This window comes from Electrophorus electricus, chromosome 15 (assembly GCF_041902795.1).
Source record: "Electrophorus electricus isolate QZ-2024a chromosome 15, ASM4190279v1, whole genome shotgun sequence".
NCBI classification, from domain to species: domain Eukaryota; kingdom Metazoa; phylum Chordata; class Actinopteri; order Gymnotiformes; family Gymnotidae; genus Electrophorus; species Electrophorus electricus.
In genome coordinates, this window is record NC_137511.1 from 23353183 (window position 1) to 23497361 (window position 144179).

Sequence of the window (144179 nt, forward strand, 5' to 3'; positions counted from 1 at the left end):
CAATCTCTTGCCCTGAAACAGTGTTTAAGGTGAATACAAAGCTGTTTCATAGTGTTAAAAAGGTAAAGAACAGAGTTTCAAAGTAAAGATTCTTCTTATAATGCATTCCCTTTTAGTCTAAAACACAATCTCTTGCCCTGAAACAGTGTTTAAGGTGAATACAAAGCTGCTTCATAGTGTTAAAAAGGTAAAGAACAGAATTTCAAAGTAAAGATTCTTCTTATAATGCATTCCCTTTTAGTCTAAAACACAATCTCTTGCCGTGAAACAGTGTTTAAGGTGAATACAAAGCTGTTTCATAGTGTGAAAAAGGTAAAGAACATAGTTTCAAAGTAAAGATTCTTCTTATAATGCATTCCCTTTTAGTCTAAAACACAATCTTTTGCCCTGAAACAGTGTTTAAGGTGAATACAAAGCTGTTTCATAGTGTTAAAAAGGTAAAGAACAGAGTTTCAAAGTAAAGATTCTTCTTATAATGCATTCCCTTTTAGTCTAAAACACAATCTCTTGCCCTGAAACAGTGTTTAAGGTGAATACAAAGCTGTTTCATAGTGTTAAAAAGGTAAAGAACAGAGTTTAAAAGTGAAGACTCTTCTTATTATGCATTCCCTTTTAGTCTAAAACACAATCTCTTACCCTGAAACAGTGTTTAAGGTGAATACAAAGCTGCTTCATAGTGTTAAAAAGGTAAAGAACAAAGTTTCAAAGTAAAGATTCTTCTTATAATGCATTCCCTTTTAGTCTAAAACACAATCTCTTGCCCTGAAACAGTGTTTAAGGTGAATACAAAGCTGCTTCATAGTGTTAAAAAGGTAAAGAACAGAGTTTAAAAGTGAAGACTCTTCTTATTATGCATTCCCTTTTAGTCTAAAACACAATCTCTTGCCCTGAAACAGTGTTTAAGGTGAATACAAAGCTGCTTCATAGTGTTAAAAAGGTAAAGAACAGAGTTTCAAAGTAAAGATTCTTCTTATAATGCATTCCCTTTTAGTCTAAAACACAATCTCTTGCCCTGAAACAGTGTTTAAGGTGAATACAAAGCTGTTTCATAGTGTTAAAAAGGTAAAGAACAGAGTTTAAAAGTGAAGACTTTTCTTATTATGCATTCCCTTTTAGTCTAAAACACAATCTCTTGCCCTGAAACAGTGTTTAAGGTGAATACAAAGCTGCATCATAGTTTTAAAAAGGTAAAGAACAGAGTTTCAAAGTAAAGATTCTTCTTATAATGCATTCCCTTTTAGTCTAAAACACAATCTCTTGCCGTGCAACAGTGTTTAAGGTGAATACAAAGCTGCTTCATAGTGTTAAAAATGTAAAGAACAGAGTTTCAAAGTAAAGATTCTTCTTATAATGCATTCCCTTTTAGTCTAAAACACAATCTCTTGCCGTGCAACAGTGTTTAAGGTGAATATAAAGCTGTTTCATAGTGTGAAAAAGGTAAAGAACATAGTTTCAAAGTAAAGATTCTTCTTATAATGCATTCCCTTTTAGTCTAAAACACAATCTCTTGCCCTGAAACAGTGTTTAAGGTGAATACAAAGCTGTTTCATAGTGTTAAAAAGGTAAAGAACAGAGTTTCAAAGTAAAGATTCTTCTTATAATGCATTCCCTTTTAGTCTAAAACACAATCTCTTGCCCTGAAACAGTGTTTAAGGTGAATACAAAGCTGCTTCATAGTGTTAAAAAGGTAAAGATCAGAGTTTCAAAGTAAAGATTCTTCTTATAATGCATTCCCTTTTAGTCTAAAACACAATCTCTTGCCCTGAAACAGTGTTTAAGGTGAATACAAAACTGCTTCATAGTGTTAAAAAGGTAAAGAACAGAGTTTCAAAGTAAAGATTCTTCTTATAATGCATTCCCTTTTAGTCTAAAACACAATCTCTTGCCCTGCAACAGTGTTTAAGGTGAATACAAAGCTGTTTCATAGTGTCAAAAAGGTAAAGAACATAGTTTCAAAGTAAAGATTCTTCTTATAATGCATTCCCTTTTAGTCTAAAACACAATCTCTTGCCCTGAAACAGTGTTTAAGGTGAATACAAAGCTGCTTCATAGTGTTAAAAAGGTAAAGAACAGAGTTTCAAAGTAAAGATTCTTCTTATAATGCATTCCCTTTTATTCTAAAACACAATCTCTTGCCCTGAAACAGTGTTTAAGGTGAATACAAAGCTGTTTCATAGTGTTAAAAAGGTAAAGAACAGAGTTTCAAAGTAAAGATTCTTCTTATAATGCATTCCCTTTTAGTCTAAAACACAATCTCTTGCCCTGAAACAGTGTTTAAGGTGAATACAAAGCTGCTTCATAGTGTTAAAAAGGTAAAGAACAGAGTTTAAAAGTGAAGACTCTTCTTATTATGCATTCCCTTTTAGTCTAAAACACAATCTCTTGCCCTGAAACAGTGTTTAAGGTGAATACAAAGCTGCTTCATAGTGTTAAAAAGGTAAAGAACAGAGTTTCAAAGTAAAGATTCTTCTTATAATGCATTCCCTTTTAGTCTAAAACACAATCTCTTGCCCTGAAACAGTGTTTAAGGTGAATACAAAGCTGTTTCATAGTGTTAAAAAGGTAAAGAACAGAGTTTAAAAGTGAAGACTTTTCTTATTATGCATTCCCTTTTAGTCTAAAACACAATCTCTTGCCCTGAAACAGTGTTTAAGGTGAATACAAAGCTGCATCATAGTTTTAAAAAGGTAAAGAACAGAGTTTCAAAGTAAAGATTCTTCTTATAATGCATTCCCTTTTAGTCTAAAACACAATCTCTTGCCGTGCAACAGTGTTTAAGGTGAATACAAAGCTGCATCATAGTGTTAAAAAGGTAAAGAACAGAGTTTCAAAGTAAAGATTCTTCTTATTATGCATTCCCTTTTAGTCTAAAACACAATCTCTTGCCCTGAAACAGTGTTTAAGCTATTCAATTTGGTTAAAAACAAGATGTCTTACTCTGAAACAGTGTATAAGCTGATTACAATGCATAGAAGCCCTGTTTCTTTGTGGTTAGAGGTGTACAAACAGAGTTGCAATTACTTTAAATTGTCATATAACAAACACCTTGTTTCTCCCCTGTATAAACTCTTTTCACTTGAAATATGTGTTTTCTTAGGATATTGTAAGTTGTTCAGTTTGGTTAAAAACAATATTTCTTGCTCTGAAACTATGTATAAGCCTATTATGATGCGTGGAAACGCTGCCTCCTTATGGTTAGAGGTGTAAAAACAGACTTGCAATTACTTTCAAGGGTCACATTAGAACCATGTTAAAACAACTTGTTCTCCCCTGGATAAACTCTTTTCACTTGAAATATGTGTTTTCTTAGGATATTGTAAGTTATTCAGTTTGGTTAAAAACAAGATGTCTTGCCCTGAAACAGTGTTTAAGGTGAATACAAAGCTGTTTCATAGTGTTAAAAAGGTAAAGAACATAGTTTCAAAGTAAAGATTCTTCTTATAATGCATTCCCTTTTAGTCTAAAACACAATCTCTTGCCCTGAAACAGTGTTTAAGGTGAATACAAAGCTGTTTCATAGTGTGAAAAATGTAAAGAACATAGTTTCAAAGTAAAGATTCTTCTTATAATGCATTCCCTTTGTCTAAAACACAATCTCTTGCCCTGAAACAGTGTTTAAGGTGAATACAAAGCTGTTTCATAGTGTTAAAAAGGTAAAGAACAGAGTTTCAAAGTAAAGATTCTTCTTATAATGCATTCCCTTTTAGTCTAAAACACAATCTCTTGCCCTGAAACAGTGTTTAAGGTGAATACAAAGCTGCTTCATAGTGTTAAAAAGGTAAAGAACAGAGTTTCAAAGTAAAGATTCTTCTTATTATGCATTCCCTTTTAGTCTAAAACACAATCTCTTGCCCTGAAACAGTGTTTAAGGTGAATACAAAGCTGTTTCATAGTGTTAAAAAGGTAAAGAACAGAGTTTCAAAGTAAAGATTCTTCTTATAATGCATTCCCTTTTAGTCTAAAACACAATCTCTTGCCCTGCAACAGTGTTTAAGGTGAATACAAAGCTGTTTCATAGTGTCAAAAAGGTAAAGAACATAGTTTCAAAGTAAAGATTCTTCTTATAATGCATTCCCTTTTAGTCTAAAACACAATCTCTTGCCCTGCAACAGTGTTTAAGGTGAATACAAAGCTGTTTCATAGTGTCAAAAAGGTAAAGAACATAGTTTCAAAGTAAAGATTCTTCTTATAATGCATTCCCTTTTAGTCTAAAACACAATCTCTTGCCCTGAAACAGTGTTTAAGGTGAATACAAAGCTGTTTCATAGTGTGAAAAATGTAAAGAACATAGTTTCAAAGTAAAGATTCTTCTTATAATGCATTCCCTTTGTCTAAAACACAATCTCTTGCCCTGAAACAGTGTTTAAGGTCAATACAAAGCTGTTTCATAGTGTTAAAAAGGTAAAGAACAGAGTTTCAAAGTAAAGATTCTTCTTATAATGCATTCCCTTTTAGTCTAAAACACAATCTCTTGCCCTGCAATAGTGTTTATGGTGAATACAAAGCTGTTTCATAGTGTGAAAAAGGTAAAGAACATAGTTTCAAAGTAAAGATTCTTCTTATAATGCATTCCCTTTTAGTCTAAAACACAATCTCTTGCCCTGCAACAGTGTTTAAGGTGAATACAAAGCTGTTTCATAGTGTTAAAAAGGTAAAGAACAGAGTTTCAAAGTAAAGATTCTTCTTATAATGCATTCCCTTTTAGTCTAAAACACAATCTCTTGCCCTGAAACAGTGTTTAAGGTGAATACAAAGCTGTTTCATAGTGTTAAAAAGGTAAAGAACAGAGTTTCAAAGTAAAGATTCTTCTTATAATGCATTCCCTTTTAGTCTAAAACACAATCTCTTGCCCTGAAACAGTGTTTAAGGTGAATACAAAGCTGCTTCATAGTGTTAAAAAGGTAAAGAAAAGAGTTTCAAAGTAAAGATTCTTCTTATTATGCATTCCCTTTTAGTCTAAAACACAATCTCTTGCCCTGAAACAGTGTTTAAGGTGAATACAAAGCTGTTTCATAGTGTTAAAAAGGTAAAGAACAGAGTTTCAAAGTAAAGATTCTTCTTATAATGCATTCCATTTTAGTCTAAAACACAATCTCTTGCCCTGAAACAGTGTTTAAGGTGAATACAAAGCTGTTTCATAGTGTTAAAAAGGTAAAGAACAGAGTTTCAAAGTAAAGATTCTTCTTATAATGCATTCCCTTTTATTCTAAAACACAATCTCTTGCCCTGAAACAGTGTTTAAGGTGAATACAAAGCTGTTTCATAGTGTTAAAAAGGTAAAGAACAGAGTTTCAAAGTAAAGATTCTTCTTATAATGCATTCCCTTTTAGTCTAAAACACAATCTCTTGCCCTGAAACAGTGTTTAAGGTGAATACAAAACTGCTTCATAGTGTTAAAAAGGTAAAGAACAGAGTTTCAAAGTAAAGATTCTTCTTATAATGCATTCCCTTTTAGTCTAAAACACAATCTCTTGCCCTGCAACAGTGTTTAAGGTGAATACAAAGCTGTTTCATAGTGTCAAAAAGGTAAAGAACATAGTTTCAAAGTAAAGATTCTTCTTATAATGCATTCCCTTTTAGTCTAAAACACAATCTCTTGCCCTGAAACAGTGTTTAAGGTGAATACAAAGCTGCTTCATAGTGTTAAAAAGGTAAAGAACAGAGTTTCAAAGTAAAGATTCTTCTTATTATGCATTCCCTTTTAGTCTAAAACACAATATCTTGCCCTGAAACAGTGTTTAAGGTGAATACAAAGCTGTTTCATAGTGTTAAAAAGGTAAAGAACAGAGTTTCAAAGTAAAGATTCTTCTTATAATGCATTCCCTTTTAGTCTAAAACACAATCTCTTGCCCTGCAACAGTGTTTAAGGTGAATACAAAGCTGTTTCATAGTGTCAAAAAGGTAAAGAACATAGTTTCAAAGTAAAGATTCTTCTTATAATGCATTCCCTTTTAGTCTAAAACACAATCTCTTGCCCTGCAACAGTGTTTAAGGTGAATACAAAGCTGTTTCATAGTGTCAAAAAGGTAAAGAACATAGTTTCAAAGTAAAGATTCTTCTTATAATGCATTCCCTTTTAGTCTAAAACACAATCTCTTGCCCTGAAACAGTGTTTAAGGTGAATACAAAGCTGTTTCATAGTGTGAAAAATGTAAAGAACATAGTTTCAAAGTAAAGATTCTTCTTATAATGCATTCCCTTTGTCTAAAACACAATCTCTTGCCCTGAAACAGTGTTTAAGGTGAATACAAAGCTGTTTCATAGTGTTAAAAAGGTAAAGAACAGAGTTTCAAAGTAAAGATTCTTCTTATAATGCATTCCCTTTTAGTCTAAAACACAATCTCTTGCCCTGAAACAGTGTTTAAGGTGAATACAAAGCTGCTTCATAGTGTTAAAAAGGTAAAGAACAGAGTTTCAAAGTAAAGATTCTTCTTATTATGCATTCCCTTTTAGTCTAAAACACAATCTCTTGCCCTGAAACAGTGTTTAAGGTGAATACAAAGCTGTTTCATAGTGTTAAAAAGGTAAAGAACAGAGTTTCAAAGTAAAGATTCTTCTTATAATGCATTCCCTTTTAGTCTAAAACACAATCTCTTGCCCTGCAACAGTGTTTAAGGTGAATACAAAGCTGTTTCATAGTGTCAAAAAGGTAAAGAACATAGTTTCAAAGTAAAGATTCTTCTTATAATGCATTCCCTTTTAGTCTAAAACACAATCTCTTGCCCTGCAACAGTGTTTAAGGTGAATACAAAGCTGTTTCATAGTGTCAAAAAGGTAAAGAACATAGTTTCAAAGTAAAGATTCTTCTTATAATGCATTCCCTTTTAGTCTAAAACACAATCTCTTGCCCTGAAACAGTGTTTAAGGTGAATACAAAGCTGTTTCATAGTGTGAAAAATGTAAAGAACATAGTTTCAAAGTAAAGATTCTTCTTATAATGCATTCCCTTTGTCTAAAACACAATCTCTTGCCCTGAAACAGTGTTTAAGGTCAATACAAAGCTGTTTCATAGTGTTAAAAAGGTAAAGAACAGAGTTTCAAAGTAAAGATTCTTCTTATAATGCATTCCCTTTTAGTCTAAAACACAATCTCTTGCCCTGCAATAGTGTTTATGGTGAATACAAAGCTGTTTCATAGTGTGAAAAAGGTAAAGAACATAGTTTCAAAGTAAAGATTCTTCTTATAATGCATTCCCTTTTAGTCTAAAACACAATCTCTTGCCCTGCAACAGTGTTTAAGGTGAATACAAAGCTGTTTCATAGTGTCAAAAAGGTAAAGAACATAGTTTCAAAGTAAAGATTCTTCTTATAATGCATTCCCTTTTAGTCTAAAACACAATCTCTTGCCCTGAAACAGTGTTTAAGGTGAATACAAAGCTGTTTCATAGTGTGAAAAATGTAAAGAACATAGTTTCAAAGTAAAGATTCTTCTTATAATGCATTCCCTTTGTCTAAAACACAATCTCTTGCCCTGAAACAGTGTTTAAGGTGAATACAAAGCTGTTTCATAGTGTTAAAAAGGTAAAGAACAGAGTTTCAAAGTAAAGATTCTTCTTATAATGCATTCCCTTTTAGTCTAAAACACAATCTCTTGCCCTGCAATAGTGTTTATGGTGAATACAAAGCTGTTTCATAGTGTGAAAAAGGTAAAGAACATAGTTTCAAAGTAAAGATTCTTCTTATAATGCATTCCCTTTTAGTCTAAAACACAATCTCTTGCCCTGCAACAGTGTTTAAGGTGAATACAAAGCTGTTTCATAGTGTCAAAAAGGTAAAGAACATAGTTTCAAAGTAAAGATTCTTCTTATAATGCATTCCCTTTTAGTCTAAAACACAATCTCTTGCCCTGAAACAGTGTTTAAGGTGAATACAAAGCTGCTTCATAGTGTTAAAAAGGTAAAGAACAGAGTTTCAAAGTAAAGATTCTTCTTATTATGCATTCCCTTTTAGTCTAAAACACAATATCTTGCCCTGAAACAGTGTTTAAGGTGAATACAAAGCTGTTTCATAGTGTCAAAAAGGTAAAGAACAGAGTTTCAAAGTAAAGATTCTTCTTATAATGCATTCCCTTTTAGTCTAAAACACAATCTCTTGCCCTGCAACAGTGTTTAAGGTGAATACAAAGCTGTTTCATAGTGTCAAAAAGGTAAAGAACAGAGTTTCAAAGTAAAGATTCTTCTTATAATGCATTCCCTTTTAGTCTAAAACACAATCTCTTGCCCTGAAACAGTGTTTAAGGTGAATACAAAGCTGCTTCATAGTGTTAAAAAGGTAAAGAACAGAGTTTCAAAGTAAAGATTCTTCTTATTATGCATTCCCTTTTAGTCTAAAACACAATCTCTTGCCCTGAAACAGTGTTTAAGGTGAATACAAAGCTGTTTCATAGTGTTAAAAAGGTAAAGAACAGAGTTTCAAAGTAAAGATTCTTCTTATAATGCATTCCCTTTTAGTCTAAAACACAATCTCTTGCCCTGCAACAGTGTTTAAGGTGAATACAAAGCTGTTTCATAGTGTCAAAAAGGTAAAGAACATAGTTTCAAAGTAAAGATTCTTCTTATAATGCATTCCCTTTTAGTCTAAAACACAATCTCTTGCCCTGCAACAGTGTTTAAGGTGAATACAAAGCTGTTTCATAGTGCCAAAAAGGTAAAGAACATAGTTTCAAAGTAAAGATTCTTCTTATAATGCATTCCCTTTTAGTCTAAAACACAATCTCTTGCCCTGAAACAGTGTTTAAGGTGAATACAAAGCTGTTTCATAGTGTGAAAAAGGTAAAGAACAGAGTTTCAAAGTAAAGATTCTTCTTATAATGCATTCCCTTTTAGTCTAAAACACAATCTCTTGCCCTGCAATAGTGTTTATGGTGAATACAAAGCTGTTTCATAGTGTGAAAAAGGTAAAGAACATAGTTTCAAAGTAAAGATTCTTCTTATAATGCATTCCCTTTTAGTCTAAAACACAATCTCTTGCCCTGAAACAGTGTTTAAGGTGAATACAAAGCTGTTTCATAGTGTTAAAAAGGTAAAGAACAGAGTTTCAAAGTAAAGATTCTTCTTATAATGCATTCCCTTTTATTCTAAAACACAATCTCTTGCCCTGAAACAGTGTTTAAGGTGAATACAAAGCTGTTTCATAGTGTTAAAAAGGTAAAGAACAGAGTTTCAAAGTAAAGATTCTTCTTATAATGCATTCCCTTTTAGTCTAAAACACAATCTCTTGCACTGAAACAGTGTTTAAGGTGAATACAAAACTGCTTCATAGTGTTAAAAAGGTAAAGAACAGAGTTTCAAAGTAAAGATTCTTCTTATAATGCATTCCCTTTTAGTCTAAAACACAATCTCTTGCCCTGCAACAGTGTTTAAGGTGAATACAAAGCTGTTTCATAGTGTCAAAAAGGTAAAGAACATAGTTTCAAAGTAAAGATTCTTCTTATAATGCATTCCCTTTTAGTCTAAAACACAATCTCTTGCCCTGAAACAGTGTTTAAGGTGAATACAAAGCTGTTTCATAGTGTGAAAAATGTAAAGAACATAGTTTCAAAGTAAAGATTCTTCTTATAATGCATTCCCTTTGTCTAAAACACAATCTCTTGCCCTGAAACAGTGTTTAAGGTGAATACAAAGCTGTTTCATAGTGTTAAAAAGGTAAAGAACAGAGTTTCAAAGTAAAGATTCTTCTTATAATGCATTCCCTTTTAGTCTAAAACACAATCTCTTGCCCTGCAATAGTGTTTATGGTGAATACAAAGCTGTTTCATAGTGTGAAAAAGGTAAAGAACATAGTTTCAAAGTAAAGATTCTTCTTATAATGCATTCCCTTTTAGTCTAAAACACAATCTCTTGCCCTGAAACAGTGTTTATGGTGAATACAAAGCTGTTTCATAGTGTTAAAAAGGTAAAGAACAGAGTTTCAAAGTAAAGATTCTTCTTATAATGCATTCCCTTTTAGTCTAAAACACAATCTCTTGCCCTGAAACAGTGTTTAAGGTGAATACAAAGCTGTTTCATAGTGTTAAAAAGGTAAAGAACAGAGTTTCAAAGTAAAGATTCTTCTTATAATGCATTCCCTTTTAGTCTAAAACACAATCTCTTGCCCTGAAACAGTGTTTAAGGTGAATACAAAGCTGCTTCATAGTGTTAAAAAGGTAAAGAACAGAGTTTCACAGTAAAGATTCTTCTTATAATGCATTCCCTTTTAGTCTAAAACACAATCTCGTGCCCTGAAACAGTGTTTAAGGTGAATACAAAGCTGCTTCATAGTGTTAAAAAGGTAAAGAACAGAGTTTCAAAGTAAAGATTCTTCTTATTATGCATTCCCTTTTAGTCTAAAACACAATCTCTTGCCCTGAAACAGTGTTTAAGGTGAATACAAAGCTGTTTCATAGTGTCAAAAAGGTAAAGAACATAGTTTCAAAGTAAAGATTCTTCTTATAATGCATTCCCTTTTAGTCTAAAACACAATCTCTTGCCCTGCAACAGTGTTTAAGGTGAATACAAAGCTGTTTCATAGTGCCAAAAAGGTAAAGAACATAGTTTCAAAGTAAAGATTCTTCTTATAATGCATTCCCTTTTAGTCTAAAACACAATCTCTTGCCCTGCAATAGTGTTTATGGTGAATACAAAGCTGTTTCATAGTGTGAAAAAGGTAAAGAACATAGTTTCAAAGTAAAGATTCTTCTTATAATGCATTCCCTTTTAGTCTAAAACACAATCTCTTGCCCTGAAACAGTGTTTAAGGTGAATACAAAGCTGTTTCATAGTGTTAAAAAGGTAAAGAACAGAGTTTCAAAGTAAAGATTCTTCTTATAATGCATTCCCTTTTATTCTAAAACACAATCTCTTGCCCTGAAACAGTGTTTAAGGTGAATACAAAGCTGTTTCATAGTGTTAAAAAGGTAAAGAACAGAGTTTCAAAGTAAAGATTCTTCTTATAATGCATTCCCTTTTAGTCTAAAACACAATCTCTTGCACTGAAACAGTGTTTAAGGTGAATACAAAACTGCTTCATAGTGTTAAAAAGGTAAAGAACAGAGTTTCAAAGTAAAGATTCTTCTTATAATGCATTCCCTTTTAGTCTAAAACACAATCTCTTGCCCTGCAACAGTGTTTAAGGTGAATACAAAGCTGTTTCATAGTGTCAAAAAGGTAAAGAACATAGTTTCAAAGTAAAGATTCTTCTTATAATGCATTCCCTTTTAGTCTAAAACACAATCTCTTGCCCTGAAACAGTGTTTAAGGTGAATACAAAGCTGTTTCATAGTGTGAAAAATGTAAAGAACATAGTTTCAAAGTAAAGATTCTTCTTATAATGCATTCCCTTTGTCTAAAACACAATCTCTTGCCCTGAAACAGTGTTTAAGGTGAATACAAAGCTGTTTCATAGTGTTAAAAAGGTAAAGAACAGAGTTTCAAAGTAAAGATTCTTCTTATAATGCATTCCCTTTTAGTCTAAAACACAATCTCTTGCCCTGCAATAGTGTTTATGGTGAATACAAAGCTGTTTCATAGTGTGAAAAAGGTAAAGAACATAGTTTCAAAGTAAAGATTCTTCTTATAATGCATTCCCTTTTAGTCTAAAACACAATCTCTTGCCCTGAAACAGTGTTTAAGGTGAATACAAAGCTGTTTCATAGTGTTAAAAAGGTAAAGAACAGAGTTTCAAAGTAAAGATTCTTCTTATAATGCATTCCCTTTTAGTCTAAAACACAATCTCTTGCCCTGAAACAGTGTTTAAGGTGAATACAAAGCTGTTTCATAGTGTTAAAAAGGTAAAGAACAGAGTTTCAAAGTAAAGATTCTTCTTATAATGCATTCCCTTTTAGTCTAAAACACAATCTCTTGCCCTGAAACAGTGTTTAAGGTGAATACAAAGCTGCTTCATAGTGTTAAAAAGGTAAAGAACAGAGTTTCACAGTAAAGATTCTTCTTATAATGCATTCCCTTTTAGTCTAAAACACAATCTCGTGCCCTGAAACAGTGTTTAAGGTGAATACAAAGCTGCTTCATAGTGTTAAAAAGGTAAAGAACAGAGTTTCAAAGTAATGATTCTTCTTATTATGCATTCCCTTTTAGTCTAAAACACAATCTCTTGCCCTGAAACAGTGTTTAAGCTATTCAATTTGGTTAAAAACAAGATGTCTTGCTCTGAAACAGTGTATAAGCTGATTACAATGCATAGAAGCCCTGTTTCTTTGTGGTTAGAGGTGTACAAACAGAGTTGCAATTACTTTAAATTGTCATATAACAAACACCTTGTTTCTCCCCTGTATAAACTCTTTTCACTTGAAATATGTGTTTTCTTAGGATATTGTAAGTTGTTCAGTTTGGTTAAAAACAATATTTCTTGCTCTGAAACTATGTATAAGCCTATTATAATGCGTGGAAACGCTGCCTCCTTGTGGTTAGAGGTGTAAAAACAGACTTGCAATTACTTTCAAGGGTCACAGTAGAACCATGTTAAAACAACTTGTTCTCCCCTGGATAAACTCTTTTCACTTGAAATATGTGTTTTCTTAGGATATTGTAAGTTATTCAGTTTGGTTAAAAACAAGATGTCTTGCCCAGAAACAGTGTTTAAGGTGAATACAAAGCTGTTTCATAGTGTTAAAAAGGTAAAGAACAGAGTTTCAAAGTAAAGATTCTTCTTATAATGCATTCCCTTTTAGTCTAAAACACAATCTCTTGCACTGAAACAGTGTTTAAGGTGAATACAAAACTGCTTCATAGTGTTAAAAAGGTAAAGAACAGAGTTTCAAAGTAAAGATTCTTCTTATAATGCATTCCCTTTTAGTCTAAAACACAATCTCTTGCCCTGCAACAGTGTTTAAGGTGAATACAAAGCTGTTTCATAGTGTCAAAAAGGTAAAGAACATAGTTTCAAAGTAAAGATTCTTCTTATAATGCATTCCCTTTTAGTCTAAAACACAATCTCTTGCCCTGAAACAGTGTTTAAGGTGAATACAAAGCTGTTTCATAGTGTGAAAAATGTAAAGAACATAGTTTCAAAGTAAAGATTCTTCTTATAATGCATTCCCTTTGTCTAAAACACAATCTCTTGCCCTGAAACAGTGTTTAAGGTGAATACAAAGCTGTTTCATAGTGTTAAAAAGGTAAAGAACAGAGTTTCAAAGTAAAGATTCTTCTTATAATGCATTCCCTTTTAGTCTAAAACACAATCTCTTGCCCTGCAATAGTGTTTATGGTGAATACAAAGCTGTTTCATAGTGTGAAAAAGGTAAAGAACATAGTTTCAAAGTAAAGATTCTTCTTATAATGCATTCCCTTTTAGTCTAAAACACAATCTCTTGCCCTGAAACAGTGTTTAAGGTGAATACAAAGCTGTTTCATAGTGTTAAAAAGGTAAAGAACAGAGTTTCAAAGTAAAGATTCTTCTTATAATGCATTCCCTTTTAGTCTAAAACACAATCTCTTGCCCTGAAACAGTGTTTAAGGTGAATACAAAGCTGTTTCATAGTGTTAAAAAGGTAAAGAACAGAGTTTCAAAGTAAAGATTCTTCTTATAATGCATTCCCTTTTAGTCTAAAACACAATCTCTTGCCCTGAAACAGTGTTTAAGGTGAATACAAAGCTGCTTCATAGTGTTAAAAAGGTAAAGAACAGAGTTTCACAGTAAAGATTCTTCTTATAATGCATTCCCTTTTAGTCTAAAACACAATCTCGTGCCCTGAAACAGTGTTTAAGGTGAATACAAAGCTGCTTCATAGTGTTAAAAAGGTAAAGAACAGAGTTTCAAAGTAATGATTCTTCTTATTATGCATTCCCTTTTAGTCTAAAACACAATCTCTTGCCCTGAAACAGTGTTTAAGCTATTCAATTTGGTTAAAAACAAGATGTCTTGCTCTGAAACAGTGTATAAGCTGATTACAATGCATAGAAGCCCTGTTTCTTTGTGGTTAGAGGTGTACAAACAGAGTTGCAATTACTTTAAATTGTCATATAACAAACACCTTGTTTCTCCCCTGTATAAACTCTTTTCACTTGAAATATGTGTTTTCTTAGGATATTGTAAGTTGTTCAGTTTGGTTAAAAACAATATTTCTTGCTCTGAAACTATGTATAAGCCTATTATAATGCGTGGAAACGCTGCCTCCTTGTGGTTAGAGGTGTAAAAACAGACTTGCAATTACTTTCAAGGGTCACAGTAGAACCATGTTAAAACAACTTGTTCTCCCCTGGATAAACTCTTTTCACTTGAAATATGTGTTTTCTTAGGATATTGTAAGTTATTCAGTTTGGTTAAAAACAAGATGTCTTGCCCAGAAACAGTGTTTAAGGTGAATACAAAGCTGTTTCATAGTGTTAAAAAGGTAAAGAACAGAGTTTCAAAGTAAAGATTCTTCTTATAATGCATTCCCTTTTAGTCTAAAACACAATCTCTTGCCCTGAAACAGTGTTTAAGGTGAATACAAAGCTGCTTCATAGTGTTAAAAAGGTAAAGAACAGAGTTTCAAAGTAAAGATTCTTCTTATTATGCATTCCCTTTTAGTCTAAAACACAATCTCTTGCCCTGAAACAGTGTTTAAGGTGAATACAAAGCTGTTTCATAGTGTTAAAAAGGTAAAGAACAGAGTTTCAAAGTAAAGATTCTTCTTATAATGCATTCCCTTTTAGTCTAAAACACAATCTCTTGCCCTGCAACGGTGTTTAAGGTGAATACAAAGCTGTTTCATAATGTGAAAAAGGTAAAGAACAGAGTTTCAAAGTAAAGATTCTTCTTATAATGCAGTCTCTTTTAGTCTAAAACACAATCTCTTGCCTTGAAACAGTGTTTAAGTTGAATATAAAGTTGTTTCATAGTGTTAAAAAGGTAAAGAACAGAGTTTCAAAGTAAACATTCTTCTTATAATGCATTCCCTTTTAGTCTAAAACACAATCTCTTGCCCTGAAACAGTGTTTAAGGTGAATATAAAGGTGTTTCATAGTGTGAAAAAGGTAAAGAACAGAGTTTCAAAGTATAGATTCTTCTTATAATGCATTCCCTTTTAGTCTAAAACACAATCTCTTGCCCTGAAACAGTGGTTAAGGCGAATACAAAGCTGTTTCATAGTGTGAAAAAGGTAAAGAACAGTTTAAAAGTAAAGATTCTTCTTATAATGCATTCCCTTTTAGTCTAAAACAAAATCTCTTGCCCTGCAACAGTGTTTAGGTTGAATATAAAGCTGTTTCATAGTGTTAAAAAGGTAAAGAACAGAGTTTCAAAGTATAGATTCTTCTTATAATGCATTCCCTTTTAGTCTAAAACACAATCTCTTGCCCTGAAACAGTGTTTAAGGTGAATATAAAGGTGTTTCATATTGTGAAAAAGGTAAAGAACAGAGTTTCAAAGTATAGATTCTTCTTATAATGCATTCCCTTTTAGTCTAAAACAAAATCTCTTGCCCTGCAACAGTGTTTAAGTTGAATATAAAGCTGTTTCATAGTGTGAAAAAGGTAAAGAACAGAGTTTCAAAGTAAAGATTCTTCTTATAATGCATTCCCTTTTAGTCTAAAACACAATCTCTTGCCCTGCAACAGTGTTTAAGGTGAATACAAAGCTGTTTCATAGTGTTAAAAAGGTAAAGAACAGAGTTTCAAAGTAAAGATTCTTCTTATAATGCATTCCCTTTTAGTCTAAAACACAATCTCTTGCCCTGAAACAGTGTTTAAGGTGAATACAAAGCTGCTTCATAGTGTTAAAAAGGTAAAGAACAGAGTTTCACAGTAAAGATTCTTCTTATAATGCATTCCCTTTTAGTCTAAAACACAATCTCGTGCCCTGAAACAGTGTTTAAGGTGAATACAAAGCTGCTTCATAGTGTTAAAAAGGTAAAGAACAGAGTTTCAAAGTAAAGATTCTTCTTATTATGCATTCCCTTTTAGTCTAAAACACAATCTCTTGCCCTGAAACAGTGTTTAAGCTATTCAATTTGGTTAAAAACAAGATGTCTTGCTCTGAAACAGTGTATAAGCTGATTACAATGCATAGAAGCCCTGTTTCTTTGTGGTTAGAGGTGTACAAACAGAGTTGCAATTACTTTAAATTGTCATATAACAAACACCTTGTTTCTCCCCTGTATAAACTCTTTTCACTTGAAATATGTGTTTTCTTAGGATATTGTAAGTTGTTCAGTTTGGTTAAAAACAATATTTCTTGCTCTGAAACTATGTATAAGCCTATTATAATGCGTGGAAACGCTGCCTCCTTGTGGTTAGAGGTGTAAAAACAGACTTGCAATTACTTTCAAGGGTCACAGTAGAACCATGTTAAAACAACTTGTTCTCCCCTGGATAAACTCTTTTCACTTGAAATATGTGTTTTCTTAGGATATTGTAAGTTATTCAGTTTGGTTAAAAACAAGATGTCTTGCCCAGAAACAGTGTTTAAGGTGAATACAAAGCTGTTTCATAGTGTTAAAAAGGTAAAGAACAGAGTTTCAAAGTAAAGATTCTTCTTATAATGCATTCCCTTTTAGTCTAAAACACAATCTCTTGCCCTGAAACAGTGTTTAAGGTGAATACAAAGCTGCTTCATAGTGTTAAAAAGGTAAAGAACAGAGTTTCAAAGTAAAGATTCTTCTTATTATGCATTCCCTTTTAGTCTAAAACACAATCTCTTGCCCTGAAACAGTGTTTAAGGTGAATACAAAGCTGTTTCATAGTGTTAAAAAGGTAAAGAACAGAGTTTCAAAGTAAAGATTCTTCTTATAATGCATTCCCTTTTAGTCTAAAACACAATCTCTTGCCCTGAAACAGTGTTTAAGGTGAATACAAAGCTGCTTCATAGTGTTAAAAAGGTAAAGAACAGAGTTTCAAAGTAAAGATTCTTCTTATAATGCATTCCCTTTTAGTCTAAAACACAATCTCTTGCCCTGCAACAGTGTTTAAGGTGAATACAAAGCTGTTTCATAGTGTCAAAAAGGTAAAGAACATAGTTTCAAAGTAAAGATTCTTCTTATAATGCATTCCCTTTTAGTCTAAAACACAATCTCTTGCCCTGAAACAGTGTTTAAGGTGAATACAAAGCTGTTTCATAGTGTGAAAAATGTAAAGAACATAGTTTCAAAGTAAAGATTCTTCTTATAATGCATTCCCTTTGTCTAAAACACAATCTCTTGCCCTGAAACAGTGTTTAAGGTCAATACAAAGCTGTTTCATAGTGTTAAAAAGGTAAAGAACAGAGTTTCAAAGTAAAGATTCTTCTTATAATGCATTCCCTTTTAGTCTAAAACACAATCTCTTGCCCTGCAATAGTGTTTATGGTGAATACAAAGCTGTTTCATAGTGTGAAAAAGGTAAAGAACATAGTTTCAAAGTAAAGATTCTTCTTATAATGCATTCCCTTTTAGTCTAAAACACAATCTCTTGCCCTGCAACAGTGTTTAAGGTGAATACAAAGCTGTTTCATAGTGTTAAAAAGGTAAAGAACAGAGTTTCAAAGTAAAGATTCTTCTTATAATGCATTCCCTTTTAGTCTAAAACACAATCTCTTGCCCTGAAACAGTGTTTAAGGTGAATACAAAGCTGCTTCATAGTGTTAAAAAGGTAAAGAACAGAGTTTCAAAGTAAAGATTCTTCTTATTATGCATTCCCTTTTAGTCTAAAACACAATCTCTTGCCCTGAAACAGTGTTTAAGGTGAATACAAAGCTGTTTCATAGTGTTAAAAAGGTAAAGAACAGAGTTTCAAAGTAAAGATTCTTCTTATAATGCATTCCCTTTTAGTCTAAAACACAATCTCTTGCCCTGAAACAGTGTTTAAGGTGAATACAAAGCTGCTTCATAGTGTTAAAAAGGTAAAGAACAGAGTTTCAAAGTAAAGATTCTTCTTATAATGCATTCCCTTTTAGTCTAAAACACAATCTCTTGCCCTGCAACAGTGTTTAAGGTGAATACAAAGCTGTTTCATAGTGTCAAAAAGGTAAAGAACATAGTTTCAAAGTAAAGATTCTTCTTATAATGCATTCCCTTTTAGTCTAAAACACAATCTCTTGCCCTGAAACAGTGTTTAAGGTGAATACAAAGCTGTTTCATAGTGTGAAAAATGTAAAGAACATAGTTTCAAAGTAAAGATTCTTCTTATAATGCATTCCCTTTGTCTAAAACACAATCTCTTGCCCTGAAACAGTGTTTAAGGTCAATACAAAGCTGTTTCATAGTGTTAAAAAGGTAAAGAACAGAGTTTCAAAGTAAAGATTCTTCTTATAATGCATTCCCTTTTAGTCTAAAACACAATCTCTTGCCCTGCAATAGTGTTTATGGTGAATACAAAGCTGTTTCATAGTGTGAAAAAGGTAAAGAACATAGTTTCAAAGTAAAGATTCTTCTTATAATGCATTCCCTTTTAGTCTAAAACACAATCTCTTGCCCTGCAACAGTGTTTAAGGTGAATACAAAGCTGTTTCATAGTGTTAAAAAGGTAAAGAACAGAGTTTCAAAGTAAAGATTCTTCTTATAATGCATTCCCTTTTAGTCTAAAACACAATCTCTTGCCCTGAAACAGTGTTTAAGGTGAATACAAAGCTGTTTCATAGTGTTAAAAAGGTAAAGAACAGAGTTTCAAAGTAAAGATTCTTCTTATAATGCATTCCCTTTTAGTCTAAAACACAATCTCTTGCCCTGAAACAGTGTTTAAGGTGAATACAAAGCTGCTTCATAGTGTTAAAAAGGTAAAGAAAAGAGTTTCAAAGTAAAGATTCTTCTTATTATGCATTCCCTTTTAGTCTAAAACACAATCTCTTGCCCTGAAACAGTGTTTAAGGTGAATACAAAGCTGTTTCATAGTGTTAAAAAGGTAAAGAACAGAGTTTCAAAGTAAAGATTCTTCTTATAATGCATTCCCTTTTAGTCTAAAACACAATCTCTTGCCCTGAAACAGTGTTTAAGGTGAATACAAAGCTGTTTCATAGTGTTAAAAAGGTAAAGAACAGAGTTTCAAAGTAAAGATTCTTCTTATAATGCATTCCCTTTTATTCTAAAACACAATCTCTTGCCCTGAAACAGTGTTTAAGGTGAATACAAAGCTGTTTCATAGTGTTAAAAAGGTAAAGAACAGAGTTTCAAAGTAAAGATTCTTCTTATAATGCATTCCCTTTTAGTCTAAAACACAATCTCTTGCCCTGAAACAGTGTTTAAGGTGAATACAAAACTGCTTCATAGTGTTAAAAAGGTAAAGAACAGAGTTTCAAAGTAAAGATTCTTCTTATAATGCATTCCCTTTTAGTCTAAAACACAATCTCTTGCCCTGCAACAGTGTTTAAGGTGAATACAAAGCTGTTTCATAGTGTCAAAAAGGTAAAGAACATAGTTTCAAAGTAAAGATTCTTCTTATAATGCATTCCCTTTTAGTCTAAAACACAATCTCTTGCCCTGAAACAGTGTTTAAGGTGAATACAAAGCTGCTTCATAGTGTTAAAAAGGTAAAGAACAGAGTTTCAAAGTAAAGATTCTTCTTATTATGCATTCCCTTTTAGTCTAAAACACAATATCTTGCCCTGAAACAGTGTTTAAGGTGAATACAAAGCTGTTTCATAGTGTTAAAAAGGTAAAGAACAGAGTTTCAAAGTAAAGATTCTTCTTATAATGCATTCCCTTTTAGTCTAAAACACAATCTCTTGCCCTGCAACAGTGTTTAAGGTGAATACAAAGCTGTTTCATAGTGTCAAAAAGGTAAAGAACATAGTTTCAAAGTAAAGATTCTTCTTATAATGCATTCCCTTTTAGTCTAAAACACAATCTCTTGCCCTGCAACAGTGTTTAAGGTGAATACAAAGCTGTTTCATAGTGTCAAAAAGGTAAAGAACATAGTTTCAAAGTAAAGATTCTTCTTATAATGCATTCCCTTTTAGTCTAAAACACAATCTCTTGCCCTGAAACAGTGTTTAAGGTGAATACAAAGCTGTTTCATAGTGTGAAAAATGTAAAGAACATAGTTTCAAAGTAAAGATTCTTCTTATAATGCATTCCCTTTGTCTAAAACACAATCTCTTGCCCTGAAACAGTGTTTAAGGTGAATACAAAGCTGTTTCATAGTGTTAAAAAGGTAAAGAACAGAGTTTCAAAGTAAAGATTCTTCTTATAATGCATTCCCTTTTAGTCTAAAACACAATCTCTTGCCCTGAAACAGTGTTTAAGGTGAATACAAAGCTGCTTCATAGTGTTAAAAAGGTAAAGAACAGAGTTTCAAAGTAAAGATTCTTCTTATTATGCATTCCCTTTTAGTCTAAAACACAATCTCTTGCCCTGAAACAGTGTTTAAGGTGAATACAAAGCTGTTTCATAGTGTTAAAAAGGTAAAGAACAGAGTTTCAAAGTAAAGATTCTTCTTATAATGCATTCCCTTTTAGTCTAAAACACAATCTCTTGCCCTGCAACAGTGTTTAAGGTGAATACAAAGCTGTTTCATAGTGTCAAAAAGGTAAAGAACATAGTTTCAAAGTAAAGATTCTTCTTATAATGCATTCCCTTTTAGTCTAAAACACAATCTCTTGCCCTGCAACAGTGTTTAAGGTGAATACAAAGCTGTTTCATAGTGTCAAAAAGGTAAAGAACATAGTTTCAAAGTAAAGATTCTTCTTATAATGCATTCCCTTTTAGTCTAAAACACAATCTCTTGCCCTGAAACAGTGTTTAAGGTGAATACAAAGCTGTTTCATAGTGTGAAAAATGTAAAGAACATAGTTTCAAAGTAAAGATTCTTCTTATAATGCATTCCCTTTGTCTAAAACACAATCTCTTGCCCTGAAACAGTGTTTAAGGTCAATACAAAGCTGTTTCATAGTGTTAAAAAGGTAAAGAACAGAGTTTCAAAGTAAAGATTCTTCTTATAATGCATTCCCTTTTAGTCTAAAACACAATCTCTTGCCCTGCAATAGTGTTTATGGTGAATACAAAGCTGTTTCATAGTGTGAAAAAGGTAAAGAACATAGTTTCAAAGTAAAGATTCTTCTTATAATGCATTCCCTTTTAGTCTAAAACACAATCTCTTGCCCTGCAACAGTGTTTAAGGTGAATACAAAGCTGTTTCATAGTGTCAAAAAGGTAAAGAACATAGTTTCAAAGTAAAGATTCTTCTTATAATGCATTCCCTTTTAGTCTAAAACACAATCTCTTGCCCTGAAACAGTGTTTAAGGTGAATACAAAGCTGTTTCATAGTGTGAAAAATGTAAAGAACATAGTTTCAAAGTAAAGATTCTTCTTATAATGCATTCCCTTTGTCTAAAACACAATCTCTTGCCCTGAAACAGTGTTTAAGGTGAATACAAAGCTGTTTCATAGTGTTAAAAAGGTAAAGAACAGAGTTTCAAAGTAAAGATTCTTCTTATAATGCATTCCCTTTTAGTCTAAAACACAATCTCTTGCCCTGCAATAGTGTTTATGGTGAATACAAAGCTGTTTCATAGTGTGAAAAAGGTAAAGAACATAGTTTCAAAGTAAAGATTCTTCTTATAATGCATTCCCTTTTAGTCTAAAACACAATCTCTTGCCCTGCAACAGTGTTTAAGGTGAATACAAAGCTGTTTCATAGTGTCAAAAAGGTAAAGAACATAGTTTCAAAGTAAAGATTCTTCTTATAATGCATTCCCTTTTAGTCTAAAACACAATCTCTTGCCCTGAAACAGTGTTTAAGGTGAATACAAAGCTGCTTCATAGTGTTAAAAAGGTAAAGAACAGAGTTTCAAAGTAAAGATTCTTCTTATTATGCATTCCCTTTTAGTCTAAAACACAATATCTTGCCCTGAAACAGTGTTTAAGGTGAATACAAAGCTGTTTCATAGTGTCAAAAAGGTAAAGAACAGAGTTTCAAAGTAAAGATTCTTCTTATAATGCATTCCCTTTTAGTCTAAAACACAATCTCTTGCCCTGCAACAGTGTTTAAGGTGAATACAAAGCTGTTTCATAGTGTCAAAAAGGTAAAGAACAGAGTTTCAAAGTAAAGATTCTTCTTATAATGCATTCCCTTTTAGTCTAAAACACAATCTCTTGCCCTGAAACAGTGTTTAAGGTGAATACAAAGCTGCTTCATAGTGTTAAAAAGGTAAAGAACAGAGTTTCAAAGTAAAGATTCTTCTTATTATGCATTCCCTTTTAGTCTAAAACACAATCTCTTGCCCTGAAACAGTGTTTAAGGTGAATACAAAGCTGTTTCATAGTGTTAAAAAGGTAAAGAACAGAGTTTCAAAGTAAAGATTCTTCTTATAATGCATTCCCTTTTAGTCTAAAACACAATCTCTTGCCCTGCAACAGTGTTTAAGGTGAATACAAAGCTGTTTCATAGTGTCAAAAAGGTAAAGAACATAGTTTCAAAGTAAAGATTCTTCTTATAATGCATTCCCTTTTAGTCTAAAACACAATCTCTTGCCCTGCAACAGTGTTTAAGGTGAATACAAAGCTGTTTCATAGTGCCAAAAAGGTAAAGAACATAGTTTCAAAGTAAAGATTCTTCTTATAATGCATTCCCTTTTAGTCTAAAACACAATCTCTTGCCCTGAAACAGTGTTTAAGGTGAATACAAAGCTGTTTCATAGTGTGAAAAAGGTAAAGAACAGAGTTTCAAAGTAAAGATTCTTCTTATAATGCATTCCCTTTTAGTCTAAAACACAATCTCTTGCCCTGCAATAGTGTTTATGGTGAATACAAAGCTGTTTCATAGTGTGAAAAAGGTAAAGAACATAGTTTCAAAGTAAAGATTCTTCTTATAATGCATTCCCTTTTAGTCTAAAACACAATCTCTTGCCCTGAAACAGTGTTTAAGGTGAATACAAAGCTGTTTCATAGTGTTAAAAAGGTAAAGAACAGAGTTTCAAAGTAAAGATTCTTCTTATAATGCATTCCCTTTTATTCTAAAACACAATCTCTTGCCCTGAAACAGTGTTTAAGGTGAATACAAAGCTGTTTCATAGTGTTAAAAAGGTAAAGAACAGAGTTTCAAAGTAAAGATTCTTCTTATAATGCATTCCCTTTTAGTCTAAAACACAATCTCTTGCACTGAAACAGTGTTTAAGGTGAATACAAAACTGCTTCATAGTGTTAAAAAGGTAAAGAACAGAGTTTCAAAGTAAAGATTCTTCTTATAATGCATTCCCTTTTAGTCTAAAACACAATCTCTTGCCCTGCAACAGTGTTTAAGGTGAATACAAAGCTGTTTCATAGTGTCAAAAAGGTAAAGAACATAGTTTCAAAGTAAAGATTCTTCTTATAATGCATTCCCTTTTAGTCTAAAACACAATCTCTTGCCCTGAAACAGTGTTTAAGGTGAATACAAAGCTGTTTCATAGTGTGAAAAATGTAAAGAACATAGTTTCAAAGTAAAGATTCTTCTTATAATGCATTCCCTTTGTCTAAAACACAATCTCTTGCCCTGAAACAGTGTTTAAGGTGAATACAAAGCTGTTTCATAGTGTTAAAAAGGTAAAGAACAGAGTTTCAAAGTAAAGATTCTTCTTATAATGCATTCCCTTTTAGTCTAAAACACAATCTCTTGCCCTGCAATAGTGTTTATGGTGAATACAAAGCTGTTTCATAGTGTGAAAAAGGTAAAGAACATAGTTTCAAAGTAAAGATTCTTCTTATAATGCATTCCCTTTTAGTCTAAAACACAATCTCTTGCCCTGAAACAGTGTTTAAGGTGAATACAAAGCTGTTTCATAGTGTTAAAAAGGTAAAGAACAGAGTTTCAAAGTAAAGATTCTTCTTATAATGCATTCCCTTTTAGTCTAAAACACAATCTCTTGCCCTGAAACAGTGTTTAAGGTGAATACAAAGCTGTTTCATAGTGTTAAAAAGGTAAAGAACAGAGTTTCAAAGTAAAGATTCTTCTTATAATGCATTCCCTTTTAGTCTAAAACACAATCTCTTGCCCTGAAACAGTGTTTAAGGTGAATACAAAGCTGCTTCATAGTGTTAAAAAGGTAAAGAACAGAGTTTCACAGTAAAGAATCTTCTTATAATGCATTCCCTTTTAGTCTAAAACACAATCTCGTGCCCTGAAACAGTGTTTAAGGTGAATACAAAGCTGCTTCATAGTGTTAAAAAGGTAAAGAACAGAGTTTCAAAGTAAAGATTCTTCTTATTATGCATTCCCTTTTAGTCTAAAACACAATCTCTTGCCCTGAAACAGTGTTTAAGCTATTCAATTTGGTTAAAAACAAGATGTCTTGCTCTGAAACAGTGTATAAGCTGATTACAATGCATAGAAGCCCTGTTTCTTTGTGGTTAGAGGTGTACAAACAGAGTTGCAATTACTTTAAATTGTCATATAACAAACACCTTGTTTCTCCCCTGTATAAACTCTTTTCACTTGAAATATGTGTTTTCTTAGGATATTGTAAGTTGTTCAGTTTGGTTAAAAACAATATTTCTTGCTCTGAAACTATGTATAAGCCTATTATAATGCGTGGAAACGCTGCCTCCTTGTGGTTAGAGGTGTAAAAACAGACTTGCAATTACTTTCAAGGGTCACAGTAGAACCATGTTAAAACAACTTGTTCTCCCCTGGATAAACTCTTTTCACTTGAAATATGTGTTTTCTTAGGATATTGTAAGTTATTCAGTTTGGTTAAAAACAAGATGTCTTGCCCAGAAACAGTGTTTAAGGTGAATACAAAGCTGTTTCATAGTGTTAAAAAGGTAAAGAACAGAGTTTCAAAGTAAAGATTCTTCTTATAATGCATTCCCTTTTAGTCTAAAACACAATCTCTTGCCCTGAAACAGTGTTTAAGGTGAATACAAAGCTGCTTCATAGTGTTAAAAAGGTAAAGAACAGAGTTTCAAAGTAAAGATTCTTCTTATTATGCATTCCCTTTTAGTCTAAAACACAATCTCTTGCCCTGAAACAGTGTTTAAGGTGAATACAAAGCTGTTTCATAGTGTTAAAAAGGTAAAGAACAGAGTTTCAAAGTAAAGATTCTTCTTATAATGCATTCCCTTTTAGTCTAAAACACAATCTCTTGCCCTGCAACGGTGTTTAAGGTGAATACAAAGCTGTTTCATAATGTGAAAAAGGTAAAGAACAGAGTTTCAAAGTAAAGATTCTTCTTATAATGCAGTCTCTTTTAGTCTAAAACACAATCTCTTGCCTTGAAACAGTGTTTAAGTTGAATATAAAGTTGTTTCATAGTGTTAAAAAGGTAAAGAACAGAGTTTCAAAGTAAACATTCTTCTTATAATGCATTCCCTTTTAGTCTAAAACACAATCTCTTGCCCTGAAACAGTGTTTAAGGTGAATATAAAGGTGTTTCATAGTGTGAAAAAGGTAAAGAACAGAGTTTCAAAGTATAGATTCTTCTTATAATGCATTCCCTTTTAGTCTAAAACACAATCTCTTGCCCTGAAACAGTGGTTAAGGCGAATACAAAGCTGTTTCATAGTGTGAAAAAGGTAAAGAACAGTTTAAAAGTAAAGATTCTTCTTATAATGCATTCCCTTTTAGTCTAAAACAAAATCTCTTGCCCTGCAACAGTGTTTAGGTTGAATATAAAGCTGTTTCATAGTGTTAAAAAGGTAAAGAACAGAGTTTCAAAGTATAGATTCTTCTTATAATGCATTCCCTTTTAGTCTAAAACACAATCTCTTGCCCTGAAACAGTGTTTAAGGTGAATATAAAGGTGTTTCATATTGTGAAAAAGGTAAAGAACAGAGTTTCAAAGTATAGATTCTTCTTATAATGCATTCCCTTTTAGTCTAAAACAAAATCTCTTGCCCTGCAACAGTGTTTAAGTTGAATATAAAGCTGTTTCATAGTGTGAAAAAGGTAAAGAACAGAGTTTCAAAGTAAAGATTCTTCTTATAATGCATTCCCTTTTAGTCTAAAACACAATCTCTTGCCCTGCAACAGTGTTTAAGGTGAATACAAAGCTGTTTCATAGTGTTAAAAAGGTAAAGAACAGAGTTTCAAAGTAAAGATTCTTCTTATAATGCATTCCCTTTTAGTCTAAAACACAATCTCTTGCCCTGAAACAGTGTTTAAGGTGAATACAAAGCTGCTTCATAGTGTTAAAAAGGTAAAGAACAGAGTTTCACAGTAAAGATTCTTCTTATAATGCATTCCCTTTTAGTCTAAAACACAATCTCGTGCCCTGAAACAGTGTTTAAGGTGAATACAAAGCTGCTTCATAGTGTTAAAAAGGTAAAGAACAGAGTTTCAAAGTAAAGATTCTTCTTATTATGCATTCCCTTTTAGTCTAAAACACAATCTCTTGCCCTGAAACAGTGTTTAAGCTATTCAATTTGGTTAAAAACAAGATGTCTTGCTCTGAAACAGTGTATAAGCTGATTACAATGCATAGAAGCCCTGTTTCTTTGTGGTTAGAGGTGTACAAACAGAGTTGCAATTACTTTAAATTGTCATATAACAAACACCTTGTTTCTCCCCTGTATAAACTCTTTTCACTTGAAATATGTGTTTTCTTAGGATATTGTAAGTTGTTCAGTTTGGTTAAAAACAATATTTCTTGCTCTGAAACTATGTATAAGCCTATTATAATGCGTGGAAACGCTGCCTCCTTGTGGTTAGAGGTGTAAAAACAGACTTGCAATTACTTTCAAGGGTCACAGTAGAACCATGTTAAAACAACTTGTTCTCCCCTGGATAAACTCTTTTCACTTGAAATATGTGTTTTCTTAGGATATTGTAAGTTATTCAGTTTGGTTAAAAACAAGATGTCTTGCCCAGAAACAGTGTTTAAGGTGAATACAAAGCTGTTTCATAGTGTTAAAAAGGTAAAGAACAGAGTTTCAAAGTAAAGATTCTTCTTATAATGCATTCCCTTTTAGTCTAAAACACAATCTCTTGCCCTGAAACAGTGTTTAAGGTGAATACAAAGCTGCTTCATAGTGTTAAAAAGGTAAAGAACAGAGTTTCAAAGTAAAGATTCTTCTTATTATGCATTCCCTTTTAGTCTAAAACACAATCTCTTGCCCTGAAACAGTGTTTAAGGTGAATACAAAGCTGTTTCATAGTGTTAAAAAGGTAAAGAACAGAGTTTCAAAGTAAAGATTCTTCTTATAATGCATTCCCTTTTAGTCTAAAACACAATCTCTTGCCCTGAAACAGTGTTTAAGGTGAATACAAAGCTGCTTCATAGTGTTAAAAAGGTAAAGAACAGAGTTTCAAAGTAAAGATTCTTCTTATAATGCATTCCCTTTTAGTCTAAAACACAATCTCTTGCCCTGAAACAGTGTTTAAGGTGAATACAAAACTGCTTCATAGTGTTAAAAAGGTAAAGAACAGAGTTTCAAAGTAAAGATTCTTCTTATAATGCATTCCCTTTTAGTCTAAAACACAATCTCTTGCCCTGCAACGGTGTTTAAGGTGAATACAAAGCTGTTTCATAATGTGAAAAAGGTAAAGAACAGAGTTTCAAAGTAAAGATTCTTCTTATAATGCAGTCTCTTTTAGTCTAAAACACAATCTCTTGCCTTGAAACAGTGTTTAAGTTGAATATAAAGTTGTTTCATAGTGTTAAAAAGGTAAAGAACAGAGTTTCAAAGTAAACATTCTTCTTATAATGCATTCCCTTTTAGTCTAAAACACAATCTCTTGCCCTGAAACAGTGTTTAAGGTGAATATAAAGGTGTTTCATAGTGTGAAAAAGGTAAAGAACAGAGTTTCAAAGTATAGATTCTTCTTATAATGCATTCCCTTTTAGTCTAAAACACAATCTCTTGCCCTGAAACAGTGGTTAAGGCGAATACAAAGCTGTTTCAAAGTGTGAAAAAGGTAAAGAACAGTTTAAAAGTAAAGATTCTTCTTATAATGCATTCCCTTTTAGTCTAAAACAAAATCTCTTGCCCTGCAACAGTGTTTAGGTTGAATATAAAGCTGTTTCATAGTGTTAAAAAGGTAAAGAACAGAGTTTCAAAGTATAGATTCTTCTTATAATGCATTCCCTTTTAGTCTAAAACACAATCTCTTGCCCTGAAACAGTGTTTAAGGTGAATATAAAGGTGTTTCATATTGTGAAAAAGGTAAAGAACAGAGTTTCAAAGTATAGATTCTTCTTATAATGCATTCCCTTTTAGTCTAAAACAAAATCTCTTGCCCTGCAACAGTGTTTAAGTTGAATATAAAGCTGTTTCATAGTGTGAAAAAGGTAAAGAACAGAGTTTCAAAGTAAAGATTCTTCTTATAATGCATTCCCTTTTAGTCTAAAACACAATCTCTTGCCCTGCAACAGTGTTTAAGGTGAATACAAAGCTGTTTCATAGTGTCAAAAAGGTAAAGAACATAGTTTCAAAGTAAAGATTCTTCTTATTATGCATTCCCTTTTAGTCTAAAACACAATCTCTTGCCCTGCAACAGTGTTTAAGGTGAATACAAAGCTGTTTCATAGTGTCAAAAAGGTAAAGAACATAGTTTCAAAGTAAAGATTCTTCTTATAATGCATTCCCTTTTAGTCTAAAACACAATCTCTTGCCCTGAAACAGTGTTTAAGGTGAATACAAAGCTGTTTCATAGTGTGAAAAATGTAAAGAACATAGTTTCAAAGTAAAGATTCTTCTTATAATGCATTCCCTTTTAGTCTAAAACACAATCTCTTGCCCTGAAACAGTGTTTAAGGTGAATACAAAGCTGTTTCATAGTGTTAAAAAGGTAAAGAACAGAGTTTCAAAGTAAAGATTCTTCTTATAATGCATTCCCTTTTAGTCTAAAACACAATCTCTTGCCCTGAAACAGTGTTTAAGGTGAATACAAAGCTGCTTCATAGTGTTAAAAAGGTAAAGAACAGAGTTTCAAAGTAAAGATTCTTCTTATTATGCATTCCCTTTTAGTCTAAAACACAATCTCTTGCCCTGAAACAGTGTTTAAGGTGAATACAAAGCTGTTTCATAGTGTTAAAAAGGTAAAGAACAGAGTTTCAAAGTAAAGATTCTTCTTATAATGCATTCCCTTTTAGTCTAAAACACAATCTCTTGCCCTGCAACAGTGTTTAAGGTGAATACAAAGCTGTTTCATAGTGTCAAAAAGGTAAAGAACATAGTTTCAAAGTAAAGATTCTTCTTATAATGCATTCCCTTTTAGTCTAAAACACAATCTCTTGCCCTGCAACAGTGTTTAAGGTGAATACAAAGCTGTTTCATAGTGCCAAAAAGGTAAAGAACATAGTTTCAAAGTAAAGATTCTTCTTATAATGCATTCCCTTTTAGTCTAAAACACAATCTCTTGCCCTGAAACAGTGTTTAAGGTGAATACAAAGCTGTTTCATAGTGTGAAAAAGGTAAAGAACAGAGTTTCAAAGTAAAGATTCTTCTTATAATGCATTCCCTTTTAGTCTAAAACACAATCTCTTGCCCTGCAATAGTGTTTATGGTGAATACAAAGCTGTTTCATAGTGTGAAAAAGGTAAAGAACATAGTTTCAAAGTAAAGATTCTTCTTATAATGCATTCCCTTTTAGTCTAAAACACAATCTCTTGCCCTGAAACAGTGTTTAAGGTGAATACAAAGCTGTTTCATAGTGTTAAAAAGGTAAAGAACAGAGTTTCAAAGTAAAGATTCTTCTTATAATGCATTCCCTTTTATTCTAAAACACAATCTCTTGCCCTGAAACAGTGTTTAAGGTGAATACAAAGCTGTTTCATAGTGTTAAAAAGGTAAAGAACAGAGTTTCAAAGTAAAGATTCTTCTTATAATGCATTCCCTTTTAGTCTAAAACACAATCTCTTGCACTGAAACAGTGTTTAAGGTGAATACAAAACTGCTTCATAGTGTTAAAAAGGTAAAGAACAGAGTTTCAAAGTAAAGATTCTTCTTATAATGCATTCCCTTTTAGTCTAAAACACAATCTCTTGCCCTGCAACAGTGTTTAAGGTGAATACAAAGCTGTTTCATAGTGTCAAAAAGGTAAAGAACATAGTTTCAAAGTAAAGATTCTTCTTATAATGCATTCCCTTTGTCTAAAACACAATCTCTTGCCCTGAAACAGTGTTTAAGGTGAATACAAAGCTGTTTCATAGTGTTAAAAAGGTAAAGAACAGAGTTTCAAAGTAAAGATTCTTCTTATAATGCATTCCCTTTTAGTCTAAAACACAATCTCTTGCCCTGCAATAGTGTTTATGGTGAATACAAAGCTGTTTCATAGTGTGAAAAAGGTAAAGAACATAGTTTCAAAGTAAAGATTCTTCTTATAATGCATTCCCTTTTAGTCTAAAACACAATCTCTTGCCCTGCAATAGTGTTTATGGTGAATACAAAGCTGTTTCATAGTGTTAAAAAGGTAAAGAACAGAGTTTCAAAGTAAAGATTCTTCTTATAATGCATTCCCTTTTAGTCTAAAACACAATCTCTTGCCCTGAAACAGTGTTTAAGGTGAATACAAAGCTGTTTCATAGTGTTAAAAAGGTAAAGAACAGAGTTTCAAAGTAAAGATTCTTCTTATAATGCATTCCCTTTTAGTCTAAAACACAATCTCTTGCCCTGAAACAGTGTTTAAGGTGAATACAAAGCTGCTTCATAGTGTTAAAAAGGTAAAGAACAGAGTTTCACAGTAAAGATTCTTCTTATAATGCATTCCCTTTTAGTCTAAAACACAATCTCGTGCCCTGAAACAGTGTTTAAGGTGAATACAAAGCTGCTTCATAGTGTTAAAAAGGTAAAGAACAGAGTTTCAAAGTAAAGATTCTTCTTATTATGCATTCCCTTTTAGTCTAAAACACAATCTCTTGCCCTGAAACAGTGTTTAAGCTATTCAATTTGGTTAAAAACAAGATGTCTTGCTCTGAAACAGTGTATAAGCTGATTACAATGCATAGAAGCCCTGTTTCTTTGTGGTTAGAGGTGTACAAACAGAGTTGCAATTACTTTAAATTGTCATATAACAAACACCTTGTTTCTCCCCTGTATAAACTCTTTTCACTTGAAATATGTGTTTTCTTAGGATATTGTAAGTTGTTCAGTTTGGTTAAAAACAATATTTCTTGCTCTGAAACTATGTATAAGCCTATTATAATGCGTGGAAACGCTGCCTCCTTGTGGTTAGAGGTGTAAAAACAGACTTGCAATTACTTTCAAGGGTCACAGTAGAACCATGTTAAAACAACTTGTTCTCCCCTGGATAAACTCTTTTCACTTGAAATATGTGTTTTCTTAGGATATTGTAAGTTATTCAGTTTGGTTAAAAACAAGATGTCTTGCCCAGAAACAGTGTTTAAGGTGAATACAAAGCTGTTTCATAGTGTTAAAAAGGTAAAGAACAGAGTTTCAAAGTAAAGATTCTTCTTATAATGCATTCCCTTTTAGTCTAAAACACAATCTCTTGCCCTGAAACAGTGTTTAAGGTGAATACAAAGCTGCTTCATAGTGTTAAAAAGGTAAAGAACAGAGTTTCAAAGTAAAGATTCTTCTTATTATGCTTTCCCTTTTAGTCTAAAACACAATCTCTTGCCCTGAAACAGTGTTTAAGGTGAATACAAAGCTGTTTCATAGTGTTAAAAAGGTAAAGAACAGAGTTTCAAAGTAAAGATTCTTCTTATAATGCATTCCCTTTTAGTCTAAAACACAATCTCTTGCCCTGAAACAGTGTTTAAGGTGAATACAAAGCTGCTTCATAGTGTTAAAAAGGTAAAGAACAGAGTTTCAAAGTAAAGATTCTTCTTATAATGCATTCCCTTTTAGTCTAAAACACAATCTCTTGCCCTGAAACAGTGTTTAAGGTGAATACAAAACTGCTTCATAGTGTTAAAAAGGTAAAGAACAGAGTTTCAAAGTAAAGATTCTTCTTATAATGCATTCCCTTTTAGTCTAAAACACAATCTCTTGCCCTGCAACGGTGTTTAAGGTGAATACAAAGCTGTTTCATAATGTGAAAAAGGTAAAGAACAGAGTTTCAAAGTAAAGATTCTTCTTATAATGCAGTCTCTTTTAGTCTAAAACACAATCTCTTGCCTTGAAACAGTGTTTAAGTTGAATATAAAGTTGTTTCATAGTGTTAAAAAGGTAAAGAACAGAGTTTCAAAGTAAACATTCTTCTTATAATGCATTCCCTTTTAGTCTAAAACACAATCTCTTGCCCTGAAACAGTGTTTAAGGTGAATATAAAGGTGTTTCATAGTGTGAAAAAGGTAAAGAACAGAGTTTCAAAGTATAGATTCTTCTTATAATGCATTCCCTTTTAGTCTAAAACACAATCTCTTGCCCTGAAACAGTGGTTAAGGCGAATACAAAGCTGTTTCATAGTGTGAAAAAGGTAAAGAACAGTTTAAAAGTAAAGATTCTTCTTATAATGCATTCCCTTTTAGTCTAAAACAAAATCTCTTGCCCTGCAACAGTGTTTAGGTTGAATATAAAGCTGTTTCATAGTGTTAAAAAGGTAAAGAACAGAGTTTCAAAGTATAGATTCTTCTTATAATGCATTCCCTTTTAGTCTAAAACACAATCTCTTGCCCTGAAACAGTGTTTAAGGTGAATATAAAGGTGTTTCATATTGTGAAAAAGGTAAAGAACAGAGTTTCAAAGTATAGATTCTTCTTATAATGCATTCCCTTTTAGTCTAAAACAAAATCTCTTGCCCTGCAACAGTGTTTAAGTTGAATATAAAGCTGTTTCATAGTGTGAAAAAGGTAAAGAACAGAGTTTCAAAGTAAAGATTCTTCTTATAATGCAGTCTCTTTTAGTCTAAAACACAATCTATTGCCTTGAAACAGTGTTTAAGTTGAATATAAAGCTGTTTCATAGTGTTAAAAAGGTAAAGAACAGAGTTTCAAAGTATAGATTCTTCTTATAATGCATTCCCTTTTAGTCTAAAACACAATCTCTTGCCCTGAAACAGTGTTTAAGCTATTCAATTTGGTTAAAAACAAGATGTCTTGCTCTGAAACAGTGAATAAGCTGATTACAATGCATAGAAGCCCTGATTCTTTGTGGTTAGAGGTGTACAAACAGAGTTGCAATTACTTTAAATTGTCATATACCAAACACCTTGTTTCTCCCCTGTATAAACTCTTTTCACTTGAAATATTTGTTTTCTTAGGATATTGTAAGTTGTTCAGTTTGGTTAAAAACAATATTTCTTGCTCTGAAAGAGTTTAAGTTGAATACAAAGCTGTTTCATAGTGTGAAAAAGGTAAAGAACAGAGTTTCTAAGTAAAGATTCTTCTTATAATGCATTCCCTTTTAGTCTAAAACACAATCTCTTGCCCTGAAACAGTGTTTAAGGCGAATACAAAGCTGTTTCATAGTGTGAAAAAGGTAAAGAACAGAGTTTCAAAGTAAACATTCTTCTTATAATGCATTCCCTTTTAGTCTAAAACAAAATCTCTTGCCCTGAAACAGTGTTTAAGGTGAATACAAAGCTGTTTCATAGTGTGAAAAAGGTAAATAACAGAGTTTCTAAGTAAAGATTCTTCTTATAATGCATTCCCTTTTAGTCTAAAACAAAATCTCTTGCCCTGAAACAGTGTTTAAGGCGAATACAAAGCTGTTTCATAGTGTGAAAAAGGTAAAGAAGAGAGTTTCTAAGTAAAGATTCTTCTTATAATGCATTCCCTTTTAGTCTTAAACACAATCTCTTGCCCTGCAACAGTGTTTAAGGCGAATACAAAGCTGTTTCATAGTGTGAAAAAGGTAAAGAACAGTTTCAAAGTAAAGATTCTTCTTATAATGCATTCCCTTTGTCTAAAACACAATCTCTTGCCCTGAAACAGTGTTTAAGGTGAATACAAAGCTGTTTCATAGTGTTAAAAAGGTAAAGAACAGAGTTTCAAAGTAAAGATTCTTCTTATAATGCATTCCCTTTTAGTCTAAAACACAATCTCTTGCCCTGAAACAGTGTTTAAGGTGAATACAAAGCTGTTTCATAGTGTTAAAAAGGTAAAGAACAGAGTTTCAAAGTAAAGATTCTTCTTATAATGCATTCCCTTTTAGTCTAAAACACAATCTCTTGCCCTGAAACAGTGTTTAAGGTGAATACAAAGCTGCTTCATAGTGTTAAAAAGGTAAAGAACAGAGTTTCACAGTAAAGATTCTTCTTATTATGCATTCCCTTTTAGTCTAAAACACAATCTCTTGCCCTGAAACAGTGTTTAAGCTATTCAATTTGGTTAAAAACAAGATGTCTTGCTCTGAAACAGTGTATAAGCTGATTACAATGCATAGAAGCCCTGTTTCTTTGTGGTTAGAGGTGTACAAACAGAGTTGCAATTACTTTAAATTGTCATATAACAAACACCTTGTTTCTCCCCTGTATAAACTCTTTTCACTTGAAATATGTGTTTTCTTAGGATATTGCAAGTTGTTCAGTTTGGTTAAAAACAATATTTCTTGCTCTGAAACTATGTATAAGCCTATTATAATGCGTGGAAACGCTGCCTCCTTGTGGTTAGAGGTGTAAAAACAGACTTGCAATTACTTTCAAGGGTCACATTAGAACCATGTTAAAACAACTTGTTCTCCCCTGGATAAACTCTTTTCACTTGAAATATGTGTTTTCTTAGGATATTGTAAGTTATTCAGTTTGGTTAAAAACAAGATGTCTTGCCCTGAAACAGTGTTTAAGGTGAATACAAAGCTGTTTCATAGTGTTAAAAAGGTAAAGAACAGAGTTTCAAAGTAAAGATTCTTCTTATAATGCATTCCCTTTTAGTCTAAAACACAATCTCTTGCCCTGAAACAGTGTTTAAGGCGAATACAAAGCTGTTTCATAGTGTGAAAAAGGTAAAGAACAGAGTTTCAAAGTAAACATTCTTCTTATAATGCATTCCCTTTTAGTCTAAAACAAAATCTCTTGCCCTGAAACAGTGTTTAAGGTGAATACAAAGCTGTTTCATAGTGTGAAAAAGGTAAATAACAGAGTTTCTAAGTAAAGATTCTTCTTATAATGCATTCCCTTTTAGTCTAAAACAAAATCTCTTGCCCTGAAACAGTGTTTAAGGCGAATACAAAGCTGTTTCATAGTGTGAAAAAGGTAAAGAAGAGAGTTTCTAAGTAAAGATTCTTCTTATAATGCATTCCCTTTTAGTCTTAAACACAATCTCTTGCCCTGCAACAGTGTTTAAGGCGAATACAAAGCTGTTTCATAGTGTGAAAAAGGTAAAGAACAGTTTCAAAGTAAAGATTCTTCTTATAATGCATTCCCTTTTTCTAAAACACAATCTCTTGCCCTGAAACAGTGTTTAAGGTGAATACAAAGCTGTTTCATAGTGTTAAAAAGGTAAAGAACAGAGTTTCAAAGTAAAGATTCTTCTTATAATGCATTCCCTTTTAGTCTAAAACACAATCTCTTGCCCTGAAACAGTGTTTAAGGTGAATACAAAGCTGTTTCATAGTGTTAAAAAGGTAAAGAACAGAGTTTCAAAGTAAAGATTCTTCTTATAATGCATTCCCTTTTAGTCTAAAACACAATCTCTTGCCCTGAAACAGTGTTTAAGGTGAATACAAAGCTGCTTCATAGTGTTAAAAAGGTAAAGAACAGAGTTTCACAGTAAAGATTCTTCTTATTATGCATTCCCTTTTAGTCTAAAACACAATCTCTTGCCCTGAAACAGTGTTTAAGCTATTCAATTTGGTTAAAAACAAGATGTCTTGCTCTGAAACAGTGTATAAGCTGATTACAATGCATAGAAGCCCTGTTTCTTTGTGGTTAGAGGTGTACAAACAGAGTTGCAATTACTTTAAATTGTCATATAACAAACACCTTGTTTCTCCCCTGTATAAACTCTTTTCACTTGAAATATGTGTTTTCTTAGGATATTGCAAGTTGTTCAGTTTGGTTAAAAACAATATTTCTTGCTCTGAAACTATGTATAAGCCTATTATAATGCGTGGAAACGCTGCCTCCTTGTGGTTAGAGGTGTAAAAACAGACTTGCAATTACTTTCAAGGGTCACATTAGAACCATGTTAAAACAACTTGTTCTCCCCTGGATAAACTCTTTTCACTTGAAATATGTGTTTTCTTAGGATATTGTAAGTTATTCAGTTTGGTTAAAAACAAGATGTCTTGCCCTGAAACAGTGTTTAAGGTGAATACAAAGCTGTTTCATAGTGTTAAAAAGGTAAAGAACAGAGTTTCAAAGTAAAGATTCTTCTTATAATGCATTCCCTTTTAGTCTAAAACACAATCTCTTGCCCTGAAACAGTGTTTAAGGTGAATACAAAGCTGCTTCATAGTGTTAAAAAGGTAAAGAACAGAGTTTCAAAGTAAAGATTCTTCTTATTATGCATTCCCTTTTAGTCTAAAACACAATCTCTTGCCCTGAAACAGTGTTTAAGGTGAATACAAAGCTGTTTCATAGTGTTAAAAAGGTAAAGAACAGAGTTTCAAAGTAAAGATTCTTCTTATAATGCATTCCCTTTTAGTCTAAAACACAATCTCTTGCCCTGCAACAGTGTTTAAGGTGAATACAAAGCTGTTTCATAGTGTCAAAAAGGTAAAGAACATAGTTTCAAAGTAAAGATTCTTCTTATAATGCATTCCCTTTTAGTCTAAAACACAATCTCTTGCCCTGCAACAGTGTTTAAGGTGAATACAAAGCTGTTTCATAGTGTCAAAAAGGTAAAGAACATAGTTTCAAAGTAAAGATTCTTCTTATAATGCATTCCCTTTTAGTCTAAAACACAATCTCTTGCCCTGAAACAGTGTTTAAGGTGAATACAAAGCTGTTTCATAGTGTGAAAAATGTAAAGAACATAGTTTCAAAGTAAAGATTCTTCTTATAATGCATTCCCTTTGTCTAAAACACAATCTCTTGCCCTGAAACAGTGTTTAAGGTCAATACAAAGCTGTTTCATAGTGTTAAAAAGGTAAAGAACAGAGTTTCAAAGTATAGATTCTTCTTATAATGCATTCCCTTTTAGTCTAAAACACAATCTCTTGCCCTGAAACAGTGTTTAAGGTGAATATAAAGGTGTTTCATATTGTGAAAAAGGTAAAGAACAGAGTTTCAAAGTATAGATTCTTCTTATAATGCATTCCCTTTTAGTCTAAAACAAAATCTCTTGCCCTGCAACAGTGTTTAAGTTGAATATAAAGCTGTTTCATAGTGTGAAAAAGGTAAAGAACAGAGTTTCAAAGTAAAGATTCTTCTTATAATGCAGTCTCTTTTAGTCTAAAACACAATCTATTGCCTTGAAACAGTGTTTAAGTTGAATATAAAGCTGTTTCATAGTGTTAAAAAGGTAAAGAACAGAGTTTCAAAGTATAGATTCTTCTTATAATGCATTCCCTTTTAGTCTAAAACACAATCTCTTGCCCTGAAACAGTGTTTAAGCTATTCAATTTGGTTAAAAACAAGATGTCTTGCTCTGAAACAGTGAATAAGCTGATTACAATGCATAGAAGCCCTGATTCTTTGTGGTTAGAGGTGTACAAACAGAGTTGCAATTACTTTAAATTGTCATATACCAAACACCTTGTTTCTCCCCTGTATAAACTCTTTTCACTTGAAATATTTGTTTTCTTAGGATATTGTAAGTTGTTCAGTTTGGTTAAAAACAATATTTCTTGCTCTGAAAGAGTTTAAGTTGAATACAAAGCTGTTTCATAGTGTGAAAAAGGTAAAGAACAGAGTTTCTAAGTAAAGATTCTTCTTATAATGCATTCCCTTTTAGTCTAAAACACAATCTCTTGCCCTGAAACAGTGTTTAAGGCGAATACAAAGCTGTTTCATAGTGTGAAAAAGGTAAAGAACAGAGTTTCAAAGTAAACATTCTTCTTATAATGCATTCCCTTTTAGTCTAAAACAAAATCTCTTGCCCTGAAACAGTGTTTAAGGTGAATACAAAGCTGTTTCATAGTGTGAAAAAGGTAAATAACAGAGTTTCTAAGTAAAGATTCTTCTTATAATGCATTCCCTTTTAGTCTAAAACAAAATCTCTTGCCCTGAAACAGTGTTTAAGGCGAATACAAAGCTGTTTCATAGTGTGAAAAAGGTAAAGAAGAGAGTTTCTAAGTAAAGATTCTTCTTATAATGCATTCCCTTTTAGTCTTAAACACAATCTCTTGCCCTGCAACAGTGTTTAAGGCGAATACAAAGCTGTTTCATAGTGTGAAAAAGGTAAAGAACAGTTTCAAAGTAAAGATTCTTCTTATAATGCATTCCCTTTGTCTAAAACACAATCTCTTGCCCTGAAACAGTGTTTAAGGTGAATACAAAGCTGTTTCATAGTGTTAAAAAGGTAAAGAACAGAGTTTCAAAGTAAAGATTCTTCTTATAATGCATTCCCTTTTAGTCTAAAACACAATCTCTTGCCCTGAAACAGTGTTTAAGGTGAATACAAAGCTGTTTCATAGTGTTAAAAAGGTAAAGAACAGAGTTTCAAAGTAAAGATTCTTCTTATAATGCATTCCCTTTTAGTCTAAAACACAATCTCTTGCCCTGAAACAGTGTTTAAGGTGAATACAAAGCTGCTTCATAGTGTTAAAAAGGTAAAGAACAGAGTTTCACAGTAAAGATTCTTCTTATTATGCATTCCCTTTTAGTCTAAAACACAATCTCTTGCCCTGAAACAGTGTTTAAGCTATTCAATTTGGTTAAAAACAAGATGTCTTGCTCTGAAACAGTGTATAAGCTGATTACAATGCATAGAAGCCCTGTTTCTTTGTGGTTAGAGGTGTACAAACAGAGTTGCAATTACTTTAAATTGTCATATAACAAACACCTTGTTTCTCCCCTGTATAAACTCTTTTCACTTGAAATATGTGTTTTCTTAGGATATTGCAAGTTGTTCAGTTTGGTTAAAAACAATATTTCTTGCTCTGAAACTATGTATAAGCCTATTATAATGCGTGGAAACGCTGCCTCCTTGTGGTTAGAGGTGTAAAAACAGACTTGCAATTACTTTCAAGGGTCACATTAGAACCATGTTAAAACAACTTGTTCTCCCCTGGATAAACTCTTTTCACTTGAAATATGTGTTTTCTTAGGATATTGTAAGTTATTCAGTTTGGTTAAAAACAAGATGTCTTGCCCTGAAACAGTGTTTAAGGTGAATACAAAGCTGTTTCATAGTGTTAAAAAGGTAAAGAACAGAGTTTCAAAGTAAAGATTCTTCTTATAATGCATTCCCTTTTAGTCTAAAACACAATCTCTTGCCCTGAAACAGTGTTTAAGGCGAATACAAAGCTGTTTCATAGTGTGAAAAAGGTAAAGAACAGAGTTTCAAAGTAAACATTCTTCTTATAATGCATTCCCTTTTAGTCTAAAACAAAATCTCTTGCCCTGAAACAGTGTTTAAGGTGAATACAAAGCTGTTTCATAGTGTGAAAAAGGTAAATAACAGAGTTTCTAAGTAAAGATTCTTCTTATAATGCATTCCCTTTTAGTCTAAAACAAAATCTCTTGCCCTGAAACAGTGTTTAAGGCGAATACAAAGCTGTTTCATAGTGTGAAAAAGGTAAAGAAGAGAGTTTCTAAGTAAAGATTCTTCTTATAATGCATTCCCTTTTAGTCTTAAACACAATCTCTTGCCCTGCAACAGTGTTTAAGGCGAATACAAAGCTGTTTCATAGTGTGAAAAAGGTAAAGAACAGTTTCAAAGTAAAGATTCTTCTTATAATGCATTCCCTTTTTCTAAAACACAATCTCTTGCCCTGAAACAGTGTTTAAGGTGAATACAAAGCTGTTTCATAGTGTTAAAAAGGTAAAGAACAGAGTTTCAAAGTAAAGATTCTTCTTATAATGCATTCCCTTTTAGTCTAAAACACAATCTCTTGCCCTGAAACAGTGTTTAAGGTGAATACAAAGCTGTTTCATAGTGTTAAAAAGGTAAAGAACAGAGTTTCAAAGTAAAGATTCTTCTTATAATGCATTCCCTTTTAGTCTAAAACACAATCTCTTGCCCTGAAACAGTGTTTAAGGTGAATACAAAGCTGCTTCATAGTGTTAAAAAGGTAAAGAACAGAGTTTCACAGTAAAGATTCTTCTTATTATGCATTCCCTTTTAGTCTAAAACACAATCTCTTGCCCTGAAACAGTGTTTAAGCTATTCAATTTGGTTAAAAACAAGATGTCTTGCTCTGAAACAGTGTATAAGCTGATTACAATGCATAGAAGCCCTGTTTCTTTGTGGTTAGAGGTGTACAAACAGAGTTGCAATTACTTTAAATTGTCATATAACAAACACCTTGTTTCTCCCCTGTATAAACTCTTTTCACTTGAAATATGTGTTTTCTTAGGATATTGCAAGTTGTTCAGTTTGGTTAAAAACAATATTTCTTGCTCTGAAACTATGTATAAGCCTATTATAATGCGTGGAAACGCTGCCTCCTTGTGGTTAGAGGTGTAAAAACAGACTTGCAATTACTTTCAAGGGTCACATTAGAACCATGTTAAAACAACTTGTTCTCCCCTGGATAAACTCTTTTCACTTGAAATATGTGTTTTCTTAGGATATTGTAAGTTATTCAGTTTGGTTAAAAACAAGATGTCTTGCCCTGAAACAGTGTTTAAGGTGAATACAAAGCTGTTTCATAGTGTTAAAAAGGTAAAGAACAGAGTTTCAAAGTAAAGATTCTTCTTATAATGCATTCCCTTTTAGTCTAAAACACAATCTCTTGCCCTGAAACAGTGTTTAAGGTGAATACAAAGCTGCTTCATAGTGTTAAAAAGGTAAAGAACAGAGTTTCAAAGTAAAGATTCTTCTTATTATGCATTCCCTTTTAGTCTAAAACACAATCTCTTGCCCTGAAACAGTGTTTAAGGTGAATACAAAGCTGTTTCATAGTGTTAAAAAGGTAAAGAACAGAGTTTCAAAGTAAAGATTCTTCTTATAATGCATTCCCTTTTAGTCTAAAACACAATCTCTTGCCCTGCAACAGTGTTTAAGGTGAATACAAAGCTGTTTCATAGTGTCAAAAAGGTAAAGAACATAGTTTCAAAGTAAAGATTCTTCTTATAATGCATTCCCTTTTAGTCTAAAACACAATCTCTTGCCCTGCAACAGTGTTTAAGGTGAATACAAAGCTGTTTCATAGTGTCAAAAAGGTAAAGAACATAGTTTCAAAGTAAAGATTCTTCTTATAATGCATTCCCTTTTAGTCTAAAACACAATCTCTTGCCCTGAAACAGTGTTTAAGGTGAATACAAAGCTGTTTCATAGTGTGAAAAATGTAAAGAACATAGTTTCAAAGTAAAGATTCTTCTTATAATGCATTCCCTTTGTCTAAAACACAATCTCTTGCCCTGAAACAGTGTTTAAGGTCAATACAAAGCTGTTTCATAGTGTTAAAAAGGTAAAGAACAGAGTTTCAAAGTATAGATTCTTCTTATAATGCATTCCCTTTTAGTCTAAAACACAATCTCTTGCCCTGAAACAGTGTTTAAGGTGAATATAAAGGTGTTTCATAGTGTGGAAAAGGTAAAGAACAGAGTTTCAAAGTATAGATTCTTCTTATAATGCATTCCCTTTTAGTCCAAAACAAAATCTCTTGCCCTGCAACAGTGTTTAAGTTGAATATAAAGCTGTTTCATAGTGTGAAAAAGGTAAAGAACAGAGTTTCAAAGTAAAGATTCTTCTTATAATGCAGTCTCTTTTAGTCTAAAACACAATCTATTGCCTTGAAACAGTGTTTAAGTTGAATATAAAGCTGTTTCATAGTGTTAAAAAGGTAAAGAACAGAGTTTCAAAGTATAGATTCTTCTTATAATGCATTCCCTTTTAGTCTAAAACACAATCTCTTGCGCTGAAACAGTGTTTAAGCTATTCAATTTGGTTAAAAACAAGATGTCTTGCTCTGAAACAGTGAATAAGCTGATTACAATGCATAGAAGCCCTGATTCTTTGTGGTTAGAGGTGTACAAACAGAGTTGCAATTACTTTAAATTGTCATATACCAAACACCTTGTTTCTCCCCTGTATAAACTCTTTTCACTTGAAATATTTGTTTTCTTAGGATATTGTAAGTTGTTCAGTTTGGTTAAAAACAATATTTCTTGCTCTGAAAGAGTTTAAGTTGAATACAAAGCTGTTTCATAGTGTGAAAAAGGTAAAGAACAGAGTTTCAAAGTAAACATTCTTCTTATAATGCATTCCCTTTTAGTCTAAAACAAAATCTCTTGCCCTGAAACAGTGTTTAAGGTGAATACAAAGCTGTTTCATAGTGTGAAAAAGGTAAATAACAGAGTTTCTAAGTAAAGATTCTTCTTATAATGCATTCCCTTTTAGTCTAAAACAAAATCTCTTGCCCTGAAACAGTGTTTAAGGCGAATACAAAGCTGTTTCATAGTGTGAAAAAGGTAAAGAAGAGAGTTTCTAAGTAAAGATTCTTCTTATAATGCATTCCCTTTTAGTCTAAAACACAATCTCTTGCCCTGCAACAGTGTTTAAGTTGAATACAAAGCTGTTTCATAGTGTGAAAAAGGTAAAGCACAGAGTTTCAAAGTAAAGATTCTTCTTATAAAGCATTCCCTTTTAGTCTAAAACACAATCTCTTGCCCTGAAACAGTGTTTAAGTTGAATATAAAGCTGTTTCATAATGTTAAAAAGGTAAAGAACAGAGTTTCAAAGTAAAGATTCTTCTTATAATGCATTCCCTTTTAGTCTAAAACAAAATCTCTTGCCCTGCAACAGTGTTTAGGTTGAATATAAACCTGTTTCATAGTGTTAAAAAGGTAAAGAACAGAGTTTCAAAGTATAGATTCTTCTTATAATGCATTCCATTTTAGTCAAAAACACAATCTCTTGCCCTGAAACAGTGTTTAAGCTATTCAATTTGGTTAAAAACAAGATGTCTTGCTCTGAAACAGTGAATAAGCTGATTACAATGCATAGAAGCCCTGATTCTTTGTGGTTAGAGGTGTACAAACAGAGTTGCAATTACTTTAAATTGTCATATACCAAACACCTTGTTTCTCCCCTGTATAAACTCTTTTCACTTGAAATATTTGTTTTCTTAGGATATTGTAAGTTGTTCAGTTTGGTTAAAAACAATATTTCTTGCTCTGAAAGAGTTTAAGTTGAATACAAAGCTGTTTCATAGTGTGAAAAAGGTAAAGAACAGAGTTTCTAAGTAAAGATTCTTCTTATAATGCATTCCCTTTTAGTCTAAAACACAATCTCTTGCCCTGAAACAGTGTTTAAGGCGAATACAAAGCTGTTTCATAGTGTGAAAAAGGTAAAGAACAGAGTTTCAAAGTAAACATTCTTCTTATAATGCATTCCCTTTTAGTCTAAAACAAAATCTCTTGCCCTGAAACAGTGTTTAAGGTGAATACAAAGCTGTTTCATAGTGTGAAAAAGGTAAATAACAGAGTTTCTAAGTAAAGATTCTTCTTATAATGCATTCCCTTTTAGTCTAAAACAAAATCTCTTGCCCTGAAACAGTGTTTAAGGCGAATACAAAGCTGTTTCATAGTGTGAAAAAGGTAAAGAAGAGAGTTTCTAAGTAAAGATTCTTCTTATAATGCATTCCCTTTTAGTCTTAAACACAATCTCTTGACCTGCAACAGTGTTTAAGGCGAATACAAAGCTGTTTCATAGTGTGAAAAAGGTAAAGAACAGTTTCAAAGTAAAGATTCTTCTTATAATGCATTCCCTTTTAGTCTAAAACACAATCTCGTGCCCTGAAACAGTGTTTAAGGTGAATACAAAGCTGCTTCATAGTGTTAAAAAGGTAAAGAACAGAGTTTCAAAGTAAAGATTCTTCTTATTATGCATTCCCTTTTAGTCTAAAACACAATCTCTTGCCCTGAAACAGTGTTTAAGCTATTCAATTTGGTTAAAAACAAGATGTCTTGCTCTGAAACAGTGTATAAGCTGATTACAATGCATAGAAGCCCTGTTTCTTTGTGGTTAGAGGTGTACAAACAGAGTTGCAATTACTTTAAATTGTCATATAACAAACACCTTGTTTCTCCCCTGTATAAACTCTTTTCACTTGAAATATGTGTTTTCTTAGGATATTGTAAGTTGTTCAGTTTGGTTAAAAACAATATTTCTTGCTCTGAAACTATGTATAAGCCTATTATAATGCGTGGAAACGCTGCCTCCTTGTGGTTAGAGGTGTAAAAACAGACTTGCAATTACTTTCAAGGGTCACAGTAGAACCATGTTAAAACAACTTGTTCTCCCCTGGATAAACTCTTTTCACTTGAAATATGTGTTTTCTTAGGATATTGTAAGTTATTCAGTTTGGTTAAAAACAAGATGTCTTGCCCAGAAACAGTGTTTAAGGTGAATACAAAGCTGTTTCATAGTGTTAAAAAGGTAAAGAACAGAGTTTCAAAGTAAAGATTCTTCTTATAATGCATTCCCTTTTAGTCTAAAACACAATCTCTTGCCCTGAAACAGTGTTTAAGGTGAATATAAAGGTGTTTCATAGTGTGAAAAAGGTAAAGAACAGAGTTTCAAAGTATAGATTCTTCTTATAATGCATTCCCTTTTAGTGTAAAACACAATCTCTTGCCCTGAAACAGTGGTTAAGGCGAATACAAAGCTGTTTCATAGTGTGAAAAAGGTAAAGAACAGTTTCAAAGTAAAGATTCTTCTTATAATGCATTCCCTTTTAGTCTAAAACAAAATCTCTTGCCCTGCAACAGTGTTTAGGTTGAATATAAAGCTGTTTCATAGTGTTAAAAAGGTAAAGAACAGAGTTTCAAAGTATAGATTCTTCTTATAATGCATTCCCTTTTAGTCTAAAACACAATCTCTTGCCCTGAAACAGTGTTTAAGGTGAATATAAAGGTGTTTCATAGTGTGAAAAAGGTAAAGAACAGAGTTTCAAAGTATAGATTCTTCTTATAATGCATTCCCTTTTAGTCTAAAACAAAATCTCTTGCCCTGCAACAGTGTTTAAGTTGAATATAAAGCTGTTTCATAGTGTGAAAAAGGTAAAGAACAGAGTTTCAAAGTAAAGATTCTTCTTATAATGCAGTCTCTTTTAGTCTAAAACACAATCTATTGCCTTGAAACAGTGTTTAAGTTGAATATAAAGCTGTTTCATAGTGTTAAAAAGGTAAAGAACAGAGTTTCAAAGTATAGATTCTTCTTATAATGCATTCCCTTTTAGTCTAAAACACAATCTCTTGCCCTGAAACAGTGTTTAAGCTATTCAATTTGGTTAAAAACAAGATGTCTTGCTCTGAAACAGTGAATGAGCTGATTACAATGCATAGAAGCCCTGATTCTTTGTGGTTAGAGGTGTACAAACAGAGTTGCAATTACTTTAAATTGTCATATACCAAACAACTTGTTTCTCCCCTGTATAAACTCTTTTCACTTGAAATATTTGTTTTCTTAGGATATTGTAAGTTGTTCAGTTTGGTTAAAAACAATATTTCTTGCTCTGAAAGAGTTTAAGTTGAATACAAAGCTATTTCATAGTGTGAAAAAGGTAAAGAACAGAGTTTCTAAGTAAAGATTCTTCTTATAATGCATTCCCTTTTAGTCTAAAACACAATCTCTTGCCCTGAAACAGTGTTTAAGGCGAATACAAAGCTGTTTCATAGTGTGAAAAAGGTAAAGAACAGAGTTTCAAAGTAAACATTCTTCTTATAATGCATTCCCTTTTAGTCTAAAACAAAATCTCTTGCCCTGAAACAGTGTTTAAGGTGAATACAAAGCTGTTTCATAGTGTGAAAAAGGTAAATAACAGAGTTTCTAAGTAAAGATTCTTCTTATAATGCATTCCCTTTTAGTCTAAAACAAAATCTCTTGCCCTGAAACAGTGTTTAAGGCGAATACAAAGCTGTTTCATAGTGTGAAAAAGGTAAAGAAGAGAGTTTCTAAGTAAAGATTCTTCTTATAATGCATTCCCTTTTAGTCTAAAACACAATCTCTTGCCCTGCAAGTGTTTAAGTTGAATACAAAGCTGTTTCATAGTGTGAAAAAGGTAAAGAACAGAGTTTCAAAGTAAAGATTCTTCTTATAAAGCATTCCCTTTTAGTCTAAAACACAATCTCTTGCCCTGAAACAGTGTTTAAGTTGAATATAAAGCTGTTTCATAATGTTAAAAAGGTAAAGAACAGAGTTTCAAAGTAAAGATTCTTCTTATAATGCATTCCCTTTTAGTCTAAATCAAAATCTCTTGCCCTGCAACAGTGTTTAGGTTGAATATAAACCTGTTTCATAGTGTTAAAAAGGTAAAGAACAGAGTTTCAAAGTATAGATTCTTCTTATAATGCATTCCATTTTAGTCAAAAACACAATCTCTTGCCCTGAAACAGTGTTTAAGCTATTCAATTTGGTTAAAAACAAGATGTCTTGCTCTGAAACAGTGTATAAGATGATTACAAGGCATAGAAGCCCTGATTCTTTGTGGTTAGAGGTGTACAAACAGAGTTGCAATTACTTTAAATTGTCATATACCAAACACCTTGTTTCTCCCCTGTATAAACTCTTTTCACTTGAAATATGTGTTTTCTTAGGATATTGTAAGTTGTTCAGTTTGGTTAAAAACAATATTTCTTGCTCTGAAACAGTGTTTAAGTTGAATACAAAGCTGTTTCATAGTGGGAAAAAGGTAAAGAACAGAGTTTCTAAGTAAAGATTCTTCTTATAATGCATTCCCTTTTAGTCTAAAACACAATCTCTTGCCCTGAAACAGTGTTTAAGGCGAATACAAAGCTGTTTCATAGTGTGAAAAAGGTAAAGAACAGAGTTTCAAAGTAAACATTCTTCTTATAATGCATTCCCTTTTAGTCTAAAACAAAATCTCTTGCCCTGAAACAGTGTTTAAGGTGAATACAAAGCTGTTTCATAGTGTGAAAAAGGTAAATAACAGAGTTTCTAAGTAAAGATTCTTCTTATAATGCATTCCCTTTTAGTCTAAAACAAAATCTCTTGCCCTGAAACAGTGTTTAAGGCGAATACAAAGCTGTTTCATAGTGTGAAAAAGGTAAAGAAGAGAGTTTCTAAGTAAAGATTCTTCTTATAATGCATTCCCTTTTAGTCTTAAACACAATCTCTTGCCCTGCAACAGTGTTTAAGGCGAATACAAAGCTGTTTCATAGTGTGAAAAAGGTAAAGAACAGTTTCAAAGTAAAGATTCTTCTTATAATGCATTCCCTTTTAGTCTAAAACACAATCTCGTGCCCTGAAACAGTGTTTAAGGTGAATACAAAGCTGCTTCATAGTGTTAAAAAGGTAAAGAACAGAGTTTCAAAGTAAAGATTCTTCTTATTATGCATTCCCTTTTAGTCTAAAACACAATCTCTTGCCCTGAAACAGTGTTTAAGCTATTCAATTTGGTTAAAAACAAGATGTCTTGCTCTGAAACAGTGTATAAGCTGATTACAATGCATAGAAGCCCTGTTTCTTTGTGGTTAGAGGTGTACAAAAAGAGTTGCAATTACTTTAAATTGTCATATAACAAACACCTTGTTTCTCCCCTGTATAAACTCTTTTCACTTGAAATATGTGTTTTCTTAGGATATTGTAAGTTGTTCAGTTTGGTTAAAAACAATATTTCTTGCTCTGAAACTATGTATAAGCCTATTATAATGCGTGGAAACGCTGCCTCCTTGTGGTTAGAGGTGTAAAAACAGACTTGCAATTACTTTCAAGGGTCACAGTAGAACCATGTTAAAACAACTTGTTCTCCCCTGGATAAACTCTTTTCACTTGAAATATGTGTTTTCTTAGGATATTGTAAGTTATTCAGTTTGGTTAAAAACAAGATGTCTTGCCCAGAAACAGTGTTTAAGGTGAATACAAAGCTGTTTCATAGTGTTAAAAAGGTAAAGAACAGAGTTTCAAAGTAAAGATTCTTCTTATAATGCATTCCCTTTTAGTCTAAAACACAATCTCTTGCCCTGAAACAGTGTTTAAGGTGAATACAAAGCTGCTTCATAGTGTTAAAAAGGTAAAGAACAGTTTCAAAGTAAAGATTCTTCTTATTATGCATTCCCTTTTAGTCTAAAACACAATCTCTTGCCCTGAAACAGTGTTTAAGGTGAATATAAAGGTGTTTCATAGTGTGAAAAAGGTAAAGAACAGAGTTTCAAAGTATAGATTCTTCTTATAATGCATTCCCTTTTAGTGTAAAACACAATCTCTTGCCCTGAAACAGTGGTTAAGGCGAATACAAAGCTGTTTCATAGTGTGAAAAAGGTAAAGAACAGTTTCAAAGTAAAGATTCTTCTTATAATGCATTCCCTTTTAGTCTAAAACAAAATCTCTTGCCCTGCAACAGTGTTTAGGTTGAATATAAAGCTGTTTCATAGTGTTAAAAAGGTAAAGAACAGAGTTTCAAAGTATAGATTCTTCTTATAATGCATTCCCTTTTAGTCTAAAACACAATCTCTTGCCCTGAAACAGTGTTTAAGGTGAATATAAAGGTGTTTCATAGTGTGAAAAAGGTAAAGAACAGAGTTTCAAAGTATAGATTCTTCTTATAATGCATTCCCTTTTAGTCTAAAACAAAATCTCTTGCCCTGCAACAGTGTTTAAGTTGAATATAAAGCTGTTTCATAGTGTGAAAAAGGTAAAGAACAGAGTTTCAAAGTAAAGATTCTTCTTATAATGCAGTCTCTTTTAGTCTAAAACACAATCTATTGCCTTGAAACAGTGTTTAAGTTGAATATAAAGCTGTTTCATAGTGTTAAAAAGGTAAAGAACAGAGTTTCAAAGTATAGATTCTTCTTATAATGCATTCCCTTTTAGTCTAAAACACAATCTCTTGCCCTGAAACAGTGTTTAAGCTATTCAATTTGGTTAAAAACAAGATGTCTTGCTCTGAAACAGTGAATAAGCTGATTACAATGCATAGAAGCCCTGATTCTTTGTGGTTAGAGGTGTACAAACAGAGTTGCAATTACTTTAAATTGTCATATACCAAACACCTTGTTTCTCCCCTGTATAAACTCTTTTCACTTGAAATATTTGTTTTCTTAGGATATTGTAAGTTGTTCAGTTTGGTTAAAAACAATATTTCTTGCTCTGAAAGAGTTTAAGTTGAATACAAAGCTATTTCATAGTGTGAAAAAGGTAAAGAACAGAGTTTCTAAGTAAAGATTCTTCTTATAATGCATTCCCTTTTAGTCTAAAACACAATCTCTTGCCCTGAAACAGTGTTTAAGGCGAATACAAAGCTGTTTCATAGTGTGAAAAAGGTAAAGAACAGAGTTTCAAAGTAAACATTCTTCTTATAATGCATTCCCTTTTAGTCTAAAACAAAATCTCTTGCCCTGAAACAGTGTTTAAGGTGAATACAAAGCTGTTTCATAGTGTGAAAAAGGTAAATAACAGAGTTTCTAAGTAAAGATTCTTCTTATAATGCATTCCCTTTTAGTCTAAAACAAAATCTCTTGCCCTGAAACAGTGTTTAAGGCGAATACAAAGCTGTTTCATAGTGTGAAAAAGGTAAAGAAGAGAGTTTCTAAGGAAAGATTCTTCTTATAATGCATTCCCTTTTAGTCTAAAACACAATCTCTTGCCCTGCAAGTGTTTAAGTTGAATACAAAGCTGTTTCATAGTGTGAAAAAGGTAAAGAACAGAGTTTCAAAGTAAAGATTCTTCTTATAAAGCATTCCCTTTTAGTCTAAAACACAATCTCTTGCCCTGAAACAGTGTTTAAGTTGAATATAAAGCTGTTTCATAATGTTAAAAAGGTAAAGAACAGAGTTTCAAAGTAAAGATTCTTCTTATAATGCATTCCCTTTTAGTCTAAATCAAAATCTCTTGCCCTGCAACAGTGTTTAGGTTGAATATAAACCTGTTTCATAGTGTTAAAAAGGTAAAGAACAGAGTTTCAAAGTATAGATTCTTCTTATAATGCATTCCATTTTAGTCAAAAACACAATCTCTTGCCCTGAAACAGTGTTTAAGCTATTCAATTTGGTTAAAAACAAGATGTCTTGCTCTGAAACAGTGTATAAGATGATTACAAGGCATAGAAGCCCTGATTCTTTGTGGTTAGAGGTGTACAAACAGAGTTGCAATTACTTTAAATTGTCATATACCAAACACCTTGTTTCTCCCCTGTATAAACTCTTTTCACTTGAAATATGTGTTTTCTTAGGATATTGTAAGTTGTTCAGTTTGGTTAAAAACAATATTTCTTGCTCTGAAACAGTGTTTAAGTTGAATACAAAGCTGTTTCATAGTGGGAAAAAGGTAAAGAACAGAGTTTCTAAGTAAAGATTCTTCTTATAATGCATTCCCTTTTAGTCTAAAACACAATCTCTTGCCCTGAAACAGTGTTTAAGGCGAATACAAAGCTGTTTCATAGTGTGAAAAAGGTAAAGAACAGAGTTTCAAAGTAAACATTCTTCTTATAATGCATTCCCTTTTAGTCTAAAACAAAATCTCTTGCCCTGAAACAGTGTTTAAGGTGAATACAAAGCTGTTTCATAGTGTGAAAAAGGTAAATAACAGAGTTTCTAAGTAAAGATTCTTCTTATAATGCATTCCCTTTTAGTCTAAAACAAAATCTCTTGCCCTGAAACAGTGTTTAAGGCGAATACAAAGCTGTTTCATAGTGTGAAAAAGGTAAAGAAGAGAGTTTCTAAGTAAAGATTCTTCTTATAATGCATTCCCTTTTAGTCTTAAACACAATCTCTTGCCCTGCAACAGTGTTTAAGGCGAATACAAAGCTGTTTCATAGTGTGAAAAAGGTAAAGAACAGTTTCAAAGTAAAGATTCTTCTTATAATGCATTCCCTTTTAGTCTAAAACACAATCTCGTGCCCTGAAACAGTGTTTAAGGTGAATACAAAGCTGCTTCATAGTGTTAAAAAGGTAAAGAACAGAGTTTCAAAGTAAAGATTCTTCTTATTATGCATTCCCTTTTAGTCTAAAACACAATCTCTTGCCCTGAAACAGTGTTTAAGCTATTCAATTTGGTTAAAAACAAGATGTCTTGCTCTGAAACAGTGTATAAGCTGATTACAATGCATAGAAGCCCTGTTTCTTTGTGGTTAGAGGTGTACAAAAAGAGTTGCAATTACTTTAAATTGTCATATAACAAACACCTTGTTTCTCCCCTGTATAAACTCTTTTCACTTGAAATATGTGTTTTCTTAGGATATTGTAAGTTGTTCAGTTTGGTTAAAAACAATATTTCTTGCTCTGAAACTATGTATAAGCCTATTATAATGCGTGGAAACGCTGCCTCCTTGTGGTTAGAGGTGTAAAAACAGACTTGCAATTACTTTCAAGGGTCACAGTAGAACCATGTTAAAACAACTTGTTCTCCCCTGGATAAACTCTTTTCACTTGAAATATGTGTTTTCTTAGGATATTGTAAGTTATTCAGTTTGGTTAAAAACAAGATGTCTTGCCCAGAAACAGTGTTTAAGGTGAATACAAAGCTGTTTCATAGTGTTAAAAAGGTAAAGAACAGAGTTTCAAAGTAAAGATTCTTCTTATAATGCATTCCCTTTTAGTCTAAAACACAATCTCTTGCCCTGAAACAGTGTTTAAGGTGAATACAAAGCTGCTTCATAGTGTTAAAAAGGTAAAGAACAGTTTCAAAGTAAAGATTCTTCTTATTATGCATTCCCTTTTAGTCTAAAACACAATCTCTTGCCCTGAAACAGTGTTTAAGGTGAATACAAAGCTGTTTCATAGTGTTAAAAAGGTAAAGAACAGAGTTTCAAAGTAAAGATTCTTCTTATAATGCATTCCCTTTTAGTCTAAAACACAATCTCTTGCCCTGAAACAGTGTTTAAGGTGAATACAAAACTGCTTCATAGTGTTAAAAAGGTAAAGAACAGAGTTTCAAAGTAAAGATTCTTCTTATAATGCATTCCCTTTTAGTCTAAAACACAATCTCTTGCCCTGCAACGGTGTTTAAGGTGAATACAAAGCTGTTTCATAATGTGAAAAAGGTAAAGAACAGAGTTTCAAAGTAAAGATTCTTCTTATAATGCAGTCTCTTTTAGTCTAAAACACAATCTCTTGCCCTGAAACAGTGTTTAAGGTGAATATAAAGGTGTTTCATAGTGTGAAAAAGGTAAAGAACAGAGTTTCAAAGTATAGATTCTTCTTATAATGCATTCCCTTTTAGTCTAAAACAAAATCTCTTGCCCTGCAACAGTGTTTAAGTTGAATATAAAGCTGTTTCATAGTGTGAAAAAGGTAAAGAACAGAGTTTCAAAGTAAAGATTCTTCTTATAATGCAGTCTCTTTTAGTCTAAAACACAATCTATTGCCTTGAAACAGTGTTTAAGTTGAATATAAAGCTGTTTCATAGTGTTAAAAAGGTAAAGAACAGAGTTTCAAAGTATAGATTCTTCTTATAATGCATTCCCTTTTAGTCTAAAACACAATCTCTTGCCCTGAAACAGTGTTTAAGCTATTCAATTTGGTTAAAAACAAGATGTCTTGCTCTGAAACAGTGAATAAGCTGATTACAATGCATAGAAGCCCTGATTCTTTGTGGTTAGAGGTGTACAAACAGAGTTGCAATTACTTTAAATTGTCATATACCAAACACCTTGTTTCTCCCCTGTATAAACTCTTTTCACTTGAAATATTTGTTTTCTTAGGATATTGTAAGTTGTTCAGTTTGGTTAAAAACAATATTTCTTGCTCTGAAAGAGTTTAAGTTGAATACAAAGCTATTTCATAGTGTGAAAAAGGTAAAGAACAGAGTTTCTGAGTAAAGATTCTTCTTATAATGCATTCCCTTTTAGTCTAAAACACAATCTCTTGCCCTGAAACAGTGTTTAAGGCGAATACAAAGCTGTTTCATAGTGTGAAAAAGGTAAAGAACAGAGTTTCAAAGTAAACATTCTTCTTATAATGCATTCCCTTTTAGTCTAAAACAAAATCTCTTGCCCTGAAACAGTGTTTAAGGTGAATACAAAGCTGTTTCATAGTGTGAAAAAGGTAAATAACAGAGTTTCTAAGTAAAGATTCTTCTTATAATGCATTCCCTTTTAGTCTAAAACACAATCTCTTGCCCTGCAACAGTGTTTAAGTTGAATACAAAGCTGTTTCATAGTGTTAAAAAGGTAAAGAACAGAGTTTCAAAGTAAAGATTCTTCTTATAATGCATTCCCTTTTAGTCTAAAACACAATCTCTTGCCCTGCAACAGTGTTTAAGTTGAATACAAAGCTGTTTCATAGTGTGAAAAAGGTAAAGAACAGAGTTTCAAAGTAAAGATTCTTCTTATAAAGCATTCCCTTTTAGTCTAAAACACAATCTCTTGCCCTGAAACAGTGTTTAAGTTGAATATAAAGCTGTTTCATAATGTTAAAAAGGTAAAGAACAGAGTTTCAAAGTAAAGATTCTTCTTATAATGCATTCCCTTTTAGTCTAAATCAAAATCTCTTGCCCTGCAACAGTGTTTAGGTTGAATATAAACCTGTTTCATAGTGTTAAAAAGGTAAAGAACAGAGTTTCAAAGTATAGATTCTTCTTATAATGCATTCCATTTTAGTCAAAAACACAATCTCTTGCCCTGAAACAGTGTTTAAGCTATTCAATTTGGTTAAAAACAAGATGTCTTGCTCTGAAACAGTGTATAAGATGATTACAAGGCATAGAAGCCCTGATTCTTTGTGGTTAGAGGTGTACAAACAGAGTTGCAATTACTTTAAATTGTCATATACCAAACACCTTGTTTCTCCCCTGTATAAACTCTTTTCACTTGAAATATGTGTTTTCTTAGGATATTGTAAGTTGTTCAGTTTGGTTAAAAACAATATTTCTTGCTCTGAAACAGTGTTTAAGTTGAATACAAAGCTGTTTCATAGTGGGAAAAAGGTAAAGAACAGAGTTTCTAAGTAAAGATTCTTCTTATAATGCATTCCCTTTTAGTCTTAAACACAATCTCTTGCCCTGCAACAGTGTTTAAGGCGAATACAAAGCTGTTTCATAGTGTGAAAAAGGTAAAGAACAGTTTCAAAGTAAAGATTCTTCTTATAATGCAGTCTCTTTTAGTCTAAAACACAATCTCTTGCCTTGAAACAGTGTTTAAGTTGAATACAAAGCTGTTTCATAGTGTTAAAAAGGTAAAGAACAGAGTTTCAAAGTAAAGATTCTTCTTATAATGCATTCCCTTTTAGACTAAAACAAAATCTCTTGCCCTGCAACAGTGTTTAAGTTGAATATAAAGCTGTTTCATAGTGTGAAAAAGGTAAAGAACAGAGTTTCAAAGTAAAGATTCTTCTTATAATGCATTCCCTTTTAGTCTAAAACACAATCTCTTGCCCTGCAACGGTGTTTAAGGTGAATACAAAGCTGTTTCATAGTGTGAAAAAGGTAAAGAACAGAGTTTCAAAGTAAAGATTCTTCTTATAATGCAGTCTCTTTTAGTCTAAAACACAATCTATTGCCTTGAAACAGTGTTTAAGTTGAATATAAAGCTGTTTCATAGTGTGAAAAAGGTAAAGAACAGAGTTTCTAAGTAAAGATTCTTCTTATAATGCATTCCCTTTTAGTCTAAAACACAATCTCTTGCCCTGCAACGGTGTTTAAGGTGAATACAAAGCTGTTTCATAATGTGAAAAAGGTAAAGAACAGAGTTTCAAAGTAAAGATTCTTCTTATAATGCAGTCTCTTTTAGTCTAAAACACAATCTCTTGCCTTGAAACAGTGTTTAAGTTGAATATAAAGTTGTTTCATAGTGTTAAAAAGGTAAAGAACAGAGTTTCAAAGTAAACATTCTTCTTATAATGCATTCCCTTTTAGTCTAATACACAATCTCTTGCCCTGAAACAGTGTTTAAGGTGAATATAAAGGTGTTTCATAGTGTGAAAAAGGTAAAGAACAGAGTTTCAAAGTATAGATTCTTCTTATAATGCATTCCCTTTTAGTCTAAAACACAATCTCTTGCCCTGAAACAGCGGTTAAGGCGAATACAAAGCTGTTTCATAGTGTGAAAAAGGTAAAGAACAGTTTCAAAGTAAAGATTCTTCTTATAATGCATTCCCTTTTAGTCTAAAACACAATCTCTTGCCCTGCAACAGTGTTTAAGGTGAATACAAAGCTGTTTCATAGTGTCAAAAAGGTAAAGAACATAGTTTCAAAGTAAAGATTCTTCTTATAATGCATTCCCTTTTAGTCTAAAACACAATCTCTTGCCCTGAAACAGTGTTTAAGGTGAATACAAAGCTGTTTCATAGTGTGAAAAATGTAAAGAACATAGTTTCAAAGTAAAGATTCTTCTTATAATGCATTCCCTTTGTCTAAAACACAATCTCTTGCCCTGAAACAGTGTTTAAGGTGAATACAAAGCTGTTTCATAGTGTTAAAAAGGTAAAGAACAGAGTTTCAAAGTAAAGATTCTTCTTATAATGCATTCCCTTTTAGTCTAAAACACAATCTCTTTCCCTGCAATAGTGTTTATGCTGAATACAAAGCTGTTTCATAGTGTGAAAAAGGTAAAGAACATAGTTTCAAAGTAAAGATTCTTCTTATAATGCATTCCCTTTTAGTCTAAAACACAATCTCTTGCCCTGAAACAGTGTTTAGGGTGAATACAAAGCTGTTTTATAGTGTTAAAAAGGTAAAGAACAGAGTTTCAAAGTAAAGATTCTTCTTATAATGCATTCCCTTTTAGTCTAAAACACAATCTCTTGCCCTGAAACAGTGTTTAAGGTGAATACAAAGCTGTTTCATAGTGTTAAAAAGGTAAAGAACAGAGTTTCAAAGTAAAGATTCTTCTTATAATGCATTCCCTTTTAGTCTAAAACACAATCTCTTGCCCTGAAACAGTGTTTAAGGTGAATACAAAGCTGCTTCATAGTGTTAAAAAGGTAAAGAACAGAGTTTCACAGTAAAGATTCTTCTCATAATGCATTCCCTTTTAGTCTAAAACACAATCTCGTGCCCTGAAACAGTGTTTAAGGCGAATACAAAGCTGCTTCATATTGTTAAAAAGGTAAAGAACAGAGTTTCAAAGTAAAGATTCTTCTTATAATGCATTCCATTTTAGTCATAAACACAATCTCTTGCCCTGAAACAGTGTTTAAGCTATTCAATTTGGTTAAAAACAAGATGTCTTGCTCTGAAACAGTGTATAAGATGATTACAAGGCATAGAAGCCCTGATTCTTTGTGGTTAGAGGTGTACAAACAGAGTTGCAATTACTTTAAATTGTCATATACCAAACACCTTGTTTCTCCCCTGTATAAACTCTTTTCACTTGAAATATTTGTTTTCTTAGGATATTGTAAGTTGTTCAGTTTGGTTAAAAACAATATTTCTTGCTCTGAAACAGTGTTTAAGTTGAATACAAAGCTGTTTCATAGTGGGAAAAAGGTAAAGAACAGAGTTTCTAAGTAAAGATTCTTCTTATAATGCATTCCCTTTTAGTCTTAAACACAATCTCTTGCCCTGCAACAGTGTTTAAGGCGAATACAAAGCTGTTTCATAGTGTGAAAAAGGTAAAGAACAGTTTCAAAGTAAAGATTCTTCTTATAATGCAGTCTCTTTTAGTCTAAAACACAATCTCTTGCCTTGAAACAGTGTTTAAGTTGAATACAAAGCTGTTTCATAGTGTAAAAATGTAAAGAACAGAGTTTCAAAGTAAAGATTCTTCTTATAATGCATTCCCTTTTAGTCTAAAACAAAATCTCTTGCCCTGCAACAGTGTTTAAGTTGAATATAAAGCTGTTTCATAGTGTGAAAAAGGTAAAGAACAGAGTTTCAAAGTAAAGATTCTTCTTATAATGCATTCCCTTTTAGTCTAAAACACAATCTCTTGCCCTGCAACGGTGTTTAAGGTGAATACAAAGCTGTTTTATAGTGTGAAAAAGGTAAAGAACAGAGTTTCAAAGTAAAGATTCTTCTTATAATGCAGTCTCTTTTAGTCTAAAACACAATCTATTGCCTTGAAACAGTGTTTAAGTTGAATATAAAGCTGTTTCATAGTGTGAAAAAGGTAAAGAACAGAGTTTCAAAGTAAACATTCTTCTTATAATGCATTCCCTTTTAGTCTAAAACACAATCTCTTGCCCTGAAACAGTGTTTAAGGTGAATATAAAGGTGTTTCATAGTGTGAAAAAGGTAAAGAACAGAGTTTCAAAGTATAGATTCTTCTTATAAAGCATTCCCTTTTAGTCTAAAACACAATCTCTTGCCCTGAAACAGTGTTTAAGTTGAATATAAAGCTGTTTCATAATGTTAAAAAGGTAAAGAACAGAGTTTCAAAGTAAAGATTCTTCTTATAATGCATTCCCTTTTAGTCTAAAACAAAATCTCTTGCCCTGCAACAGTGTTTAGGTTGAATATAAACCTGTTTCATAGTGTGAAAAAGGTAAAGAACAGTTTCAAAGTAAAGATTCTTCTTATAATGCATTCCCTTTTAGTCTAAAACAAAATCTCTTGCCCTGCAACAGTGTTTAGGTTGAATATAAAGCTGTTTCATAGTGTTAAAAAGGTAAAGAACAGAGTTTCAAAGTATAGATTCTTCTTATAATGCATTCCCTTTTAGTCTAAAACACAATCTCTTGCCCTGAAACAGTGTTTAAGGTGAATATAAAGGTGTTTCATAGTGTGAAAAAGGTAAAGAACAGAGTTTCAAAGTATAGATTCTTCTTATAATGCATTCCCTTTTAGTCTAAAACACAATCTCTTGCCCTGAAACAGTGTTTAAGGCGAATACAAAGCTGTTTCATAGTGTGAAAAAGGTAAAGAACAGAGTTTCAAAGTAAACATTCTTCTTATACTGCATTCCCTTTTAGTCTAAAACAAAATCTCTTGCCCTGAAACAGTGTTTAAGGTGAATACAAAGCTGTTTCATAGTGTGAAAAAGGTAAATAACAGAGTTTCTAAGTAAAGATTCTTCTTATAATGCATTCACTTTTAGTCTAAAACAAAATCTCTTGCCCTGAAACAGTGTTTAAGCCGAATACAAAGCTGTTTCATAGTGTGAAAAAGGTAAAGAAGAGAGTTTCTAAGTAAAGATTCTTCTTATAATGCATTCCCTTTTAGTCTAAAACACAATCTCTTGCCCTGCAACAGTGTTTAAGTTGAATACAAAGCTGTTTCATAGTGTGAAAAAGGTAAAGAACAGAGTTTCAAAGTAAAGATTCTTCTTATAAAACATTCCCTTTTAGTCTAAAACACAATCTCTTGCCCTGAAACAGTGTTTAAGTTGAATATAAAGCTGTTTCATAATGTTAAAAAGGTAAAGAACAGAGTTTCAAAGTAAAGATTCTTCTTATAATGCATTCCCTTTTAGTCTAAAACAAAATCTCTTGCCCTGCAACAGTGTTTAGGTTGAATATAAACCTGTTTCATAGTGTTAAAAAGGTAAAGAACAGAGTTTCAAAGTATAGATTCTTCTTATAATGCATTCCATTTTAGTCAAAAACACAATCTCTTGCCCTGAAACAGTGTTTAAGCTATTCAATTTGGTTAAAAACAAGATGTCTTGCTCTGAAACAGTGTATAAGATGATTACAAGGCATAGAAGCCCTGATTCTTTGTGGTTAGAGGTGTACAAACAGAGTTGCAATTACTTTAAATTGTCATATACCAAACACCTTGTTTCTCCCCTGTATAAACTCTTTTCACTTGAAATATTTGTTTTCTTAGGATATTGTAAGTTGTTCAGTTTGGTTAAAAACAATATTTCTTGCTCTGAAACAGTGTTTAAGTTGAATACAAAGCTGTTTCATAGTGGGAAAAAGGTAAAGAACAGAGTTTCTAAGTAAAGATTCTTCTTATAATGCATTCCCTTTTAGTCTTAAACACAATCTCTTGCCCTGCAACAGTGTTTAAGGCGAATACAAAGCTGTTTCATAGTGTGAAAAAGGTAAAGAACAGTTTCAAAGTAAAGATTCTTCTTATAATGCATTCCCTTTTAGACTAAAACAAAATCTCTTGCCCTGCAACAGTGTTTAAGTTGAATATAAAGCTGTTTCATAGTGTGAAAAAGGTAAAGAACAGAGTTTCAAAGTAAAGATTCTTCTTATAATGCATTCCCTTTTAGTCTAAAACACAATCTCTTGCCCTGCAACGGTGTTTAAGGTGAATACAAAGCTGTTTCATAGTGTGAAAAAGGTAAAGAACAGAGTTTCAAAGTAAAGATTCTTCTTATAATGCATTCCCTTTTAGTCTAAAACACAATCTCTTGCCCTGCAACGGTGTTTAAGGTGAATACAAAGCTGTTTCATAATGTGAAAAAGGTAAAGAACAGAGTTTCAAAGTAAAGATTCTTCTTATAATGCAGTCTCTTTTAGTCTAAAACACAATCTCTTGCCTTGAAACAGTGTTTAAGTTGAATATAAAGTTGTTTCATAGTGTTAAAAAGGTAAAGAACAGAGTTTCAAAGTAAACATTCTTCTTATAATGCATTCCCTTTTAGTCTAAAACACAATCTCTTGCCCTGAAACAGTGTTTAAGGTGAATATAAAGGTGTTTCATAGTGTGAAAAAGGTAAAGAACAGAGTTTCAAAGTATAGATTCTTCTTATATTGCATTCCCTTTTAGTCTAAAACACAATCTCTTGCCCTGAAACAGTGGTTAAGGCGAATACAAAGCTGTTTCATAGTGTGAAAAAGGTAAAGAACAGTTTCAAAGTAAAGATTCTTCTTATAATGCATTCCCTTTTAGTCTAAAACAAAATCTCTTGCCCTGCAACAGTGTTTAGGTTGAATATAAAGCTGTTTCATAGTGTGAAAAAGGTAAAGAACAGAGTTTCAAAGTAAAGATTCTTCTAATAATGCAGTCTCTTTTAGTCTAAAACACAATCTATTGCCTTGAAACAGTGTTTAAGTTGAATATAAAGCTGTTTCATAGTGTTAAAAAGGTAAAGAACAGAGTTTCAAAGTATAGATTCTTCTTATAATGCATTCCCTTTTAGTCTAAAACACAATCTCTTGCCCTGAAACAGTGTTTAAGGTGAATACAAAACTGCTTCATAGTGTTAAAAAGGTAAAGAACAGAGTTTCAAAGTAAAGATTCTTCTTATAATGCATTCCCTTTTAGTCTAAAACACAATCTCTTGCCCTGAAACAGTGGTTAAGGCGAATACAAAGCTGTTTCATAGTGTGAAAAAGGTAAAGAACAGTTTCAAAGTAAAGATTCTTCTTATAATGCATTCCCTTTTAGTCTAAAACAAAATCTCTTGCCCTGCAACAGTGTTTAGGTTGAATATAAAGCTGTTTCATAGTGTTAAAAAGGTAAAGAACAGAGTTTCAAAGTATAGATTATTCTTATAATGCATTCCCTTTTAGTCTAAAACACAATCTCTTGCCCTGAAACAGTGTTTAAGGTGAATATAAAGGTGTTTCATAGTGTGAAAAAGGTAAAGAACAGAGTTTCAAAGTATAGATTCTTCTTATAATGCATTCCCTTTTAGTCTAAAACAAAATCTCTTGCCCTGCAACAGTGTTTAAGTTGAATATAAAGCTGTTTCATAGTGTGGAAAAGGTAAAGAACAGAGTTTCAAAGTAAAGATTCTTCTTATAATGCATTCCCTTTTAGTCTAAAACACAATCTCTTGCCCTGAAACAGTGTTTAAGCTATTCAATTTGGTTAAAAACAAGATGTCTTGCTCTGAAACAGTGAATAAGCTGATTACAATGCATAGAAGCCCTGATTCTTTGTGGTTAGAGGTGTACAAACAGAGTTGCAATTACTTTAAATTGTCATATACCAAACACCTTGTTTCGCCCCTGTATAAACTCTTTTCACTTGAAATATTTGTTTTCTTAGGATATTGTAAGTTGTTCAGTTTGGTTAAAAACAATATTTCTTGCTCTGAAAGAGTTTAAGTTGAATACAAAGCTGTTTCATAGTGTGAAAAAGGTAAAGAACAGAGTTTCTAAGTAAAGATTCTTCTTATAATGCATTCCCTTTTAGTCTAAAACACAATCTCTTGCCCTGAAACAGTGTTTAAGGCGAATACAAAGCTGTTTCATAGTGTGAAAAAGGTAAAGAACAGAGTTTCAAAGTAAACATTCTTCTTATAATGCATTCCCTTTTAGTCTAAAACAAAATCTCTTGCCCTGAAACAGTGTTTAAGGTGAATACAAAGCTGTTTCATAGTGTGAAAAAGGTAAATAACAGAGTTTCTAAGTAAAGATTCTTCTTATAATGCATTCCCTTTTAGTCTAAAACACAATCTATTGCCTTGAAACAGTGTTTAAGTTGAATATAAAGCTGTTTCATAGTGTGAAAAAGGTAAAGAACAGAGTTTCTAAGTAAAGATTCTTCTTATAATGCATTCCCTTTTAGTCTAAAACACAATCTCTTGCCCTGCAACGGTGTTTAAGGTGAATACAAAGCTGTTTCATAATGTGAAAAAGGTAAAGAACAGAGTTTCAAAGTAAAGATTCTTCTTATAATGCATTCCCTTTTAGTCTAAAACAAAATCTCTTGCCCTGCAACAGTGTTTAGGTTGAATATAAACCTGTTTCATAGTGTTAAAAAGGTAAAGAACAGAGTTTCAAAGTATAGATTCTTCTTATAATGCATTCCATTTTAGTCAAAAACACAATCTCTTGCCCTGAAACAGTGTTTAAGCTATTCAATTTGGTTAAAAACAAGATGTCTTGCTCTGAAACAGTGTATAAGATGATTACAAGGCATAGAAGCCCTGATTCTTTGTGGTTAGAGGTGTACAAACAGAGTTGCAATTACTTTAAATTGTCATATACCAAACACCTTGTTTCTCCCCTGTATAAACTCTTTTCACTTGAAATATTTGTTTTCTTAGGATATTGTAAGTTGTTCAGTTTGGTTAAAAACAATATTTCTTGCTCTGAAACAGTGTTTAAGTTGAATACAAAGCTGTTTCATAGTGGGAAAAAGGTAAAGAACAGAGTTTCTAAGTAAAGATTCTTCTTATAATGCATTCCCTTTTAGTCTTAAACACAATCTCTTGCCCTGCAACAGTGTTTAAGGCGAATACAAAGCTGTTTCATAGTGTGAAAAAGGTAAAGAACAGTTTCAAAGTAAAGATTCTTCTTATAATGCATTCCCTTTTAGACTAAAACAAAATCTCTTGCCCTGCAACAGTGTTTAAGTTGAATATAAAGCTGTTTCATAGTGTGAAAAAGGTAAAGAACAGAGTTTCAAAGTAAAGATTCTTCTTATAATGCATTCCCTTTTAGTCTAAAACACAATCTCTTGCCCTGCAACGGTGTTTAAGGTGAATACAAAGCTGTTTCATAGTGTGAAAAAGGTAAAGAACAGAGTTTCAAAGTAAAGATTCTTCTTATAATGCATTCCCTTTTAGTCTAAAACACAATCTCTTGCCCTGCAACGGTGTTTAAGGTGAATACAAAGCTGTTTCATAATGTGAAAAAGGTAAAGAACAGAGTTTCAAAGTAAAGATTCTTCTTATAATGCAGTCTCTTTTAGTCTAAAACACAATCTCTTGCCTTGAAACAGTGTTTAAGTTGAATATAAAGTTGTTTCATAGTGTTAAAAAGGTAAAGAACAGAGTTTCAAAGTAAACATTCTTCTTATAATGCATTCCCTTTTAGTCTAAAACACAATCTCTTGCCCTGAAACAGTGTTTAAGGTGAATATAAAGGTGTTTCATAGTGTGAAAAAGGTAAAGAACAGAGTTTCAAAGTATAGATTCTTCTTATAATGCATTCCCTTTTAGTCTAAAACACAATCTCTTGCCCTGAAACAGTGGTTAAGGCGAATACAAAGCTGTTTCATAGTGTGAAAAAGGTAAAGAACAGTTTCAAAGTAAAGATTCTTCTTATAATGCATTCCCTTTTAGTCTAAAACAAAATCTCTTGCCCTGCAACAGTGTTTAGGTTGAATATAAAGCTGTTTCATAGTGTGAAAAAGGTAAAGAACAGAGTTTCAAAGTAAAGATTCTTCTTATAATGCAGTCTCTTTTAGTCTAAAACACAATCTATTGCCTTGAAACAGTGTTTAAGTTGAATATAAAGCTGTTTCATAGTGTTAAAAAGGTAAAGAACAGAGTTTCAAAGTATAGATTCTTCTTATAATGCATTCCCTTTTAGTCTAAAACACAATCTCTTGCCCTGAAACAGTGTTTAAGGTGAATACAAAACTGCTTCATAGTGTTAAAAAGGTAAAGAACAGAGTTTCAAAGTAAAGATTCTTCTTATAATGCATTCCCTTTTAGTCTAAAACACAATCTCTTGCCCTGAAACAGTGGTTAAGGCGAATACAAAGCTGTTTCATAGTGTGAAAAAGGTAAAGAACAGTTTCAAAGTAAAGATTCTTCTTATAATGCATTCCCTTTTAGTCTAAAACAAAATCTCTTGCCCTGCAACAGTGTTTAGGTTGAATATAAAGCTGTTTCATAGTGTTAAAAAGGTAAAGAACAGAGTTTCAAAGTATAGATTATTCTTATAATGCATTCCCTTTTAGTCTAAAACACAATCTCTTGCCCTGAAACAGTGTTTAAGGTGAATATAAAGGTGTTTCATAGTGTGAAAAAGGTAAAGAACAGAGTTTCAAAGTATAGATTCTTCTTATAATGCATTCCCTTTTAGTCTAAAACACAATCTCTTGCCCTGAAACAGTGTTTAAGGCGAATACAAAGCTGTTTCATAGTGTGAAAAAGGTAAAGAACAGAGTTTCAAAGTAAACATTCTTCTTATAATGCATTCCCTTTTAGTCTAAAACACAATCTCTTGCCCTGCAACGGTGTTTAAGGTGAATACAAAGCTGTTTCATAATGTGAAAAAGGTAAAGAACAGAGTTTCAAAGTAAAGATTCTTCTTATAATGCAGTCTCTTTTAGTCTAAAACACAATCTCTTGCCTTCAAACAGTGTTTAAGTTGAATATAAAGTTGTTTCATAGTGTTAAAAAGGTAAAGAACAGAGTTTCAAAGTAAACATTCTTCTTATAATGCATTCCCTTTTAGTCTAAAACACAATCTCTTGCCCTGAAACAGTGTTTAAGGTGAATATAAAGGTGTTTCATAGTGTGAAAAAGGTAAAGAACAGAGTTTCAAAGTATAGATTCTTCTTATAATGCATTCCCTTTTAGTCTAAAACACAATCTCTTGCCCTGAAACAGTGGTTAAGGCGAATACAAAGCTGTTTCATAGTGTGAAAAAGGTAAAGAACAGAGTTTCAAAGTATAGATTCTTCTTATAATGCATTCCCTTTTAGTCTAAAACACAATCTCTTGCCCTGAAACAGTGTTTAAGGTGAATATAAAGGTGTTTCATAGTGTGAAAAAGGTAAAGAACAGAGTTTCAAAGTATAGATTCTTCTTATAATGCATTCCCTTTTAGTCTAAAACACAATCTCTTGCCCTGAAACAGTGTTTAGGTTGAATATAAAGCTGTTTCATAGTGTTAAAAAGGTAAAGAACAGAGTTTCAAAGTATAGATTCTTCTTATAATGCATTCCCTTTTAGTCTAAAACACAATCTCTTGCCCTGAAACAGTGTTTAAGGTGAATATAAAGGTGTTTCATAGTGTGAAAAAGGTAAAGAACAGAGTTTCAAAGTATAGATTCTTCTTATAATGCATTCCCTTTTAGTCTAAAACACAATCTCTTGCCCTGAAACAGTGTTTAAGGCGAATACAAAGCTGTTTCATAGTGTGAAAAAGGTAAAGAACAGAGTTTCAAAGTAAACATTCTTCTTATACTGCATTCCCTTTTAGTCTAAAACAAAATCTCTTGCCCTGAAACAGTGTTTAAGGTGAATACAAAGCTGTTTCATAGTGTGAAAAAGGTAAATAACAGAGTTTCTAAGTAAAGATTCTTCTTATAATGCATTCACTTTTAGTCTAAAACAAAATCTCTTGCCCTGAAACAGTGTTTAAGCCGAATACAAAGCTGTTTCATAGTGTGAAAAAGGTAAAGAAGAGAGTTTCTAAGTAAAGATTCTTCTTATAATGCATTCCCTTTTAGTCTAAAACACAATCTCTTGCCCTGCAACAGTGTTTAAGTTGAATACAAAGCTGTTTCATAGTGTGAAAAAGGTAAAGAACAGAGTTTCAAAGTAAAGATTCTTCTTATAAAACATTCCCTTTTAGTCTAAAACACAATCTCTTGCCCTGAAACAGTGTTTAAGTTGAATATAAAGCTGTTTCATAATGTTAAAAAGGTAAAGAACAGAGTTTCAAAGTAAAGATTCTTCTTATAATGCATTCCCTTTTAGTCTAAAACAAAATCTCTTGCCCTGCAACAGTGTTTAGGTTGAATATAAACCTGTTTCATAGTGTTAAAAAGGTAAAGAACAGAGTTTCAAAGTATAGATTCTTCTTATAATGCATTCCATTTTAGTCAAAAACACAATCTCTTGCCCTGAAACAGTGTTTAAGCTATTCAATTTGGTTAAAAACAAGATGTCTTGCTCTGAAACAGTGTATAAGATGATTACAAGGCATAGAAGCCCTGATTCTTTGTGGTTAGAGGTGTACAAACAGAGTTGCAATTACTTTAAATTGTCATATACCAAACAACTTGTTTCTCCCCTGTATAAACTCTTTTCACTTGAAATATTTGTTTTCTTAGGATATTGTAAGTTGTTCAGTTTGGTTAAAAACAATATTTCTTGCTCTGAAACAGTGTTTAAGTTGAATACAAAGCTGTTTCATAGTGGGAAAAAGGTAAAGAACAGAGTTTCTAAGTAAAGATTCTTCTTATAATGCATTCCCTTTTAGTCTTAAACACAATCTCTTGCCCTGCAACAGTGTTTAAGGCGAATACAAAGCTGTTTCATAGTGTGAAAAAGGTAAAGAACAGTTTCAAAGTAAAGATTCTTCTTATAATGCATTCCCTTTTAGACTAAAACAAAATCTCTTGCCCTGCAACAGTGTTTAAGTTGAATATAAAGCTGTTTCATAGTGTGAAAAAGGTAAAGAACAGAGTTTCAAAGTAAAGATTCTTCTTATAATGCATTCCCTTTTAGTCTAAAACACAATCTCTTGCCCTGCAACGGTGTTTAAGGTGAATACAAAGCTGTTTCATAGTGTGAAAAAGGTAAAGAACAGAGTTTCAAAGTAAAGATTCTTCTTATAATGCATTCCCTTTTAGTCTAAAACACAATCTCTTGCCCTGCAACGGTGTTTAAGGTGAATACAAAGCTGTTTCATAATGTGAAAAAGGTAAAGAACAGAGTTTCAAAGTAAAGATTCTTCTTATAATGCAGTCTCTTTTAGTCTAAAACACAATCTCTTGCCTTGAAACAGTGTTTAAGTTGAATATAAAGGTGTTTCATAGTGTGAAAAAGGTAAAGAACAGAGTTTCAAAGTATAGATTCTTCTTATAATGCATTCCCTTTTAGTCTAAAACACAATCTCTTGCCCTGAAACAGTGGTTAAGGCGAATACAAAGCTGTTTCATAGTGTGAAAAAGGTAAAGAACAGTTTCAAAGTAAAGATTCTTCTTATAATGCATTCCCTTTTAGTCTAAAACAAAATCTCTTGCCCTGCAACAGTGTTTAGGTTGAATATAAAGCTGTTTCATAGTGTGAAAAAGGTAAAGAACAGAGTTTCAAAGTAAAGATTCTTCTTATAATGCAGTCTCTTTTAGTCTAAAACACAATCTATTGCCTTGAAACAGTGTTTAAGTTGAATATAAAGCTGTTTCATAGTGTTAAAAAGGTAAAGAACAGAGTTTCAAAGTATAGATTCTTCTTATAATGCATTCCCTTTTAGTCTAAAACACAATCTCTTGCCCTGAAACAGTGTTTAAGGTGAATACAAAACTGCTTCATAGTGTTAAAAAGGTAAAGAACAGAGTTTCAAAGTAAAGATTCTTCTTATAATGCATTCCCTTTTAGTCTAAAACACAATCTCTTGCCCTGAAACAGTGGTTAAGGCGAATACAAAGCTGTTTCATAGTGTGAAAAAGGTAAAGAACAGTTTCAAAGTAAAGATTCTTCTTATAATGCATTCCCTTTTAGTCTAAAACAAAATCTCTTGCCCTGCAACAGTGTTTAGGTTGAATATAAAGCTGTTTCATAGTGTTAAAAAGGTAAAGAACACAGTTTCAAAGTATAGATTATTCTTATAATGCATTCCCTTTTAGTCTAAAACACAATCTCTTGCCCTGAAACAGTGTTTAAGGTGAATATAAAGGTGTTTCATAGTGTGAAAAAGGTAAAGAACAGAGTTTCAAAGTATAGATTCTTCTTATAATGCATTCCCTTTTAGTCTAAAACAAAATCTCTTGCCCTGCAACAGTGTTTAAGTTGAATATAAAGCTGTTTCATAGTGTGAAAAAGGTAAAGAACAGAGTTTCAAAGTAAAGATTCTTCTTATAATGCATTCCCTTTTAGTCTAAAACACAATCTCTTGCCCTGAAACAGTGTTTAAGCTATTCAATTTGGTTAAAAACAAGATGTCTTGCTCTGAAACAGTGAATAAGCTGATTACAATGCATAGAAGCCCTGATTCTTTGTGGTTAGAGGTGTACAAACAGAGTTGCAATTACTTTAAATTGTCATATACCAAACACCTTGTTTCGCCCCTGTATAAACTCTTTTCACTTGAAATATTTGTTTTCTTAGGATATTGTAAGTTGTTCAGTTTGGTTAAAAACAATATTTCTTGCTCTGAAAGAGTTTAAGTTGAATACAAAGCTGTTTCATAGTGTGAAAAAGGTAAAGAACAGAGTTTCTAAGTAAAGATTCTTCTTATAATGCATTCCCTTTTAGTCTAAAACACAATCTCTTGCCCTGAAACAGTGTTTAAGGCGAATACAAAGCTGTTTCATAGTGTGAAAAAGGTAAAGAACAGAGTTTCAAAGTAAACATTCTTCTTATAATGCATTCCCTTTTAGTCTAAAACAAAATCTCTTGCCCTGAAACAGTGTTTAAGGTGAATACAAAGCTGTTTCATAGTGTGAAAAAGGTAAATAACAGAGTTTCTAAGTAAAGATTCTTCTTATAATGCATTCCCTTTTAGTCTAAAACACAATCTATTGCCTTGAAACAGTGTTTAAGTTGAATATAAAGCTGTTTCATAGTGTGAAAAAGGTAAAGAACAGAGTTTCTAAGTAAAGATTCTTCTTATAATGCATTCCCTTTTAGTCTAAAACACAATCTCTTGCCCTGCAACGGTGTTTAAGGTGAATACAAAGCTGTTTCATAATGTGAAAAAGGTAAAGAACAGAGTTTCAAAGTAAAGATTCTTCTTATAATGCAGTCTCTTTTAGTCTAAAACACAATCTCTTGCCCTGAAACAGTGTTTAAGTTGAATATAAAGCTGTTTCATAATGTTAAAAAGGTAAAGAACAGAGTTTCAAAGTAAAGATTCTTCTTATAATGCATTCCCTTTTAGTCTAAAACAAAATCTCTTGCCCTGCAACAGTGTTTAGGTTGAATATAAACCTGTTTCATAGTGTTAAAAAGGTAAAGAACAGAGTTTCAAAGTATAGATTCTTCTTATAATGCATTCCATTTTAGTCAAAAACACAATCTCTTGCCCTGAAACAGTGTTTAAGCTATTCAATTTGGTTAAAAACAAGATGTCTTGCTCTGAAACAGTGTATAAGATGATTACAAGGCATAGAAGCCCTGATTCTTTGTGGTTAGAGGTGTACAAACAGAGTTGCAATTACTTTAAATTGTCATATACCAAACACCTTGTTTCTCCCCTGTATAAACTCTTTTCACTTGAAATATTTGTTTTCTTAGGATATTGTAAGTTGTTCAGTTTGGTTAAAAACAATATTTCTTGCTCTGAAACAGTGTTTAAGTTGAATACAAAGCTGTTTCATAGTGGGAAAAAGGTAAAGAACAGAGTTTCTAAGTAAAGATTCTTCTTATAATGCATTCCCTTTTAGTCTTAAACACAATCTCTTGCCCTGCAACAGTGTTTAAGGCGAATACAAAGCTGTTTCATAGTGTGAAAAAGGTAAAGAACAGTTTCAAAGTAAAGATTCTTCTTATAATGCATTCCCTTTTAGACTAAAACAAAATCTCTTGCCCTGCAACAGTGTTTAAGTTGAATATAAAGCTGTTTCATAGTGTGAAAAAGGTAAAGAACAGAGTTTCAAAGTAAAGATTCTTCTTATAATGCATTCCCTTTTAGTCTAAAACACAATCTCTTGCCCTGCAACGGTGTTTAAGGTGAATACAAAGCTGTTTCATAGTGTGAAAAAGGTAAAGAACAGAGTTTCAAAGTAAAGATTCTTCTTATAATGCATTCCCTTTTAGTCTAAAACACAATCTCTTGCCCTGCAACGGTGTTTAAGGTGAATACAAAGCTGTTTCATAATGTGAAAAAGGTAAAGAACAGAGTTTCAAAGTAAAGATTCTTCTTATAATGCAGTCTCTTTTAGTCTAAAACACAATCTCTTGCCTTGAAACAGTGTTTAAGTTGAATATAAAGTTGTTTCATAGTGTTAAAAAGGTAAAGAACAGAGTTTCAAAGTAAACATTCTTCTTATAATGCATTCCCTTTTAGTCTAAAACACAATCTCTTGCCCTGAAACAGTGTTTAAGGTGAATATAAAGGTGTTTCATAGTGTGAAAAAGGTAAAGAACAGAGTTTCAAAGTATAGATTCTTCTTATAATGCATTCCCTTTTAGTCTAAAACACAATCTCTTGCCCTGAAACAGTGGTTAAGGCGAATACAAAGCTGTTTCATAGTGTGAAAAAGGTAAAGAACAGTTTCAAAGTAAAGATTCTTCTTATAATGCATTCCCTTTTAGTCTAAAACAAAATCTCTTGCCCTGCAACAGTGTTTAGGTTGAATATAAAGCTGTTTCATAGTGTGAAAAAGGTAAAGAACAGAGTTTCAAAGTAAAGATTCTTCTTATAATGCAGTCTCTTTTAGTCTAAAACACAATCTATTGCCTTGAAACAGTGTTTAAGTTGAATATAAAGCTGTTTCATAGTGTTAAAAAGGTAAAGAACAGAGTTTCAAAGTATAGATTCTTCTTATAATGCATTCCCTTTTAGTCTAAAACACAATCTCTTGCCCTGAAACAGTGTTTAAGGTGAATACAAAACTGCTTCATAGTGTTAAAAAGGTAAAGAACAGAGTTTCAAAGTAAAGATTCTTCTTATAATGCATTCCCTTTTAGTCTAAAACACAATCTCTTGCCCTGAAACAGTGGTTAAGGCGAATACAAAGCTGTTTCATAGTGTGAAAAAGGTAAAGAACAGTTTCAAAGTAAAGATTCTTCTTATAATGCATTCCCTTTTAGTCTAAAACAAAATCTCTTGCCCTGCAACAGTGTTTAGGTTGAATATAAAGCTGTTTCATAGTGTTAAAAAGGTAAAGAACAGAGTTTCAAAGTATAGATTATTCTTATAATGCATTCCCTTTTAGTCTAAAACACAATCTCTTGCCCTGAAACAGTGTTTAAGGTGAATATAAAGGTGTTTCATAGTGTGAAAAAGGTAAAGAACAGAGTTTCAAAGTATAGATTCTTCTTATAATGCATTCCCTTTTAGTCTAAAACAAAATCTCTTGCCCTGCAACAGTGTTTAAGTTGAATATAAAGCTGTTTCATAGTGTGAAAAAGGTAAAGAACAGAGTTTCAAAGTAAAGATTCTTCTTATAATGCATTCCCTTTTAGTCTAAAACACAATCTCTTGCCCTGAAACAGTGTTTAAGCTATTCAATTTGGTTAAAAACAAGATGTCTTGCTCTGAAACAGTGAATAAGCTGATTACAATGCATAGAAGCCCTGATTCTTTGTGGTTAGAGGTGTACAAACAGAGTTGCAATTACTTTAAATTGTCATATACCAAACACCTTGTTTCGCCCCTGTATAAACTCTTTTCACTTGAAATATTTGTTTTCTTAGGATATTGTAAGTTGTTCAGTTTGGTTAAAAACAATATTTCTTGCTCTGAAAGAGTTTAAGTTGAATACAAAGCTGTTTCATAGTGTGAAAAAGGTAAAGAACAGAGTTTCTAAGTAAAGATTCTTCTTATAATGCATTCCCTTTTAGTCTAAAACACAATCTCTTGCCCTGAAACAGTGTTTAAGGCGAATACAAAGCTGTTTCATAGTGTGAAAAAGGTAAAGAACAGAGTTTCAAAGTAAACATTCTTCTTATAATGCATTCCCTTTTAGTCTAAAACAAAATCTCTTGCCCTGAAACAGTGTTTAAGGTGAATACAAAGCTGTTTCATAGTGTGAAAAAGGTAAATAACAGAGTTTCTAAGTAAAGATTCTTCTTATAATGCATTCCCTTTTAGTCTAAAACACAATCTATTGCCTTGAAACAGTGTTTAAGTTGAATATAAAGCTGTTTCATAGTGTGAAAAAGGTAAAGAACAGAGTTTCTAAGTAAAGATTCTTCTTATAATGCATTCCCTTTTAGTCTAAAACACAATCTCTTGCCCTGCAACGGTGTTTAAGGTGAATACAAAGCTGTTTCATAATGTGAAAAAGGTAAAGAACAGAGTTTCAAAGTAAAGATTCTTCTTATAATGCAGTCTCTTTTAGTCTAAAACACAATCTCTTGCCTTCAAACAGTGTTTAAGTTGAATATAAAGTTGTTTCATAGTGTTAAAAAGGTAAAGAACAGAGTTTCAAAGTAAACATTCTTCTTATAATGCATTCCCTTTTAGTCTAAAACACAATCTCTTGCCCTGAAACAGTGTTTAAGGTGAATATAAAGGTGTTTCATAGTGTGAAAAAGGTAAAGAACAGAGTTTCAAAGTATAGATTCTTCTTATAATGCATTCCCTTTTAGTCTAAAACACAATCTCTTGCCCTGAAACAGTGGTTAAGGCGAATACAAAGCTGTTTCATAGTGTGAAAAAGGTAAAGAACAGTTTCAAAGTAAAGATTCTTCTTATAATGCATTCCCTTTTAGTCTAAAACAAAATCTCTTGCCCTGCAACAGTGTTTAGGTTGAATATAAAGCTGTTTCATAGTGTTAAAAAGGTAAAGAACAGAGTTTCAAAGTATAGATTCTTCTTATAATGCATTCCCTTTTAGTCTAAAACACAATCTCTTGCCCTGAAACAGTGTTTAAGGTGAATATAAAGGTGTTTCATAGTGTGAAAAAGGTAAAGAACAGAGTTTCAAAGTATAGATTCTTCTTATAATGCATTCCCTTTTAGTCTAAAACACAATCTCTTGCCCTGAAACAGTGTTTAAGGCGAATACAAAGCTGTTTCATAGTGTGAAAAAGGTAAAGAACAGAGTTTCAAAGTAAACATTCTTCTTATACTGCATTCCCTTTTAGTCTAAAACAAAATCTCTTGCCCTGAAACAGTGTTTAAGGTGAATACAAAGCTGTTTCATAGTGTGAAAAAGGTAAATAACAGAGTTTCTAAGTAAAGATTCTTCTTATAATGCATTCACTTTTAGTCTAAAACAAAATCTCTTGCCCTGAAACAGTGTTTAAGCCGAATACAAAGCTGTTTCATAGTGTGAAAAAGGTAAAGAAGAGAGTTTCTAAGTAAAGATTCTTCTTATAATGCATTCCCTTTTAGTCTAAAACACAATCTCTTGCCCTGCAACAGTGTTTAAGTTGAATACAAAGCTGTTTCATAGTGTGAAAAAGGTAAAGAACAGAGTTTCAAAGTAAAGATTCTTCTTATAATGCAGTCTCTTTTAGTCTAAAACACAATCTATTGCCTTGAAACAGTGTTTAAGTTGAATATAAAGCTGTTTCATAGTGTTAAAAAGGTAAAGAACAGAGTTTCAAAGTATAGATTCTTCTTATAATGCATTCCCTTTTAGTCTAAAACACAATCTCTTGCCCTGAAACAGTGTTTAAGGTGAATACAAAACTGCTTCATAGTGTTAAAAAGGTAAAGAACAGAGTTTCAAAGTAAAGATTCTTCTTATAATGCAGTCCCTTTTAGTCTAAAACACAATCTCTTGCCCTGAAACAGTGGTTAAGGCGAATACAAAGCTGTTTCATAGTGTGAAAAAGGTAAAGAACAGTTTCAAAGTAAAGATTCTTCTTATAATGCATTCCCTTTTAGTCTAAAACAAAATCTCTTGCCCTGCAACAGTGTTTAGGTTGAATATAAAGCTGTTTCATAGTGTTAAAAAGGTAAAGAACAGAGTTTCAAAGTATAGATTATTCTTATAATGCATTCCCTTTTAGTCTAAAACACAATCTCTTGCCCTGAAACAGTGTTTAAGGTGAATATAAAGGTGTTTCATAGTGTGAAAAAGGTAAAGAACAGAGTTTCAAAGTATAGATTCTTCTTATAATGCATTCCCTTTTAGTCTAAAACACAATCTCTTGCCCTGAAACAGTGTTTAAGGTGAATACAAAACTGCTTCATAGTGTTAAAAAGGTAAAGAACAGAGTTTCAAAGTAAAGATTCTTCTTATAATGCATTCCCTTTTAGTCTAAAACACAATCTCTTGCCCTGAAACAGTGTTTAAGCTATTCAATTTGGTTAAAAACAAGATGTCTTGCTCTGAAACAGTGAATAAGCTGATTACAATGCATAGAAGCCCTGATTCTTTGTGGTTAGAGGTGTACAAACAGAGTTGCAATTACTTTAAATTGTCATATACCAAACACCTTGTTTCGCCCCTGTATAAACTCTTTTCACTTGAAATATTTGTTTTCTTAGGATATTGTAAGTTGTTCAGTTTGGTTAAAAACAATATTTCTTGCTCTGAAAGAGTTTAAGTTGAATACAAAGCTGTTTCATAGTGTGAAAAAGGTAAAGAACAGAGTTTCTAAGTAAAGATTCTTCTTATAATGCATTCCCTTTTAGTCTAAAACACAATCTCTTGCCCTGAAACAGTGTTTAAGGCGAATACAAAGCTGTTTCATAGTGTGAAAAAGGTAAAGAACAGAGTTTCAAAGTAAACATTCTTCTTATAATGCATTCCCTTTTAGTCTAAAACAAAATCTCTTGCCCTGAAACAGTGTTTAAGGTGAATACAAAGCTGTTTCATAGTGTGAAAAAGGTAAATAACAGAGTTTCTAAGTAAAGATTCTTCTTATAATGCATTCCCTTTTAGTCTAAAACACAATCTATTGCCTTGAAACAGTGTTTAAGTTGAATATAAAGCTGTTTCATAGTGTGAAAAAGGTAAAGAACAGAGTTTCTAAGTAAAGATTCTTCTTATAATGCATTCCCTTTTAGTCTAAAACACAATCTCTTGCCCTGCAACGGTGTTTAAGGTGAATACAAAGCTGTTTCATAATGTGAAAAAGGTAAAGAACAGAGTTTCAAAGTAAAGATTCTTCTTATAATGCAGTCTCTTTTAGTCTAAAACACAATCTCTTGCCTTCAAACAGTGTTTAAGTTGAATATAAAGTTGTTTCATAGTGTTAAAAAGGTAAAGAACAGAGTTTCAAAGTAAACATTCTTCTTATAATGCATTCCCTTTTAGTCTAAAACACAATCTCTTGCCCTGAAACAGTGTTTAAGGTGAATATAAAGGTGTTTCATAGTGTGAAAAAGGTAAAGAACAGTTTCAAAGTAAAGATTCTTCTTATAATGCATTCCCTTTTAGTCTAAAACAAAATCTCTTGCCCTGCAACAGTGTTTAGGTTGAATATAAAGCTGTTTCATAGTGTTAAAAAGGTAAAGAACAGAGTTTCAAAGTATAGATTCTTCTTATAATGCATTCCCTTTTAGTCTAAAACACAATCTCTTGCCCTGAAACAGTGTTTAAGGTGAATATAAAGGTGTTTCATAGTGTGAAAAAGGTAAAGAACAGAGTTTCAAAGTATAGATTCTTCTTATAATGCATTCCCTTTTAGTCTAAAACACAATCTCTTGCCCTGAAACAGTGTTTAAGGCGAATACAAAGCTGTTTCATAGTGTGAAAAAGGTAAAGAACAGAGTTTCAAAGTAAACATTCTTCTTATACTGCATTCCCTTTTAGTCTAAAACAAAATCTCTTGCCCTGAAACAGTGTTTAAGGTGAATACAAAGCTGTTTCATAGTGTGAAAAAGGTAAATAACAGAGTTTCTAAGTAAAGATTCTTCTTATAATGCATTCACTTTTAGTCTAAAACAAAATCTCTTGCCCTGAAACAGTGTTTAAGCCGAATACAAAGCTGTTTCATAGTGTGAAAAAGGTAAAGAAGAGACTTTCTAAGTAAAGATTCTTCTTATAATGCATTCCCTTTTAGTCTAAAACACAATCTCTTGCCCTGCAACAGTGTTTAAGTTGAATACAAAGCTGTTTCATAGTGTGAAAAAGGTAAAGAACAGAGTTTCAAAGTAAAGATTCTTCTTATAAAGCATTCCCTTTTAGTCTAAAACACAATCTCTTGCCCTGAAACAGTGTTTAAGTTGAATATAAAGCTGTTTCATAATGTTAAAAAGGTAAAGAACAGAGTTTCAAAGTAAAGATTCTTCTTATAATGCATTCCCTTTTAGTCTAAAACAAAATCTCTTGCCCTGCAACAGTGTTTAGGTTGAATATAAACCTGTTTCATAGTGTTAAAAAGGTAAAGAACAGAGTTTCAAAGTATAGATTCTTCTTATAATGCATTCCATTTTAGTCAAAAACACAATCTCTTGCCCTGAAACAGTGTTTAAGCTATTCAATTTGGTTAAAAACAAGATGTCTTGCTCTGAAACAGTGTATAAGATGATTACAAGGCATAGAAGCCCTGATTCTTTGTGGTTAGAGGTGTACAAACAGAGTTGCAATTACTTTAAATTGTCATATACCAAACACCTTGTTTCTCCCCTGTATAAACTCTTTTCACTTGAAATATGTGTTTTCTTAGGATATTGTAAGTTGTTCAGTTTGGTTAAAAACAATATTTCTTGCTCTGAAACAGTGTTTAAGTTGAATACAAAGCTGTTTCATAGTGGGAAAAAGGTAAAGAACAGAGTTTCTAAGTAAAGATTCTTCTTATAATGCATTCCCTTTTAGTCTTAAACACAATCTCTTGCCCTGCAACAGTGTTTAAGGCGAATACAAAGCTGTTTCATAGTGTGAAAAAGGTAAAGAACAGTTTCAAAGTAAAGATTCTTCTTATAATGCAGTCTCTTTTAGTCTAAAACACAATCTCTTGCCTTGAAACAGTGTTTAAGTTGAATACAAAGCTGTTTCATAGTGTTAAAAAGGTAAAGAACAGAGTTTCAAAGTAAAGATTCTTCTTATAATGCATTCCCTTTTAGACTAAAACAAAATCTCTTGCCCTGCAACAGTGTTTAGGTTGAATATAAAGCTGTTTCATAGTGTGAAAAAGGTAAAGAACAGAGTTTCAAAGTAAAGATTCTTCTTATAATGCAGTCTCTTTTAGTCTAAAACAGAATCTATTGCCTTGAAACAGTGTTTAAGTTGAATATAAAGCTGTTTCATAGTGTTAAAAAGGTAAAGAACAGAGTTTCAAAGTATAGATTCTTCTTATAATGCATTCCCTTTTAGTCTAAAACACAATCTCTTGCCCTGAAACAGTGTTTAAGGTGAATACAAAACTGCTTCATAGTGTTAAAAAGGTAAAGAACAGAGTTTCAAAGTAAAGATTCTTCTTATAATGCATTCCCTTTTAGTCTAAAACACAATCTCTTGCCCTGAAACAGTGGTTAAGGCGAATACAAAGCTGTTTCATATTGTGAAAAAGGTAAAGAACAGTTTCAAAGTAAAGATTCTTCTTATAATGCATTCCCTTTTAGTCTAAAACAAAATCTCTTGCCCTGAAACAGTGTTTAAGGCGAATACAAAGCTGTTTCATAGTGTGAAAAAGGTAAAGAACAGAGTTTCAAAGTAAAGATTCTTCTTATAATGCATTCACTTTTAGTCTAAAACAAAATCTCTTGCCCTGAAACAGTGTTTAAGCCGAATACAAAGCTGTTTCATAGTGTGAAAAAGGTAAAGAAGAGAGTTTCTAAGTAAAGATTCTTCTTATAATGCATTCCCTTTTAGTCTAAAACACAATCTCTTGCCCTGCAACAGTGTTTAAGTTGAATACAAAGCTGTTTCATAGTGTGAAAAAGGTAAAGAACAGAGTTTCAAAGTAAAGATTCTTCTTATAAAGCATTCCCTTTTAGTCTAAAACACAATCTCTTGCCCTGAAACAGTGTTTAAGTTGAATATAAAGCTGTTTCATAATGTTAAAAAGGTAAAGAACAGAGTTTCAAAGTAAAGATTCTTCTTATAATGCATTCCCTTTTAGTCTAAAACAAAATCTCTTGCCCTGCAACAGTGTTTAGGTTGAATATAAACCTGTTTCATAGTGTTAAAAAGGTAAAGAACAGAGTTTCAAAGTATAGATTCTTCTTATAATGCATTCCATTTTAGTCAAAAACACAATCTCTTGCCCTGAAACAGTGTTTAAGCTATTCAATTTGGTTAAAAACAAGATGTCTTGCTCTGAAACAGTGTATAAGATGATTACAAGGCCTAGAAGCCCTGATTCTTTGTGGTTAGAGGTGTACAAACAGAGTTGCAATTACTTTAAATTGTCATATACCAAACACCTTGTTTCTCCCCTGTATAAACTCTTTTCACTTGAAATATGTGTTTTCTTAGGATATTGTAAGTTGTTCAGTTTGGTTAAAAACAATATTTCTTGCTCTGAAACAGTGTTTAAGTTGAATACAAAGCTGTTTCATAGTGGGAAAAAGGTAAAGAACAGAGTTTCTAAGTAAAGATTCTTCTTATAATGCATTCCCTTTTAGTCTTAAACACAATCTCTTGCCCTGCAACAGTGTTTAAGGCGAATACAAAGCTGTTTCATAGTGTGAAAAAGGTAAAGAACAGTTTCAAAGTAAAGATTCTTCTTATAATGCAGTCTCTTTTAGTCTAAAACACAATCTCTTGCCTTGAAACAGTGTTTAAGTTGAATACAAAGCTGTTTCATAGTGTTAAAAAGGTAAAGAACAGAGTTTCAAAGTAAAGATTCTTCTTATAATGCATTCCCTTTTAGACTAAAACAAAATCTCTTGCCCTGCAACAGTGTTTAGGTTGAATATAAAGCTGTTTCATAGTGTGAAAAAGGTAAAGAACAGAGTTTCAAAGTAAAGATTCTTCTTATAATGCAGTCTCTTTTAGTCTAAAACACAATCTATTGCCTTGAAACAGTGTTTAAGTTGAATATAAAGCTGTTTCATAGTGTTAAAAAGGTAAAGAACAGAGTTTCAAAGTATAGATTCTTCTTATAATGCATTCCCTTTTAGTCTAAAACACAATCTCTTGCCCTGAAACAGTGTTTAAGGTGAATACAAAACTGCTTCATAGTGTTAAAAAGGTAAAGAACAGAGTTTCAAAGTAAAGATTCTTCTTATAATGCATTCCCTTTTAGTCTAAAACACAATCTCTTGCCCTGAAACAGTGGTTAAGGCGAATACAAAGCTGTTTCATAGTGTGAAAAAGGTAAAGAACAGTTTCAAAGTAAAGATTCTTCTTATAATGCATTCCCTTTTAGTCTAAAACAAAATCTCTTGCCCTGCAACAGTGTTTAGGTTGAATATAAAGCTGTTTCATAGTGTTAAAAAGGTAAAGAACAGAGTTTCAAAGTATAGATTATTCTTATAATGCATTCCCTTTTAGTCTAAAACACAATCTCTTGCCCTGAAACAGTGTTTAAGGTGAATATAAAGGTGTTTCATAGTGTGAAAAAGGTAAAGAACAGAGTTTCAAAGTATAGATTCTTCTTATAATGCATTCCCTTTTAGTCTAAAACAAAATCTCTTGCCCTGCAACAGTGTTTAAGTTGAATATAAAGCTGTTTCATAGTGTGAAAAAGGTGAAGAACAGAGTTTCAAAGTAAAGATTCTTCTTATAATGCATTCCCTTTTAGTCTAAAACACAATCTCTTGCCCTGAAACAGTGTTTAAGCTATTCAATTTGGTTAAAAACAAGATGTCTTGCTCTGAAACAGTGAATAAGCTGATTACAATGCATAGAAGCCCTGATTCTTTGTGGTTAGAGGTGTACAAACAGAGTTGCAATTACTTTAAATTGTCATATACCAAACACCTTGTTTCGCCCCTGTATAAACTCTTTTCACTTGAAATATTTGTTTTCTTAGGATATTGTAAGTTGTTCAGTTTGGTTAAAAACAATATTTCTTGCTCTGAAAGAGTTTAAGTTGAATACAAAGCTGTTTCATAGTGTGAAAAAGGTAAAGAACAGAGTTTCTAAGTAAAGATTCTTCTTATAATGCATTCCCTTTTAGTCTAAAACACAATCTCTTGCCCTGAAACAGTGTTTAAGGCGAATACAAAGCTGTTTCATAGTGTGAAAAAGGTAAAGAACAGAGTTTCAAAGTAAACATTCTTCTTATAATGCATTCCCTTTTAGTCTAAAACAAAATCTCTTGCCCTGAAACAGTGTTTAAGGTGAATACAAAGCTGTTTCATAGTGTGAAAAAGGTAAATAACAGAGTTTCTAAGTAAAGATTCTTCTTATAATGCATTCCCTTTTAGTCTAAAACAAAATCTCTTGCCCTGAAACAGTGTTTAAGGCGAATACAAAGCTGTTTCATAGTGTGAAAAAGGTAAAGAAGAGAGTTTCTAAGTAAAGATTCTTCTTATAATGCATTCCCTTTTAGTCTAAAACACAATCTCTTGCCCTGCAACAGTGTTTAAGTTGAATACAAAGCTGTTTCATAGTGTGAAAAAGGTAAAGAACAGAGTTTCAAAGTAAAGATTCTTCTTATAAAGCATTCCCTTTTAGTCTAAAACACAATCTCTTGCCCTGAAACAGTGTTTAAGTTGAATATAAAGCTGTTTCATAATGTTAAAAAGGTAAAGAACAGAGTTTCAAAGTAAAGATTCTTCTTATAATGCATTCCCTTTTAGTCTAAAACAAAATCTCTTGCCCTGCAACAGTGTTTAGGTTGAATATAAACCTGTTTCATAGTGTTAAAAAGGTAAAGAACAGAGTTTCAAAGTATAGATTCTTATTATAATGCATTCCATTTTAGTCAAAAACACAATCTCTTGCCCTGAAACAGTGTTTAAGCTATTCAATTTGGTTAAAAACAAGATGTCTTGGTCTGAAACAGTGAATAAGCTGATTACAATGCATAGAAGCCCTGATTCTTTGTGGTTAGAGGTGTACAAACAGAGTTGCAATTACTTTAAATTGTCATATACCAAACACCTTGTTTCTCCCCTGTATAAACTCTTTTCACTTGAAATATTTGTTTTCTTAGGATATTGTAAGTTGTTCAGTTTGGTTAAAAACAATATTTCTTGCTCTGAAAGAGTTTAAGTTGAATACAAAGCTGTTTCATAGTGTGAAAAAGGTAAAGAACAGAGTTTCTAAGTAAAGATTCTTCTTATAATGCATTCCCTTTTAGTCTAAAACACAATCTCTTGCCCTGAAACAGTGTTTAAGGTGAATACAAAGCTGTTTCATAGTGTGAAAAAGGTAAATAACAGAGTTTCTAAGTAAAGATTCTTCTTATAATGCATTCCCTTTTAGTCTAAAACAAAATCTCTTGCCCTGAAACAGTGTTTAAGGCGAATACAAAGCTGTTTCATAGTGTGAAAAAGGTAAAGAAGAGAGTTTCTAAGTAAAGATTCTTCTTATAATGCATTCCCTTTTAGTCTAAAACACAATCTCTTGCCCTGCAACAGTGTTTAAGTTGAATACAAAGCTGTTTCATAGTGTGAAAAAGGTAAAGAACAGAGTTTCAAAGTAAAGATTCTTCTTATAAAGCATTCCCTTTTAGTCTAAAACACAATCTCTTGCCCTGAAACAGTGTTTAAGTTGAATATAAAGCTGTTTCATAATGTTAAAAAGGTAAAGAACAGAGTTTCAAAGTAAAGATTCTTCTTATAATGCATTCCCTTTTAGTCTAAAACAAAATCTCTTGCCCTGCAACAGTGTTTAGGTTGAATATAAACCTGTTTCATAGTGTTAAAAAGGTAAAGAACAGAGTTTCAAAGTATAGATTCTTCTTATAATGCATTCCATTTTAGTCAAAAACACAATCTCTTGCCCTGAAACAGTGTTTAAGCTATTCAATTTGGTTAAAAACAAGATGTCTTGCTCTGAAACAGTGTATAAGATGATTACAAGGCATAGAAGCCCTGATTCTTTGTGGTTAGAGGTGTACAAACAGAGTTGCAATTACTTTAAATTGTCATATACCAAACACCTTGTTTCTCCCCTGTATAAACTCTTTTCACTTGAAATATGTGTTTTCTTAGGATATTGTAAGTTGTTCAGTTTGGTTAAAAACAATATTTCTTGCTCTGAAACAGTGTTTAAGTTGAATACAAAGCTGTTTCATAGTGGGAAAAAGGTAAAGAACAGAGTTTCTAAGTAAAGATTCTTCTTATAATGCATTCCCTTTTAGTCTTAAACACAATCTCTTGCCCTGCAACAGTGTTTAAGGCGAATACAAAGCTGTTTCATAGTGTGAAAAAGGTAAAGAACAGTTTCAAAGTAAAGATTCTTCTTATAATGCATTCCCTTTTAGTCTAAAACAAAATCTCTTGCCCTGCAACAGTGTTTAGGTTGAATATAAAGCTGTTTCATAGTGTTAAAAAGGTAAAGAACAGAGTTTCAAAGTATAGATTATTCTTATAATGCATTCCCTTTTAGTCTAAAACACAATCTCTTGCCCTGAAACAGTGTTTAAGGTGAATATAAAGGTGTTTCATAGTGTGAAAAAGGTAAAGAACAGAGTTTCAAAGTATAGATTCTTCTTATAATGCATTCCCTTTTAGTCTAAAACAAAATCTCTTGCCCTGCAACAGTGTTTAAGTTGAATATAAAGCTGTTTCATAGTGTGAAAAAGGTAAAGAACAGAGTTTCAAAGTAAAGATTCTTCTTATAATGCATTCCCTTTTAGTCTAAAACACAATCTCTTGCCCTGAAACAGTGTTTAAGCTATTCAATTTGGTTAAAAACAAGATGTCTTGCTCTGAAACAGTGAATAAGCTGATTACAATGCATAGAAGCCCTGATTCTTTGTGGTTAGAGGTGTACAAACAGAGTTGCAATTACTTTAAATTGTCATATACCAAACACCTTGTTTCGCCCCTGTATAAACTCTTTTCACTTGAAATATTTGTTTTCTTAGGATATTGTAAGTTGTTCAGTTTGGTTAAAAACAATATTTCTTGCTCTGAAAGAGTTTAAGTTGAATACAAAGCTGTTAAATAGTGTGAAAAAGGTAAAGAACAGAGTTTCTAAGTAAAGATTCTTCTTATAATGCATTCCCTTTTAGTCTAAAACACAATCTCTTGCCCTGAAACAGTGTTTAAGGTGAATACAAAGCTGTTTCATAGTGTGAAAAAGGTAAAGAACAGAGTTTCAAAGTAAACATTCTTCTTATAATGCATTCCCTTTTAGTCTAAAACAAAATCTCTTGCCCTGAAACAGTGTTTAAGGTGAATACAAAGCTGTTTCATAGTGTGAAAAAGGTAAATAACAGAGTTTCTAAGTAAAGATTCTTCTTATAATGCATTCCCTTTTAGTCTAAAACAAAATCTCTTGCCCTGAAACAGTGTTTAAGGCGAATACAAAGCTGTTTCATAGTGTGAAAAAGGTAAAGAAGAGAGTTTCTAAGTAAAGATTCTTCTTATAATGCATTCCCTTTTAGTCTAAAACACAATCTCTTGCCCTGCAACAGTGTTTAAGTTGAATACAAAGCTGTTTCATAGTGTGAAAAAGGTAAAGAACAGAGTTTCAAAGTAAAGATTCTTCTTATAAAGCATTCCCTTTTAGTCTAAAACACAATCTCTTGCCCTGAAACAGTGTTTAAGTTGAATATAAAGCTGTTTCATAATGTTAAAAAGGTAAAGAACAGAGTTTCAAAGTAAAGATTCTTCTTATAATGCATTCCCTTTTAGTCTAAAACAAAATCTCTTGCCCTGCAACAGTGTTTAGGTTGAATATAAACCTGTTTCATAGTGTTAAAAAGGTAAAGAACAGAGTTTCAAAGTATAGATTCTTATTATAATGCATTCCATTTTAGTCAAAAACACAATCTCTTGCCCTGAAACAGTGTTTAAGCTATTCAATTTGGTTAAAAACAAGATGTCTTGGTCTGAAACAGTGAATAAGCTGATTACAATGCATAGAAGCCCTGATTCTTTGTGGTTAGAGGTGTACAAACAGAGTTGCAATTACTTTAAATTGTCATATACCAAACACCTTGTTTCTCCCCTGTATAAACTCTTTTCACTTGAAATATTTGTTTTCTTAGGATATTGTAAGTTGTTCAGTTTGGTTAAAAACAATATTTCTTGCTCTGAAAGAGTTTAAGTTGAATACAAAGCTGTTTCATAGTGTGAAAAAGGTAAAGAACAGAGTTTCTAAGTAAAGATTCTTCTTATAATGCATTCCCTTTTAGTCTAAAACACAATCTCTTGCCCTGAAACAGTGTTTAAGGTGAATACAAAGCTGTTTCATAGTGTGAAAAAGGTAAATAACAGAGTTTCTAAGTAAAGATTCTTCTTATAATGCATTCCCTTTTAGTCTAAAACAAAATCTCTTGCCCTGAAACAGTGTTTAAGGCGAATACAAAGCTGTTTCATAGTGTGAAAAAGGTAAAGAAGAGAGTTTCTAAGTAAAGATTCTTCTTATAATGCATTCCCTTTTAGTCTAAAACACAATCTCTTGCCCTGCAACAGTGTTTAAGTTGAATACAAAGCTGTTTCATAGTGTGAAAAAGGTAAAGAACAGAGTTTCAAAGTAAAGATTCTTCTTATAAAGCATTCCCTTTTAGTCTAAAACACAATCTCTTGCCCTGAAACAGTGTTTAAGTTGAATATAAAGCTGTTTCATAATGTTAAAAAGGTAAAGAACAGAGTTTCAAAGTAAAGATTCTTCTTATAATGCATTCCCTTTTAGTCTAAAACAAAATCTCTTGCCCTGCAACAGTGTTTAGGTTGAATATAAACCTGTTTCATAGTGTTAAAAAGGTAAAGAACAGAGTTTCAAAGTATAGATTCTTCTTATAATGCATTCCATTTTAGTCAAAAACACAATCTCTTGCCCTGAAACAGTGTTTAAGCTATTCAATTTGGTTAAAAACAAGATGTCTTGCTCTGAAACAGTGTATAAGATGATTACAAGGCATAGAAGCCCTGATTGTTTGTGGTTAGAGGTGTACAAACAGAGTTGCAATTACTTTAAATTTTCATATACCAAACACCTTGTTTCTCCCCTGTATAAACTCTTTTCACTTGAAATATGTGTTTTCTTAGGATATTGTAAGTTGTTCAGTTTGGTTAAAAACAATATTTCTTGCTCTGAAACAGTGTTTAAGTTGAATACAAAGCTGTTTCATAGTGGGAAAAAGGTAAAGAACAGAGTTTCTAAGTAAAGATTCTTCTTATAATGCATTCCCTTTTAGTCTTAAACACAATCTCTTGCCCTGCAACAGTGTTTAAGGCGAATACAAAGCTGTTTCATAGTGTGAAAAAGGTAAAGAACAGTTTCAAAGTAAAGATTCTTCTTATAATGCAGTCTCTTTTAGTCTAAAACACAATCTCTTGCCTTCAAACAGTGTTTAAGTTGAATACAAAGCTGTTTCATAGTGTTAAAAAGGTAAAGAACAGAGTTTCAAAGTAAAGATTCTTCTTATAATGCATTCCCTTTTAGACTAAAACAAAATCTCTTGCCCTGCAACAGTGTTTAAGTTGAATATAAAGCTGTTTCATAGTGTGAAAAAGGTAAAGAACAGAGTTTCAAAGTAAAGATTCTTCTTATAATGCATTCCCTTTTAGTCTAAAACACAATCTCTTGCCCTGAAACAGTGTTTAAGGTGAATACAAAGCTGCTTCATAGTGTTAAAAAGGTAAAGAACAGAGTTTCACAGTAAAGATTCTTCTTATAATGCAGTCTCTTTTAGTCTAAAACACAATCTCTTGCCTTGAAACAGTGTTTAAGTTGAATACAAAGCTGTTTCATAGTGTTAAAAAGGTAAAGAACAGAGTTTCAAAGTAAAGATTCTTCTTATAATGCAGTCTCTTTTAGTCTAAAACACAATCTATTGCCTTGAAACAGTGTTTAAGTTGAATATAAAGCTGTTTCATAGTGTGAAAAAGGTAAAGAACAGAGTTTCTAAGTAAAGATTCTTCTTATAATGCATTCCCTTTTAGTCTAAAACACAATCTCTTGCCCTGCAACGGTGTTTAAGGTGAATACAAAGCTGTTTCATAATGTGAAAAAGGTAAAGAACAGAGTTTCAAAGTAAAGATTCTTCTTATAATGCAGTCTCTTTTAGTCTAAAACACAATCTCTTGCCTTGAAACAGTGTTTAAGTTGAATATAAAGTTGTTTCATAGTGTTAAAAAGGTAAAGAACAGAGTTTCAAAGTAAACATTCTTCTTATAATGCATTCCCTTTTAGTCTAAAACACAATCTCTTGCCCTGAAACAGTGTTTAAGGTGAATATAAAGGTGTTTCATAGTGTTAAAAAGGTAAAGAACAGAGTTTCAAAGTATAGATTCTTCTTATAATGCATTCCCTTTTAGTCTAAAACACAATCTCTTGCCCTGAAACAGTGGTTAAGGCGAATACAAAGCTGTTTCATAGTGTGAAAAAGGTAAAGAACAGTTTCAAAGTAAAGATTCTTCTTATAATGCATTCCCTTTTAGTCTAAAACAAAATCTCTTGCCCTGCAACAGTGTTTAGTTTGAATATAAAGCTGTTTCATAGTGTTAAAAAGGTAAAGAACAGAGTTTCAAAGTATAGATTCTTCTTATAATGCATTCCCTTTTAGTCTAAAACAAAATCTCTTGCCCTGCAACAGTGTTTAAGTTGAATATAAAGCTGTTTCATAGTGTGAAAAAGGTAAAGAACAGAGTTTCAAAGTAAAGATTCTTCTTATAATGCAGTCTCTTTTAGTCTAAAACACAATCTATTGCCTTGAAACAGTGTTTAAGTTGAATATAAAGCTGTTTCATAGTGTTAAAAAGGTAAAGAACAGAGTTTCAAAGTATAGATTCTTCTTATAATGCATTCCCTTTTAGTCTAAAACACAATCTCTTGCCCTAAAACAGTGTTTAAGCTATTCAATTTGGTTAAAAACAAGATGTCTTGCTCTGAAACAGTGAATAAGCTGATTACAATGCATAGAAGCCCTGATTCTTTGTGGTTAGAGGTGTACAAACAGAGTTGCAATTACTTTAAATTGTCATATACCAAACACCTTGTTTCTCCCCTGTATAAACTCTTTTCACTTGAAATATGTGTTTTCTTAGGATATTGTAAGTTGTTCAGTTTGGTTAAAAACAATATTTCTTGCTCTGAAACAGACTTTAAGTTGAATACAAACCTGTTTCATAGTGTTAAAAAGGTAAAGAACAGAGTTTCAAAGTATAGATTCTTATTATAATGCATTCCATTTTAGTCAAAAACACAATCTCTTGCCCTGAAACAGTGTTTAAGCTATTCAATTTGGTTAAAAACAAGATGTCTTGGTCTGAAACAGTGAATAAGCTGATTACAATGCATAGAAGCCCTGATTCTTTGTGGTTAGAGGTGTACAAACAGAGTTGCAATTACTTTAAATTGTCATATACCAAACACCTTGTTTCTCCCCTGTATAAACTCTTTTCACTTGAAATATTTGTTTTCTTAGGATATTGTAAGTTGTTCAGTTTGGTTAAAAACAATATTTCTTGCTCTGAAAGAGTTTAAGTTGAATACAAAGCTGTTTCATAGTGTGAAAAAGGTAAAGAACAGAGTTTCTAAGTAAAGATTCTTCTTATAATGCATTCCCTTTTAGTCTAAAACACAATCTCTTGCCCTGAAACAGTGTTTAAGGTGAATACAAAGCTGTTTCATAGTGTGAAAAAGGTAAATAACAGAGTTTCTAAGTAAAGATTCTTCTTATAATGCATTCCCTTTTAGTCTAAAACAAAATCTCTTGCCCTGAAACAGTGTTTAAGGCGAATACAAAGCTGTTTCATAGTGTGAAAAAGGTAAAGAAGAGAGTTTCTAAGTAAAGATTCTTCTTATAATGCATTCCCTTTTAGTCTAAAACACAATCTCTTGCCCTGCAACAGTGTTTAAGTTGAATACAAAGCTGTTTCATAGTGTGAAAAAGGTAAAGAACAGAGTTTCAAAGTAAAGATTCTTCTTATAAAGCATTCCCTTTTAGTCTAAAACACAATCTCTTGCCCTGAAACAGTGTTTAAGTTGAATATAAAGCTGTTTCATAATGTTAAAAAGGTAAAGAACAGAGTTTCAAAGTAAAGATTCTTCTTATAATGCATTCCCTTTTAGTCTAAAACAAAATCTCTTGCCCTGCAACAGTGTTTAGGTTGAATATAAACCTGTTTCATAGTGTTAAAAAGGTAAAGAACAGAGTTTCAAAGTATAGATTCTTCTTATAATGCATTCCATTTTAGTCAAAAACACAATCTCTTGCCCTGAAACAGTGTTTAAGCTATTCAATTTGGTTAAAAACAAGATGTCTTGCTCTGAAACAGTGTATAAGATGATTACAAGGCATAGAAGCCCTGATTGTTTGTGGTTAGAGGTGTACAAACAGAGTTGCAATTACTTTAAATTTTCATATACCAAACACCTTGTTTCTCCCCTGTATAAACTCTTTTCACTTGAAATATGTGTTTTCTTAGGATATTGTAAGTTGTTCAGTTTGGTTAAAAACAATATTTCTTGCTCTGAAACAGTGTTTAAGTTGAATACAAAGCTGTTTCATAGTGGGAAAAAGGTAAAGAACAGAGTTTCTAAGTAAAGATTCTTCTTATAATGCATTCCCTTTTAGTCTTAAACACAATCTCTTGCCCTGCAACAGTGTTTAAGGCGAATACAAAGCTGTTTCATAGTGTGAAAAAGGTAAAGAACAGTTTCAAAGTAAAGATTCTTCTTATAATGCAGTCTCTTTTAGTCTAAAACACAATCTCTTGCCTTCAAACAGTGTTTAAGTTGAATACAAAGCTGTTTCATAGTGTGAAAAAGGTAAAGAACAGAGTTTCAAAGTAAAGATTCTTCTTATAATGCATTCCCTTTTAGTCTAAAACACAATCTCTTGCCCTGAAACAGTGTTTAAGGTGAATACAAAGCTGCTTCATAGTGTTAAAAAGGTAAAGAACAGAGTTTCACAGTAAAGATTCTTCTTATAATGCAGTCTCTTTTAGTCTAAAACACAATCTCTTGCCTTGAAACAGTGTTTAAGTTGAATACAAAGCTGTTTCATAGTGTTAAAAAGGTAAAGAACAGAGTTTCAAAGTAAAGATTCTTCTTATAATGCAGTCTCTTTTAGTCTAAAACACAATCTATTGCCTTGAAACAGTGTTTAAGTTGAATATAAAGCTGTTTCATAGTGTGAAAAAGGTAAAGAACAGAGTTTCTAAGTAAAGATTCTTCTTATAATGCATTCCCTTTTAGTCTAAAACACAATCTCTTGCCCTGCAACGGTGTTTAAGGTGAATACAAAGCTGTTTCATAATGTGAAAAAGGTAAAGAACAGAGTTTCAAAGTAAAGATTCTTCTTATAATGCAGTCTCTTTTAGTCTAAAACACAATCTCTTGCCTTGAAACAGTGTTTAAGTTGAATATAAAGTTGTTTCATAGTGTTAAAAAGGTAAAGAACAGAGTTTCAAAGTAAACATTCTTCTTATAATGCATTCCCTTTTAGTCTAAAACACAATCTCTTGCCCTGAAACAGTGTTTAAGGTGAATATAAAGGTGTTTCATAGTGTTAAAAAGGTAAAGAACAGAGTTTCAAAGTATAGATTCTTCTTATAATGCATTCCCTTTTAGTCTAAAACACAATCTCTTGCCCTGAAACAGTGGTTAAGGCGAATACAAAGCTGTTTCATAGTGTGAAAAAGGTAAAGAACAGTTTCAAAGTAAAGATTCTTCTTATAATGCATTCCCTTTTAGTCTAAAACAAAATCTCTTGCCCTGCAACAGTGTTTAGTTTGAATATAAAGCTGTTTCATAGTGTTAAAAAGGTAAAGAACAGAGTTTCAAAGTAAAGATTCTTCTTATAATGCAGTCTCTTTTAGTCTAAAACACAATCTATTGCCTTGAAACAGTGTTTAAGTTGAATATAAAGCTGTTTCATAGTGTTAAAAAGGTAAAGAACAGAGTTTCAAAGTATAGATTCTTCTTATAATGCATTCCCTTTTAGTCTAAAACACAATCTCTTGCCCTAAAACAGTGTTTAAGCTATTCAATTTGGTTAAAAACAAGATGTCTTGCTCTGAAACAGTGAATAAGCTGATTACAATGCATAGAAGCCCTGATTCTTTGTGGTTAGAGGTGTACAAACAGAGTTGCAATTACTTTAAATTGTCATATACCAAACACCTTGTTTCTCCCCTGTATAAACTCTTTTCACTTGAAATATGTGTTTTCTTAGGATATTGTAAGTTGTTCAGTTTGGTTAAAAACAATATTTCTTGCTCTGAAACAGACTTTAAGTTGAATACAAAGCTGTTTCATAGTGTGAAAAAGGTAAAGAACAGAGTTTCTAAGTAAAGATTCTTCTTATGATGCATTCCCTTTTAGTCTAAAACACAATCTCTTGCCCTAAAACAGTGTTTAAGCTATTCAATTTGGTTAAAAACAAGATGTCTTGCTCTGAAACAGTGAATAAGCTGATTACAATGCATAGAAGCCCTGTTTCTTTGTGGTTAGAGGTGTACAAACAGAGTTGCAATTACTTTAAATTGTCATATAACAAACACCTTGTTTCTCCCCTGTATAAACTCTTTTCACTTGAAATATTTGTTTTCTTAGGATATTGTAAGTTGTTCAGTTTGGTTAAAAACAATATTTCTTGCTCTGAAAGAGTTTAAGTTGAATAGAAAGCTGTTTCATAGTGTGAAAAAGGTAAAGAACAGAGTTTCTAAGTAAAGATTCTTCTTATAATGCATTCCCTTTTAGTCTAAAACACAATCTCTTGCCCTGAAACAGTGTTTAAGGCGAATACAAAGCTGTTTCATAGTGTGAAAAAGGTAAAGAACAGAGTTTCAAAGTAAAGATTCTTCTTATAATGCATTCCCTTTTAGTCTAAAACACAATCTCTTGCCCTGAAACAGTGTTTAAGGTGAATACAAAGCTGCTTCATAGTGTTAAAAAGGTAAAGAACAGAGTTTCACAGTAAAGATTCTTCTTATAATGCATTCCCTTTTAGTCTAAAACACAATCTCGTGCCCTGAAACAGTGTTTAAGGTGAATACAAAGCTGCTTCATAGTGTTAAAAAGGTAAAGAACAGAGTTTCAAAGTAAAGATTCTTCTTATAATGCATTCCATTTTAGTCAAAAACACAATCTCTTGCCCTGAAACAGTGTTTAAGCTATTCAATTTGGTTAAAAACAAGATGTCTTGCTCTGAAACAGTGTATAAGATGATTACAAGGCATAGAAGCCCTGATTCTTTGTGGTTAGAGGTGTACAAACAGAGTTGCAATTACTTTAAACTGTCATATACCAAACACCTTGTTTCTCCCCTGTATAAACTCTTTTCACTTGAAATATTTGTTTTCTTAGGATATTGTAAGTTGTTCAGTTTGGTTAAAAACAATATTTCTTGCTCTGAAACAGTGTTTAAGTTGAATACAAAGCTGTTTCATAGTGGGAAAAAGGTAAAGAACAGAGTTTCTAAGTAAAGATTCTTCTTATAATGCATTCCCTTTTAGTCTTAAACACAATCTCTTGCCCTGCAACAGTGTTTAAGGCGAATACAAAGCTGTTTCATAGTGTGAAAAAGGTAAAGAACAGTTTCAAAGTAAAGATTCTTCTTATAATGCAGTCTCTTTTAGTCTAAAACACAATCTCTTGCCTTGAAACAGTGTTTAAGTTGAATACAAAGCTGTTTCATAGTGTTAAAAAGGTAAAGAACAGAGTTTCAAAGTAAAGATTCTTCTTATAATGCATTCCCTTTTAGACTAAAACAAAATCTCTTGCCCTGCAACAGTGTTTAAGTTGAATATAAAGCTGTTTCATAGTGTGAAAAAGGTAAAGAACAGAGTTTCAAAGTAAAGATTCTTCTTATAATGCAGTCTCTTTTAGTCTAAAACACAATCTATTGCCTTGAAACAGTGTTTAAGTTGAATATAAAGCTGTTTCATAGTGTTAAAAAGGTAAAGAACAGAGTTTCAAAGTATAGATTCTTCTTATAATGCATTCCCTTTTAGTCTAAAACACAATCTCTTGCCCTAAAACAGTGTTTAAGCTATTCAATTTGGTTAAAAACAAGATGTCTTGCTCTGAAACAGTGAATAAGCTGATTACAATGCATAGAAGCCCTGATTCTTTGTGGTTAGAGGTGTACAAACAGAGTTGCAATTACTTTAAATTGTCATATACCAAACACCTTGTTTCTCCCCTGTATAAACTCTTTTCACTTGAAATATGTGTTTTCTTAGGATATTGTAAGTTGTTCAGTTTGGTTAAAAACAATATTTCTTGCTCTGAAACAGACTTTAAGTTGAATACAAACCTGTTTCATAGTGTTAAAAAGGTAAAGAACAGAGTTTCAAAGTATAGATTCTTATTATAATGCATTCCATTTTAGTCAAAAACACAATCTCTTGCCCTGAAACAGTGTTTAAGCTATTCAATTTGGTTAAAAACAAGATGTCTTGGTCTGAAACAGTGAATAAGCTGATTACAATGCATAGAAGCCCTGATTCTTTGTGGTTAGAGGTGTACAAACAGAGTTGCAATTACTTTAAATTGTCATATACCAAACACCTTGTTTCTCCCCTGTATAAACTCTTTTCACTTGAAATATTTGTTTTCTTAGGATATTGTAAGTTGTTCAGTTTGGTTAAAAACAATATTTCTTGCTCTGAAAGAGTTTAAGTTGAATACAAAGCTGTTTCATAGTGTGAAAAAGGTAAAGAACAGAGTTTCTAAGTAAAGATTCTTCTTATAATGCATTCCCTTTTAGTCTAAAACACAATCTCTTGCCCTGAAACAGTGTTTAAGGTGAATACAAAGCTGTTTCATAGTGTGAAAAAGGTAAATAACAGAGTTTCTAAGTAAAGATTCTTCTTATAATGCATTCCCTTTTAGTCTAAAACAAAATCTCTTGCCCTGAAACAGTGTTTAAGGCGAATACAAAGCTGTTTCATAGTGTGAAAAAGGTAAAGAAGAGAGTTTCTAAGTAAAGATTCTTCTTATAATGCATTCCCTTTTAGTCTAAAACACAATCTCTTGCCCTGCAACAGTGTTTAAGTTGAATACAAAGCTGTTTCATAGTGTGAAAAAGGTAAAGAACAGAGTTTCAAAGTAAAGATTCTTCTTATAAAGCATTCCCTTTTAGTCTAAAACACAATCTCTTGCCCTGAAACAGTGTTTAAGTTGAATATAAAGCTGTTTCATAATGTTAAAAAGGTAAAGAACAGAGTTTCAAAGTAAAGATTCTTCTTATAATGCATTCCCTTTTAGTCTAAAACAAAATCTCTTGCCCTGCAACAGTGTTTAGGTTGAATATAAACCTGTTTCATAGTGTTAAAAAGGTAAAGAACAGAGTTTCAAAGTATAGATTCTTCTTATAATGCATTCCATTTTAGTCAAAAACACAATCTCTTGCCCTGAAACAGTGTTTAAGCTATTCAATTTGGTTAAAAACAAGATGTCTTGCTCTGAAACAGTGTATAAGATGATTACAAGGCATAGAAGCCCTGATTGTTTGTGGTTAGAGGTGTACAAACAGAGTTGCAATTACTTTAAATTTTCATATACCAAACACCTTGTTTCTCCCCTGTATAAACTCTTTTCACTTGAAATATGTGTTTTCTTAGGATATTGTAAGTTGTTCAGTTTGGTTAAAAACAATATTTCTTGCTCTGAAACAGTGTTTAAGTTGAATACAAAGCTGTTTCATAGTGGGAAAAAGGTAAAGAACAGAGTTTCTAAGTAAAGATTCTTCTTATAATGCATTCCCTTTTAGTCTTAAACACAATCTCTTGCCCTGCAACAGTGTTTAAGGCGAATACAAAGCTGTTTCATAGTGTGAAAAAGGTAAAGAACAGTTTCAAAGTAAAGATTCTTCTTATAATGCAGTCTCTTTTAGTCTAAAACACAATCTCTTGCCTTCAAACAGTGTTTAAGTTGAATACAAAGCTGTTTCATAGTGTGAAAAAGGTAAAGAACAGAGTTTCAAAGTAAAGATTCTTCTTATAATGCATTCCCTTTTAGTCTAAAACACAATCTCTTGCCCTGAAACAGTGTTTAAGGTGAATACAAAGCTGCTTCATAGTGTTAAAAAGGTAAAGAACAGAGTTTCACAGTAAAGATTCTTCTTATAATGCAGTCTCTTTTAGTCTAAAACACAATCTCTTGCCTTGAAACAGTGTTTAAGTTGAATACAAAGCTGTTTCATAGTGTTAAAAAGGTAAAGAACAGAGTTTCAAAGTAAAGATTCTTCTTATAATGCAGTCTCTTTTAGTCTAAAACACAATCTATTGCCTTGAAACAGTGTTTAAGTTGAATATAAAGCTGTTTCATAGTGTGAAAAAGGTAAAGAACAGAGTTTCTAAGTAAAGATTCTTCTTATAATGCATTCCCTTTTAGTCTAAAACACAATCTCTTGCCCTGCAACGGTGTTTAAGGTGAATACAAAGCTGTTTCATAATGTGAAAAAGGTAAAGAACAGAGTTTCAAAGTAAAGATTCTTCTTATAATGCAGTCTCTTTTAGTCTAAAACACAATCTCTTGCCTTGAAACAGTGTTTAAGTTGAATATAAAGTTGTTTCATAGTGTTAAAAAGGTAAAGAACAGAGTTTCAAAGTAAACATTCTTCTTATAATGCATTCCCTTTTAGTCTAAAACACAATCTCTTGCCCTGAAACAGTGTTTAAGGTGAATATAAAGGTGTTTCATAGTGTTAAAAAGGTAAAGAACAGAGTTTCAAAGTATAGATTCTTCTTATAATGCATTCCCTTTTAGTCTAAAACACAATCTCTTGCCCTGAAACAGTGGTTAAGGCGAATACAAAGCTGTTTCATAGTGTGAAAAAGGTAAAGAACAGTTTCAAAGTAAAGATTCTTCTTATAATGCATTCCCTTTTAGTCTAAAACAAAATCTCTTGCCCTGCAACAGTGTTTAGTTTGAATATAAAGCTGTTTCATAGTGTTAAAAAGGTAAAGAACAGAGTTTCAAAGTATAGATTCTTCTTATAATGCATTCCCTTTTAGTCTAAAACAAAATCTCTTGCCCTGCAACAGTGTTTAAGTTGAATATAAAGCTGTTTCATAGTGTGAAAAAGGTAAAGAACAGAGTTTCAAAGTAAAGATTCTTCTTATAATGCAGTCTCTTTTAGTCTAAAACACAATCTATTGCCTTGAAACAGTGTTTAAGTTGAATATAAAGCTGTTTCATAGTGTTAAAAAGGTAAAGAACAGAGTTTCAAAGTATAGATTCTTCTTATAATGCATTCCCTTTTAGTCTAAAACACAATCTCTTGCCCTAAAACAGTGTTTAAGCTATTCAATTTGGTTAAAAACAAGATGTCTTGCTCTGAAACAGTGAATAAGCTGATTACAATGCATAGAAGCCCTGATTCTTTGTGGTTAGAGGTGTACAAACAGAGTTGCAATTACTTTAAATTGTCATATACCAAACACCTTGTTTCTCCCCTGTATAAACTCTTTTCACTTGAAATATGTGTTTTCTTAGGATATTGTAAGTTGTTCAGTTTGGTTAAAAACAATATTTCTTGCTCTGAAACAGACTTTAAGTTGAATACAAAGCTGTTTCATAGTGTGAAAAAGGTAAAGAACAGAGTTTCTAAGTAAAGATTCTTCTTATGATGCATTCCCTTTTAGTCTAAAACACAATCTCTTGCCCTAAAACAGTGTTTAAGCTATTCAATTTGGTTAAAAACAAGATGTCTTGCTCTGAAACAGTGAATAAGCTGATTACAATGCATAGAAGCCCTGTTTCTTTGTGGTTAGAGGTGTACAAACAGAGTTGCAATTACTTTAAATTGTCATATAACAAACACCTTGTTTCTCCCCTGTATAAACTCTTTTCACTTGAAATATTTGTTTTCTTAGGATATTGTAAGTTGTTCAGTTTGGTTAAAAACAATATTTCTTGCTCTGAAAGAGTTTAAGTTGAATAGAAAGCTGTTTCATAGTGTGAAAAAGGTAAAGAACAGAGTTTCTAAGTAAAGATTCTTCTTATAATGCATTCCCTTTTAGTCTAAAACACAATCTCTTGCCCTGAAACAGTGTTTAAGGCGAATACAAAGCTGTTTCATAGTGTGAAAAAGGTAAAGAACAGAGTTTCAAAGTAAAGATTCTTCTTATAATGCATTCCCTTTTAGTCTAAAACACAATCTCTTGCCCTGAAACAGTGTTTAAGGTGAATACAAAGCTGCTTCATAGTGTTAAAAAGGTAAAGAACAGAGTTTCACAGTAAAGATTCTTCTTATAATGCATTCCCTTTTAGTCTAAAACACAATCTCGTGCCCTGAAACAGTGTTTAAGGTGAATACAAAGCTGCTTCATAGTGTTAAAAAGGTAAAGAACAGAGTTTCAAAGTAAAGATTCTTCTTATAATGCATTCCATTTTAGTCAAAAACACAATCTCTTGCCCTGAAACAGTGTTTAAGCTATTCAATTTGGTTAAAAACAAGATGTCTTGCTCTGAAACAGTGTATAAGATGATTACAAGGCATAGAAGCCCTGATTCTTTGTGGTTAGAGGTGTACAAACAGAGTTGCAATTACTTTAAACTGTCATATACCAAACACCTTGTTTCTCCCCTGTATAAACTCTTTTCACTTGAAATATTTGTTTTCTTAGGATATTGTAAGTTGTTCAGTTTGGTTAAAAACAATATTTCTTGCTCTGAAACAGTGTTTAAGTTGAATACAAAGCTGTTTCATAGTGGGAAAAAGGTAAAGAACAGAGTTTCTAAGTAAAGATTCTTCTTATAATGCATTCCCTTTTAGTCTTAAACACAATCTCTTGCCCTGCAACAGTGTTTAAGGCGAATACAAAGCTGTTTCATAGTGTGAAAAAGGTAAAGAACAGTTTCAAAGTAAAGATTCTTCTTATAATGCAGTCTCTTTTAGTCTAAAACACAATCTCTTGCCTTGAAACAGTGTTTAAGTTGAATACAAAGCTGTTTCATAGTGTTAAAAAGGTAAAGAACAGAGTTTCAAAGTAAAGATTCTTCTTATAATGCATTCCCTTTTAGACTAAAACAAAATCTCTTGCCCTGCAACAGTGTTTAAGTTGAATATAAAGCTGTTTCATAGTGTGAAAAAGGTAAAGAACAGAGTTTCAAAGAAAAGATTCTTCTTATAATGCATTCCCTTTTAGTCTAAAACACAATCTCTTGCCCTGCAACGGTGTTTAAGGTGAATACAAAGCTGTTTCATAGTGTGAAAAAGGTAAAGAACAGAGTTTCAAAGTAAAGATTCTTCTTATAATGCATTCCCTTTTAGTCTAAAACACAATCTCTTGCCCTGCAACGGTGTTTAAGGTGAATACAAAGCTGTTTCATAATGTGAAAAAGGTAAAGAACAGAGTTTCAAAGTAAAGATTCTTCTTATAATGCAGTCTCTTTTAGTCTAAAACACAATCTCTTGCCTTGAAACAGTGTTTAAGTTGAATATAAAGTTGTTTCATAGTGTTAAAAAGGTAAAGAACAGAGTTTCAAAGTAAACATTCTTCTTATAATGCATTCCCTTTTAGTCTAAAACACAATCTCTTGCCCTGAAACAGTGTTTAAGGTGAATATAAAGGTGTTTCATAGTGTGAAAAAGGTAAAGAACAGAGTTTCAAAGTATAGATTCTTCTTATAATGCATTCCCTTTTAGTCTAAAACACTATCTCTTGCCCTGAAACAGTGGTTAAGGCGAATACAAAGCTGTTTCATAGTGTGAAAAAGGTAAAGAACAGTTTCAAAGTAAAGATTCTTCTTATAATGCATTCCCTTTTAGTCTAAAACAAAATCTCTTGCCCTGCAACAGTGTTTAGGTTGAATATAAAGCTGTTTCATAGTGTGAAAAAGGTAAAGAACAGAGTTTCAAAGTAAAGATTCTTCTTATAATGCAGTCTCTTTTAGTCTAAAACACAATCTATTGCCTTGAAACAGTGTTTAAGTTGAATATAAAGCTGTTTCATAGTGTTAAAAAGGTAAAGAACAGAGTTTCAAAGTATAGATTCTTCTTATAATGCATTCCCTTTTAGTCTAAAACACAATCTCTTGCCCTGAAACAGTGTTTAAGGTGAATACAAAACTGCTTCATAGTGTTAAAAAGGTAAAGAACAGAGTTTCAAAGTAAAGATTCTTCTTATAATGCATTCCCTTTTAGTCTAAAACACAATCTCTTGCCCTGAAACAGTGGTTAAGGCGAATACAAAGCTGTTTCATAGTGTGAAAAAGGTAAAGAACAGTTTCAAAGTAAAGATTCTTCTTATAATGCATTCCCTTTTAGTCTAAAACAAAATCTCTTGCCCTGCAACAGTGTTTAGGTTGAATATAAAGCTGTTTCATAGTGTTAAAAAGGTAAAGAACAGAGTTTCAAAGTATAGATTCTTCTTATAATGCATTCCCTTTTAGTCTAAAACACAATCTCTTGCCCTGAAACAGTGTTTAAGGTGAATATAAAGGTGTTTCATAGTGTGAAAAAGGTAAAGAACAGAGTTTCAAAGTATAGATTCTTCTTATAATGCATTCCCTTTTAGTCTAAAACAAAATCTCTTCCCCTGCAACAGTGTTTAATTTGAATATAAAGCTGTTTCATAGTGTGAAAAAGGTAAAGAACAGAGTTTCAAAGTAAAGATTCTTCTTATAATGCATTCCCTTTTAGTCTAAAACACAATCTCTTGCCCTGAAACAGTGTTTAAGCTATTCAATTTGGTTAAAAACAAGATGTCTTGCTCTGAAACAGTGAATAAGCTGATTACAATGCATAGAAGCCCTGATTCTTTGTGGTTAGAGGTGTACAAACAGAGTTGCAATTACTTTAAATTGTCATATACCAAACACCTTGTTTCTCCCCTGTATAAACTCTTTTCACTTGAAATATTTGTTTTCTTAGGATATTGTAAGTTGTTCAGTTTGGTTAAAAACAATATTTCTTGCTCTGAAAGAGTTTAAGTTGAATACAAAGCTGTTTCATAGTGTGAAAAAGGTAAAGAACAGAGTTTCTAAGTAAAGATTCTTCTTATAATGCATTCCCTTTTAGTCTAAAACACAATCTCTTGCCCTGAAACAGTGTTTAAGGCGAATACAAAGCTGTTTCATAGTGTGAAAAAGGTAAAGAACAGAGTTTCAAAGTAAACATTCTTCTTATAATGCATTCCCTTTTAGTCTAAAACAAAATCTCTTGCCCTGAAACAGTGTTTAAGGTGAATACAAAGCTGTTTCATAGTGTGAAAAAGGTAAATAACAGAGTTTCTAAGTAAAGATTCTTCTTATAATGCATTCCCTTTGTCTAAAACAAAATCTCTTGCCCTGAAACAGTGTTTAAGGCGAATACAAAGCTGTTTCATAGTGTGAAAAAGGTAAAGAAGAGAGTTTCTAAGTAAAGATTCTTCTTATAATGCATTCCCTTTTAGTCTAAAACACAATCTCTTGCCCTGCAACAGTGTTTAAGTTGAATACAAAGCTGTTTCATAGTGTGAAAAAGGTAAAGAACAGAGTTTCAAAGTAAAGATTCTTCTTATAAAGCATTCCCTTTTAGTCTAAAACACAATCTCTTGCCCTGAAACAGTGTTTAAGTTGAATATAAAGCTGTTTCATAATGTTAAAAAGGTAAAGAACAGAGTTTCAAAGTAAAGATTCTTCTTATAATGCATTCCCTTTTAGTCTAAAACAAAATCTCTTGCCCTGCAACAGTGTTTAGGTTGAATATAAACCTGTTTCATAGTGTTAAAAAGGTAAAGAACAGAGTATCAAAGTATAGATTCTTATTATAATGCATTCCATTTTAGTCAAAAACACAATCTCTTGCCCTGAAACAGTGTTTAAGCTATTCAATTTGGTTAAAAACAAGATGTCTTGGTCTGAAACAGTGAATAAGCTGATTACAATGCATAGAAGCCCTGATTCTTTGTGGTTAGAGGTGTACAAACAGAGTTGCAATTACTTTAAATTGTCATATACCAAACACCTTGTTTCTCCCCTGTATAAACTCTTTTCACTTGAAATATTTGTTTTCTTAGGATATTGTAAGTTGTTCAGTTTGGTTAAAAACAATATTTCTTGCTCTGAAAGAGTTTAAGTTGAATACAAAGCTGTTTCATAGTGTGAAAAAGGTAAAGAACAGAGTTTCTAAGTAAAGATTCTTCTTATAATGCATTCCCTTTTAGTCTAAAACACAATCTCTTGCCCTGAAACAGTGTTTAAGGTGAATACAAAGCTGTTTCATAGTGTGAAAAAGGTAAATAACAGAGTTTCTAAGTAAAGATTCTTCTTATAATGCATTCCCTTTTAGTCTAAAACAAAATCTCTTGCCCTGAAACAGTGTTTAAGGCGAATACAAAGCTGTTTCATAGTGTGAAAAAGGTAAAGAAGAGAGTTTCTAAGTAAAGATTCTTCTTATAATGCATTCCCATTTAGTCTAAAACACAATCTCTTGCCCTGCAACAGTGTTTAAGTTGAATACAAAGCTGTTTCATAGTGTGAAAAAGGTAAAGAACAGAGTTTCAAAGTAAAGATTCTTCTTATAAAGCATTCCCTTTTAGTCTAAAACACAATCTCTTGCCCTGAAACAGTGTTTAAGTTGAATATAAAGCTGTTTCATAATGTTAAAAAGGTAAAGAACAGAGTTTCAAAGTAAAGATTCTTCTTATAATGCATTCCCTTTTAGTCTAAAACAAAATCTCTTGCCCTGCAACAGTGTTTAGGTTGAATATAAACCTGTTTCATAGTGTTAAAAAGGTAAAGAACAGAGTTTCAAAGTATAGATTCTTCTTATAATGCATTCCATTTTAGTCAAAAACACAATCTCTTGCCCTGAAACAGTGTTTAAGCTATTCAATTTGGTTAAAAACAAGATGTCTTGCTCTGAAACAGTGTATAAGATGATTACAAGGCATAGAAGCCCTGATTGTTTGTGGTTAGAGGTGTACAAACAGAGTTGCAATTACTTTAAATTGTCATATACCAAACACCTTGTTTCTCCCCTGTATAAACTCTTTTCACTTGAAATATGTGTTTTCTTAGGATATTGTAAGTTGTTCAGTTTGGTTAAAAACAATATTTCTTGCTCTGAAACAGTGTTTAAGTTGAATACAAAGCTGTTTCATAGTAGGAAAAAGGTAAAGAACAGAGTTTCTAAGTAAAGATTCTTCTTATAATGCATTCCCTTTTAGTCTTAAACACAATCTCTTGCCCTGCAACAGTGTTTAAGGCGAATACAAAGCTGTTTCATAGTGTGAAAAAGGTAAAGAACAGTTTCAAAGTAAAGATTCTTCTTATAATGCAGTCTCTTTTAGTCTAAAACACAATCTCTTGCCTTGAAACAATGTTTAAGTTGAATACAAAGCTGTTTCATAGTGTTAAAAAGGTAAAGAACAGAGTTTCAAAGTAAAGATTCTTCTTATAATGCATTCCCTTTTAGACTAAAACAAAATCTCTTGCCCTGCAACAGTGTTTAAGTTGAATATAAAGCTGTTTCATAGTGTGAAAAAGGTAAAGAACAGAGTTTCAAAGTAAAGATTCTTCTTATAATGCATTCCCTTTTAGTCTAAAACACAATCTCTTGCCCTGAAACAGTGTTTAAGGTGAATACAAAGCTGCTTCATAGTGTTAAAAAGGTAAAGAACAGAGTTTCACAGTAAAGATTCTTCTTATAATGCAGTCTCTTTTAGTCTAAAACACAATCTCTTGCCTTGAAACAGTGTTTAAGTTGAATACAAAGCTGTTTCATAGTGTTAAAAAGGTAAAGAACAGAGTTTCAAAGTAAAGATTCTTCTTATAATGCAGTCTCTTTTAGTCTAAAACACAATCTATTGCCTTGAAACAGTGTTTAAGTTGAATATAAAGCTGTTTCATAGTGTGAAAAAGGTAAAGAACAGAGTTTCAAAGTAAACATTCTTCTTATAATGCATTCCCTTTTAGTCTAAAACACAATCTCTTGCCCTGAAACAGTGTTTAAGGTGAATATAAAGGTGTTTCATAGTGTGAAAAAGGTAAAGAACAGAGTTTCAAAGTATAGATTCTTCTTATAATGCATTCCCTTTTAGTCTAAAACACAATCTCTTGCCCTGAAACAGTGGTTAAGGCGAATACAAAGCTGTTTCATAGTGTGAAAAAGGTAAAGAACAGTTTCAAAGTAAAGATTCTTCTTATAATGCATTCCCTTTTAGTCTAAAACAAAATCTCTTGCCCTGCAACAGTGTTTAGTTTGAATATAAAGCTGTTTCATAGTGTTAAAAAGGTAAAGAACAGAGTTTCAAAGTATAGATTCTTCTTATAATGCATTCCCTTTTAGTCTAAAACAAAATCTCTTGCCCTGCAACAGTGTTTAAGTTGAATATAAAGCTGTTTCATAGTGTGAAAAAGGTAAAGAACAGAGTTTCAAAGTAAAGATTCTTCTTATAATGCAGTCTCTTTTAGTCTAAAACACAATCTATTGCCTTGAAACAGTGTTTAAGTTGAATATAAAGCTGTTTCATAGTGTTAAAAAGGTAAAGAACAGAGTTTCAAAGTATAGATTCTTCTTATAATGCATTCCCTTTTAGTCTAAAACACAATCTCTTGCCCTAAAACAGTGTTTAAGCTATTCAATTTGGTTAAAAACAAGATGTCTTGCTCTGAAACAGTGAATAAGCTGATTACAATGCATAGAAGCCCTGATTCTTTGTGGTTAGAGGTGTACAAACAGAGTTGCAATTACTTTAAATTGTCATATACCAAACACCTTGTTTCTCCCCTGTATAAACTCTTTTCACTTGAAATATGTGTTTTCTTAGGATATTGTAAGTTGTTCAGTTTGGTTAAAAACAATATTTCTTGTCTGAAACAGACTTTAAGTTGAATACAAAGCTGTTTCATAGTGTGAAAAAGGTAAAGAACAGAGTTTCTAAGTAAAGATTCTTCTTATGATGCATTCCCTTTTAGTCTAAAACACAATCTCTTGCCCTAAAACAGTGTTTAAGCTATTCAATTTGGTTAAAAACAAGATGTCTTGCTCTGAAACAGTGAATAAGCTGATTACAATGCATAGAAGCCCTGTTTCTTTGTGGTTAGAGGTGTACAAACAGAGTTGCAATTACTTTAAATTGTCATATAACAAACACCTTGTTTCTCCCCTGTATAAACTCTTTTCACTTGAAATATTTGTTTTCTTAGGATATTGTAAGTTGTTCAGTTTGGTTAAAAACAATATTTCTTGCTCTGAAAGAGTTTAAGTTGAATAGAAAGCTGTTTCATAGTGTGAAAAAGGTAAAGAACAGAGTTTCTAAGTAAAGATTCTTCTTATAATGCATTCCCTTTTAGTCTAAAACAAAATCTCTTGCCCTGAAACAGTGTTTAAGGCGAATACAAAGCTGTTTCATAGTGTGAAAAAGGTAAAGAAGAGAGTTTCTAAGTAAAGATTCTTCTTATAATGCATTCCCTTTTAGTCTAAAACACAATCTCTTGCCCTGCAACAGTGTTTAAGTTGAATACAAAGCTGTTTCATAGTGTGAAAAAGGTAAAGAACAGAGTTTCAAAGTAAAGATTCTTCTTATAAAGCATTCCCTTTTAGTCTAAAACACAATCTCTTGCCCTGAAACAGTGTTTAAGTTGAATATAAAGCTGTTTCATAATGTTAAAAAGGTAAAGAACAGAGTTTCAAAGTAAAGATTCTTCTTATAATGCATTCCCTTTTAGTCTAAAACAAAATCTCTTGCCCTGCAACAGTGTTTAGGTTGAATATAAACCTGTTTCATAGTGTTAAAAAGGTAAAGAACAGAGTTTCAAAGTATAGATTCTTCTTATAATGCATTCCATTTTAGTCAAAAACACAATCTCTTGCCCTGAAACAGTGTTTAAGCTATTCAATTTGGTTAAAAACAAGATGTCTTGCTCTGAAACAGTGTATAAGATGATTACAAGGCATAGAAGCCCTGATTGTTTGTGGTTAGAGGTGTACAAACAGAGTTGCAATTACTTTAAATTGTCATATACCAAACACCTTGTTTCTCCCCTGTATAAACTCTTTTCACTTGAAATATGTGTTTTCTTAGGATATTGTAAGTTGTTCAGTTTGGTTAAAAACAATATTTCTTGCTCTGAAACAGTGTTTAAGTTGAATACAAAGCTGTTTCATAGTAGGAAAAAGGTAAAGAACAGAGTTTCTAAGTAAAGATTCTTCTTATAATGCATTCCCTTTTAGTCTTAAACACAATCTCTTGCCCTGCAACAGTGTTTAAGGCGAATACAAAGCTGTTTCATAGTGTGAAAAAGGTAAAGAACAGTTTCAAAGTAAAGATTCTTCTTATAATGCAGTCTCTTTTAGTCTAAAACACAATCTCTTGCCTTGAAACAATGTTTAAGTTGAATACAAAGCTGTTTCATAGTGTTAAAAAGGTAAAGAACAGAGTTTCAAAGTAAAGATTCTTCTTATAATGCATTCCCTTTTAGACTAAAACAAAATCTCTTGCCCTGCAACAGTGTTTAAGTTGAATATAAAGCTGTTTCATAGTGTGAAAAAGGTAAAGAACAGAGTTTCAAAGTAAAGATTCTTCTTATAATGCATTCCCTTTTAGTCTAAAACACAATCTCTTGCCCTGAAACAGTGTTTAAGGTGAATACAAAGCTGCTTCATAGTGTTAAAAAGGTAAAGAACAGAGTTTCACAGTAAAGATTCTTCTTATAATGCAGTCTCTTTTAGTCTAAAACACAATCTCTTGCCTTGAAACAGTGTTTAAGTTGAATACAAAGCTGTTTCATAGTGTTAAAAAGGTAAAGAACAGAGTTTCAAAGTAAAGATTCTTCTTATAATGCAGTCTCTTTTAGTCTAAAACACAATCTATTGCCTTGAAACAGTGTTTAAGTTGAATATAAAGCTGTTTCATAGTGTGAAAAAGGTAAAGAACAGAGTTTCTAAGTAAAGATTCTTCTTATAATGCATTCCCTTTTAGTCTAAAACACAATCTCTTGCCCTGCAACGGTGTTTAAGGTGAATACAAAGCTGTTTCATAATGTGAAAAAGGTAAAGAACAGAGTTTCAAAGTAAAGATTCTTCTTATAATGCAGTCTCTTTTAGTCTAAAACACAATCTCTTGCCTTGAAACAGTGTTTAAGTTGAATATAAAGTTGTTTCATAGTGTTAAAAAGGTAAAGAACAGAGTTTCAAAGTAAACATTCTTCTTATAATGCATTCCCTTTTAGTCTAAAACACAATCTCTTGCCCTGAAACAGTGTTTAAGGTGAATATAAAGGTGTTTCATAGTGTGAAAAAGGTAAAGAACAGAGTTTCAAAGTATAGATTCTTCTTATAATGCATTCCCTTTTAGTCTAAAACACAATCTCTTGCCCTGAAACAGTGGTTAAGGCGAATACAAAGCTGTTTCATAGTGTGAAAAAGGTAAAGAACAGTTTCAAAGTAAAGATTCTTCTTATAATGCATTCCCTTTTAGTCTAAAACAAAATCTCTTGCCCTGCAACAGTGTTTAGTTTGAATATAAAGCTGTTTCATAGTGTTAAAAAGGTAAAGAACAGAGTTTCAAAGTATAGATTCTTCTTATAATGCATTCCCTTTTAGTCTAAAACAAAATCTCTTGCCCTGCAACAGTGTTTAAGTTGAATATAAAGCTGTTTCATAGTGTGAAAAAGGTAAAGAACAGAGTTTCAAAGTAAAGATTCTTCTTATAATGCAGTCTCTTTTAGTCTAAAACACAATCTATTGCCTTGAAACAGTGTTTAAGTTGAATATAAAGCTGTTTCATAGTGTTAAAAAGGTAAAGAACAGAGTTTCAAAGTATAGATTCTTCTTATAATGCATTCCCTTTTAGTCTAAAACACAATCTCTTGCCCTAAAACAGTGTTTAAGCTATTCAATTTGGTTAAAAACAAGATGTCTTGCTCTGAAACAGTGAATAAGCTGATTACAATGCATAGAAGCCCTGATTCTTTGTGGTTAGAGGTGTACAAACAGAGTTGCAATTACTTTAAATTGTCATATACCAAACACCTTGTTTCTCCCCTGTATAAACTCTTTTCACTTGAAATATGTGTTTTCTTAGGATATTGTAAGTTGTTCAGTTTGGTTAAAAACAATATTTCTTGTCTGAAACAGACTTTAAGTTGAATACAAAGCTGTTTCATAGTGTGAAAAAGGTAAAGAACAGAGTTTCTAAGTAAAGATTCTTCTTATGATGCATTCCCTTTTAGTCTAAAACACAATCTCTTGCCCTAAAACAGTGTTTAAGCTATTCAATTTGGTTAAAAACAAGATGTCTTGCTCTGAAACAGTGAATAAGCTGATTACAATGCATAGAAGCCCTGTTTCTTTGTGGTTAGAGGTGTACAAACAGAGTTGCAATTACTTTAAATTGTCATATAACAAACACCTTGTTTCTCCCCTGTATAAACTCTTTTCACTTGAAATATTTGTTTTCTTAGGATATTGTAAGTTGTTCAGTTTGGTTAAAAACAATATTTCTTGCTCTGAAAGAGTTTAAGTTGAATAGAAAGCTGTTTCATAGTGTGAAAAAGGTAAAGAACAGAGTTTCTAAGTAAAGATTCTTCTTATAATGCATTCCCTTTTAGTCTAAAACACAATCTCTTGCCCTGAAACAGTGTTTAAGGCGAATACAAAGCTGTTTCATAGTGTGAAAAAGGTAAAGAACAGAGTTTCAAAGTAAAGATTCTTCTTATAATGCATTCCCTTTTAGTCTAAAACACAATCTCTTGCCCTGAAACAGTGTTTAAGGTGAATACAAAGCTGCTTCATAGTGTTAAAAAGGTAAAGAACAGAGTTTCACAGTAAAGATTCTTCTTATAATGCATTCCCTTTTAGTCTAAAACACAATCTCGTGCCCTGAAACAGTGTTTAAGGTGAATACAAAGCTGCTTCATAGTGTTAAAAAGGTAAAGAACAGAGTTTCAAAGTAAAGATTCTTCTTATAATGCATTCCATTTTAGTCAAAAACACAATCTCTTGCCCTGAAACAGTGTTTAAGCTATTCAATTTGGTTAAAAACAAGATGTCTTGCTCTGAAACAGTGTATAAGATGATTACAAGGCATAGAAGCCCTGATTCTTTGTGGTTAGAGGTGTACAAACAGAGTTGCAATTACTTTAAATTGTCATATACCAAACACCTTGTTTCTCCCCTGTATAAACTCTTTTCACTTGAAATATGTGTTTTCTTAGGATATTGTAAGTTGTTCAGTTTGGTTAAAAACAATATTTCTTGCTCTGAAACAGTGTTTAAGTTGAATACAAAGCTGTTTCATAGTGGGAAAAAGGTAAAGAACAGAGTTTCTAAGTAAAGATTCTTCTTATAATGCATTCCCTTTTAGTCTTAAACACAATCTCTTGCCCTGCAACAGTGGTTAAGGCGAATACAAAGCTGTTTCATAGTGTGAAAAAGGTAAAGAACAGTTTCAAAGTAAAGATTCTTCTTATAATGCATTCCCTTTTAGTCTAAAACAAAATCTCTTGCCCTGCAACAGTGTTTAGTTTGAATATAAAGCTGTTTCATAGTGTTAAAAAGGTAAAGAACAGAGTTTCAAAGTATAGATTCTTCTTATAATGCATTCCCTTTTAGTCTAAAACAAAATCTCTTGCCCTGCAACAGTGTTTAAGTTGAATATAAAGCTGTTTCATAGTGTGAAAAAGGTAAAGAACAGAGTTTCAAAGTAAAGATTCTTCTTATAATGCAGTCTCTTTTAGTCTAAAACACAATCTATTGCCTTGAAACAGTGTTTAAGTTGAATATAAAGCTGTTTCATAGTGTTAAAAAGGTAAAGAACAGAGTTTCAAAGTATAGATTCTTCTTATAATGCATTCCCTTTTAGTCTAAAACACAATCTCTTGCCCTAAAACAGTGTTTAAGCTATTCAATTTGGTTAAAAACAAGATGTCTTGCTCTGAAACAGTGAATAAGCTGATTACAATGCATAGAAGCCCTGATTCTTTGTGGTTAGAGGTGTACAAACAGAGTTGCAATTACTTTAAATTGTCATATACCAAACACCTTGTTTCTCCCCTGTATAAACTCTTTTCACTTGAAATATGTGTTTTCTTAGGATATTGTAAGTTGTTCAGTTTGGTTAAAAACAATATTTCTTGTCTGAAACAGACTTTAAGTTGAATACAAAGCTGTTTCATAGTGTGAAAAAGGTAAAGAACAGAGTTTCTAAGTAAAGATTCTTCTTATGATGCATTCCCTTTTAGTCTAAAACACAATCTCTTGCCCTAAAACAGTGTTTAAGCTATTCAATTTGGTTAAAAACAAGATGTCTTGCTCTGAAACAGTGAATAAGCTGATTACAATGCATAGAAGCCCTGTTTCTTTGTGGTTAGAGGTGTACAAACAGAGTTGCAATTACTTTAAATTGTCATATAACAAACACCTTGTTTCTCCCCTGTATAAACTCTTTTCACTTGAAATATTTGTTTTCTTAGGATATTGTAAGTTGTTCAGTTTGGTTAAAAACAATATTTCTTGCTCTGAAAGAGTTTAAGTTGAATAGAAAGCTGTTTCATAGTGTGAAAAAGGTAAAGAACAGAGTTTCTAAGTAAAGATTCTTCTTATAATGCATTCCCTTTTAGTCTAAAACACAATCTCTTGCCCTGAAACAGTGTTTAAGGCGAATACAAAGCTGTTTCATAGTGTGAAAAAGGTAAAGAACAGAGTTTCAAAGTAAAGATTCTTCTTATAATGCATTCCCTTTTAGTCTAAAACACAATCTCTTGCCCTGAAACAGTGTTTAAGGTGAATACAAAGCTGCTTCATAGTGTTAAAAAGGTAAAGAACAGAGTTTCACAGTAAAGATTCTTCTTATAATGCATTCCCTTTTAGTCTAAAACACAATCTCGTGCCCTGAAACAGTGTTTAAGGTGAATACAAAGCTGCTTCATAGTGTTAAAAAGGTAAAGAACAGAGTTTCAAAGTAAAGATTCTTCTTATAATGCATTCCATTTTAGTCAAAAACACAATCTCTTGCCCTGAAACAGTGTTTAAGCTATTCAATTTGGTTAAAAACAAGATGTCTTGCTCTGCAACAGTGTATAAGATGATTACAAGGCATAGAAGCCCTGATTCTTTGTGGTTAGAGGTGTACAAACAGAGTTGCAATTACTTTAAATTGTCATATACCAAACACCTTGTTTCTCCCCTGTATAAACTCTTTTCACTTGAAATATGTGTTTTCTTAGGATATTGTAAGTTGTTCAGTTTGGTTAAAAACAATATTTCTTGCTCTGAAACAGTGTTTAAGTTGAATACAAAGCTGTTTCATAGTGGGAAAAAGGTAAAGAACAGAGTTTCTAAGTAAAGATTCTTCTTATAATGCATTCCCTTTTAGTCTTAAACACAATCTCTTGCCCTGCAACAGTGTTTAAGGCGAATACAAAGCTGTTTCATAGTGTGAAAAAGGTAAAGAACAGTTTCAAAGTAAAGATTCTTCTTGTAATGCAGTCTCTTTTAGTCTAAAACACAATCTCTTGCCTTGAAACAGTGTTTAAGTTGAATACAAAGCTGTTTCATAGTGTTAAAAAGGTAAAGAACAGAGTTTCAAAGTAAAGATTCTTCTTATAATGCATTCCCTTTTAGTCTAAAACAAAATCTCTTGCCCTGCAACAGTGTTTAAGTTGAATATAAAGCTGTTTCATAGTGTGAAAAAGGTAAAGAACAGAGTTTCAAAGTAAAGATTCTTCTTATAATGCATTCCCTTTTAGTCTAAAACACAATCTCTTGCCCTGAAACAGTGTTTAAGGTGAATACAAAGCTGCTTCATAGTGTTAAAAAGGTAAAGAACAGAGTTTCACAGTAAAGATTCTTCTTATAATGCAGTCTCTTTTAGTCTAAAACACAATCTCTTGCCTTGAAACAGTGTTTAAGTTGAATACAAAGCTGTTTCATAGTGTTAAAAAGGTAAAGAACAGAGTTTCAAAGTAAAGATTCTTCTTATAATGCAGTCTCTTTTAGTCTAAAACACAATCTATTGCCTTGAAACAGTGTTTAAGTTGAATATAAAGCTGTTTCATAGTGTGAAAAAGGTAAAGAACAGAGTTTCTAAGTAAAGATTCTTCTTATAATGCATTCCCTTTTAGTCTAAAACACAATCTCTTGCCCTGCAACGGTGTTTAAGGTGAATACAAAGCTGTTTCATAATGTGAAAAAGGTAAAGAACAGAGTTTCAAAGTAAAGATTCTTCTTATAATGCAGTCTCTTTTAGTCTAAAACACAATCTCTTGCCTTGAAACAGTGTTTAAGTTGAATATAAAGTTGTTTCATAGTGTTAAAAAGGTAAAGAACAGAGTTTCAAAGTAAACATTCTTCTTATAATGCATTCCCTTTTAGTCTAAAACACAATCTCTTGCCCTGAAACAGTGTTTAAGGTGAATATAAAGGTGTTTCATAGTGTGAAAAAGGTAAAGAACAGAGTTTCAAAGTATAGATTCTTCTTATAATGCATTCCCTTTTAGTCTAAAACACAATCTCTTGCCCTGAAACAGTGGTTAAGGCGAATACAAAGCTGTTTCATAGTGTGAAAAAGGTAAAGAACAGTTTCAAAGTAAAGATTCTTCTTATAATGCATTCCCTTTTAGTCTAAAACAAAATCTCTTGCCCTGCAACAGTGTTTAGTTTGAATATAAAGCTGTTTCATAGTGTTAAAAAGGTAAAGAACAGAGTTTCAAAGTATAGATTCTTCTTATAATGCATTCCCTTTTAGTCTAAAACAAAATCTCTTGCCCTGCAACAGTGTTTAAGTTGAATATAAAGCTGTTTCATAGTGTGAAAAAGGTAAAGAACAGAGTTTCAAAGTAAAGATTCTTCTTATAATGCAGTCTCTTTTAGTCTAAAACACAATCTATTGCCTTGAAACAGTGTTTAAGTTGAATATAAAGCTGTTTCATAGTGTTAAAAAGGTAAAGAACAGAGTTTCAAAGTATAGATTCTTCTTATAATGCATTCCCTTTTAGTCTAAAACACAATCTCTTGCCCTGAAACAGTGTTTAAGCTATTCAATTTGGTTAAAAACAAGATGTCTTGCTCTGAAACAGTGAATAAGCTGATTACAATGCATAGAAGCCCTGTTTCTTTGTGGTTAGAGGTGTACAAACAGAGTTGCAATTACTTTAAATTGTCATATAACAAACACCCTGTTTCTCCCCTGTATAAACTCTTTTCACTTGAAATATTTGTTTTCTTAGGATATTGTAAGTTGTTCAGTTTGGTTAAAAACAATATTTCTTGCTCTGAAAGAGTTTAAGTTGAATACAAAGCTGTTTCATAGTGTGAAAAAGGTAAAGAACAGAGTTTCTAAGTAAAGATTCTTCTTATAATGCATTCCCTTTTAGTCTAAAACACAATCTCTTGCCCTGAAACAGTGTTTAAGGTGAATACAAAGCTGTTTCATAGTGTGAAAAAGGTAAATAACAGAGTTTCTAAGTAAAGATTCTTCTTATAATGCATTCCCTTTTAGTCTAAAACAAAATCTCTTGCCCTGAAACAGTGTTTAAGGCGAATACAAAGCTGTTTCATAGTGTGAAAAAGGTAAAGAAGAGTTTCTAAGTAAAGATTCTTCTTATAATGCATTCCCTTTTAGTCTAAAACACAATCTCTTTGCCTGCAACAGTGTTTAAGTTGAATACAAAGCTGTTTCATAGTGTGAAAAAGGTAAAGAACAGAGTTTCAAAGTAAAGATTCTTCTTATAAAGCATTCCCTTTTAGTCTAAAACACAATCTCTTGCCCTGAAACAGTGTTTAAGTTGAATATAAAGCTGTTTCATAATGTTAAAAAGGTAAAGAACAGAGTTTCAAAGTAAAGATTCTTCTTATAATGCATTCCCTTTTAGTCTAAAACAAAATCTCTTGCCCTGCAACAGTGTTTAGGTTGAATATAAACCTGTTTCATAGTGTTAAAAAGGTAAAGAACAGAGTTTCAAAGTATAGATTCTTCTTATAATGCATTCCCTTTTAGTCTAAAACACAATCTCTTGCCCTGAAACAGTGTTTAAGCTATTCAATTTGGTTAAAAACAAGATGTCTTGCTCTGAAACAGTGAATAAGCTGATTACAATGCATAGAAGCCCTGTTTCTTTGTGGTTAGAGGTGTACAAACAGAGTTGCAATTACTTTAAATTGTCATATAACAAACACCCTGTTTCTCCCCTGTATAAACTCTTTTCACTTGAAATATTTGTTTTCTTAGGATATTGTAAGTTGTTCAGTTTGGTTAAAAACAATATTTCTTGCTCTGAAAGAGTTTAAGTTGAATACAAAGCTGTTTCATAGTGTGAAAAAGGTAAAGAACAGAGTTTCTAAGTAAAGATTCTTCTTATAATGCATTCCCTTTTAGTCTAAAACACAATCTCTTGCCCTGAAACAGTGTTTAAGGTGAATACAAAGCTGTTTCATAGTGTGAAAAAGGTAAATAACAGAGTTTCTAAGTAAAGATTCTTCTTATAATGCATTCCCTTTTAGTCTAAAACAAAATCTCTTGCCCTGAAACAGTGTTTAAGGCGAATACAAAGCTGTTTCATAGTGTGAAAAAGGTAAAGAAGAGAGTTTCTAAGTAAAGATTCTTCTTATAATGCATTCCCTTTTAGTCTAAAACACAATCTCTTGCCCTGCAACAGTGTTTAAGTTGAATACAAAGCTGTTTCATAGTGTGAAAAAGGTAAAGAACAGAGTTTCAAAGTAAAGATTCTTCTTATAAAGCATTCCCTTTTAGTCTAAAACACAATCTCTTGCCCTGAAACAGTGTTTAAGTTGAATATGAAGCTGTTTCATAATGTTAAAAAGGTAAAGAACAGAGTTTCAAAGTAAAGATTCTTCTTATAATGCATTCCCTTTTAGTCTAAAACAAAATCTCTTGCCCTGCAACAGTGTTTAGGTTGAATATAAACCTGTTTCATAGTGTTAAAAAGGTAAAGAACAGAGTTTCAAAGTATAGATTCTTATTATAATGCATTCCATTTTAGTCAAAAACACAATCTCTTGCCCTGAAACAGTGTTTAAGCTATTCAATTTGGTTAAAAACAAGATGTCTTGGTCTGAAACAGTGAATAAGCTGATTACAATGCATAGAAGCCCTGATTCTTTGTGGTTAGAGGTGTACAAACAGAGTTGCAATTACTTTAAATTGTCATATACCAAACACCTTGTTTCTCCCCTGTATAAACTCTTTTCACTTGAAATATTTGTTTTCTTAGGATATTGTAAGTTGTTCAGTTTGGTTAAAAACAATATTTCTTGCTCTGAAAGAGTTTAAGTTGAATACAAAGCTGTTTCATAGTGTGAAAAAGGTAAAGAACAGAGTTTCTAAGTAAAGATTCTTCTTATAATGCATTCCCTTTTAGTCTAAAACACAATCTCTTGCCCTGAAACAGTGTTTAAGGTGAATACAAAGCTGTTTCATAGTGTGAAAAAGGTAAATAACAGAGTTTCTAAGTAAAGATTCTTCTTATAATGCATTCCCTTTTAGTCTAAAACAAAATCTCTTGCCCTGAAACAGTGTTTAAGGCGAATACAAAGCTGTTTCATAGTGTGAAAAAGGTAAAGAAGAGAGTTTCTAAGTAAAGATTCTTCTTATAATGCATTCCCTTTTAGTCTAAAACACAATCTCTTGCCCTGCAACAGTGTTTAAGTTGAATACAAAGCTGTTTCATAGTGTGAAAAAGGTAAAGAACAGAGTTTCAAAGTAAAGATTCTTCTTATAAAGCATTCCCTTTTAGTCTAAAACACAATCTCTTGCCCTGAAACAGTGTTTAAGTTGAATATAAAGCTGTTTCATAATGTTAAAAAGGTAAAGAACAGAGTTTCAAAGTAAAGATTCTTCTTATAATGCATTCCCTTTTAGTCTAAAACAAAATCTCTTGCCCTGCAACAGTGTTTAGGTTGAATATAAACCTGTTTCATAGTGTTAAAAAGGTAAAGAACAGAGTTTCAAAGTATAGATTCTTCTTATAATGCATTCCATTTTAGTCAAAAACACAATCTCTTGCCCTGAAACAGTGTTTAAGCTATTCAATTTGGTTAAAAACAAGATGTCTTGCTCTGAAACAGTGTATAAGATGATTACAAGGCATAGAAGCCCTGATTGTTTGTGGTTAGAGGTGTACAAACAGAGTTGCAATTACTTTAAATTGTCATATACCAAACACCTTGTTTCTCCCCTGTATAAACTCTTTTCACTTGAAATATGTGTTTTCTTAGGATATTGTAAGTTGTTCAGTTTGGTTAAAAACAATATTTCTTGCTCTGAAACAGTGTTTAAGTTGAATACAAAGCTGTTTCATAGTGGGAAAAAGGTAAAGAACAGAGTTTCTAAGTAAAGATTCTTCTTATAATGCATTCCCTTTTAGTCTAAAACACAATCTCTTTGCCTGCAACAGTGTTTAAGTTGAATACAAAGCTGTTTCATAGTGTGAAAAAGGTAAAGAACAGAGTTTCAAAGTAAAGATTCTTCTTATAAAGCATTCCCTTTTAGTCTAAAACACAATCTCTTGCCCTGAAACAGTGTTTAAGTTGAATATAAAGCTGTTTCATAATGTTAAAAAGGTAAAGAACAGAGTTTCAAAGTAAAGATTCTTCTTATAATGCATTCCCTTTTAGTCTAAAACAAAATCTCTTGCCCTGCAACAGTGTTTAGGTTGAATATAAACCTGTTTCATAGTGTTAAAAAGGTAAAGAACAGAGTTTCAAAGTATAGATTCTTCTTATAATGCATTCCATTTTAGTCAAAAACACAATCTCTTGCCCTGAAACAGTGTTTAAGCTATTCAATTTGGTTAAAAACAAGATGTCTTGCTCTGAAACAGTGTATAAGATGATTACAAGGCATAGAAGCCCTGATTCTTTGTGGTTAGAGGTGTACAAACAGAGTTGCAATTACTTTAAATTGTCATATACCAAACACCTTGTTTCTCCCCTGTATAAACTCTTTTCACTTGAAATATGTGTTTTCTTAGGATATTGTAAGTTGTTCAGTTTGGTTAAAAACAATATTTCTTGCTCTGAAACAGACTTTAAGTTGTATACAAAGCTGTTTCATAGTGTGAAAAAGGTAAAGAACAGAGTTTCTAAGTAAAGATTCTTCTTATAATGCATTCCCTTTTAGTCTAAAACACAATCTCTTGCCCTGAAACAGTGTTTAAGGCGAATACAAAGCTGTTTCATAGTGTGAAAAAGGTAAAGAACAGAGTTTCAAAGTAAACATTCTTCTTATAATGCATTCCCTTTTAGTCTAAAACAAAATCTCTTGCCCTGAAACAGTGTTTAAGGTGAATACAAAGCTGTTTCATAGTGTGAAAAAGGTAAATAACAGAGTTTCTAAGTAAAGATTCTTCTTATAATGCATTCCCTTTTAGTCTAAAACAAAATCTCTTGCCCTGAAACAGTGTTTAAGGCGAATACAAAGCTGTTTCATAGTGTGAAAAAGGTAAAGAAGAGAGTTTCTAAGTAAAGATTCTTCTTATAATGCATTCCCTTTTAGTCTAAAACACAATCTCTTGCCCTGCAACAGTGTTTAAGTTGAATACAAAGCTGTTTCATAGTGTGAAAAAGGTAAAGAACAGAGTTTCAAAGTAAAGATTCTTCTTATAAAGCATTCCCTTTTAGTCTAAAACACAATCTCTTGCCCTGAAACAGTGTTTAGGTTGAATATAAACCTGTTTCATAGTGTTAAAAAGGTAAAGAACAGAGTTTCAAAGTATAGATTCTTATTATAATGCATTCCATTTTAGTCAAAAACACAATCTCTTGCCCTGAAACAGTGTTTAAGCTATTCAATTTGGTTAAAAACAAGATGTCTTGGTCTGAAACAGTGAATAAGCTGATTACAATGCATAGAAGCCCTGATTCTTTGTGGTTAGAGGTGTACAAACAGAGTTGCAATTACTTTAAATTGTCATATACCAAACACCTTGTTTCTCCCCTGTATAAACTCTTTTCACTTGAAATATTTGTTTTCTTAGGATATTGTAAGTTGTTCAGTTTGGTTAAAAACAATATTTCTTGCTCTGAAAGAGTTTAAGTTGAATACAAAGCTGTTTCATAGTGTGAAAAAGGTAAAGAACAGAGTTTCTAAGTAAAGATTCTTCTTATAATGCATTCCCTTTTAGTCTAAAACACAATCTCTTGCCCTGAAACAGTGTTTAAGGTGAATACAAAGCTGTTTCATAGTGTGAAAAAGGTAAATAACAGAGTTTCTAAGTAAAGATTCTTCTTATAATGCATTCCCTTTTAGTCTAAAACAAAATCTCTTGCCCTGAAACAGTGTTTAAGGCGAATACAAAGCTGTTTCATAGTGTGAAAAAGGTAAAGAAGAGAGTTTCTAAGTAAAGATTCTTCTTATAATGCATTCCCTTTTAGTCTAAAACACAATCTCTTGCCCTGCAACAGTGTTTAAGTTGAATACAAAGCTGTTTCATAGTGTGAAAAAGGTAAAGAACAGAGTTTCAAAGTAAAGATTCTTCTTATAAAGCATTCCCTTTTAGTCTAAAACACAATCTCTTGCCCTGAAACAGTGTTTAAGTTGAATATAAAGCTGTTTCATAATGTTGAAAAGGTTAAGAACAGAGCTTCAAAGTAAAGATTCTTCTTATAATGCATTCCCTTTTAGTCTAAAACAAAATCTCTTGCCCTGCAACAGTGTTTAGGTTGAATATAAACCTGTTTCATAGTGTTAAAAAGGTAAAGAACAGAGTTTCAAAGTATAGATTCTTCTTATAATGCATTCCATTTTAGTCAAAAACACAATCTCTTGCCCTGAAACAGTGTTTAAGCTATTCAATTTGGTTAAAAACAAGATGTCTTGCTCTGAAACAGTGTATAAGATGATTACAAGGCATAGAAGCCCTGATTGTTTGTGGTTAGAGGTGTACAAACAGAGTTGCAATTACTTTAAATTGTCATATACCAAACACCTTGTTTCTCCCCTGTATAAACTCTTTTCACTTGAAATATGTGTTTTCTTAGGATATTGTAAGTTGTTCAGTTTGGTTAAAAACAATATTTCTTGCTCTGAAACAGTGTTTAAGTTGAATACAAAGCTGTTTCATAGTGGGAAAAAGGTAAAGAACAGAGTTTCTAAGTAAAGATTCTTCTTATAATGCATTCCCTTTTAGTCTTAAACACAATCTCTTGCCCTGCAACAGTGTTTAAGGCGAATACAAAGCTGTTTCATAGTGTGAAAAAGGTAAAGAACAGTTTCAAAGTAAAGATTCTTCTTATAATGCAGTCTCTTTTAGTCTAAAACACAATCTCTTGCCTTGAAACAATGTTTAAGTTGAATACAAAGCTGTTTCATAGTGTTAAAAAGGTAAAGAACAGAGTTTCAAAGTAAAGATTCTTCTTATAATGCATTCCCTTTTAGACTAAAACAAAATCTCTTGCCCTGCAACAGTGTTTAAGTTGAATATAAAGCTGTTTCATAGTGTGAAAAAGGTAAAGAACAGAGTTTCAAAGTAAAGATTCTTCTTATAATGCATTCCCTTTTAGTCTAAAACACAATCTCTTGCCCTGAAACAGTGTTTAAGGTGAATACAAAGCTGCTTCATAGTGTTAAAAAGGTAAAGAACAGAGTTTCACAGTAAAGATTCTTCTTATAATGCAGTCTCTTTTAGTCTAAAACACAATCTCTTGCCTTGAAACAGTGTTTAAGTTGAATACAAAGCTGTTTCATAGTGTTAAAAAGGTAAAGAACAGAGTTTCAAAGTAAAGATTCTTCTTATAATGCAGTCTCTTTTAGTCTAAAACACAATCTATTGCCTTGAAACAGTGTTTAAGTTGAATATAAAGCTGTTTCATAGTGTGAAAAAGGTAAAGAACAGAGTTTCTAAGTAAAGATTCTTCTTATAATGCATTCCCTTTTAGTCTAAAACACAATCTCTTGCCCTGCAACGGTGTTTAAGGTGAATACAAAGCTGTTTCATAATGTGAAAAAGGTAAAGAACAGAGTTTCAAAGTAAAGATTCTTCTTATAATGCAGTCTCTTTTAGTCTAAAACACAATCTCTTGCCTTGAAACAGTGTTTAAGTTGAATATAAAGTTGTTTCATAGTGTTAAAAAGGTAAAGAACAGAGTTTCAAAGTAAACATTCTTCTTATAATGCATTCCCTTTTAGTCTAAAACACAATCTCTTGCCCTGAAACAGTGTTTAAGGTGAATATAAAGGTGTTTCATAGTGTGAAAAAGGTAAAGAACAGAGTTTCAAAGTATAGATTCTTCTTATAATGCATTCCCTTTTAGAATAAAACACAATCTCTTGCCCTGAAACAGTGGTTAAGGCGAATACAAAGCTGTTTCATAGTGTGAAAAAGGTAAAGAACAGTTTCAAAGTAAAGATTCTTCTTATAATGCATTCCCTTTTAGTCTAAAACAAAATCTCTTGCCCTGCAACAGTGTTTAGTTTGAATATAAAGCTGTTTCATAGTGTTAAAAAGGTAAAGAACAGAGTTTCAAAGTATAGATTCTTCTTATAATGCATTCCCTTTTAGTCTAAAACAAAATCTCTTGCCCTGCAACAGTGTTTAAGTTGAATATAAAGCTGTTTCATAGTGTGAAAAAGGTAAAGAACAGAGTTTCAAAGTAAAGATTCTTCTTATAATGCAGTCTCTTTTAGTCTAAAACACAATCTATTGCCTTGAAACAGTGTTTAAGTTGAATATAAAGCTGTTTCATAGTGTTAAAAAGGTAAAGAACAGAGTTTCAAAGTATAGATTCTTCTTATAATGCATTCCCTTTTAGTCTAAAACACAATCTCTTGCCCTAAAACAGTGTTTAAGCTATTCAATTTGGTTAAAAACAAGATGTCTTGCTCTGAAACAGTGAATAAGCTGATTACAATGCATAGAAGCCCTGATTCTTTGTGGTTAGAGGTGTACAAACAGAGTTGCAATTACTTTAAATTGTCATATACCAAACACCTTGTTTCTCCCCTGTATAAACTCTTTTCACTTGAAATATGTGTTTTCTTAGGATATTGTAAGTTGTTCAGTTTGGTTAAAAACAATATTTCTTGTCTGAAACAGACTTTAAGTTGAATACAAAGCTGTTTCATAGTGTGAAAAAGGTAAAGAACAGAGTTTCTAAGTAAAGATTCTTCTTATGATGCATTCCCTTTTAGTCTAAAACACAATCTCTTGCCCTAAAACAGTGTTTAAGCTATTCAATTTGGTTAAAAACAAGATGTCTTGCTCTGAAACAGTGAATAAGCTGATTACAATGCATAGAAGCCCTGTTTCTTTGTGGTTAGAGGTGTACAAACAGAGTTGCAATTACTTTAAATTGTCATATAACAAACACCTTGTTTCTCCCCTGTATAAACTCTTTTCACTTGAAATATTTGTTTTCTTAGGATATTGTAAGTTGTTCAGTTTGGTTAAAAACAATATTTCTTGCTCTGAAAGAGTTTAAGTTGAATAGAAAGCTGTTTCATAGTGTGAAAAAGGTAAAGAACAGAGTTTCTAAGTAAAGATTCTTCTTATAATGCATTCCCTTTTAGTCTAAAACACAATCTCTTGCCCTGAAACAGTGTTTAAGGCGAATACAAAGCTGTTTCATAGTGTGAAAAAGGTAAAGAACAGAGTTTCAAAGTAAAGATTCTTCTTATAATGCATTCCCTTTTAGTCTAAAACACAATCTCTTGCCCTGAAACAGTGTTTAAGGTGAATACAAAGCTGCTTCATAGTGTTAAAAAGGTAAAGAACAGAGTTTCACAGTAAAGATTCTTCTTATAATGCATTCCCTTTTAGTCTAAAACACAATCTCGTGCCCTGAAACAGTGTTTAAGGTGAATACAAAGCTGCTTCATAGTGTTAAAAAGGTAAAGAACAGAGTTTCAAAGTAAAGATTCTTCTTATAATGCATTCCATTTTAGTCAAAAACACAATCTCTTGCCCTGAAACAGTGTTTAAGCTATTCAATTTGGTTAAAAACAAGATGTCTTGCTCTGAAACAGTGTATAAGATGATTACAAGGCATAGAAGCCCTGATTCTTTGTGGTTAGAGGTGTACAAACAGAGTTGCAATTACTTTAAATTGTCATATACCAAACACCTTGTTTCTCCCCTGTATAAACTCTTTTCACTTGAAATATGTGTTTTCTTAGGATATTGTAAGTTGTTCAGTTTGGTTAAAAACAATATTTCTTGCTCTGAAACAGTGTTTAAGTTGAATACAAAGCTGTTTCATAGTGGGAAAAAGGTAAAGAACAGAGTTTCTAAGTAAAGATTCTTCTTATAATGCATTCCCTTTTAGTCTTAAACACAATCTCTTGCCCTGCAACAGTGGTTAAGGCGAATACAAAGCTGTTTCATAGTGTGAAAAAGGTAAAGAACAGTTTCAAAGTAAAGATTCTTCTTATAATGCATTCCCTTTTAGTCTAAAACAAAATCTCTTGCCCTGCAACAGTGTTTAGTTTGAATATAAAGCTGTTTCATAGTGTTAAAAAGGTAAAGAACAGAGTTTCAAAGTATAGATTCTTCTTATAATGCATTCCCTTTTAGTCTAAAACAAAATCTCTTGCCCTGCAACAGTGTTTAAGTTGAATATAAAGCTGTTTCATAGTGTGAAAAAGGTAAAGAACAGAGTTTCAAAGTAAAGATTCTTCTTATAATGCAGTCTCTTTTAGTCTAAAACACAATCTATTGCCTTGAAACAGTGTTTAAGTTGAATATAAAGCTGTTTCATAGTGTTAAAAAGGTAAAGAACAGAGTTTCAAAGTATAGATTCTTCTTATAATGCATTCCCTTTTAGTCTAAAACACAATCTCTTGCCCTAAAACAGTGTTTAAGCTATTCAATTTGGTTAAAAACAAGATGTCTTGCTCTGAAACAGTGAATAAGCTGATTACAATGCATAGAAGCCCTGATTCTTTGTGGTTAGAGGTGTACAAACAGAGTTGCAATTACTTTAAATTGTCATATACCAAACACCTTGTTTCTCCCCTGTATAAACTCTTTTCACTTGAAATATGTGTTTTCTTAGGATATTGTAAGTTGTTCAGTTTGGTTAAAAACAATATTTCTTGTCTGAAACAGACTTTAAGTTGAATACAAAGCTGTTTCATAGTGTGAAAAAGGTAAAGAACAGAGTTTCTAAGTAAAGATTCTTCTTATGATGCATTCCCTTTTAGTCTAAAACACAATCTCTTGCCCTAAAACAGTGTTTAAGCTATTCAATTTGGTTAAAAACAAGATGTCTTGCTCTGAAACAGTGAATAAGCTGATTACAATGCATAGAAGCCCTGTTTCTTTGTGGTTAGAGGTGTACAAACAGAGTTGCAATTACTTTAAATTGTCATATAACAAACACCTTGTTTCTCCCCTGTATAAACTCTTTTCACTTGAAATATTTGTTTTCTTAGGATATTGTAAGTTGTTCAGTTTGGTTAAAAACAATATTTCTTGCTCTGAAAGAGTTTAAGTTGAATAGAAAGCTGTTTCATAGTGTGAAAAAGGTAAAGAACAGAGTTTCTAAGTAAAGATTCTTCTTATAATGCATTCCCTTTTAGTCTAAAACACAATCTCTTGCCCTGAAACAGTGTTTAAGGCGAATACAAAGCTGTTTCATAGTGTGAAAAAGGTAAAGAACAGAGTTTCAAAGTAAAGATTCTTCTTATAATGCATTCCCTTTTAGTCTAAAACACAATCTCTTGCCCTGAAACAGTGTTTAAGGTGAATACAAAGCTGCTTCATAGTGTTAAAAAGGTAAAGAACAGAGTTTCACAGTAAAGATTCTTCTTATAATGCATTCCCTTTTAGTCTAAAACACAATCTCGTGCCCTGAAACAGTGTTTAAGGTGAATACAAAGCTGCTTCATAGTGTTAAAAAGGTAAAGAACAGAGTTTCAAAGTAAAGATTCTTCTTATAATGCATTCCATTTTAGTCGAAAACACAATCTCTTGCCCTGAAACAGTGTTTAAGCTATTCAATTTGGTTAAAAACAAGATGTCTTGCTCTGAAACAGTGTATAAGATGATTACAAGGCATAGAAGCCCTGATTCTTTGTGGTTAGAGGTGTACAAACAGAGTTGCAATTACTTTAAATTGTCATATACCAAACACCTTGTTTCTCCCCTGTATAAACTCTTTTCACTTGAAATATGTGTTTTCTTAGGATATTGTAAGTTGTTCAGTTTGGTTAAAAACAATATTTCTTGCTCTGAAACAGTGTTTAAGTTGAATACAAAGCTGTTTCATAGTGGGAAAAAGGTAAAGAACAGAGTTTCTAAGTAAAGATTCTTCTTATAATGCATTCCCTTTTAGTCTTAAACACAATCTCTTGCCCTGCAACAGTGTTTAAGGCGAATACAAAGCTGTTTCATAGTGTGAAAAAGGTAAAGAACAGTTTCAAAGTAAAGATTCTTCTTGTAATGCAGTCTCTTTTAGTCTAAAACACAATCTCTTGCCTTGAAACAGTGTTTAAGTTGAATACAAAGCTGTTTCATAGTGTTAAAAAGGTAAAGAACAGAGTTTCAAAGTAAAGATTCTTCTTATAATGCATTCCCTTTTAGTCTAAAACAAAATCTCTTGCCCTGCAACAGTGTTTAAGTTGAATATAAAGCTGTTTCATAGTGTGAAAAAGGTAAAGAACAGAGTTTCAAAGTAAAGATTCTTCTTATAATGCATTCCCTTTTAGTCTAAAACACAATCTCTTGCCCTGAAACAGTGTTTAAGGTGAATACAAAGCTGCTTCATAGTGTTAAAAAGGTAAAGAACAGAGTTTCACAGTAAAGATTCTTCTTATAATGCAGTCTCTTTTAGTCTAAAACACAATCTCTTGCCTTGAAACAGTGTTTAAGTTGAATACAAAGCTGTTTCATAGTGTTAAAAAGGTAAAGAACAGAGTTTCAAAGTAAAGATTCTTCTTATAATGCAGTCTCTTTTAGTCTAAAACACAATCTATTGCCTTGAAACAGTGTTTAAGTTGAATATAAAGCTGTTTCATAGTGTGAAAAAGGTAAAGAACAGAGTTTCTAAGTAAAGATTCTTCTTATAATGCATTCCCTTTTAGTCTAAAACACAATCTCTTGCCCTGCAACGGTGTTTAAGGTGAATACAAAGCTGTTTCATAATGTGAAAAAGGTAAAGAACAGAGTTTCAAAGTAAAGATTCTTCTTATAATGCAGTCTCTTTTAGTCTAAAACACAATCTCTTGCCTTGAAACAGTGTTTAAGTTGAATATAAAGTTGTTTCATAGTGTTAAAAAGGTAAAGAACAGAGTTTCAAAGTAAACATTCTTCTTATAATGCATTCCCTTTTAGTCTAAAACACAATCTCTTGCCCTGAAACAGTGTTTAAGGTGAATATAAAGGTGTTTCATAGTGTGAAAAAGGTAAAGAACAGAGTTTCAAAGTATAGATTCTTCTTATAATGCATTCCCTTTTAGTCTAAAACACAATCTCTTGCCCTGAAACAGTGGTTAAGGCGAATACAAAGCTGTTTCATAGTGTGAAAAAGGTAAAGAACAGTTTCAAAGTAAAGATTCTTCTTATAATGCATTCCCTTTTAGTCTAAAACAAAATCTCTTGCCCTGCAACAGTGTTTAGTTTGAATATAAAGCTGTTTCATAGTGTTAAAAAGGTAAAGAACAGAGTTTCAAAGTATAGATTCTTCTTATAATGCATTCCCTTTTAGTCTAAAACAAAATCTCTTGCCCTGCAACAGTGTTTAAGTTGAATATAAAGCTGTTTCATAGTGTGAAAAAGGTAAAGAACAGAGTTTCAAAGTAAAGATTCTTCTTATAATGCAGTCTCTTTTAGTCTAAAACACAATCTATTGCCTTGAAACAGTGTTTAAGTTGAATATAAAGCTGTTTCATAGTGTTAAAAAGGTAAAGAACAGAGTTTCAAAGTATAGATTCTTCTTATAATGCATTCCCTTTTAGTCTAAAACACAATCTCTTGCCCTGAAACAGTGTTTAAGCTATTCAATTTGGTTAAAAACAAGATGTCTTGCTCTGAAACAGTGAATAAGCTGATTACAATGCATAGAAGCCCTGTTTCTTTGTGGTTAGAGGTGTACAAACAGAGTTGCAATTACTTTAAATTGTCATATAACAAACACCCTGTTTCTCCCCTGTATAAACTCTTTTCACTTGAAATATTTGTTTTCTTAGGATATTGTAAGTTGTTCAGTTTGGTTAAAAACAATATTTCTTGCTCTGAAAGAGTTTAAGTTGAATACAAAGCTGTTTCATAGTGTGAAAAAGGTAAAGAACAGAGTTTCTAAGTAAAGATTCTTCTTATAATGCATTCCCTTTTAGTCTAAAACACAATCTCTTGCCCTGAAACAGTGTTTAAGGTGAATACAAAGCTGTTTCATAGTGTGAAAAAGGTAAATAACAGAGTTTCTAAGTAAAGATTCTTCTTATAATGCATTCCCTTTTAGTCTAAAACAAAATCTCTTGCCCTGAAACAGTGTTTAAGGCGAATACAAAGCTGTTTCATAGTGTGAAAAAGGTAAAGAAGAGTTTCTAAGTAAAGATTCTTCTTATAATGCATTCCCTTTTAGTCTAAAACACAATCTCTTTGCCTGCAACAGTGTTTAAGTTGAATACAAAGCTGTTTCATAGTGTGAAAAAGGAAAAAGAACAGAGTTTCAAAGTAAAGATTCTTCTTATAAAGCATTCCCTTTTAGTCTAAAACACAATCTCTTGCCCTGAAACAGTGTTTAAGTTGAATATAAAGCTGTTTCATAATGTTAAAAAGGTAAAGAACAGAGTTTCAAAGTAAAGATTCTTCTTATAATGCATTCCCTTTTAGTCTAAAACAAAATCTCTTGCCCTGCAACAGTGTTTAGGTTGAATATAAACCTGTTTCATAGTGTTAAAAAGGTAAAGAACAGAGTTTCAAAGTATAGATTCTTCTTATAATGCATTCCATTTTAGTCAAAAACACAATCTCTTGCCCTGAAACAGTGTTTAAGCTATTCAATTTGGTTAAAAACAAGATGTCTTGCTCTGAAACAGTGTATAAGATGATTACAAGGCATAGAAGCCCTGATTCTTTGTGGTTAGAGGTGTACAAACAGAGTTGCAATTACTTTAAATTGTCATATACCAAACACCTTGTTTCTCCCCTGTATAAACTCTTTTCACTTGAAATATGTGTTTTCTTAGGATATTGTAAGTTGTTCAGTTTGGTTAAAAACAATATTTCTTGCTCTGAAACAGACTTTAAGTTGAATACAAAGCTGTTTCATAGTGTGAAAAAGGTAAAGAACAGAGTTTCTAAGTAAAGATTCTTCTTATGATGCATTCCCTTTTAGTCTAAAACACAATCTCTTGCCCTGAAACAGTGTTTAAGGCGAATGCAAAGCTGTTTCATAGTGTGAAAAAGGTAAAGAAGAGTTTCTAAGTAAAGATTCTTCTTATAATGCAGTCTCTTTTAGTCTAAAACACAATCTATTGCCTTGAAACAGTGTTTAAGTTGAATATAAAGCTGTTTCATAGTGTGAAAAAGGTAAAGAACAGAGTTTCTAAGTAAAGATTCTTCTTATAATGCATTCCCTTTTAGTCTAAAACACAATCTCTTGCCCTGCAACGGTGTTTAAGGTGAATACAAAGCTGTTTCATAATGTGAAAAAGGTAAAGAACAGAGTTTCAAAGTAAAGATTCTTCTTATAATGCAGTCTCTTTTAGTCTAAAACACAATCTCTTGCCTTGAAACAGTGTTTAAGTTGAATATAAAGTTGTTTCATAGTGTTAAAAAGGTAAAGAACAGAGTTTCAAAGTAAACATTCTTCTTATAATGCATTCCCTTTTAGTCTAAAACACAATCTCTTGCCCTGAAACAGTGTTTAAGGTGAATATAAAGGTGTTTCATAGTGTGAAAAAGGTAAAGAACAGAGTTTCAAAGTATAGATTCTTCTTATAATGCATTCCCTTTTAGTCTAAAACACAATCTCTTGCCCTGAAACAGTGGTTAAGGCGAATACAAAGCTGTTTCATAGTGTGAAAAAGGTAAAGAACAGTTTCAAAGTAAAGATTCTTCTTATAATGCATTCCCTTTTAGTCTAAAACAAAATCTCTTGCCCTGCAACAGTGTTTAGTTTGAATATAAAGCTGTTTCATAGTGTTAAAAAGGTAAAGAACAGAGTTTCAAAGTATAGATTCTTCTTATAATGCATTCCCTTTTAGTCTAAAACAAAATCTCTTGCCCTGCAACAGTGTTTAAGTTGAATATAAAGCTGTTTCCTAGTGTGAAAAAGGTAAAGAACAGAGTTTCAAAGTAAAGATTCTTCTTATAATGCAGTCTCTTTTAGTCTAAAACACAATCTATTGCCTTGAAACAGTGTTTAAGTTGAATATAAAGCTGTTTCATAGTGTTAAAAAGGTAAAGAACAGAGTTTCAAAGTATAGATTCTTCTTATAATGCATTCCCTTTTAGTCTAAAACACAATCTCTTGCCCTGAAACAGTGTTTAAGCTATTCAATTTGGTTAAAAACAAGATGTCTTGCTCTGAAACAGTGAATAAGCTGATTACAATGCATAGAAGCCCTGTTTCTTTGTGGTTAGAGGTGTACAAACAGAGTTGCAATTACTTTAAATTGTCATATAACAAACACCCTGTTTCTCCCCTGTATAAACTCTTTTCACTTGAAATATTTGTTTTCTTAGGATATTGTAAGTTGTTCAGTTTGGTTAAAAACAATATTTCTTGCTCTGAAAGAGTTTAAGTTGAATACAAAGCTGTTTCATAGTGTGAAAAAGGTAAAGAACAGAGTTTCAAAGTAAAGATTCTTCTTATAATGCAGTCTCTTTTAGTCTAAAACACAATCTATTGCCTTGAAACAGTGTTTAAGTTGAATATAAAGCTGTTTCATAGTGTTAAAAAGGTAAAGAACAGAGTTTCTAAGTAAAGATTCTTCTTATAATGCATTCCCTTTTAGTCTAAAACACAATCTCTTGCCCTGAAACAGTGTTTAAGGTGAATACAAAGCTGTTTCATAGTGTGAAAAAGGTAAATAACAGAGTTTCTAAGTAAAGATTCTTCTTATAATGCATTCCCTTTTAGTCTAAAACAAAATCTCTTGCCCTGAAACAGTGTTTAAGGCGAATACAAAGCTGTTTCATAGTGTGAAAAAGGTAAAGAAGAGTTTCTAAGTAAAGATTCTTCTTATAATGCATTCCCTTTTAGTCTAAAACACAATCTCTTTGCCTGCAACAGTGTTTAAGTTGAATACAAAGCTGTTTCATAGTGTGAAAAAGGTAAAGAACAGAGTTTCAAAGTAAAGATTCTTCTTATAAAGCATTCCCTTTTAGTCTAAAACACAATCTCTTGCCCTGAAACAGTGTTTAAGTTGAATATAAAGCTGTTTCATAATGTTAAAAAGGTAAAGAACAGAGTTTCAAAGTAAAGATTCTTCTTATAATGCATTCCCTTTTAGTCTAAAACAAAATCTCTTGCCCTGCAACAGTGTTTAGGTTGAATATAAACCTGTTTCATAGTGTTAAAAAGGTAAAGAACAGAGTTTCAAAGTATAGATTCTTCTTATAATGCATTCCATTTTAGTCAAAAACACAATCTCTTGCCCTGAAACAGTGTTTAAGCTATTCAATTTGGTTAAAAACAAGATGTCTTGCTCTGAAACAGTGTATAAGATGATTACAAGGCATAGAAGCCCTGATTCTTTGTGGTTAGAGGTGTACAAACAGAGTTGCAATTACTTTAAATTGTCATATACCAAACACCTTGTTTCTCCCCTGTATAAACTCTTTTCACTTGAAATATGTGTTTTCTTAGGATATTGTAAGTTGTTCAGTTTGGTTAAAAACAATATTTCTTGCTCTGAAACAGACTTTAAGTTGAATACAAAGCTGTTTCATAGTGTGAAAAAGGTAAAGAACAGAGTTTCTAAGTAAAGATTCTTCTTATGATGCATTCCCTTTTAGTCTAAAACAAAATCTCTTGCCCTGAAACAGTGTTTAAGGCGAATACAAAGCTGTTTCATAGTGTGAAAAAGGTAAAGAAGAGAGTTTCTAAGTAAAGATTCTTCTTATAATGCATTCCCTTTTAGTCTAAAACACAATCTCTTGCCCTGCAACAGTGTTTAAGTTGAATACAAAGCTGTTTCATAGTGTGAAAAAGGTAAAGAACAGAGTTTCAAAGTAAAGATTCTTCTTATAAAGCATTCCCTTTTAGTCTAAAACACAATCTCTTGCCCTGAAACAGTGTTTAAGTTGAATATAAAGCTGTTTCATAATGTTAAAAAGGTAAAGAACAGAGTTTCAAAGTAAAGATTCTTCTTATAATGCATTCCCTTTTAGTCTAAAACACAATCTATTGCCTTGAAACAGTGTTTAAGTTGAATATAAAGCTGTTTCATAGTGTTAAAAAGGTAAAGAACAGAGTTTCAAAGTATAGATTCTTCTTATAATGCATTCCCTTTTAGTCTAAAACACAATCTCTTGCCCTGAAACAGTGTTTAAGCTATTCAATTTGGTTAAAAACAAGATGTCTTGCTCTGAAACAGTGAATAAGCTGATTACAATGCATAGAAGCCCTGTTTCTTTGTGGTTAGAGGTGTACAAACAGAGTTGCAATTACTTTAAATTGTCATATAACAAACACCTTGTTTCTCCCCTGTATAAACTCTTTTCACTTGAAATATTTGTTTTCTTAGGATATTGTAAGTTGTTCAGTTTGGTTAAAAACAATATTTCTTGCTCTGAAAGAGTTTAAGTTGAATACAAAGCTGTTTCATAGTGTGAAAAAGGTAAAGAACAGAGTTTCTAAGTAAAGATTCTTCTTATAATGCATTCCCTTTTAGTCTAAAACACAATCTCTTGCCCTGAAACAGTGTTTAAGGTGAATACAAAGCTGTTTCATAGTGTGAAAAAGGTAAATAACAGAGTTTCTAAGTAAAGATTCTTCTTATAATGCATTCCCTTTTAGTCTAAAACAAAATCTCTTGCCCTGAAACAGTGTTTAAGGCGAATACAAAGCTGTTTCATAGTGTGAAAAAGGTAAAGAAGAGTTTCTAAGTAAAGATTCTTCTTATAATGCATTCCCTTTTAGTCTAAAACACAATCTCTTGCCCTGCAACAGTGTTTAAGTTGAATACAAAGCTGTTTCATAGTGTAAAAAGGTAAAGAACAGAGTTTCAAAGTAAAGATTCTTCTTATAATGCATTCCCTTTTAGTCTAAAACACAATCTCTTGCCCTGAAACAGTGTTTAAGTTGAATATAAAGCTGTTTCATAATGTTAAAAAGGTAAAGAACAGAGTTTCAAAGTAAAGATTCTTCTTATAATGCATTCCCTTTTAGTCTAAAACAAAATCTCTTGCCCTGCAACACTGTTTAGGTTGAATATAAACCTGTTTCATAGTGTTAAAAAGGTAAAGAACAGAGTTTCAAAGTATAGATTCTTCTTATAATGCATTCCATTTTAGTCAAAAACACAATCTCTTGCCCTGAAACAGTGTTTAAGGTGAATATAAAGGTGTTTCATAGTGTGAAAAAGGTAAAGAACAGAGTTTCAAAGTATAGATTCTTCTTATAATGCATTCCCTTTTAGTCTAAAACAAAATCTCTTGCCCTGCAACAGTGTTTAAGTTGAATATAAAGCTGTTTCATAGTGTGAAAAAGGTAAAGAACAGAGTTTCAAAGTAAAGATTCTTCTTATAATGCAGTCTCTTTTAGTCTAAAACACAATCTATTGCCTTGAAACAGTGTTTAAGTTGAATATAAAGCTGTTTCATAGTGTGAAAAAGGTAAAGAACAGAGTTTCTAAGTAAAGATTCTTCTTATAATGCATTCTCTTTTAGTCTAAAACACAATCTCTTGCCCTGAAACAGTGTTTAAGGTGAATATAAAGGTGTTTCATAGTGTGAAAAAGGTAAAGAACAGAGTTTCAAAGTATAGATTCTTCTTATAATGCATTCCCTTTTAGTCTAAAACACAATCTCTTGCCCTGAAACAGTGGTTAAGGCGAATACAAAGCTGTTTCATAGTGTGAAAAAGGTAAAGAACAGTTTCAAAGTAAAGATTCTTCTTATAATGCATTCCCTTTTAGTCTAAAACAAAATCTCTTGCCCTGCAACAGTGTTTAGTTTGAATATAAAGCTGTTTCATAGTGTTAAAAAGGTAAAGAACAGAGTTTCAAAGTATAGATTCTTCTTATAATGCATTCCCTTTTAGTCTAAAACAAAATCTCTTGCCCTGCAACAGTGTTTAAGTTGAATATAAAGCTGTTTCATAGTGTGAAAAAGGTAAAGAACAGAGTTTCAAAGTAAAGATTCTTCTTATAATGCAGTCTCTTTTAGTCTAAAACACAATCTATTGCCTTGAAACAGTGTTTAAGTTGAATATAAAGCTGTTTCATAGTGTTAAAAAGGTAAAGAACAGAGTTTCAAAGTATAGATTCTTCTTATAATGCATTCCCTTTTAGTCTAAAACACAATCTCTTGCCCTGAAACAGTGTTTAAGCTATTCAATTTGGTTAAAAACAAGATGTCTTGCTCTGAAACAGTGAATAAGCTGATTACAATGCATAGAAGCCCTGTTTCTTTGTGGTTAGAGGTGTACAAACAGAGTTGCAATTACTTTAAATTGTCATATAACAAACAACTTGTTTCTCCCCTGTATAAACTCTTTTCACTTGAAATATTTGTTTTCTTAGGATATTGTAAGTTGTTCAGTTTGGTTAAAAACAATATTTCTTGCTCTGAAAGAGTTTAAGTTGAATACAAAGCTGTTTCATAGTGTGAAAAAGGTAAAGAACAGAGTTTCAAAGTAAACATTCTTCTTATAATGCATTCCCTTTTAGTCTAAAACACAATCTCTTGCCCTGAAACAGTGTTTAAGGTGAATACAAAGCTGTTTCATAGTGTGAAAAAGGTAAATAACAGAGTTTCTAAGTAAAGATTCTTCTTATAATGCATTCCCTTTTAGTCTAAAACAAAATCTCTTGCCCTGAAACAGTGTTTAAGGCGAATACAAAGCTGTTTCATAGTGTGAAAAAGGTAAAGAAGAGTTTCTAAGTAAAGATTCTTCTTATAATGCATTCCCTTTTAGTCTAAAACACAATCTCTTGCCCTGCAACAGTGTTTAAGTTGAATACAAAGCTGTTTCATAGTGTGAAAAAGGTAAAGAACAGAGTTTCAAAGTAAAGATTCTTCTTATAAAGCATTCCCTTTTAGTCTAAAACACAATCTCTTGCCCTGAAACAGTGTTTAAGTTGAATATAAAGCTGTTTCATAATGTTAAAAAGGTAAAGAACAGTTTCAAAGTAAAGATTCTTCTTATAATGCATTCCCTTTTAGTCTAAAACAAAATCTCTTGCCCTGCAACAGTGTTTAGGTTGAATATAAACCTGTTTCATAGTGTTAAAAAGGTAAAGAACAGAGTTTCAAAGTATAGATTCTTCTTATAATGCATTCCATTTTAGTCAAAAACACAATCTCTTGCCCTGAAACAGTGTTTAAGCTATTCAATTTGGTTAAAAACAAGATGTCTTGCTCTGAAACAGTGTATAAGATGATTACAAGGCATAGAAGCCCTGATTCTTTGTGGTTAGAGGTGTACAAACAGAGTTGCAATTACTTTAAATTGTCATATACCAAACACCTTGTTTCTCCCCTGTATAAACTCTTTTCACTTGAAATATGTGTTTTCTTAGGATATTGTAAGTTGTTCAGTTTGGTTAAAAACAATATTTCTTGCTCTGAAACAGACTTTAAGTTGAATACAAAGCTGTTTCATAGTGTGAAAAAGGTAAAGAACAGAGTTTCTAAGTAAAGATTCTTCTTATGATGCATTCCCTTTTAGTCTAAAACACAATCTCTTGCCCTGAAACAGTGTTTAAGGCGAATGCAAAGCTGTTTCATAGTGTGAAAAAGGTAAAGAACAGTTTCAAAGTAAAGATTCTTCTTATAATGCATTCCCTTTTAGTCTAAAACAAAATCTCTTGCCCTGCAACAGTGTTTAGGTTGAATATAAAGCTGTTTCATAGTGTTAAAAAGGTAAAGAACAGAGTTTCAAAGTATAGATTCTTCTTATAATGCATTCCCTTTTAGTCTAAAACAAAATCTCTTGCCCTGCAACAGTGTTTAAGTTGAATATAAAGCTGTTTCATAGTGTGAAAAAGGTAAAGAACAGAGTTTCAAAGTAAAGATTCTTCTTATAATGCAGTCTCTTTTAGTCTAAAACACAATCTATTGCCTTGAAACAGTGTTTAAGTTGAATATAAAGCTGTTTCATAGTGTTAAAAAGGTAAAGAACAGAGTTTCAAAGTATAGATTCTTCTTATAATGCATTCCCTTTTAGTCTAAAACACAATCTCTTGCCCTGAAACAGTGTTTAAGCTATTCAATTTGGTTAAAAACAAGATGTCTTGCTCTGAAACAGTGAATAAGCTGATTACAATGCATAGAAGCCCTGTTTCTTTGTGGTTAGAGGTGTACAAACAGAGTTGCAATTACTTTAAATTGTCATATAACAAACACCTTGTTTCTCCCCTGTATAAACTCTTTTCACTTGAAATATTTGTTTTCTTAGGATATTGTAAGTTGTTCAGTTTGGTTAAAAACAATATTTCTTGCTCTGAAAGAGTTTAAGTTGAATACAAAGCTGTTTCATAGTGTGAAAAAGGTAAAGAACAGAGTTTCTAAGTAAAGATTCTTCTTATAATGCATTCCCTTTTAGTCTAAAACACAATCTCTTGCCCTGAAACAGTGTTTAAGGTGAATACAAAGCTGTTTCATAGTGTGAAAAAGGTAAATAACAGAGTTTCTAAGTAAAGATTCTTCTTATAATGCATTCCCTTTTAGTCTAAAACAAAATCTCTTGCCCTGAAACAGTGTTTAAGGCGAATACAAAGCTGTTTCATAGTGTGAAAAAGGTAAAGAAGAGTTTCTAAGTAAAGATTCTTCTTATAATGCATTCCCTTTTAGTCTAAAACACAATCTCTTGCCCTGCAACAGTGTTTAAGTTGAATACAAAGCTGTTTCATAGTGTGAAAAAGGTAAAGAACAGAGTTTCAAAGTAAAGATTCTTCTTATAATGCATTCCCTTTTAGTCTAAAACACAATCTCTTGCCCTGAAACAGTGTTTAAGTTGAATATAAAGCTGTTTCATAATGTTAAAAAGGTAAAGAACAGAGTTTCAAAGTAAAGATTCTTCTTATAATGCATTCCCTTTTAGTCTAAAACAAAATCTCTTGCCCTGCAACACTGTTTAGGTTGAATATAAACCTGTTTCATAGTGTTAAAAAGGTAAAGAACAGAGTTTCAAAGTATAGATTCTTCTTATAATGCATTCCATTTTAGTCAAAAACACAATCTCTTGCCCTGAAACAGTGTTTAAGGTGAATATAAAGGTGTTTCATAGTGTGAAAAAGGTAAAGAACAGAGTTTCAAAGTATAGATTCTTCTTATAATGCATTCCCTTTTAGTCTAAAACAAAATCTCTTGCCCTGCAACAGTGTTTAAGTTGAATATAAAGCTGTTTCATAGTGTGAAAAAGGTAAAGAACAGAGTTTCAAAGTAAAGATTCTTCTTATAATGCAGTCTCTTTTAGTCTAAAACACAATCTATTGCCTTGAAACAGTGTTTAAGTTGAATATAAAGCTGTTTCATAGTGTGAAAAAGGTAAAGAACAGAGTTTCAAAGTAAAGATTCTTCTTATAATGCATTCCATTTTAGTCAAAAACACAATCTCTTGCCCTGAAACAGTGTTTAAGCTATTCAATTTGGTTAAAAACAAGATGTCTTGCTCTGAAACAGTGTATAAGATGATAACAAGGCATAGAAGCCCTGATTCTTTGTGGTTAGAGGTGTACAAACAGAGTTGCAATTACTTTAAATTGTCATATACCAAACACCTTGTTTCTCCCCTGTATAAACTCTTTTCACTTGAAATATGTGTTTTCTTAGGATATTGTAAGTTGTTCAGTTTGGTTAAAAACAATATTTCTTGCTCTGAAACAGTGTTTAAGTTGAATACAAAGCTGTTTCATAGTGGGAAAAAGGTAAAGAACAGAGTTTCTAAGTAAAGATTCTTCTTATAATGCATTCCCTTTTAGTCTTAAACACAATCTCTTGCCCTGCAACAGTGGTTAAGGCGAATACAAAGCTGTTTCATAGTGTGAAAAAGGTAAAGAACAGTTTCAAAGTAAAGATTCTTCTTATAATGCATTCCCTTTTAGTCTAAAACAAAATCTCTTGCCCTGCAACAGTGTTTAGTTTGAATATAAAGCTGTTTCATAGTGTTAAAAAGGTAAAGAACAGAGTTTCAAAGTATAGATTCTTCTTATAATGCATTCCCTTTTAGTCTAAAACAAAATCTCTTGCCCTGCAACAGTGTTTAAGTTGAATATAAAGCTGTTTCATAGTGTGAAAAAGGTAAAGAACAGAGTTTCAAAGTAAAGATTCTTCTTATAATGCAGTCTCTTTTAGTCTAAAACACAATCTATTGCCTTGAAACAGTGTTTAAGTTGAATATAAAGCTGTTTCATAGTGTTAAAAAGGTAAAGAACAGAGTTTCAAAGTATAGATTCTTCTTATAATGCATTCCCTTTTAGTCTAAAACACAATCTCTTGCCCTAAAACAGTGTTTAAGCTATTCAATTTGGTTAAAAACAAGATGTCTTGCTCTGAAACAGTGAATAAGCTGATTACAATGCATAGAAGCCCTGATTCTTTGTGGTTAGAGGTGTACAAACAGAGTTGCAATTACTTTAAATTGTCATATACCAAACACCTTGTTTCTCCCCTGTATAAACTCTTTTCACTTGAAATATGTGTTTTCTTAGGATATTGTAAGTTGTTCAGTTTGGTTAAAAACAATATTTCTTGTCTGAAACAGACTTTAAGTTGAATACAAAGCTGTTTCATAGTGTGAAAAAGGTAAAGAACAGAGTTTCTAAGTAAAGATTCTTCTTATGATGCATTCCCTTTTAGTCTAAAACACAATCTCTTGCCCTAAAACAGTGTTTAAGCTATTCAATTTGGTTAAAAACAAGATGTCTTGCTCTGAAACAGTGAATAAGCTGATTACAATGCATAGAAGCCCTGTTTCTTTGTGGTTAGAGGTGTACAAACAGAGTTGCAATTACTTTAAATTGTCATATAACAAACACCTTGTTTCTCCCCTGTATAAACTCTTTTCACTTGAAATATTTGTTTTCTTAGGATATTGTAAGTTGTTCAGTTTGGTTAAAAACAATATTTCTTGCTCTGAAAGAGTTTAAGTTGAATAGAAAGCTGTTTCATAGTGTGAAAAAGGTAAAGAACAGAGTTTCTAAGTAAAGATTCTTCTTATAATGCATTCCCTTTTAGTCTAAAACACAATCTCTTGCCCTGAAACAGTGTTTAAGGCGAATACAAAGCTGTTTCATAGTGTGAAAAAGGTAAAGAACAGAGTTTCAAAGTAAAGATTCTTCTTATAATGCATTCCCTTTTAGTCTAAAACACAATCTCTTGCCCTGAAACAGTGTTTAAGGTGAATACAAAGCTGCTTCATAGTGTTAAAAAGGTAAAGAACAGAGTTTCACAGTAAAGATTCTTCTTATAATGCATTCCCTTTTAGTCTAAAACACAATCTCGTGCCCTGAAACAGTGTTTAAGGTGAATACAAAGCTGCTTCATAGTGTTAAAAAGGTAAAGAACAGAGTTTCAAAGTAAAGATTCTTCTTATAATGCATTCCATTTTAGTCGAAAACACAATCTCTTGCCCTGAAACAGTGTTTAAGCTATTCAATTTGGTTAAAAACAAGATGTCTTGCTCTGAAACAGTGTATAAGATGATTACAAGGCATAGAAGCCCTGATTCTTTGTGGTTAGAGGTGTACAAACAGAGTTGCAATTACTTTAAATTGTCATATACCAAACACCTTGTTTCTCCCCTGTATAAACTCTTTTCACTTGAAATATGTGTTTTCTTAGGATATTGTAAGTTGTTCAGTTTGGTTAAAAACAATATTTCTTGCTCTGAAACAGTGTTTAAGTTGAATACAAAGCTGTTTCATAGTGGGAAAAAGGTAAAGAACAGAGTTTCTAAGTAAAGATTCTTCTTATAATGCATTCCCTTTTAGTCTTAAACACAATCTCTTGCCCTGCAACAGTGTTTAAGGCGAATACAAAGCTGTTTCATAGTGTGAAAAAGGTAAAGAACAGTTTCAAAGTAAAGATTCTTCTTGTAATGCAGTCTCTTTTAGTCTAAAACACAATCTCTTGCCTTGAAACAGTGTTTAAGTTGAATACAAAGCTGTTTCATAGTGTTAAAAAGGTAAAGAACAGAGTTTCAAAGTAAAGATTCTTCTTATAATGCATTCCCTTTTAGTCTAAAACAAAATCTCTTGCCCTGCAACAGTGTTTAAGTTGAATATAAAGCTGTTTCATAGTGTGAAAAAGGTAAAGAACAGAGTTTCAAAGTAAAGATTCTTCTTATAATGCATTCCCTTTTAGTCTAAAACACAATCTCTTGCCCTGAAACAGTGTTTAAGGTGAATACAAAGCTGCTTCATAGTGTTAAAAAGGTAAAGAACAGAGTTTCACAGTAAAGATTCTTCTTATAATGCAGTCTCTTTTAGTCTAAAACACAATCTCTTGCCTTGAAACAGTGTTTAAGTTGAATACAAAGCTGTTTCATAGTGTTAAAAAGGTAAAGAACAGAGTTTCAAAGTAAAGATTCTTCTTATAATGCAGTCTCTTTTAGTCTAAAACACAATCTATTGCCTTGAAACAGTGTTTAAGTTGAATATAAAGCTGTTTCATAGTGTGAAAAAGGTAAAGAACAGAGTTTCTAAGTAAAGATTCTTCTTATAATGCATTCCCTTTTAGTCTAAAACACAATCTCTTGCCCTGCAACGGTGTTTAAGGTGAATACAAAGCTGTTTCATAATGTGAAAAAGGTAAAGAACAGAGTTTCAAAGTAAAGATTCTTCTTATAATGCAGTCTCTTTTAGTCTAAAACACAATCTCTTGCCTTGAAACAGTGTTTAAGTTGAATATAAAGTTGTTTCATAGTGTTAAAAAGGTAAAGAACAGAGTTTCAAAGTAAACATTCTTCTTATAATGCATTCCCTTTTAGTCTAAAACACAATCTCTTGCCCTGAAACAGTGTTTAAGGTGAATATAAAGGTGTTTCATAGTGTGAAAAAGGTAAAGAACAGAGTTTCAAAGTATAGATTCTTCTTATAATGCATTCCCTTTTAGTCTAAAACACAATCTCTTGCCCTGAAACAGTGGTTAAGGCGAATACAAAGCTGTTTCATAGTGTGAAAAAGGTAAAGAACAGTTTCAAAGTAAAGATTCTTCTTATAATGCATTCCCTTTTAGTCTAAAACAAAATCTCTTGCCCTGCAACAGTGTTTAGTTTGAATATAAAGCTGTTTCATAGTGTTAAAAAGGTAAAGAACAGAGTTTCAAAGTATAGATTCTTCTTATAATGCATTCCCTTTTAGTCTAAAACAAAATCTCTTGCCCTGCAACAGTGTTTAAGTTGAATATAAAGCTGTTTCATAGTGTGAAAAAGGTAAAGAACAGAGTTTCAAAGTAAAGATTCTTCTTATAATGCAGTCTCTTTTAGTCTAAAACACAATCTATTGCCTTGAAACAGTGTTTAAGTTGAATATAAAGCTGTTTCATAGTGTTAAAAAGGTAAAGAACAGAGTTTCAAAGTATAGATTCTTCTTATAATGCATTCCCTTTTAGTCTAAAACACAATCTCTTGCCCTGAAACAGTGTTTAAGCTATTCAATTTGGTTAAAAACAAGATGTCTTGCTCTGAAACAGTGAATAAGCTGATTACAATGCATAGAAGCCCTGTTTCTTTGTGGTTAGAGGTGTACAAACAGAGTTGCAATTACTTTAAATTGTCATATAACAAACACCCTGTTTCTCCCCTGTATAAACTCTTTTCACTTGAAATATTTGTTTTCTTAGGATATTGTAAGTTGTTCAGTTTGGTTAAAAACAATATTTCTTGCTCTGAAAGAGTTTAAGTTGAATACAAAGCTGTTTCATAGTGTGAAAAAGGTAAAGAACAGAGTTTCTAAGTAAAGATTCTTCTTATAATGCATTCCCTTTTAGTCTAAAACACAATCTCTTGCCCTGAAACAGTGTTTAAGGTGAATACAAAGCTGTTTCATAGTGTGAAAAAGGTAAATAACAGAGTTTCTAAGTAAAGATTCTTCTTATAATGCATTCCCTTTTAGTCTAAAACAAAATCTCTTGCCCTGAAACAGTGTTTAAGGCGAATACAAAGCTGTTTCATAGTGTGAAAAAGGTAAAGAAGAGTTTCTAAGTAAAGATTCTTCTTATAATGCATTCCCTTTTAGTCTAAAACACAATCTCTTTGCCTGCAACAGTGTTTAAGTTGAATACAAAGCTGTTTCATAGTGTGAAAAAGGTAAAGAACAGAGTTTCAAAGTAAAGATTCTTCTTATAAAGCATTCCCTTTTAGTCTAAAACACAATCTCTTGCCCTGAAACAGTGTTTAAGTTGAATATAAAGCTGTTTCATAATGTTAAAAAGGTAAAGAACAGAGTTTCAAAGTAAAGATTCTTCTTATAATGCATTCCCTTTTAGTCTAAAACAAAATCTCTTGCCCTGCAACAGTGTTTAGGTTGAATATAAACCTGTTTCATAGTGTTAAAAAGGTAAAGAACAGAGTTTCAAAGTATAGATTCTTCTTATAATGCATTCCATTTTAGTCAAAAACACAATCTCTTGCCCTGAAACAGTGTTTAAGCTATTCAATTTGGTTAAAAACAAGATGTCTTGCTCTGAAACAGTGTATAAGATGATTACAAGGCATAGAAGCCCTGATTCTTTGTGGTTAGAGGTGTACAAACAGAGTTGCAATTACTTTAAATTGTCATATACCAAACACCTTGTTTCTCCCCTGTATAAACTCTTTTCACTTGAAATATGTGTTTTCTTAGGATATTGTAAGTTGTTCAGTTTGGTTAAAAACAATATTTCTTGCTCTGAAACAGACTTTAAGTTGAATACAAAGCTGTTTCATAGTGTGAAAAAGGTAAAGAACAGAGTTTCTAAGTAAAGATTCTTCTTATGATGCATTCCCTTTTAGTCTAAAACACAATCTCTTGCCCTGAAACAGTGTTTAAGGCGAATGCAAAGCTGTTTCATAGTGTGAAAAAGGTAAAGAAGAGTTTCTAAGTAAAGATTCTTCTTATAATGCATTCCCTTTTAGTCTAAAACACAATCTCTTGCCCTGCAACAGTGTTTAAGTTGAATACAAAGCTGTTTCATAGTGTGAAAAAGGTAAAGAACAGAGTTTCAAAGTAAAGATTCTTCTTATAATGCATTCCCTTTTAGTCTAAAACACAATCTCTTGCCCTGAAACAGTGTTTAAGGTGAATACAAAGCTGCTTCATAGTGTTAAAAAGGTAAAGAACAGAGTTTCACAGTAAAGATTCTTCTTATAATGCAGTCTCTTTTAGTCTAAAACACAATCTCTTGCCTTGAAACAGTGTTTAAGTTGAATACAAAGCTGTTTCATAGTGTTAAAAAGGTAAAGAACAGAGTTTCAAAGTAAAGATTCTTCTTATAATGCAGTCTCTTTTAGTCTAAAACACAATCTATTGCCTTGAAACAGTGTTTAAGTTGAATATAAAGCTGTTTCATAGTGTGAAAAAGGTAAAGAACAGAGTTTCTAAGTAAAGATTCTTCTTATAATGCATTCCCTTTTAGTCTAAAACACAATCTCTTGCCCTGCAACGGTGTTTAAGGTGAATACAAAGCTGTTTCATAATGTGAAAAAGGTAAAGAACAGAGTTTCAAAGTAAAGATTCTTCTTATAATGCAGTCTCTTTTAGTCTAAAACACAATCTCTTGCCTTGAAACAGTGTTTAAGTTGAATATAAAGTTGTTTCATAGTGTTAAAAAGGTAAAGAACAGAGTTTCAAAGTAAACATTCTTCTTATAATGCATTCCCTTTTAGTCTAAAACACAATCTCTTGCCCTGAAACAGTGTTTAAGGTGAATATAAAGGTGTTTCATAGTGTGAAAAAGGTAAAGAACAGAGTTTCAAAGTATAGATTCTTCTTATAATGCATTCCCTTTTAGTCTAAAACACAATCTCTTGCCCTGAAACAGTGGTTAAGGCGAATACAAAGCTGTTTCATAGTGTGAAAAAGGTAAAGAACAGTTTCAAAGTAAAGATTCTTCTTATAATGCATTCCCTTTTAGTCTAAAACAAAATCTCTTGCCCTGCAACAGTGTTTAGTTTGAATATAAAGCTGTTTCATAGTGTTAAAAAGGTAAAGAACAGAGTTTCAAAGTATAGATTCTTCTTATAATGCATTCCCTTTTAGTCTAAAACAAAATCTCTTGCCCTGCAACAGTGTTTAAGTTGAATATAAAGCTGTTTCCTAGTGTGAAAAAGGTAAAGAACAGAGTTTCAAAGTAAAGATTCTTCTTATAATGCAGTCTCTTTTAGTCTAAAACACAATCTATTGCCTTGAAACAGTGTTTAAGTTGAATATAAAGCTGTTTCATAGTGTTAAAAAGGTAAAGAACAGAGTTTCAAAGTATAGATTCTTCTTATAATGCATTCCCTTTTAGTCTAAAACACAATCTCTTGCCCTGAAACAGTGTTTAAGCTATTCAATTTGGTTAAAAACAAGATGTCTTGCTCTGAAACAGTGAATAAGCTGATTACAATGCATAGAAGCCCTGTTTCTTTGTGGTTAGAGGTGTACAAACAGAGTTGCAATTACTTTAAATTGTCATATAACAAACACCCTGTTTCTCCCCTGTATAAACTCTTTTCACTTGAAATATTTGTTTTCTTAGGATATTGTAAGTTGTTCAGTTTGGTTAAAAACAATATTTCTTGCTCTGAAAGAGTTTAAGTTGAATACAAAGCTGTTTCATAGTGTGAAAAAGGTAAAGAACAGAGTTTCAAAGTAAAGATTCTTCTTATAATGCAGTCTCTTTTAGTCTAAAACACAATCTATTGCCTTGAAACAGTGTTTAAGTTGAATATAAAGCTGTTTCATAGTGTTAAAAAGGTAAAGAACAGAGTTTCTAAGTAAAGATTCTTCTTATAATGCATTCCCTTTTAGTCTAAAACACAATCTCTTGCCCTGAAACAGTGTTTAAGGTGAATACAAAGCTGTTTCATAGTGTGAAAAAGGTAAATAACAGAGTTTCTAAGTAAAGATTCTTCTTATAATGCATTCCCTTTTAGTCTAAAACAAAATCTCTTGCCCTGAAACAGTGTTTAAGGCGAATACAAAGCTGTTTCATAGTGTGAAAAAGGTAAAGAAGAGTTTCTAAGTAAAGATTCTTCTTATAATGCATTCCCTTTTAGTCTAAAACACAATCTCTTTGCCTGCAACAGTGTTTAAGTTGAATACAAAGCTGTTTCATAGTGTGAAAAAGGTAAAGAACAGAGTTTCAAAGTAAAGATTCTTCTTATAAAGCATTCCCTTTTAGTCTAAAACACAATCTCTTGCCCTGAAACAGTGTTTAAGTTGAATATAAAGCTGTTTCATAATGTTAAAAAGGTAAAGAACAGAGTTTCAAAGTAAAGATTCTTCTTATAATGCATTCCCTTTTAGTCTAAAACAAAATCTCTTGCCCTGCAACAGTGTTTAGGTTGAATATAAACCTGTTTCATAGTGTTAAAAAGGTAAAGAACAGAGTTTCAAAGTATAGATTCTTCTTATAATGCATTCCATTTTAGTCAAAAACACAATCTCTTGCCCTGAAACAGTGTTTAAGCTATTCAATTTGGTTAAAAACAAGATGTCTTGCTCTGAAACAGTGTATAAGATGATTACAAGGCATAGAAGCCCTGATTCTTTGTGGTTAGAGGTGTACAAACAGAGTTGCAATTACTTTAAATTGTCATATACCAAACACCTTGTTTCTCCCCTGTATAAACTCTTTTCACTTGAAATATGTGTTTTCTTAGGATATTGTAAGTTGTTCAGTTTGGTTAAAAACAATATTTCTTGCTCTGAAACAGACTTTAAGTTGAATACAAAGCTGTTTCATAGTGTGAAAAAGGTAAAGAACAGAGTTTCTAAGTAAAGATTCTTCTTATGATGCATTCCCTTTTAGTCTAAAACAAAATCTCTTGCCCTGAAACAGTGTTTAAGGCGAATACAAAGCTGTTTCATAGTGTGAAAAAGGTAAAGAAGAGAGTTTCTAAGTAAAGATTCTTCTTATAATGCATTCCCTTTTAGTCTAAAACACAATCTCTTGCCCTGCAACAGTGTTTAAGTTGAATACAAAGCTGTTTCATAGTGTGAAAAAGGTAAAGAACAGAGTTTCAAAGTAAAGATTCTTCTTATAAAGCATTCCCTTTTAGTCTAAAACACAATCTCTTGCCCTGAAACAGTGTTTAAGTTGAATATAAAGCTGTTTCATAATGTTAAAAAGGTAAAGAACAGAGTTTCAAAGTAAAGATTCTTCTTATAATGCATTCCCTTTTAGTCTAAAACACAATCTATTGCCTTGAAACAGTGTTTAAGTTGAATATAAAGCTGTTTCATAGTGTTAAAAAGGTAAAGAACAGAGTTTCAAAGTATAGATTCTTCTTATAATGCATTCCCTTTTAGTCTAAAACACAATCTCTTGCCCTGAAACAGTGTTTAAGCTATTCAATTTGGTTAAAAACAAGATGTCTTGCTCTGAAACAGTGAATAAGCTGATTACAATGCATAGAAGCCCTGTTTCTTTGTGGTTAGAGGTGTACAAACAGAGTTGCAATTACTTTAAATTGTCATATAACAAACACCTTGTTTCTCCCCTGTATAAACTCTTTTCACTTGAAATATTTGTTTTCTTAGGATATTGTAAGTTGTTCAGTTTGGTTAAAAACAATATTTCTTGCTCTGAAAGAGTTTAAGTTGAATACAAAGCTGTTTCATAGTGTGAAAAAGGTAAAGAACAGAGTTTCTAAGTAAAGATTCTTCTTATAATGCATTCCCTTTTAGTCTAAAACACAATCTCTTGCCCTGAAACAGTGTTTAAGGTGAATACAAAGCTGTTTCATAGTGTGAAAAAGGTAAATAACAGAGTTTCTAAGTAAAGATTCTTCTTATAATGCATTCCCTTTTAGTCTAAAACAAAATCTCTTGCCCTGAAACAGTGTTTAAGGCGAATACAAAGCTGTTTCATAGTGTGAAAAAGGTAAAGAAGAGTTTCTAAGTAAAGATTCTTCTTATAATGCATTCCCTTTTAGTCTAAAACACAATCTCTTGCCCTGCAACAGTGTTTAAGTTGAATACAAAGCTGTTTCATAGTGTAAAAAGGTAAAGAACAGAGTTTCAAAGTAAAGATTCTTCTTATAATGCATTCCCTTTTAGTCTAAAACACAATCTCTTGCCCTGAAACAGTGTTTAAGTTGAATATAAAGCTGTTTCATAATGTTAAAAAGGTAAAGAACAGAGTTTCAAAGTAAAGATTCTTCTTATAATGCATTCCCTTTTAGTCTAAAACAAAATCTCTTGCCCTGCAACACTGTTTAGATTGAATATAAACCTGTTTCATAGTGTTAAAAAGGTAAAGAACAGAGTTTCAAAGTATAGATTCTTCTTATAATGCATTCCATTTTAGTCAAAAACACAATCTCTTGCCCTGAAACAGTGTTTAAGGTGAATATAAAGGTGTTTCATAGTGTGAAAAAGGTAAAGAACAGAGTTTCAAAGTATAGATTCTTCTTATAATGCATTCCCTTTTAGTCTAAAACAAAATCTCTTGCCCTGCAACAGTGTTTAAGTTGAATATAAAGCTGTTTCATAGTGTGAAAAAGGTAAAGAACAGAGTTTCAAAGTAAAGATTCTTCTTATAATGCAGTCTCTTTTAGTCTAAAACACAATCTATTGCCTTGAAACAGTGTTTAAGTTGAATATAAAGCTGTTTCATAGTGTGAAAAAGGTAAAGAACAGAGTTTCTAAGTAAAGATTCTTCTTATAATGCATTCTCTTTTAGTCTAAAACACAATCTCTTGCCCTGAAACAGTGTTTAAGGTGAATATAAAGGTGTTTCATAGTGTGAAAAAGGTAAAGAACAGAGTTTCAAAGTATAGATTCTTCTTATAATGCATTCCCTTTTAGTCTAAAACACAATCTCTTGCCCTGAAACAGTGGTTAAGGCGAATACAAAGCTGTTTCATAGTGTGAAAAAGGTAAAGAACAGTTTCAAAGTAAAGATTCTTCTTATAATGCATTCCCTTTTAGTCTAAAACAAAATCTCTTGCCCTGCAACAGTGTTTAGTTTGAATATAAAGCTGTTTCATAGTGTTAAAAAGGTAAAGAACAGAGTTTCAAAGTATAGATTCTTCTTATAATGCATTCCCTTTTAGTCTAAAACAAAATCTCTTGCCCTGCAACAGTGTTTAAGTTGAATATAAAGCTGTTTCATAGTGTGAAAAAGGTAAAGAACAGAGTTTCAAAGTAAAGATTCTTCTTATAATGCAGTCTCTTTTAGTCTAAAACACAATCTATTGCCTTGAAACAGTGTTTAAGTTGAATATAAAGCTGTTTCATAGTGTTAAAAAGGTAAAGAACAGAGTTTCAAAGTATAGATTCTTCTTATAATGCATTCCCTTTTAGTCTAAAACACAATCTCTTGCCCTGAAACAGTGTTTAAGCTATTCAATTTGGTTAAAAACAAGATGTCTTGCTCTGAAACAGTGAATAAGCTGATTACAATGCATAGAAGCCCTGTTTCTTTGTGGTTAGAGGTGTACAAACAGAGTTGCAATTACTTTAAATTGTCATATAACAAACAACTTGTTTCTCCCCTGTATAAACTCTTTTCACTTGAAATATTTGTTTTCTTAGGATATTGTAAGTTGTTCAGTTTGGTTAAAAACAATATTTCTTGCTCTGAAAGAGTTTAAGTTGAATACAAAGCTGTTTCATAGTGTGAAAAAGGTAAAGAACAGAGTTTCAAAGTAAACATTCTTCTTATAATGCATTCCCTTTTAGTCTAAAACACAATCTCTTGCCCTGAAACAGTGTTTAAGGTGAATACAAAGCTGTTTCATAGTGTGAAAAAGGTAAATAACAGAGTTTCTAAGTAAAGATTCTTCTTATAATGCATTCCCTTTTAGTCTAAAACAAAATCTCTTGCCCTGAAACAGTGTTTAAGGCGAATACAAAGCTGTTTCATAGTGTGAAAAAGGTAAAGAAGAGTTTCTAAGTAAAGATTCTTCTTATAATGCATTCCCTTTTAGTCTAAAACACAATCTCTTGCCCTGCAACAGTGTTTAAGTTGAATACAAAGCTGTTTCATAGTGTGAAAAAGGTAAAGAACAGAGTTTCAAAGTAAAGATTCTTCTTATAAAGCATTCCCTTTTAGTCTAAAACACAATCTCTTGCCCTGAAACAGTGTTTAAGTTGAATATAAAGCTGTTTCATAATGTTAAAAAGGTAAAGAACAGTTTCAAAGTAAAGATTCTTCTTATAATGCATTCCCTTTTAGTCTAAAACAAAATCTCTTGCCCTGCAACAGTGTTTAGGTTGAATATAAACCTGTTTCATAGTGTTAAAAAGGTAAAGAACAGAGTTTCAAAGTATAGATTCTTCTTATAATGCATTCCATTTTAGTCAAAAACACAATCTCTTGCCCTGAAACAG